We start from the raw sequence: 114,803 nt of genomic DNA, 5'->3' as shown, positions 1-114,803 counted from the left end.
ATAAATTAAATATTTATATTTGTGTTGAATTTAAACAAACAAATTAAATTGAGCAATGTTCAACTTTATTTGTTTGTTTAAATTCAACCCAAATAAATTGTTTACAACTACTTAACGTAAAAAAATTGAGTAAATCCAAGGAATCATCTTTGAAAATTTTTTTTCAGTGACCTGATTATATTATAAGAAATATGATTGTGTTTTTAATTTAATATGATTTTTCTTTTAAGCGCATTGAATAATCTGCACGTATTAATCTTGAGGTTTTGACAGTTTCGCGTTACTTAAAGGAATCGTTCAGAATTCCTTATTATGATGAACACAAAAGAAGATATTTTGAAGAAAGCTGAAAACCTGTAACCATTGACTTCAATAGTATTTGTTTTTCCTACTGGCGACACGGTGGCTCAGTGGTTAGCACTGTCGCTTCACAGCAAGAAGGTTGCTGGTTCGATACCCAGCTGAGCTAGTTGTCGAGTTTGCATGTTCTCCTGGTGTTGGCATGGGTTTCCTCCGGGTGTTCCGGTTTCCCCCACAGTTCAAACACATGCGCTATAGGTGAATTGAATAAGCTAAATTGTCCGTAGTGTATGAGTGTGTGTGTTTCCCAGTACTGGGTTGCAGCTGGAAGTGCATCTGCTGTGTTAATCTGCAGGATAAGTTGGCGGTTGATTCTGCTGTGGCGATCCCTGATGAATAAAGAGATTAAGCTGAAGGAAAATGAATGAATGACTGAATTTTTTTCCTACAATGGAAGGCAATGGTTACAGGTTTTCAACATTCTTCAAAATATCTTCTTTTGTGTTCAGTAGTAGAAAGAAACTTATAAATAAATAGAATCTTATTAACCCTTTGATGCACAAGCTAACCACTCCTAATGCACAACATGAGTATAAAATGACCCACATACATTTCTTATGTAATTTCATTACATTAATTTGGCTGAGATTGTTTTTGTTTTATCTTTTGAAATCAGTTTATCTCAGCATTAAACATTCCCTTAAATACTCCCTAATATACCAACGAACAATAGTTTTATTCAAAATGTAAGAGATAAATAGGGATTTTGTGAAAAACAAGTTAATTGAGAAATTCCTGGAATACCAAGTGGAGAAATTAATTTGTTGAAAAGATATATAAAGTCAGAAATCAATCGGGTCACTTTAGACCCATATATGCATCAAAGGGTTAAGTAAATATTGAGTTAATTTAGATTTTAGATGAACTATGCCTTTAACACACAATTGTTCATTATGCACTGTAAAAAACTGCAGGTTTCCACACAATCCATTCATGTTTTCCCAACACAAATTGATTAAGTTAACGTTACAAATGTAAGTGGACTGAACATAAAGCAATTACGTTGTCCCCCAAAACACTCAGGAATTGTGTTGTTTCAACTCATTTTAAATAAGTTGTTTGAACAAACAGCTAAATATAGTTTTAGTGTAGTTCACTGCTGCTCTTATAGTTGTGTAAATTGCTTCCTTGTCCTCATTTGTAAGCCGCTTTGGATAAAAGCGTCTGCTAAATGACTAAATGTAAATGTAGTTTAAATTACAGTAAATACTTTTCAGTTGCGCTTTATTTGTCCTCCAGGGGGCAGTAAATACCTGTCTGACATTTTATGCTTTGGCAATGTAAAGATTCTGTTCATCTGTTTAAATTGGAAGCATTCATTCATTGGTCGAAAGAGCCTGCAGCAAAATATAGCTTTATTTTTATTGCAGACATCAAAATTGTTTGTCAAAATATTTAATATGCTTTCAGAATTATTTAGCATCTTCAGAGCCCGGTGGCTATTTTTTCCTCTCTAAACAACTATAATTACTTGTGGGTTGGGGCTTTGGGGTATTAAATATGCCAAAAATATATTGCAAAAATAAATAAACGCAATTACTGTGCAAAATAAAATGTACTTACTTTTCATGCATTTTGTCATTGTACACGCTGTCTAAACTTTTGCAACATCATTATTGAATATGCGGTTTTCCTTAGCTCATATTTCAATATAAGCCAATATTCCTAGAAAGTGCTATGGGGTCACTTTAGACCCATATATGCATCAAAGGGTTAAGTAAATATTAAGTTGATTTAGATTTTAGATAAACTATGCCTTTAAAACACAATTGTTCATTATGCACTGTAAAACTGCAGGTTTCCACACAATTCATTCATGTTTTCCCAACACAAATTGATTAAGTTAACGTTACAAATGTAAGTGGACTGAACATAAAGCAATTAAGTTGTCCCCAAAAAAGCTCAGGAATTGGGTTGTTTCAGCTCATTTTAAATAAGAACTTTAAACAAGCAGCTAAATATAATTTTAGTGTAGTTTAAATCACAGTAAATACTTTTCAGTTGTGCTTTATTTGTCCTCCAGGGGGCAGTAAACACCTGTCTGACATTTAATGCTTTGGCAATGTAAAGATTCTGTTCATCTGTTTAAATTGGAAGCATTCATTCATTGGTAGAAAGAGCCTGCAGCAAAATATAGCTTTATTTTTATTGCAGACATAAAAATCGTTTGGTCATTGTCAAAATATTTAATATGCTTTCAGAATTATTTAGCATCTTCAGAGCCCGGTGGCTATTTTTTCCTCTCTAAACAACTATAATTACTTGTGGGTTGGGGCTTTTGGGTATTAAATATGCCTAAAATATATTGCAAAAATAAATAAACGCAATTACTGTGCAAAATAAAATGTACTTACGTTTCATGCATTTTGTCATTGTACACTCTGTCTAAACTTTTGCAACATCATTATTGAATATGCGGTTTTCCTTAGCTCATATTTCAATATAAGACCATATTCCTGGAAAGTGCTATGGGGTCCAAGAAAAAATTTAAAATAAAAAGCTATAAAATAAATAAAATGATGAGCAAAATGAGTAAATAAAAGTAAATAAACAATAAATAAATAAATAAATAAATAAAGGGCGGCAGGGTGGCTCAGTGGTTAGCAGTGCCACCTCACAGCAAGAAGGTCGCTGGTTCGAGTCCCGACTGGGCCAGTTGGCATTTCTGTGTGGAGTTTGCATGTTCTCCCCGTGTTTAATATTTAGACTAAACAAGATAAAAACTCTTAAGTGAAGCATTTTTACAGTGACAATGTCATTCTTTATTCTCATTCATTCATTTTCTTTTCAGCTTAGTCCCTTTATTAATCAGGGTTCACCACAGCAGAATGAACCGCCAACTTATCCAGCATATGTTTTACGCAGCGGATGCCCTTCCAGCTGCAACCCATCACTGGGAAACATTCATACACACTCATTCACACACATACAGACAATTTAGCCTACCAAATTACAGCGCATGTGTTTGGACTTGTGGGGGAAACCAGAGCACCCGGAGGAAACACAGGGAGAACATGCAAACTCCACACAGAAATGCCAACTGACCCAGCCGAGGCTTGAACCAGCGACTTTCTTGCTGTGAGGCAACAGAGCTACCCACTGCACCACTGCGTCACCCCATTCTCTCTCACACAAAACACTCACATTTCCCACTCTTTCCCCTCTTGTCAGCTTAAAAATAAGCATTCTTGAGTGTATAATCACACACACACAGAGAGAGAGAGAGAGAGAGCTGATAGTTGAGCAGGATCTCTGTTCATCTCTCCTCCTCCATTTCCTGTCTGAGCTCTGACTTCAGCATTTTCCTCATTAACCAGTCATTTCTGAAACGCTCCAGCTTTAAACCCTCAGTACGCGACCCAAACCTCTGACCTCCAACTGCAAACACTCACAACTCTAACTCATGGAGCAAAACATTTAGGAAACGCTCCACTTAATAATAAGCTCATTTTTTTGTATCTGCTTTTAAATCTAGGTTGAAAATGTACCTTTTTGATTTGGCATTTTAATTCATTCATTCATTTTCCTTCAACTTAGTCCCTTATTTATCAGGGGTCGCCACAGCGGAATGAACCACTAACTATTCCACCATATGTTTTACGCAGCAGATGCTCTTCCAGCCGCAACCCAGTACTGGTAAACACCCATACACTCTCACATTCACACACACACACACACACATAATTTCCAACTGGCCTGGCCGGGACTTGAACCAGCAATCTTCTTGTTGTGATGCGACAGTGCTAACCACTGAGCCGCCGTGCCACCTACAGGTTGCATTTAATAGTGCTATATAAATAAATTTGGCATTGACACTGACATTTTACAACTCCTCTAGAGTTTAACAGTTGAGCTCCACCATTTTTGAGTAAATTTTTCAGCACTTTTAGCTTAGCTTAGCATAGATAATTGAATTGGATTAGACCATTAGCATCTCCAACCAAATTACCTTGAGTAAAGAGTTTTGATCACTTTCCTATTTAAAGTTTGACTCTTCTGTAGTTACATTGTGTACTGACGGAGAACTAAAAGTCGCTAAAATCATTGCGCCTGCTGCAACCATGGTACAACAGAAAAGTTACTTGATTATTACGCCAAAATAAGAGTATAATTAGCCATATCGGCCTAAAAAATAGCAATTTATTTAAATTTTAAGTCGGTCTTAGTACATAATGTAACTACAAAAGAGTCTCTTTTTACTTTAAATAGGGAAATTGTCAAAACTCTTTTTCGTCATGTTTTGATTGAAATGCTAATGGTCTAATCCGATTCAATGGTCTATGCTAAGCTAAGCTAAAAGTGCTCCCGCCAGACCTTGAGATCATCTGAATGGATTAAAATAGGTAAAACTCATCTGTTTAATTCTAAAGGAGTTGTAAATTGAGCCTAATTAAAAAAAATAGAGTGTTCCTTTGACGCTACACATCCAAAGCATCCATATGTTCACTCCTGCTCCTCCGAAACACAAATAAACAGCTCTTGAGATGTTTTTACTGGAAAAGAGCAGTTCCACTCACGGTAAAGTTTCCCCGACGGCTCTCCAGATTGTTTTTTCTTCTTAAAACAGATGATAAAAATGAAGCGATAAAGCATGAGTGAGGGGTTTATTGTTAGTTTTGCTGTTTCTGGTCCAGATATGGAGTGTAGTTTCACACTCAGCGTTTCTCTCAGGCATCTGTTAGTGCGATCCAAACCACAGCGCTTTTAGCAGAACTTTCCATCATATTACGAGATGTTTCCCTCAGTGAGGCGCTGAACTCATATTTAACTGTTTATTAATCTCAGTATAGGAATTCCAAGTCTCTGTGGATCACATCAACATCAGCGCTCATAAGGAAACCATTTTATATTGAGAAAAAAATGTGAAAGCTATGAAATTCTTCCTTGGAATTGACAGCAAATGAAACTTTAAATATGTATCTATACCTATTAAGGTGTGTGTTGTTTTGTGGTTGATTCAACAAACAACAAACAAGCTGCTTTTTCACTCTAAATGACACTTTTTTTATTTATTTATCTATTAAATTAAGTTCCTGTGTGTCACGGTGGCGCAGTGGGTAGCACGATCCCCTCAAAACAAGAAGGTTGCTGGTTCGAGCCCCGGCTGGGTCAGTTGGCATTTCTGTGTGGAGTTTGCATGTTCTCCCCATGCTGGTGGGGGGTTCCTCCGAGTGCTTCGGTTTCCCTCAGACATGCGCGATAGGTGAATTGGATAAACTAAATTGTCTGTAGTGTATGACTGAGTGTGAATGGGTGTTTCCCAGTGTTGGGTTGCGGCTGGAAGGGCATCTGCTGCATAAAACATTTGCTGGATAAGTTGGCGGTTCATTCCACTTTGGATTATTAAATACTATAAAATCTGTTGACTATAAAATTAACTCACAGCTAATAAGGCTTTTGTTCATCAGTGGAACACAAGCTAAACATATTGAATCAAATCTACAAGAGATTTTTGTCCCTCCATTGAAAGTCAAGTTGAAGCTGATGCTTCAAAACAATCATTCATTCATTTTCCTTCGGCTTAGTCCCTTATATATCAAGGGTCACCACAGCGGAATGACCCGACAACTACTCCAGCATGTGTTTTACGCAACGGATGTCCTTCTAGCTGCAAACCATAGGAAACATCCATACATATACGCTATGCCCAATTTACCTACCTCATTTGTTTGGACTGTGGGGGAAACCAGAGCACAGGGACCCACGCCAAACACCCACGCCAACACGAGGAGAACACGCAAACTCCACAAAGAAATGCCAACTGGCCCAGCCGGGACTCGAACCAGTGACCTTCTTGCTGTGAGGCAACAGTACTAACCACTAAGCCATCGTGCAGCCCTCAAACCAATCATAAAAATATAAAAAAATAAACCTTCTGAAAAGATTTTTAAAATATTAATTATTTAATATTAGTATTTTATTTCTTTAATATGTTTCACCATATGTGTATAATTCATTATATTGGAATTTTGCAATTGTACTTAATTTTACTGCAGTTATACTTGTATATACTGCTGTTGTACTGCAGTTTTACTTTAGTTTACTGCAATTATTTTTTAATTACTTTAGTTTAGTCAAATAAAGTTGTCATCAAACTTTCTATTGGTAAACAAATCATGGAAAATGTTATTTATATTTCAGCTAAATTTAATATTTTAATATTTTAATAAGATTAATCAAAACTGGAACTGGTCTAACAAAAAAAAAAACTGAAGATCGTAGTCAAAAAAAGTGTACACCCAAATTAATAAGTTAATATTTAATTTAAAAAACATTAAACATGAAAATTTTATGTTTTAATAAAAATATAAAATGAAGAGAAGCATTAAAATATTCAATTTTAATGCTGCAATATTTTTTGTAAGGGATGTTAAACGATTCTTTCTAAACTTCTTAAACTTTCTAAAAATCATGTAATTAGTCCGTTAGTTTATTTGTTTATTTTTTTGACGAATATTAGCATGCATCTTGTGCCCCATTAGCAAAATATTGAAATCAATACATATATGTCCCATCTCGCTTGTGCTCTAAATAAGTAATGCTCTTTTACAGTAGGTTGCTGCCTATGTAGTGTGCTCAGAATCACTTCCTTCTGATGAACAGTTGCCTTAACCACGCTCCACAGTGAGTGTGTGTTGCAGGGACATTCCAACATTTAAAGAGTTTAAAAGGAAGCTCCTCCTCTTCCCAAATCCCAAAGGACACACACACACACATGCACAGAGGATTTACTGACAGAAGCCTGACCAATTAGTTCCTCCAGTGTCTCTTTATGAGACGAGTCGCAGATAAAGCGAGCTGTGAGAGAATACAAAGCTACGAATGCCACATGGTGCGCTTCTTCTGTTTACTGTCCTCTGACTAATAAGAGCAGCATCTGACCTGAGATCAGCTGGCAGACACACCGCAGAGCCAACGACACCAGCCGGAGCCACAGGAGAGCTGATCCTGGGTCAGAGCTTGTGTGCTGTGGATGTAAGAATCACTGAGACGCTCATTTCAGTCATGTGTGCTCACTGTGGGTATAAAAGCATGTGGTTTACTGAGGACACTTACGCATTTACACTTCTAAAATCAGTTTTTACTTTCTTTTGTTAGACTTTATTTTCCTGTCACTCTATGGAGTTAACCTATATGGTAAACAAGAACAATAGCAATAATAAACTAATTTTAAATTTAATACATTTAAATAAACGAATAAATTAGTGTTGTCAAAGGATTAATCACAATGAATTGCACCCAAAATAAAAGTTTGTAATTGCATTTGTATTTTGTGTGTGTATATATGTGTGTTTAGGTATGTAAATTTAATATTTATATACACACCGGCCCTATATATATATATATATATATATATATATATATATATATATATATATATATATATATATATAGGGCCGGTGAATATAAATATTAAATATACATACCTAAACACGAAGAAATGGGGGATTTAAGTGACTTTGAACGTGGCATGGTTGTTGGTGCCAGACGGGCTGGTCTGAGTATTTCAGAAACTGCTGATCTACTGGGATTTTCACACACAACCATCTCTAGGGTTTACAGAGAATGGTCCGACAAAGAGAAAATATCCAGTGAGTGGCAGTTCTGTGGGCGCAAATGCCTTGTTGATGGTCAGAGGAGAATGGCCAGACTGGTTCCAGCTGATAGAAAGTCATAAGTAACTCAAATAAGCACTCATTACAACCGAAGTCTGCAGAAGAGCATCTGTGAACGCACAACACGTCCAACCTTGAGGCAGATAGGCTACAGCAGCAGAAGACCACACTGCATGCCACTCCTGTCAGCTAAGAACAGGAAACTGAGGCTACAATTCACACAGGCTCACCAAAATTGGACAATAGAAGATTGGAAAAACGTTGATCTGATCCATCCTGCCTTGTATGGTGTAAAGGAGTGGGGTATATTTTCTTGGCATTATGGGCCCATTAGTACCACCTGAGCATCGTGCAAATGCTAACTCATTTCTAATAACTGATTTATTTGATCTTTTATCTCCATCGTACTGATGACAGTAAATAATATTTGACTAGATATTGTTCAAGACACTTCTATACAGCTTAAATTGACATTTAAAGGCTTAACTAGGTTAATTAGGTTATCTAGGCAGATTAGGGTAAGTCATTTTATTATGATGGTTTGTTCTGTATACAATCAAAAATATATATAGCTTAAAGGGGCTAATAATATTGACCTTAAATGTTTTTTTTTATTTAAACTGCTTTTATTATAGCCAAAATACAAATAAGACTTTCTCCGGAAGAAAAGAAATTGAAAGGGGGGGCTAATAATTCTGACTTCAACCGTATATGCATTTCAAAATCTATTTTCTTAATCCCGAAACATATTTTGAAATATATTTTGTTATATAAGGGTTGAAATTACAAATATGTTCAATAAAGAATTCTATATATTTAATTAATCCTTACAGTTACAAAAATATATTTACCATATAAGACAGTCACTCACAGACTGTATGTTTTAATATGTTTTGTTTGTGTATACGTGTGTGTGTGTGTATGTATGTGTAAGAGAAATCTGCTGCATGTGTGTTGCTGCATATGTTTGTGTGTGATTTCGGGTGTATATGCACATGTTTGCATGTGTAGGATGTGCTGTCAGACACATGAGGATGAATCACTAATATTATAATTTCTGACTCCATCTGCGTTCTTGGCTCGCGTGTGGTCACAGGACTTTAATCAAACGTATCTCATAACAACCTCATTCACATTGTTTGTAATTAGATGATGTTTATGGAGCAGGGCAGATGATCTTTTCAGCAGACCTTGCGCAGACCCAGCCTGGTGTTGACGTCTCGGTTGTTTTCTGATTCAGCAAATGAGCTAACAGACTGATTTTGATAATAGTACTCTGTGTATCTGAACAGTTTGTTCCTTTCCTCCTTAACACAATATTTATGAGCGTGCCAAACTTTTAAATAAAAAATTTTTTAATAAAATGAGGGCACGTTAAAGGGATAGTTCACTCCAAAATTTTTATTTACTCTCTATTTACTCATCCTCAGGATGCTACAAAATCTTTACGAGCTTCTTATTTTTGTTAAACACAAAAGAAGATGATTTGAAGAATGTTAGAAACTGGTAACCATTGATTTCCATAGTAGGAGAAACTAATGGAGGTCAATGCTTACATGTTTCCAGCATTCTTCAAAACATCTTCCTTATTCTTTGGAAGAAAGAAAGTCAAACATGTTTTGAACACGTCAAATGGTGGTTTGCAGAAGTTTATTTATCTATTTTTTTCAATTTATACTGATCTCAAATTGCTGCTTGCTTCAAGTTTAAGGCACTAATGTTGTCAAAGGCGACAACTTTATGTCAAAAGGGTTCACCCAAAAGTTTAAAGTTATTCACTATTTATTCGTCCTCAGGATGTTACAAAACCTTTACAGGATTCATATTTCTGTTAAACGCAAAAGTAGATGATTTGAAGAATGTTAGAAACCGGTAACCATTGACTACCATAGAAACAAAACTAATACAAGTCAATGGTTACAGGTTTTCAGCATTCTTCGAAATATCTTCCTTTCTGTTCAACAGAAAGTCAAATGTGTTTTGAACAAGTGAAAGGCGAGTAAATGATGACAGAATTTTCAGTTTTAGGTGAGCTGTCCCTTCAAGTTTCAGTTGAATAATTTAGAGATAGCTCAAAAATACATTCTAAACTCATAAACTTGTGGTTTTCAGAAGTTTATTTATCTCATTTTTTTAATTAAAAAATGTTGGTTTAGCTGATGCTACACATCAGCTAAACCACCTGAATTATATTTTCTCACATGTACTGTACGCTTATGACAAGAGATATTGCATAATTCTGCTTTGTATGTTCAGTGTACTCTAGGTAAAATAGACTTGCTACCTGTAGTAAATCCGTCCATTTACTGGAATCTTCTAGAAATGTTTTTTTCTGCTTTGCGTTCCCTGTTGAAAAATCCAGCTTAAACCAGCATAGGCTGGTTGGCTGGTTTTAGCTGGTTGACCAGCCTGGTTTTAGAGGAGTTTTGGCCATTTCCAGGCTGGTTTCCAGATATTTCCAGCCTGGTCTTAGCTGATCAGGCTGGAAAATGACCAGCTAAAACCAGCTTGACCAGCCTGGTTTACACTGGACATAGCTGGTTTTGGCTGGACTCCCAGCCTGGCTAGGTGGTCAAGCTGGTTTTAGCTGGTCATTTTCCAGCCTGACCAGCTAAGACCAGGCTGGAAATGGCTGGAAACCAGCCTGGAAATGGCCAAAACCCCTCTAAAACCAGGCTGGTCAACCAGCCAACCAGCCTAGGCTGGTTTAAGCTGTTTTTTTTCAGTAGGGTTGCTGTGCGTTATAGAGGTAAAGTTGGTTTTACATTCGCACATTTAGACTTTCCCCTTAATAATATAATTTCATAAAAGTATTATTTGCAAACTCTAAATAGCGAAATCATATTAGCAGCCAATGACTATCAAGTACAACATTGTTCACAGTCAAATAAACAGTGTTAATGTTGTTTTCAAGCCACACCTGCATGCTAGTTCCGATCGAATATTCAAAGTAATATGGTAAACAATATACAGACTTCTAAATGAACGAATGTGCGAATATAAAACCAACTTTAACTCTATCTGTGCGTTTTGGTTCTGTCGATGTAATTCGCAGATGATCCCTAAATTTGCGTGCGCTAATGTCCGGCGAATATCAAACCTATAACTTTACCGAGCTGTCGATTTGTAACGCGCTTTGAAGGAAAGATTTCAATAGACTCCTAAAAGTGTTTTTATGTGAAATAGTGTTTTGCTAAGTGCCCACCAATACAAAGGGGAACACATTTTTGTGTGTTTAGCAGGAGAGTGACGTGTTATGACGCCAGACAACGCTGATTTTGAATTGATCGTCATCGGCCTCCATACTTTGATACGTACAAGAAAACTCTGTTAAACTGTCATTTTTTTCTGTCTAGTTTGTTGTGCAGGTCGTCGTACGTGTGTAAATTAACAAAACAAGCGAAAATGCAGGGTTTAGGGAAGTATTTTATGTACAGTAAACTTCCATATCCTGTATAGTAGGCATCAGCGCTAACGGTTCCAGTTTTGTGCATTTATGCTAAACATGAAGATTTATTTAACGTTACTCGCCTTTAAAGTATTCACCAAAGATGAGCACAGCTGATATCCATTACTAATCCAAACTGACATACATTTTTACGATCTTAATTTTATTACTTAATAATAATATAAAATAAACCAGCATCAATAGGCTACCAAGAACTGGCTAGTTAGGCTAGCCAACGAGTTCTTCAATTTAAAAAGTTCTTCTGTTAGCTCATATTGCTGATAATACCTTCTTTGTCATGCGATGCAAATATGTGGTTTACTTCACTCTTGATTTACTGAAATGGAAACCCAGCATTAAGCCAGAATCTCCAGGAATGAGCAGCTGAGAGTAAATCTGGATTTGGCTGTGGGACGCCAGACAGAGGATTTGGGACAGTGACACTGGATATTTGTCATCCAGATGTGAAGACGAGCCACACAGGAAACGTATGAAGGAAAAGCAGATGTTCAAACCCCAAGACAACAGCATTCAAGGAGTTAAAGGGATAGTTCACCCAAAAATGAAAATTCACTCAATAGTTATTCACCCCAAGTGCTTCCTTCGTGAGTTTCTTTCTTCTGTTGAACACTAAAGAATATATTTTGAGGAATGTTAAAAACATGCAACCATTGACTTCCTTATTAGTTTTTTCCTACAATGGAAGTCAATGGTTACAGGTTTTCATCATTTTTCAAAATATCTTTAGTTTTCTACAGAAGAATGAATGAGAAACAGGTTTGGAACAAGTGAAGGGCAAATAAATGAAAACAATTTTAATTTTTGGGTTTACTATCCCTTTAAGACGACTTTTCTGTGGAGAAAAACAGCTGTCCTCAGGTCACAGAGAAACATATTTAGACCTGTATTTACATTGCTGTAGAATATCTGTGTGTGTATGTGTGTGTGTGTGTATATATATATATATATATATATATATATATATATATATATATATATATATATATATATATATATATATATATATATATATATATATATATATATATATATATAATATATATATCCATACACACACAAATAGCATAAACATTTAGGAGTGATAACATTTTTTAAATAGCAAACTTTATATTTCGCAATGTGTGTGGAGTTTGCATGTTCTCCCTGTGTTCGCGAAGGTTTCCTCCGGGTGCTCCGGTTTCCCCCACAAGCCTAAACACCAGGTACAGGTGAAATGGGTAAGCTAAATTGTCCGTAGTGTATGTGTGTGAATGAGTGTGTATGGATGTTTCCCAGTGATGGGTTGCAGCTGGAAGGGTATCCGCTGTGTAAAACATATGCTGGATAATGAATGAATATATCTTAATGTTAAGTTTTAATCTTAATTCTTAGAAAGCAGAAATTACACAACTTTTTTTACACAATCTTTATTACACAACTGCAAGTTTATCTTTCATATTTCAGAGAAAAGGAAAGAAAAACAAAATATAAAGTCAGATTTCTGAGATATTATCTTCTAATTACAACTTCTTATTTTAATATCTGCCTTTTACTTTGAATTTTGTGCTAGTATTATTATTTAGACTTGAGGAAAAGGTCTGAATCATGAGCTAAACTGTCATTATGTTTTAAATAGTTAGCCTGTAGGAACAGATGCACCTTTTTTTACAGCTGCTTGTTGTGAACATTGTTATATATTTAACAAAACGCTTTTAAAATGAAACATTCATTGTCAGTGTTAATCCTGATGGATCTGATTTCCATATTTTACTTGCTATGATTTAACAAAACCCCACAAACTCATTCATTCATTCATTCATTTTCTTTTAGTCTCTTTATTAATCAGGGGTTGCCACAATGGAATGAACCACCAACTTATCCAGCATATGTTTTACGCAGGGAATGCGTTTCCAGCTGCAACCCATCAATGGAAAGACCTTCTTGCTGTGAGGCGACAGTGCTACGCCGTGCCACCCTCCAGACAAACTCTGGTAAGTTTACTCTTCTATTATTATTATTTTATTATCTTCTTTTTATTTGTGATTTAAATCATTGTGAACATGTTTTCTGTCATTTGTAAATAAAATATTAATTGTATTGAGTAAATACTTGGCGGCATGGTGGCTCAGTGGTTAGCACTGTCGCCTCACAGCAAGAAGGTCGCTGGTTCGAGTCTGGCTGGATCAGTTGGCATTTTTGTGTGGAGTTTGCATGTTCTCCCCGTGTTGGCGTGGGTTTCCTCCGGGTGCTCCGGTTTCCCCCACAGTCCAAACACATGCGCTATATGTGAATTGAATAAACTAAATTGGACGTAGTGTATGAGTGTGTGTGTGAATGAGTGTATATGGTGTTTCCCATTACAGCTGAAAGAGCATCTGCTGTGTAAAACATACGCTGGTATAGTTGGTGGTTCATTCCGCTGTGGCGACCTCTGAAATAGAGACTAAGCCGAAGGAAAATGAATGAATGAAGTAAATACTTTACCATATATTGTTAGTTATTATTATTATCACCTTTTCATTAGTAAGTTTTTGTTAAGAATTGTGTGCATATTTTTTTGCGCTAAATTGTAAATAAATAGTTCATTTTGTTAAATCATTGTAACTAGGTGCCATGAATAGTATCAAAATGACTTCTGCATTTAATTCAAATCTAATACCACAATCATATTTTTGCATTTCAACATATTTAGCAGGAAGAAAAAAACTGAACCAAGGAATGTGCAAGAACAAACTGCCTGTGACAACCAAATGTTTCGCAGATGATTCAACAAAGCTACACAGACAGAACCTGGTAAGTTTATTCTCCTAATTATTATTATTATTATTATTTATAATTATTATTATTATTATAAATTATTGCATACATATTTAATGTCAAACTATAAATAAATTATTCATTTTATTAAATTAATCATACTAACTAGGTCCCATGAATAGCAGTAACAAAATGACTCTGCATTTGTTTAATTATTTATTTACTTTTTAAATAAGACTGCGATGTAAATCATATACAACATGCAGTAAACACATTAAAAAAAACAGAATAGAAATGGAAATAACAGCAGATATAATAGCCAGAATAATATTGGTACAATATAAATAATATTTAGCATTCATAGTGTATATATATATATATATATATATATATATATATATATATATATATATAATTTTTTCTGTTTGGTTCTCGAATCTGATTGGCTGATAGAAGTGCAATATTCTGCAATAACAGCACTCATACAGCCTCCTCACCCTTGTGTATTACTTTGCCCACATAGAGTGACAGCAGATCAATAGACTCACTACAATTTGACATATTACAACTGTTGGACAACATAATGTACTTTTGAGTTTTTTTTTTAGGCGAGAATGTGGTTGTTTAGATTGCAACTATCCAGTTCATTTATAAGGATAGTGCCTATTTTAAATATTTATAATTTCGTAGATGCAGCACATCGGCATCCATCAGCCTGTCATACTGAGCAGAGCAAAGATGGTTGACGTTCCGCCACATGATGGCGACAGAGACCGCATAATAAGCCCTTAGAGGGGAAAAACTCAGAGTAAATGTCAAACTACAGCTGATCAAATCATTATAAAACTGGTAAGTGACATTCTAAGTCAATTTCTCTCTTTTGCATGTTGTAGGGCTGTATTTATACCCTAGTCTGGTAGTGTTTCTGGTAGTGTTCGCTTTGCTTTGGCCTTTTCTGATTTAATTATTGTGATCTCCCGATTGCAACACTGGGAAATCTCTGTAGACTGATGACATTTCATGCTGTTCAGCCTTATAATCTTAAAATGTGAACAAAATCAACTGTTTTGTCATCACATTAAATATTAAGCTAGACAATCATTCAAATGATAGCTCTAAAGGGACAGATATATATATATATATATATATATATATATATATATATATATATATATATACAACTGAATTCAGAATTATTCGCCCCCTTTTGAATTTGTTTTTCTTTTTCAAATATTTCCCAAATTATGTTTAACAGAGCAAGGAAATTTTCACAGTATGTCTAACAATATTTTTTCCTCTGGAGAAAGTCTTATTTGTTTTATTTTAGCTAGAATAAAAGCAGTTTAAAATTTTTTATGAACCATTTTATGGTCAAAATTATTAGCGCCTTTAAGCTATTTTTTTGATAGTCTACAGAAGAAACCATCATTATACAATAACTTGCCTAATTACCCTAACCTGCCTAGTTAACCTAATTAACCTAGTTAAGCCTTAAAATGTCACTTTAAGCTGTATAAAAGTGTCTTAAAAATATCTAGTCAAATATTATTTACTGTCATCATGGCAAAGATAAAATAAATCAGTTATTAGAAATGAGTTATAAATACTATTATGTTTAGAAATGTGTTGAAGAATTCTTCTCTCCGTTAAACAGAAATTAGGGAAAAAAATTAACGGGGGCTAATAATTCAGGAGGGCTAATAATTCTAACTTCAACCATATATATATATATATATATATATATATATATATATATATATATATATATATATATATATATATATATATATTATATATATATATATATATATATATATATATATATATATATATATATATATATATATATATATATATATAATATTTGGTGATGACAGCAACCATGATATAAATAATAATAAAGTAAAATAATAAAGATGATAATAATAAATGTATTAAAATTAGTAATAAAGTAGGAAAAAAGTATTTAAAAAAGATTAATTGCATCCAAAATGAAAGTTTGTTTTGACATAATATATGTCATTATATATAAATTATACAAAAGAATTTTGTTACAGAGATATTTCAATTTACATATAGCTTGTATCATATATACATATATTTTATATAGAAATTTAATTAAACAGTTTCTCAAATATATGTATGCATGTGTGTGTTTATATATACATAATGAATATACATAGAACACACACTTAAATTATGTGAAAACATATATTTTTTAATGTGCTTAATCAGGATAATTTTTTTCCCAGCACTAATATTTATTTGATTTCGACATCAAGAGCAGAAAATGCATAAACCAAGGAAAGGAATGTACAATAACAAACTGCTTGTGACAAGCCAGCATTGTAATTCTTTGGCACAGAACTTTTTATTCCTGCACTTTTTAAGTGTGTGTAGCCTGTTGTTGTGGCTCCTGTGTGTGTCTGTTCAAGGCCTCTAATGAGTCTCTGTTGATCTGGACGTTTTGTGTTCACTTGCACAATTACAGGGCGAATGCCAACAACCTCTCTCTCTCTCTCTCTCTCTCTCTCTCTCTCTCTCTCTCTCTCTCTCTCTCTCTCTCTCTCTCTCTCTCTCTCTCTCTTTCCCTGTAATAAAGAGAAAGGTCTTACTCAGCTGTTGGACGTTGTTATGAATTTGCAAGGCACTCTGCTTGCTGCCTGGAAAGAGAGAGCGAGAGAGCAGAAAAGCCAGGATTGAAAACAGACCCTCATACTTTGTGTTTAAGTGTATGCGTGAGCTCTCAGCACCCTGCGCCGCTATTATTGACACACCTTCTCTTCACCCCAGACCGCACTTTATTCCATTGCATTTTCCATTTTTCCCCCGTTTGGCAGCGAACGCCGTCTGCACAGAGAGCTCGTTTAGCGCTGAAAAGAATTTTCTCTCCTCGTTTTTGTTTCTTCTTCTTCTTTTCTCCTCTTCAGCTGCATGGGCACTTTCATTGTGAGGGCTGCCAAAATCCATCTCATTTCCCTGCGGCTTGTGTTTTCAGCGAATACAGAAACAGGCGACTGTTGCTGAGGAGTTCTGGCCGGGATTTCGTGTTGTTTTGTGTTTCTTCAGGTCCACCAAAAAACGTCTGGACGACAGATCTGCACACGGTACTGATACACTGTTGTTTACAGGAAAATGCCAATGCTTGCAGGGTGGTTACTTCTTTCTGCTTCTTCAATGAAACTGATATGCTGTAAAAAAAATTATATGACAACACAAGTTTTAAAATGAGTTACTTTGACTCATTTTATTTAGTTAATCAGCTTTCAATACTTTTCTTTTTACTTGACGTCTGTGTAAAATCAAAATTTGCAATGGTTATTTTGCTAGCACAAATTGTTATTCTTTAGGTGAACTATTAATTAAAGTTAATCCACTGCAAAAAAAGTTAGTTCAGGTAATCTTCAATCGAATTCTGAACATTTGCTTCTGCGTTTGGGGGGCGTTCTTTCACTGATGATGTCAGTTTGATGGTTCAGTCAAAATATTCTTAGCCACACCCCTCTTACTGTTAGTTTGCTTTGAGGGAGTGATGTGCAAAAGAAAGCCCCGCCTCCTACTTAATAATCAGTTTCAGTTTGAAATACATCAACAAACTGAAATAAGTCTGATGATGTCAGTTTGACGGTTAAACACAATATTCATAGCCATGCCCCTTTTGCCGTTAGTTTGCTTTGAGGAAGGAAATGATGCGCAAAAGAAAACCCCGCCCCCTACTCAATATTCAATTTCCGTTTGAATTATATTAACATACTGAAATAAGTCTGATGATGTCAGTTTGACGCTTAAGTCACAATATTCTTAGCCACACCCCTCTTACCATTAGTTTGCTATGAGGGAATGCTGTGCAAAAGAAAGCCCCGCCTTCTACTCAATATTCAGTTTCAGTTTAAAATACACCAACATACTAAAAAAAGTCTGATGATGTCAGTTTGACGCTTAAGCACAATATTCTTAGCCACGCCCCTTTTACCGTTAGTTTGTTATGAGGGAATGATGCGCAAAAGAAAGCCCAGCTCCCTACTTAAAAGTCAGTTTCAGTATTAAATACATTAACATACTGAAATATGTCTGATGATGTCAGTTTGACGCTTAAGCCACAATATTCTTAGCCACGCCCCTTTTATCATTAGTTTGCTATGAGGGAATGATGCGCAAAAGTAAGCCCCGCCCTCTACTCAACAAGCAGTTTCAGTTTAAAATACATCAACAAACTGAAATAAGTCTGACGATGTCAGTTTGATGCTTAAACCACAATATTCTTAGCCACGCCCCTCTTACCGTTAGTTTGCTATGAGGGAATGATGCGCAAAAGAAAGCCCTGCCCCATATTCAATGTTCAGTTTCAGTTTGACGCTTAAGCCACAGCATTCTTAGCCACGCCCCTCTTACAGTTAGTTTGCTATGACGGAATGATGCTCAAAAGAAAGCCCCGCCCCTACTCAATATTCAGTTTCAGTTTGAAACATATCAACATACTGAAATAAGTCTGACGATATCAGTTTGATGCTTAAGCCACAATATTTTTAGCCACGCCCCTTTTACTATTAGTTGCTTTGAGGGAATGATGGGCAAAAGAAAGCCCCGCCCCCTATTCAATGTTCAGTTTCAGTTTGAAGCTGAAGCCACAGTATCCTTAGCCATGCTCCTCTTACAATTAGTTTGCTATGAGGGAATGATGCGCAAAAGAACGCCCCGCCCCCTACTCAATATTCAGCTTCAGTTTGAAACGCCCCTCTTACCGTTAGTTTGTTATGACCCTCTACTTATTATTCAGCTTCAGTTGGAAGTACATCAACATACTGAGATAAAAGTCTCAGCAGCTTCAGTTCATGCAGACTATTATTTTTAGCCAGTTTGATAAGATAAAGATGCTTTGACTCATTACTGATCCTCTACAGCTAGTATACAGCACTAAAATCACTGTGTATATCAGCTCGCATCATTTGATAAGACCTATTTAAAGTGATAGTGCACCCAAAAAATTTATATTTGCTCACCATTTACTCTCACTCAAGTGGATATAAACTTTTATGAATTTCTTTTTTCTGTTAAACACAAAACAAGATATTTTGAAGAATGTAAATTAAAGTTACCGGTTTTAGCTGTCTTCAGAATATCTTCTTTAGTGTTCAACAGAAGAAAGAAACTTAGAAAGGTTTATTACCACTTGAGGGTGTGAAAATAGAGAGTAAATGTTCATTTTTGGGTGAATTAACTAGTGAAACTTTACTCGTTTCAAACCTGCTATAAACACAAATAAGATAGTTTGAAAAATGTTGGAAACCTGTAACCATTGACTTCCACAGTATTTGGTTTTTCTACTATGTAAGTCCATGGTTATCGGTTTTCATCATTCTTCAAAATATTTTCTTTACTATTCAACACAATAAAGAAAATCAAAAAGCCACTTGAGGATGAGTAAAAAGTGAGTACATTTTCATTTTGGTGTGAACTAACTAGTGAAACTTTTTCTGTTTCAAACCACTACTCATTTCAAACCTGCTATAAACACAAAAGAAGATGGTTCTAAAATGTTAGAAACCTGTGACCATTGACATCCACAGTATTTGGTTTTCCTATGAGTTTCTTTCTTCTGCTAAACACAAAAGAAGAGATTTTGAAATATGTTGGAAACCTGCAACCATTGACTTCCACAGTATTTGGTTTTTCTACTATGGAAGTCAATGGTTACCCGTTTTCATCATTCTTCAAAACATCTTCTTTACTATTCAACACAATAAAGAAAATCAAAAAGCCACTTGAGGGAGAGTAAATAGTGAGTAAATTTATATATTTTTTGTTGGTGAACTATGCCTTCAAGGTTTAGTCTGTGTTATACCTTTGCAGGCAGGGAGCCAATCTTCTTTTGTGTTGAACAGAAGAAAGAAAATCACAAAGGTTTATAACCATTTGAGGGTGAGAAAATAGTGAGTAAATGTTAACTTTTGTGAACTAACTAGTAAAACTACTCGTTTCAAACCTTTACTCATTTCAAAACTGCTATAAACACAAAATATAGTTTGAAAAATGTTGGAAACCTGTAACTATTGACTTTCACAGTATTTGGTTTTCCTATGAGTTTCTTTCTTCTGCTAAACACAAAAGAAGATATTTAGAAAAATGTTGGAAACATGTAACCATTGACTTCCATAGTATTTGGTTTTTCCAACTATGGAAGTCAATGGTTACCGGTTTTCATCATTCTTCAAAGTATCTTCTTTAGTGTTACACACACAATACAGAAAATCAAAAGTGGGTGAGTAAATACTAAATGTTGATTGTTTTGGTGAACTATCCTTAAGGTTTAGTCTGTGCTATACCTTTGCAGGCAGAGATGTGGGGTTTACTAGCGAGTGAGTGAACCCTGCTGTGGTCATTTGACTAAATAAACAGATCTGCTGGCCAGCCTCCTCTCCGTCTGGGACCCCGGAGACTGCAGCTTTAGCTCCATCCCTCCCTCTCGCAGCTGTACGAGAGACCACTACTAAACGCCAGAGAGTTGGACACTGTTGCTCACACGTACAGAGACGCAGACGAGGAGAGAAGTTAACAAGAAGAGGCTTTTCCTAGACATGCTTTAGATCCAAACGTCAAGGTAAGAGACGGGACTTAACCTCCTTTTGTTTTTCGATTGAGAGTTTTACTCCACGATGTTTTAGTTTGTTTTCTTAGTGAATGAGTTCCAGGTTTAAACGGTGAAAGCGGAGATGAAAAGCTGTGAGATTTAGAGAAGTTATACATTGAACTTGTCGTAACTCTTTGGGTGTTTATACAGTGTTTAACATGTATGTGTTAGCCCCTCACAGATCTCTCTTTTAAATGTATATTTTCTATTGACCATTTTGAGGGATGTAAACAAAAACAATGGTTCCAACGTATTTCCTGTGTTACATTTTTAATTTTTATAGCTTCCGAGAATCCAAAAAGAGCCACATATTGGTGAATAATGTTATGAGAGCTGTTTTAACATTGTTACGCTTGAATTGCCTCTTGTTGAAGTTATCAAATAGTTCGATAACAAGCAGGAAATGTTCATGGGTCAATGACATGACCACATTGAAATGGTCTATGGGATGCTTTACAGTAATATATGTGTGCGTATACAATAAATGAGTCAGTACCAAAGCTAAATCTGGAACTAATCTAACTAACAATCTTAAGGTCAAATAGCATATCCAAGTTAATATGTTAATGAACAATATTAAATACAATTTTAACACAGGAAAAATAAAGAGGAACATCAACATATATACAATTTAGACATTTTTGTAGTTTGTAATTTTTTTTTGTAATACCTCATTTGACTTTAAATATTATTTCCACATTTCTTATGGACATAAGAGCTCTTTTAAACCTATATGTATACCTATATATAAATAAATATTACTAGATTACCAGTCTGGTCTGTTATATATATATATATACATACATACATACAGTTGAAGTCAGAATTATTAGCAATTATTAGAATTTGTTTTTCTTTTTCAAATATTTCCCTAATGATGTCTAACAGAGCAAGGAAATTTTCACAGTATGTCTGATAATATTTTTTCTTCTGGAGAAAGTCTTATTTGTTTTATTTTAGCTAGAATAAAAGCAGTTTAACATTTTTTTAAAAACCCTTTTAAGGTCAATATTTTAGCCCCTTTAAGCTAATTTTTTTTCTGACTGTCTACAAAATAAACCATCATTATACAACTTGCCTACTTAATTACCCTAACCTGCCTAGTTAATTTAATTAACCTAGTAAAGCCTTTAAATGTCACTTTAAGCTGTATAGAAGTTTCTTGAAAAAAATATTGTCAAATATTATTTACTGTCATCATGACAAAGATAAAATAAATCAGTTATTATAAATGAGTTATTAAAACTATTATGTTTAGAAACATGTTGAAGAAATCTTCACTCCGTTAAACAGAAATTGAGAAAAAAAATAAACAGGGGGGCTAATAATTCTGACTTCAACTGTATATATATAATGTGTGTGTGTATATATATATATATATATATATATATATACACACACACACACACACACACACACACACTATTTTAAATCTATATAACATACTAGACTGGGACTAACTATACTAATACATACACTTTAAATATTTAACTATACACATAATCTAAGACACATTTTACAAGTACTTCATGTAAAACAGAAAATAATATTGTGCAAAAGAGGTATTTTAAGGTTTAAAAAGCAAGTACTGAAACGTGATTTGTAGTAAATTCACAGGTAAACCTTATTGAGTGCTTGTAAGAAAGAGTTTGAGTGGTGGAAATGGAGAAATAAGTGTTTCTACAGGTGGTTTGTCAAACCCACTCACCTGTGCGAGGGACATTCAGAAATGCACAGTGTTTTTATAGTGATTGTAAGAACATTTATCGTCTATATCAGGGGTCGGGAACCTTTTTTCAGCAAAGAGCCATTTCAGAAATTTTTGGCAAATGAATTTTTTTAAAGAGCCATTGGGGATATATATGAAGCATCACTTGTTGAGTAAGTCCATGTATTAAGAAAGGTTAATTTATCAAATTTTTTTCTTTTCGCCATCACCACTCATGAATGTTTGAATTTACGTGAGCAAGGTTACCATAAAAATGTAAGTTGGTGTTGCGTTTCAAGTTAATTCACAGCGCCGCACACGTGCATTGGTTGAAACGTCCTTTTATTCTTATCCTTATTCATTTTGCTGCAAAAATATACAATAAAAAGGTCATTTTAATTGTATTTTCAGTCGGAAACTGATTTTTAGTCACAGTTTAAATTTTTTATTGAAGTGAGACAGCTGGAGAGCCACATACTTTTGGTCAAAGAACCACATGTGGCTCCCGAGCCTTAGGTATCCTACCCCGGGTCTATATGCACTGAGAAATTGATCAAATGTAAACTTTTAATAGGGGTGTATTCATTTTTGCTGTGTACTGTGTATCTCATTTTTTTCAAGAAAGATTTATCTCATCTTTAAAGAATCTGAAGCCTTTTTTGTTCTGCTGTTGTTTGTGAATGCTTGATCTCTGCTGTTTGTTTGTGTGTTAAACGCGTTGGATTTGACTGAGAATGTGCTGAAAGCAAACAGATCTGTGCTGTACAGTCAGTGTTTGAACACCTTTACACACTCTTGTCAGCACTGGAGAGGCTTTACAGATGTGTGTTTTCTTGTAAGGCGTTGTAACGTGCTGTTATGGTGGTTTGTGGTGGTTTGTTTGAGCACTTCTGCTGTCATTGAAACTCTCGTTGGCTTTTCTCTAGTAGTTTTGTTTGTGTGTGTCGTAAAACACAGCATTTAAAGGCTGAGAGAATTCCAGAATCTATATAATCTATTAAATCTATACAACTAACATACCAGACTGGTATTCGAACTATACATATACATTAAATACTTAACTATACACATAATCTAAGACAAACTATACAAGTACTTTATGTAAAACAGAAATAATATTGTGCGAAGAGATTTTTTAAGGTTGAAAAAGTGAGTAGTGCAGCATGATTTGTGGTAAATTCACAGGTAAACCTAATTGAGTGCTTGTAAGAAAGAGTTTGAGTGGTGGAAATGGAGAAAAGAGTGGTTCTGCAGGTGGTTTGTCAAACCCACTCACTAGTGTGAGGCACACTCAGAAATACACAATGTTTAGACATACGGAGTGATTGCAAGAACATTTATTGTCTATTCACTTAGAAATGGATAATATCTCAACTTTTAATAGGGGGTGTATTCATTTTTGCTGTGTACTGTGTATCTCATCCAGATGTTTCGATTTTTTTTTTCAAGAAAGATTTATCTCATCTTTAAAGAATCCGAAGACTTGTTTTGTTCTGCTCTTGTTTGTGAAGGGTCGATCTTTGCTGTTTGTTTGTGTGTTAAACGCGTTGCATTTGACTGAGAATGTGCCTCACAGTCAGTGTTTGAACACCTTTACACACACTCTTCAGCACAGCTGAGACTTTACAGATGTGTGCTTTCTTGTGAGGCATTGTAACGTGCTTTTGTGCTGCAGTGCTGGTGGTTTGTTTGAGCTCTTCGTTTTTAGCATAAGAAAATAAACAATAACATAAACAGAACAAACTAAGAAAGGAAAAAAAAAGTACAAAGGCACAAACAGTCGGACACAACATAATACAATAACATCCAGAAAGCATAAGAGAAAAAATAGAATTAAATATATTTAAAAAAAAATAATAATAATAAATTACAGATAAATGTGTAGGCTCCACAACTCGACATATGACAAACCAATCCCACCTATATTGAGTTACAAGTCAGCATTACTGAAATAAAACGTAATTGGAATCCAGATATTAAAATATATGTTTAGTTTGTTTGCCATCTCGTATCGCATTTCTTCCATGGGCAGCACATAACTCAAGCTCCTAATCCAGGTTTCAAAGACAGGCACGTTTCTCAATATGCATTCTTCAGCGGTCTTGCGTCCTCGTGTTCTCATGTAACGTCATTATCAGCTGCCAAAGTTCAGTTCCAATACTCAAGACCGCAAGAACGGAGGACGCGTGAAACTTCCCGGATGTGTTCTTGATATTGAGGACGCATCGATGCAGACTTGAGCACTGAACTCGCTCTAGAAGTCCCAGAAGTCATTGCGACTGGAGGTGGGAAGCGCAGCATTTTATTTAGATTTATTATTAAAGTTCAGAGATATGACTTATTTACCTAAGAAGTTTCCCTAAATGAAACGGTGAAAGTAAACATCACCATGGACATCTTAATAAAGGAATAAACACATTAAAGGTGTTTGTTTGCTGAAAGTCATATTAAAATCTGTTTTATTTATATTGTGCAACATATATTTATGTTTTTATTCATAGTATTTACTTTGAAAAGGGGAAAACAATAAATCGTTGTATGAATGCTGTGATGTTTAAATCATTTTCCATTAAAAAACACGTGAAGGTCATATGACCATCAGGAAGAACGCAACATAGATGTATACATTAGATGTCGCTTACCCTGTTGTTGTCTATTGGAAGGAATGCGTCAATAGAGCCGCCATTTTAGTACAGGGTAGCGCTCCTTAGAAATGAATGCGGGACCAAGCTACAGTGGAGGACTGTGGCCATCCAAAACCAGAGATATACACGTAGATCTATGATCGTGAGTTTTCCCGGAGGTCAGTATGCAGTTTTTTGCAATGAGAAATTACTTAAATTATAATTTCACATCACTTTTCTACATTGATGAATCAGTGATCGCACAGGCATTCCTGACAAAAAGCTTGTGCTTGTGTGTATGGAAATATACTCTCCACCCTCCATGTTAAATTATCTCGTTGTCATATTTCTTTTGCATTGTTTGCGGATTTTATTCAACAAAACTAGCGTAAGTCTAGTATTTAGTGTGAGTTGGTGCTACTTTGCCTTATGGTGAATGCAGTAAGAGTCTGTATTATCATCAATAACGTTACTTGTTTTGCACAAAAGTTCATAACATACAAAAACGTAAAAAACGAAATCTTACCCATGAAATGTTGTGCCTTTGTGCTTTGTTTTCTTGGTTTGCTCGTTACTACACCCGTAGACAGCACTAAGTCCAGCATCTTCACGTAGTAACACTGTCTTGACTAGTGCGGTTGAATGACATTTGTCCTGGGAGCACTGTACAAATGTGGCGGCGCTATTGACGCATGCTCATGGTCCCTATGCGATATCTAGTGTATATATCTATGAGAACGCAGCATCTGATTTCTCTAAGGACATGTTCTCTGTTCTCGCGGCCTCCCGAGTTCGTTCTTCCGAGGACACCTGGCAAGACCGGCCTCCACAAGAACCCAAGTTTGTTCTCTGCATTCTTGGAATTGAGATAGAGCCAAAGATACTGCCTGTGATATATATTTATCTCCTATTTCTGAGGTGTCTCCAATAATACCCAATTTTGTCTCTGGTGACAGATCAATCCTGTATACTTCAGATATAAAATTAAAAATGTTCTGCCAAAATGAACTAATTTTATGGCATGACCAGAATGAGTGAGTCAGTGTACCTTCAGAGTTTTTACAATTATTGCACAATAAGGATACATTTGGGAAAATCTTATGTAATTACACTTTTGAATGATGAAGTCTGTGGTTCAACTTTAAATTGAAGCAGTCTGTGTCTTGCGTTGATTGAACAATCATAAATTTTGGAAAGATAATCTTCCCATGATTCATCTGATATCTCTGTATAAGCTCCTTCTCCCTTGTTTGAGCTCTTCTGCTGTCATTGAAACTCTCGTTGACTTTTCTCTAGTAGTTGTGTTTGTTTCGTAAAACACAGCATTTAAGGCTGAGAGAATTCCAGAATCTAGTTGTTTATATTCATTAATTTATTATAATTTTTTAAAAACCATTTTAATTTCAATATTATTAGCCCCCTTAAGCAATACACTGTATAAAATGGCTGCGATTTCAATAGTAAAATCTATAAAAATGCTACAGTAAAAATCCGTAACCTGGTTAACGGTATGTTTCCTTAATATATACGGCGAATGACCGTAAATTGACTTACCCAGAATTCCCTGTATGGCACATCACTTTTTATGCTTTTTGTTGACATTATTATGGATCTTTTTTAGTTGTTTCCTCATCAGTGATGTACATTAGAGATTTATTACATCTATTGTTGATAAACAATGTTTAATTCATGAATTTAATTGTATACGTGTTATCATGCTGGTGTTTAGTAGCTGTGTGAATGACACTGAGCACCTTCTCTATACTGTTACACTTTTCTGCCTGTGGGAAAAGTTGTTTGTGATGAGCATTGGTTCATTATGTAACTTCCTCATCACCACCTGCATATGGCTGTGTTAACGTGTCTAACTGTGTAACAAAAGATGTGTAGATGACGGTAATTCAAAATACAGACATATTACCTCTATAAATTAATGAAATACGGTAATTTACCGTAAAATGAGAAATTACTTTTACGGTTTGTATTGTATTTTTAACGGTAAAGTACTGGCAACCACAGCTGACGTTTTTTTACCGTAAATTTTACGGATTTATTTTTTACAGTGTTGTCTTTATGATTGTCTACAGAACAAACCACTGTTATACAATGGCTTGCTATATTAACCGAATTAACCTAGTTAAGCCTTTGAAAGTCACTTTAAGCTAAATACTAGTATCTTTAAAAATATTTAGTCAAATATTCTGAGCTGTCATCATAGCAAAGATTAAAGAAATCACTTATTAGAAATGAGTTAATCAAACTATAATGTTTAGGAACGTGTTGGAAAAAATCGTCTCTCTGTTAAACGGATATTGGGGGAAAATTATTCAGGGGGGCTTATAATTCTGGCTTCAACTGTATATAATCAATGAACAAGTTAATTGAAAAAGCTTACGAAACCAAACGCTGTGTGTTTGGTGATTCCCGTGGGCTCTCGGGGGTCTTAGCCGGACCCTGTTCACGAGCTCCACTCATCCGCTGCTAATGGGGAGCAGATTTTTTTCCCGGGACTGGTATGCGAACCAGATGAGGGGGTCAGGAAACAGCTGGTGACGCAGCGCTCCTCGGTCCGTCCCATCAGCGGCTCTATCACAGATCCAGCACACACACTCACGTCTTACTCACACGCCTGACTAATAACAGAGCGTTCCTGAAGAACAGCACAGAAACTTCTCAACACACACACACAACAATGAAGCACATGAGTAACTGGACTTTTGAGGACGCCGTGCCATGAAGGTTCTGCACCAGAGCGTTACACTGAAAACATGATTCATTGGATTTACTCAATTGTTTTAGGTAAGTGGTTTCAAACTATTTATATGGGCTGAATTCAAACAAACAAGCTACATTTTGTAATGTTCAACTTTATTTGTTCAAATTCAGACCTTATAAATAGTTTGCAACCACTTACCTCAAAATATTTTTGGTAAATTCACTCATTCATTCAATTTCCTTCGACTTAGTACCTTTATTCATCAAGGGTCGCCACAGCGGAATGAACCGCCTACTTATCTAGTATATGTTTTACACAGGATGCCCTTCCGGCTGCAACTGTACTGGGAAACATCCATACACACTTATTCACACACACACACTCATACAGTTTGTCCAATTCAGTTAATCCAGTTCACCTATAGCGCATGTGTTTGGATTGTGGGGGAAACCAGAGCACCCACAGGAAACCCACACCAGCACAGGGAGAACATGCAAACTCCACACAGAAATGCCAACTGACTCGAACCAGCGACCTTCTTGCTGTGAGGCGACAGTGCTAACCACTAAGCTATCGGAAACATTTTTTGCTTCAGTGTAGCAGCATCAGCTGTTGAACATCTGTGTGATCTACAGACCAGACCCAGAGAAATATTTACAAAGTTCTGCGCTTCAGATTAATGTCAGTACCAGCCAACTCTGACTTCTACATATGGCTGAGGGAAAATAAATGCAAAATAGCCATTTTAAACCATTGGTTTGTTCTGGAGACAATCGAAAACACATATTGCTTAAGGAGGCTAATAATATTGACCTTGAATTGGTCTTTAAAAATAATAAAAACTGCTTTTATTCTAGCCAAAATAAACAAAATGACACTTTCTCCAGAAGAAAAAATATTATAGGAAATACTGTGGAAAATTCCTTGCTCTGCTAAACAACATTTTTGTAAATATTTGGTAAATGTTTGGAAACATCATTTAGACTTCATCTATAAGGGAGAATACTTAATTATATTATTATTGCACAGATTTTCTTTGTGGTAGATGATTTTTGATGATAAGTACAGGATTTGTAAATTTTTATCAACATCTTAAATATAACCAGTCAAAAGTCTCAAATTTAAAACACAATCATGCAGTGCAAAAAACAATTAATCATCCGTCCTTTGAACTTTTATTCATTCGTTTAATAAGTTAAACACTTATTGATATAATATAATATAATATAATATAATATAATATAATATAATATAAATTTAATATAATATAATATAATATAATATAATATAATATAATATAATATAATATAATATAATATAATATAATATAATATAATATAAATTTAATATAATATAGTATAATATAATATAATATAATATAATATAATTTAATATAATATAATCTAACATAATATAATATAATATAATATATTATAATATAATATAATTTAATATAATATAATAAAATTTAATTTAATATAATATAATATAATATATTATAATATAATATAATTTAATATAATATAATATAATATAATATAATATAATATAATATAATATAATTTAATATAATATAATATAATAGAATAGAATAGAATAGAATATAATAGAATTTAATATAATATAATATAATTTAATATAATGTAATTTAATATGACATAATATAATTTAATTTAATTTAATATAATATAATATAATATAATATAACATAATATAATATAATATAATATAATATAATATAATATAATATAATATAATAGAATAGAATAGAATAGAATAGAATAGAATAGAATATAATAGAATTTAATATAATATAATTTAATATAATGTAATTTAATATGACATAATATAATTTAATTTAATTTAATATAATATAATATAATATAATATAACATAATATAATATAATATAATATAATATAATATAATATAATATAACATAATATAATATAATATAATATAATATAATATAATATAATATAATATAATATAATATAATATAACATAATATAATATAATAATATAACATAATATAATAATATAATATAAAAGTTTATTTAAAATGAAAATACAAGAGATTTGGGTGTCACAGTGGCGAAGTGGGTGCACGATTACCTCACAGTAAGAAGGTCACTGGTTCGAGCCCAGGCTGGGTCAGTTGGCATTTCTGTGTGGAGTTTGCATGTTCTCCCCGTGTTTCCGTGGGTTTCCTCCCGGTGCTCCGGTTTCTCCCACAACTCCAAAGACATGCGGTATAGGTAAATTGGGGAGGCTAAATTGGCCATAGTGTATGAGAGTGTATGAATGTGAGAGTGTATGGGTGTTTCCCAGTCATGGGTTGCAGCTGGAAGGGCATCCGCTGTATAAAACATGCCAGAATAGGTGGCGGTTCATTCCGCTGTTGTGACCCCAGATGAATAAGGGATTTAGCCGAAGGAAAATGAATGAATGAGAGTCATAGTGAACCTGGAAGGTGACGATATTTTTAATTCAGTATGTTAATGTACTTCCAACTTAAACAGAATATTGATTGGGGGGCGGGACTTTCCTTTGCGCATAGCAAACTAACTATAAGAGCAGTGTGTGTTTTTTAGTGGATTAACTTGCACATATTAATTATTCACCTTAAGAAAAACAACGAGAGCTAGCAAAATAAACATTGTGAATTTTGATTTCACACAGACTTTAATTCAAACATCAGCAGAGGTGGACATGGACACATCAACACTTTACTTTGCAGCTAAATATCAACAGAAACACTCATACATACTTGCCAATACACACACACACACACACACACACAGTGTCCTGAAGAGAACTAGTCATCTAAAGAAGGTCTAATAATATTTTCTTTGGTGCGCTAAGCCGGCTGAACCCGACACTGTCTCCATGTGTCTGTGTTTGTGCTGGATTGAGTGCAGAGAGACAGACAGAACCGAGGCTCATTTAGATTGATGAAGACAGCCTCATCTGTCTCTCTTTCTGCATTCTTGTAATAGTCGTTGGTCATCGTTATTTCTGCTGCTGTAATCTTAGCGGTCATTAACCGCAGGATGCAGCAAATTAAACACACACTCTAGTCAGTGAGTGAATTACTTAACACCGATGACAGATGAAACACTTCTGCTCCAGTCAAAAAACAAAGACCCTCAGGTAGTACCGTGTTTACCTTTGCCTGGAGAGGATTTTTCTGGACATCTACCGCTGTAAAATGGTGGCTCTCAGATCATGGTTCAATAATAGTGGACAGGCGTCATGGTGGTGCAGTGGGTACACCTCACAGCAAGAAGGTCGCTGGGTCGAGCCCGTCTGGGCCAGTTGGCATTACTGTGTGGAGTTTGCATGTTCTCCCCGTGTTGGCTTGGGTTTCTTCCGGCTGCTCCGATTTCCCCAACAGTCCAAATACATGCACTATAGTTGGTTAAACAAAATTGGCCAAAGTGTATGTGTGTGAATGAGTGTGTATGGGTGTTTCCCAGTACTGGGTTGCAGCTGGTAGGGTATAAAACATATGCTGGATAAGTTGGCGGTTGATTCTGCTGTTGCGACCCCTGATTAATAAATGGACTAAGCCAGTGGTCTCAAACTGCCAGCCCACACGCCACTTGCACCCACCCCTCCTCCTCCCTCCGGCCCGCAACTGACGTTAAAAAATATTACGAGATTCAGCCCAACAAAACATATATTTTTCAATTACTATTATTGTTGTGCAGTCGCATATAGCCACTTGTGGTTTTGACCCACCACCTACTGGACGTTTAAAGTACTGTACTATATTTTCGGGTTACTTTCAGTTTCTCTCAGCATGCGGTTGAGAGTAACGCACATGCAGATTATTTCTGTGGCTGATTTAAACAATGACATATATGTCCATAAGTGCTCTATTTTTACTAAAGCTCTATTTTTGAAAATATTCAAGGGTCATTTGATTATAATCAGTTTTATACCGCCTGTATTTTGTTGTATAAACATCTCTTCATGGCTTACACGTGATGATGGTGGTGTAAATATGATCATTTTGCTAATATTCGATTCAAATGGTCTCATTAATAGATTTTCCTATTATGCATATTAAGATTTGTATAAAAATGTGCATTAGTAAAATTTGACTGCTAGCTAAATTGAACATGTTAAAGTAAATGTGAATATATACATATATATATATATATATATATATATATATATATATTATATATATATATATATATATATATATATATATATATATATATATACACATATATATATATATATCTATATATATATAAACATAATAGTTTTAATAACTCATTTCTAATCACTGATTTATTTTCTCTTTGCCATGATGACAGTAAATCATATTTGACTAGATATTCTTCAAGACACTTCTATACAGCTTAAAGTGACATTTAAAGGCTTAACTAGGTTAATTAGGTTAACTAGGCAGGATAGAGTAATTAGGCAAGTTATTGTATAGCGATGGTTTGGTTTGTTCTGTAGACACTCAAAAAATTTGCTAAAAGGGGCTAATAATTTTGACCTTAAAATGGTGTTTAAAAATTAAAAACTGCTTTTATTCTTGCCGAAATAAAACAAATAAGACTTTCTCCAGAAGAAAAAATATTATCAGACATACTGTGAAAATTCCTTGCTCTGTTAAACATCATTTAGGAAATATAAAAATAATAAAAAATAATAAAAGAGAGGCTAATGATTCTAAATTCAACTGTTTATATACTTTTCTCTCTTTGTTGTAGTTTTACATAAAAAGAAAGATATTGAGAAGAACAATGGCCAGTAAAGTCACTAAAGTTACCCAATCTGCTTTCTGCTGTTTTTACACTGTTGTATCTGTTAAACTTCTGGTTAAGCAACAATTGATTGGGACATAATAATAATTATTATCATTATTATTATGCCTATTATTAAATTGTAGTTTTTTTCATAACAATTTATCCTACTCCTTCAATATGTGCAACAAGAAACAAAAAGAAGGAGCTTTTATTACTCTGGGGAAGAATGTCTGAGTGTCTGGTGTTTCCACTTTTTTCTTGTGCTTGAATATTAAAGCGGCCCTCCTATGAATTGAAGTCACTGATATGGCCCCCCGCCAATTTAAGTTTGAGACCCCTGGACTATGCCGAAAATAAAAATAAATGAATATTCTGGACTATTAACAAGGGAATAAAGCTATAAATGGTTTTTACACTGTTTTACCATGGTAAATATTGAATGATTTTCTGACTTGATTAACTTTAAATAAATAAATAATAAAAATATTATTCAAATTAATAAATTGTATTTCAAAATAAGTGTGTATATATATATATATATATATATGATTGCAAAATAAATACGAACGTATATAAATGATTTGTTTTTGGACTACTTGCAAGGAACAATTAGCCATCAACATTTTTTAACATATGATATACCATGTTTTTACCATGGAAAATATTGATCCACTCCACACACTCATTTGCTTTTCAATGATGGCTGTGTAATTAGTGCTGGGTCAGTTGGCATTTCAGTGTGGAGTTTGCATGTTCCTCCCGTGTTTGGGTGGGTTTCCTCCGGGTGCTCTGGTTTCCCCCACAAGTCCCAAGACATGCGGTACAGGTGAATTGGGGAGGCTAAATTGTCCGTAGTGTATGAGTGTGAATGAGTGTGTATGGATGTTTCCCAGTGATGGGTTGCAGCTGGAAGGTCATCCGCTGCGTAAAACATATGCTGGATAAGTTGGCGGTTCATTCCGCTGTGGCGACCCCAGATTAATAAAGGGACTAAGCCGAAAAGAAAATGAATGAAGAAATATATTATTTTACTCAAACAATCCTGTTAATTTGCCGTGTACAAATACACAGAGCCAAAGAAATATTAGTAAACAAATAAATAAATAACATTAAAATTCAAGTCCCTTTATTAATCAGGGGTCACCACAGCGGAATGAACCACCAACTATTCCAGCATATGTTTTACGCAGCGGACGCCCTTCCAGCCGCAACCCAGCACTGGGAAACACCCATACACACTCACATTCACATACACTCACTCATTCATTAATTTTCCTACGGCTTAGTCTGTTTTTCAGAGGTCACCACAGCGGAATGAACCGCCAGCTATTCTGGCATATGCTTCACATAGTGGATGCCCTTCCAGCCGCATGTGCTTGTGCATGAGTGTGTGAGTGAGAAAGAGTGTGTGCTTGTGAGTGAGTGTGTGTGTGCTAGTGTCTGTGTGCATATGCGTGTGTGTTCGCGTGTGTTTTGCATGCATGCGCACATGTGATTAAGAACGAATGTGTGCGTCTGCTTCTATGTGTGTGTTTGTGTTTTTTTTGTGCATGCTTTCTAGTGTGCGCTTGTGTTTTTGCTTGTGTGTGAGTGAGAAAGAGTGTGCTTGTGAGTGCGTGTGTGCGCGCATGTCTGTCTGTGTGTTTTTTGCATGCATGCACACATGTGATTAAGAAACAATGTGTGTGAGTGTGTGCTTGTGTGTGCACTTGTATGCGTGTGTGTGTGTACTAGTGTGTGTGTTTCTGGTCTTACGCTCATCATCTCTCCATCACCACAGGAATGCTGCAGCCACTTCCTCATCCTTCATTTCCTCTCCTTCTTCTTCTCCTTCTTCTTCTTCTTCTCCTCTGTGGCTCTGCTACAGGCCGGTTTGAGCTGTAATGGTTTAAAGCTGTGGGTTTCTCTCTGCATGTGTCTGATGTGGAGTTGTTAGACGGGTTGGTTAGACAGGATGGGGTTTGGGTTGATGAGTTCATGTTTTTGACTGCATTATCATTCAGAGTCATTCTGGTTTTGGCTTGTCGTGTCATTGTTTATCAGCGGTGTTTACTAAGATGAGCTTCTCTGCGAGTTCATAGTATCAGTGGGTGTTTTGAACAGGGTATTTTTAAGTAAGTTAAACTTTTATCTCCTGCTAGACCATGAAACAAATAACAAATCACATCTACACACATGTAGAGCACATGTAGATGATCTGTTTACTCCTGGGATTATGGTGCAGATTCATCAATCCAATTACAAACAGGCCAAGCTGCTACACTCTCAGAAATAAAGGGTGATACGTTTTCAAAAGGTACACATTTGTACTTAAATGGTCCATATTGTTACCTCAAACGTATATATTAGTACCTACAAAAATGTAAGAGGAACACTTTTGTACTTTTTAGGTACTAATATGTACCCTTGAGGTATTAATATGGACCTATTGTCAAAAAAGCTCAACAGAGGCTGTACTTTCTTCGTCAGCTGAGGAAGTTTAACCTCCCAAAGGAGCTGCTGAAACAGTTCTACACCTCCATCATTGAATCAGTCATCTGCACATCAATAACTGTCTGGTTTAGCTCAGCTACTAAATACGACTCCAAAGACTACGTCGAATAGTTCAGACTGCTGAGCGAATCACTGGTACAACCCTTCCTACTCCCAAGAACTGTACTTATCCAGAGCGAGCAAAAGGGCTGCCAAAATCACTCTGGACCCCTCACACCCAGCACACTGCCTCTTTGAACTTTTACCTACTGGTCGACGCTACAGAGCACTGCGCACCAGAACAGCCCGACACAGAAACAGTTTCTTCCCTCAGGCAATCCATCTCATGAACACTTGATGATGATGATTGTGGAACCAACATCACTACTTGCTATACACTTTTATACACATATACACTTATTTAACAACACACTTACATGCCAATTTGCACATAACAGCTGCACATATAACATTGTATATAGTAATAAACATGTACATACACTTGTCAATTTGTATATTTGCATTCACTACTTACTTCAATTTTTTTAAATATATTTATTATCTGTTTTTTGTCCTGTTTCTGTCATCCTGTTGCACTGTAGAAGCTCTGTCACCAAAACAAATTCCTTGTATGTGTGAACACACCTGGCAATAAAGCTCTTTCTGATTCTGATTCTTTGAAAAGGTACCACCCCAGTGACAGCTTGCACACCTTCATTTCTGAGAGTGTATATTTACACTTAGGTATGGGCCAGTAGAAGATTCTGACAGTATAATAAACTTGGATATAAATATCACGGCTTTACGGTATCACAGTATTGTGATTACTGCTCTAAAATATATTCTTTTTAAATGTCTGGGTAAAAAACAAAACCCTTTTCTCCTTTGTACACAACATATATTTAATTTGAGAAACATTTAAAATATTTTGGAGCAGTAAACATGTCAGTGTTTCAAATGAATTATGGCCTTCTGCTGTCTTCATTTGTTTCAAAAACACAGATTTTTTTTACAATTAAAAACGGCAACTTTGGAGACCTTCTCTTCTGGAGATACTGTTATGAAGAGTTAGAAAGATTGTTGGATTGATAGACATGAAAAATGGATGCATGAAGGGTTAGAAAGGTGGATGGATGGATGGATGGATGGATGGATGGATGAATGGATAGATGGATGGATGGATGGATGGAGGGAAAGATAAAGAATCAGATTGATGGACAGATGATGAGGTGGATGGATGGATGGATGGATGGAGGGACAGATAAAGAATCAGATTGATGGACAGATGAAGAGGTGGATGGATGGATGGGTGGGTGGATGGATGGATGGATGGACAGCTAAAGAGTTAGAAAGATTGATGGAAAGGGATTTATGGACAGATGAAATGCGGATAGATGGAGGAAGAGTTAGAAAGGTTGATGCATGGTTGGATGGATGCATGGATGGATGAAGAGTTAGAAAAATTGATGAATTGATGGACAGATGAAAAGATGGATGTATGAAGAATCAGAAAGGTGGATGATGGATGGACAGAGAAAGAGTCAGAAAGATTGATGGACAGATGAAAAGATGGATGGGTGAATAGACAGATAAAGAGTCAGAAAGATTGATGGATTGATGGACAGATGAAAAGATGGACGAATGAAGAGTTAGAAAGATGGATGGATGGATGGACAGCTAAAGAGTTAGAAAGACTGATGGGAAGATGGATTTATGGACAGATGAAATGCGGATAGATGGAGGAAGAGTTAGAAAGGTTGATGTATGGATGGATGGATGGATGGATGGACAGATAAAGAGTTAGAAAGATTGATGGATTGATTTACAAATAAAAAGATGGATGAATGAAGAGTTAGAAAGATGGATGGATAGATGATATATGTAAAGATAAAGTTAGAAAGATTGATAGATATATGGATTGATGGACAGATTAATGAATGGATGGATAAAGAGTTAGACAGATGGATGGATGGATGGATGGATGATGAAGAGTTAGAAAGATGGATGGATAGATGGATTGATGGACAGATGGATGAATAAAGAGTTAGAAAGATGGATGGATGGATGGATGAATGGATGGATCAATAGTTAGAAAGGTAGGAGGATGGATAAATGGATGGATGGATGGATGGATGTATGGATGGATGAATGGATGGATGGATCGATGGATGGATGGATGGATGGATGGATGGATGGATCGATGGATGGATGGATGGATGGATGGATGGATGGATGGAGAGTTAGAAAGATGGATGGATAGATGGATTGAAGGACAGATGGATGAATGAATGGATAAAGAGTTAGAAAGATGGCTGGATGGATGGATGAATGAATGGGTCAATAGTTAGAAAGGTAGGAGGATGGATGGATGAATGAAGAGTTAGAATGATGAATGGATAGATGGATATATGTGCAGATAAAGCTAGAAAGATTGATGGATTGATGGACAGATAGATGAATGGATGGATAAAGAGTTAGAAAGGTGGATGGATGGATAGACAGGTGAACCGAAATGATGGATGGAGAAAAAGACAAGTGAAGAATTAGAAAGATGAATGGATGGACAGGTGAAAAGTTTAAAAGATGGATGGACAGGTGAACAGTTCGAGACATGGATGGATGGATGGATGGATTAAGGGAAAGATGAAAGAGAAGATGGCCGAACAGATAGATAGATAGATGGAGATTCCTCTTCCTGTGAACTGTTGCCAGTGTAGTTTCATCTGCTTTTGCTCAATGCTGAACACTTTTTACAACTCCTTTCCAAACAGTTGCATAGCAGTTTCAGTGTTTACATTTAATACAGCAAGTTCAGTCCTGGCAGTCATAAACACACTGAGCTACCGAGGCTGTGAGCTGCGGTGTCGTAGTTCTGCTGGTAATGTCTTCAGCGGCTGTGTGCTCCTCAAGACTCTGAATCTCCAGATGTGACCAATAGCTTCAGGCTGCAGTTTTTCCAGTTCCTCGGCATCCGGAGCGGAACTTTCTGGCATTCTCTGGTGACATCTCTCTGGCTCCCAGTCACTCGCAGTTTGCCGAAAACATATAAACACCACTATAAAGTCGAAATTGTGCTGCGCTTTGGAGAATTACGAGAAACCGAGAGAAAACGGGGGTGAACTTTAACTCTAGGAGTCGCCTGTTTAATGTGGGATGTTTCTAAATGCTTTTTTTCTAAAACAATTCATCCTTAATGAGTTGAGTGGAGAGAGCAGTTAATGTGATAGATGCAGCCTCCCACATCTGAAACACACACACTCGCTTAGTGCACTTATTCATACACTTATTCATACACAGATGCTTTTATAGAGCCACAGCCTGAAACCTCAGACACGCTGTCAGAGAAACACACATTCATACAGCACCAAAATAAACCTGGCCACTCAATGATTGTGACAGAATTACTGTGCTTATGAGACAAAGCTTTAGAGATTCTGTTTAGAATTAATCCTTTTTTAATAAATTTCTTTTCAAATAAATAAAATATTATTTAATTAATTTAATTTAATTTAATTTTATAATTTATTTAATTTAATTTAGCACTTGTACTGGCTGACGCCGACGCTGATGTGCACTCCTCAAAAAATGTAACTACACGTCGCAACAATGGGTAGCACAAGCTCTGTGATTGGTCGGTGGTTGCTTTGGTAGCGGTGATGAGCATGGGCGGTGCAGCGAGCTACTGTTTACAACTATCTAGTCCCCTGAAGGAGCACCAGATGAAATGTTGTTGCACGTCTGCCGACTCCCGCCTCTGAATGAGTGGGTTTTAGCTACTTGTGCATTAAGGTAGCGTTCAGAATAAACAAAACACCAGCGAAGAAACTCAACACATAAAAACCTACTGCCAGCTAGTGTTTCGAAAGTGTTATTGCAGAGCAACACAAACAGCACGCGGAAGTATAAATGCAGGATTATGCGCAAGGCAGGCGATGTGTGTCAGAAGTATAAATCAGCCTTTAGTGCACAGCTATTGGCTGTTTTTATGTGACACCAGAACAGTCAAAGGGAAGAATGGGAAGCTTTGTTTTTCATTTTTTATTTAAATGTTAATTAATTGTAATTTTATTTTATGTTAAATTTAGATTTTTTTGTTTTAATTTTAATTTAAGATTTTTAAAAATTATTTTTAATTATATTTCTGCTGTTTGTTTTGTCTTATTAGTACGTAATGTCTATATAATCTTTATTATTTTCATTTAAATTTAATTTGATTTGATTTTGCTGAATATTTATGAACGCACATCATTAGTACACAGCTATTGGCTGTTTTTATGTGACACCAGAACAGTTAAAGGGAAGAAGAGGAAATTTGTTACTTTGTTTTTCATTTTTAATTAAATGTTAATTATTTGTAATTTTATTTGATGTTAATTTGATATATATATATATATGTGTGTGTGTGTGTGTGTGTGTGTGTGTGTGTGCGTGTGTGTGTGTGTGTGTGTGTGTGTGTGTGTGTGTGTGTGTGTGTGTGTGTGTGTGTGTGTGTGTATAATTTTTTATATATACTTATTTTTATATATTATATATTTTGATTTAGATTTTTGTATTATACATTTATATTTAATTGTATTTCTGTTGTGTGTTTTGTCATATTAATTTGTAATGTCTGTATAATCTTTATTATTTTATTTCATTTTATTTAAATGAAGACAGCAGTGGCAACTACACATTTAACTAAAGCCTTTCTTCTTTATTATTAATTTAGTTAACTTTTATTTTATTATTATTATTATTATTTAATTTTATTTTCATTTTTTATTTTTTTATTTAGTGATCAATGGGAAATCCTGAACCTGAATAGAAATACCCAAAGAACCATCAAGATTTTAAGATTCTGTTAAAATATGGAAAAAAACACACCTGAGCGATGCTTTGCACTTCATTCTCCATACAAGAGGCATCTTAAAGCTCCCATCACCAAAAAAAGGCTTTTATATAAAGTATTAAATACATTTCAGTAGTTCAATACTTTCTGTTGTTTTTACATGTATTATTTTATATTTTAGTTACATTTTGTTTCAATGATCAATGTGACAATGATCCCAAACACAGCCAAGCAACTCTCAACTGCTTTCAGAAAAGAAAATAAAGCTGCTACAGTGGCCTAGCCAATGACCTGACCTGAACCCGAATAGAAAACAAGGACTAAAGCTCAGATTTCATAGACAATACCCAAAGAACCATCAAGATTTTTAATGTCTGTTCAAATCTGGGGGGACAAATCACACCTGAGCAGTGCTTACCACTTCCTTCCCCATACAGGAGTATTTGAAAATGTAAAAAAAATTCACAGGAGGGCAAATAATTGTGACTTTAACTGGTTCTTATGTAGACTAAAGTTGAATGAGAGAGCAAAAATATCCTGCTGATCTCTTGCGGTTTTAGGTGGAAAACCAGACTAAGCAGGGATAACCATGAAAGAGACAGAACAGTGTTGGAGGAACAAAGTGAAAGGGCTACTGTAGATAGATGTGAGGTTTTGATGAAATAGCAGAAAAACTTAGTGTTCATTTCGGAAATGACAGCAAAGCCTCATGCTGGTGTTTTTTTGCTTTTTTTCTAGTGCTTTGAGTTTGTGCAGAGCTGTTTTCTGTGGTGTTTGTTGCAGGAGTGATTTACTGTGTGTGGTTATTATGATCTTTATCTTTAAACATTGTGGCCACGCTAAAACTGAGATTTAGATTCGCCAAAAGAACTTTAATAAAGTCTTGAGTTGTTTATACCTTTCAGAAACACAGCAGAACATCAATAAATATTTTGGCAAGACTTTAGAGTAAGGTTGCATTAGTTAATGCGTTAAAAGCTCATGAAATCCCCCGTTTCTGCAGTTCTCATCAGTTTGGAAAAATGCTGCAAATGTAAGCCAAGTGCAAGAGGCTAGTTCACCCAAAAAATTCATTCAATTTCCTTCGGCTTAGTCCCTTTATTAATCCAGGGTCAACAGCAGAATAAACCACCAACTTATCCAACATATGTTTTACACAGCGGATGCCCTTCCAGCTGCAACCCAGTACTGGGAAACATCAATACACACTCATTCACACTCATACACTACGGCCAATTTTGCTGATTCAATTCACCTATACCACGTCTTTGGACTTGTGGGGGAAACTGGAGCACCTGGGGGAAACCCATGCCAAACTCCACAAAGATATTCTAACTGGCCTAGCCGGGACTTGAACCAGTGACCTTCTTGCTGTGAGGTGACAGTGCTAACCACTAAGCCACCATGTTGCCACTCACAAAAAAATGAAAATTCTATAGATATTTAGTCATCCTTCACTGGTTATAATCTTTTTTGAATTCTTTATCTTTTAGAGTGAGTAAATAGTGAGTAAACTTTTATTTTTTGTGTGAACCATCCCTTAAAGCCTTTGGTGTGGAGAAGAGGAAAACACTTCTGTAATTTTTTCATTGAGTTAAAAGCATATTAAATGCAACAAACTTATACACACTGCAAATTATTATTGAACACAACAAAATGAATGTATATTATTTTGTAAGCTCACCTTACATTACACATATTAACATTACCTACTCCCAGGGACATTTATATCCAAGTCGATATTTAGCCACACCATATTGGTGTTTCATAACATCTAGTTTTATGAGGTGAGTTGTTAGCCCAACGCTCAACCCTTAATCTGGAGGACAGGACATACACTTCGGACAATTTAGCTTACTCAATTCACCTACAGCACATGAGTTTGGACTGTGGGGGAAACCGGAGCTCCCAGAGGAAACCCACATCAACACGGGAAGAACATGCAAACTCCACACAGAAATGTCAACTGACCCAACCTGGACTCGAACCAGCAACCTTCTTGCTTTGAGGCGACAGTGCTAACCACTGAGCCACCATGACGGCCCTAACAAATATTTACTACAAATATATATTTTAATTTGCTGTCAGTAATAGGTATGATTATTCTATTACTCTATTCTGATTGTTATTATTCTTAAGCTTTAAAGATGATCTGTCCAATCAGACGCCAAAGCTGAACAAGTGTCTAAAACAGCAGTGTGTAGTAGGAATGGATGTTGATCTGAACCCTGGGAAAGTATGCTGGGAATGCTTTGTTTTTTATTTTCTTCTGTCTTTTTTTCTGTACCCTGTGTTAGCAAAGCACACAAATGTTTTATTTCTAAAATGTATGTTTTTTTCAACACAATCTCACGGCAATTCGTAACTTTTTGATTTAGTGGCTAATTCGTACGAATTCGTTTGATCTAATTCGTACAATTTAGTACGATTTGGTCATCCCCCAATGACGATTGGGTTTAGGGGCGGGGTTAGGTGCCACGCCTCCTTTTTAAAATCTTACAATTTCGTACGACTGAACTCGTACTAATTCTTACGAATTAGCCAATAAACTGACAAAACGTAAAATACTTACGTTTTCTCGTGAGATCAGGCTGGTTTTTTATATATAATGTGGAAGTTCTTTTTAAAAATGGTCATATTTAAACTTTAGCATGATAGCATTTATTAATTTCATTTTTTGCATCTAAATAATCTGCCAATTGGGTAAGCAAAATAATATCTTTGCTTTGAAATTAGCTTTGAAATAAGATTATTTTGCTTACCCCATTGGCAGATTATTTTGCTTATTTTAGGGAAAACATAATTTTCACAATAATTCTGAAAACAAGGCAATATAGAGGAATTGCCAACCTATATCACACATGACATCACACGGGTTCCCGGTTGCAAAAAGAGACTGGTTGCAATAGCAAACATGTGATGTTGTGCGGTAGGATGCCAAATTCGAAGTCCAAAAATAGAAAACTAAACTTTTACCGTACATTTTACCATACACCACACTGCTTTAATGCCAACCGCAGACGTCTTTGGCTAAAAGGGAGCTGAATAGAGTGAGGACCTAATTAAAAATGCTAGACTCTGCAGTCTCATTTCATATCAGGTGAGTTCACGCTATGCTGAATCATACACATTACTTGTTTTTGATTGCAGCAATGATTTCAGCAGAAACAATTAAATATGGTGAATTAAACTGTGGATGCTAAGAATGAAATGTAAAAATGTAAGTTCACATACCCTGCCTTACAGGTGCAGTTCACTGTCAGAATGCAGTTGTTTTGCTTGTTGATGATTACCCAGGCCTTGTACAGCTCCGTCTTCTTTCCTTGTCTTTGTCTGGGCAGAATCTCGGTTTTTAGCACTACAAACTTTTGAATCTGGTAATCATGGAGCACTATATCTTGCACATGACCACACAGAACAACATTGTAGGCATCCAAAGACTTGTAGACATGACTTGATTTGTGTTAGGATGGAAACTTAGCTACTGAAAAAATAAATAAATAAATAAAAATCTAATGATATACGCCAAAAATAAACATAATTTTTGAGATATAAATATCGCTGATGGGCGGCACGGTGGTAAAGTGGTTAGCACCGTCGCCTCACAGCAGAAAGGTCGCCGTTTCGAGTCCCGGCTGAGTCAGTTGACATTTCTGTGTGGAGTTTGCATGTTCTCGGATTTACCCCACAGCCCAAACACATGCGCTATAGGTGAATTGAATAAACTAAATTGTCAGTGGTGTATGAGTGTGTATGGGTGTTTCCCAGTACTGGGTTGCAGCTGGATGGGCATCCGCTGTGAAAAAAAAAATGCTGGATAAGTTGGCGGTTCATTCCGCTGTGGTGACTTCTGATGAATAAAGGGACTAAGCTGAGGGAAAATGAGTGAATGAAATATCGCTGACATTTCGCTTCATATTACCTGAAAATCAGATTAAATTAAAGTGTGTGGTGCTTTTCTTCCCATTTTGTGGTCCGTTTTTAACAGTATTTCTGCAGATTCCCCCCCAGAAGTGTTTTGTTGTTCTGTGGGGGGGCTGGTGGGGGTTTGGGGATCCACATCAGCGTCTCATCATCCCAGGGGAAAGCGGGGATAGAAAAAGAGGAAGGTTTATTTTAACAGGGACTCAGTGGATCAGTTTTCCCACAGCCTGTGCCAGAAGTTCAGCTCTGGGAGGGCAGATCCTACAGCAGCGCCTACCTTTAATAAACGCTCATCGACAGCAGGAAGACGGGAGGAGAGTTATGTGTGTGAAAGTGTGTGTGGGTGGGTGTGTGTCTGAAAGTGTGTGTGCATGTTTATATGTGTGTGTGTACATGTGTGCACGCATGTATATTGGAGTGTGTGTGTGTGTGTGTGTGTGTGCGTGCGTGTGTGTGTGAGTGTGTGTGTCTAAAAGTGTGCGTGGATGTCTGTGAGAGTGTGTGTATTCATGCTTGTGACAGTGTGTGTGTTTGTTCATGTTTGTGAGAGTGTGTGTTTATGCGTGTGTGTGTGCATGTCCATGAGAGTGTTTGTGTGTGCATGTATGGGCGTGTGTGTTTTTGCGTGCACGCATGTCTGTTGGATGTGTGTGTGTGTGTGTGTGTGTGTGTGCTTTTGCATGTTTGTGACACTGTGTGTGCATGTCTGTAAATGTGTAAGTGTGTATGGGTGTGTGTTTGTGTTTGCACACATGTCTGTTAGTGTGTGTGTGTGCACAAGTTTGTGAAAGTGCATGTCTGTGTGTGTGTGTGTGTGTGTGTGTGTGTGTGCGTGCGTGTGTTTGTTCATGTTTGTGAGAGAGAGTGTGTGTGTGTGTGCACAAGTTTGTGAAAGTGCATGTCTGAAAGTGTGTGTGTGTGTGTGTGTGTGTGTGTGTGTGTGTGTGTGTTTGTTCATGTTTGTGAGAGAGTGTATGTATGTATGTGTGTGTGTGTTCATGTTTATGTGTGTGTGTGCATGTCCATGAGAGTGTTTGTGTGTGCATGTATGTGAATGTATGTGTGTGTGTGTTTTTGCGTGCACGCATGTCTTTCGGATGTGTGTGTGTGTGTGTGCATGCATGTCTGTTAGAGTGTGTGTGTGTGTGTGTGTGTGTGTGTGTGTGTGTGTGTGTGTGTGTGTGTGTGTGTGTGTGTGTGTGTGTGTGTGTGTGTGTGTGTGTGTGTGCGCGCGCGTGTGTGTGTGTGTGTGTGTGCGTGTGCGTGCACGCGCATGTTTGTGACACCGTGTGTGCATGTCTGTAAATGTGTGTGTGTGCACGTGTAGACTCTTGCCGTCCTCCAGGCAGATAAGCATCTCAGTGTTTGGCCCGAGACCCTGCAGCTTTTTTCATAAGCAGTGATAAGAGCCTGTGAACCTTTTGTACTGTGCGATTAGATGTGATGAATGGTGCGGGGTCAGTCCTCTCGCGGCAGGATTTACTGCCAGAGTTCATAAAAAGAGGGAGGAAGTGCTCTTGAAGACCATTAGAGATCCATACACTCATCTGCTGCTCCGTCTTTAAAGGTGTTGATGCTCAGAGGATGTTCTTGCTCTTTTACAGGTGAAAAGACCAAATGATCAATCTCTCATCATTTACTCATTCAAACCTGAACAGCCAATAGGAATCAAGCAATGTGCACTTCAGAATGTTCATTTGCCAATCAGAATCAAGCATTGCACATCTTAGAATAATAATTAGTTAATCGGAATCAAGCATTGTGCATCTTAGAATGTTCATCAACCAATCACTGTCACGCATTGCACAATTTAGTATGTTCATCAGCCAATTAGAATCAAGCATTTTATACCTTATAACAGGGGTGTCCAAACTCGTTCCTGGAGGGCCGGTGTCCTGCAGATTTTAGCTCCAGCTTGCCTCAATACACCTGCACGGATGTTTCTAGAAAGGTTAGTAAGAGCTTGATTAGCTAGCCCAGGTGTGTATCCAATTGGAATCAAGAATTTCACAACTTAGAATATTCATCAGCCAATCAGAATCAAGCATTGCACACCATAAAATGTTCATTAGCCAATCAAAATCAAGCATTTCTTACCTTAGAATGTTCATTAGCCAATCAGAATCAAACATTTCTCATCTTCGAAAGTTCATCAGCCAATCAGAATCAAACATTTCTCATCTTAGAATGTTCATCAGCCAATCAGAATCAAGCATTTCTCACCTTAGAATGTTAACCAGCCAATCAGAATCAAGCATTTCACATCTTAGAATGTTCATCAGCCAATCAGAATGAAAATTTTACACCTTAGAACATGCATCAGCCAATCAGAAGAATCACTCATTTCACACCTTAGAATGTTCATCAGCCAATCAGAATCAAACATTTCTCATCTTAGAATGTTCATCAGCCAATCAGAATTAAGCATTTCTCACCTTAGAATGTTCATAAGCCAATCAGAATCAAGCATTTCACATCTTAGAATGTTCATCAGCCAATCAGAATGAAAATTTTACACCTTAGAACATTCATCAGCCAATCAGAAGAATCAGTCATTTCACACCTTAGAATGTTTATCAGCCAATCAGAATCAAACATTTCTCATCTTCGAAAGTTCATTAGCCAATCAGAATCAAACATTTCTCATCTTAGAATGTTCATCAGCCAATCAGAATCAAGCATTTCTCACCTTAGAATGTTAACCAGCCAATCAGAATCAAGCATTTCACATCTTAGAATGTTCATCAGCCAATCAGAATGAAAATTTTACACCTTAGAACATGCATCAGCCAATCAGAAGAATCACTCATTTCACACCTTAGAATGTTCATCAGCCAATCAGAATCAAACATTTCTCATCTTAGAATGTTCATCAGCCAATCAGAATTAAGCATTTCTCACCTTAGAATGTTCATAAGCCAATCAGAATCAAGCATTTCACATCTTAGAATGTTCATCAGCCAATCAGAATGAAAATTTTACACCTTAGAACATTCATCAGCCAATCAGAAGAATCAGTCATTTCACACCTTAGAATGTTTATCAGCCAATCAGAATCAAACATTTCTCATCTTAGAATGTTCATCAGCCAATCAGAATTAAGCATTTCTCACCTTAGAATGTTAACCAGCCAATCAGAATCAAGCATTTCACATCTTAGAATGTTCATCAGCCAATCAGAATGAAAATTTTACACCTTAGAACATTCATCAGCCAATCAGAAGAATCAGTCATTTCACACCTTAGAATGTTCATCAACCAATCAGAATCAAACATTTCACATCTTAGAATGTTCATCAGCCAATCAGAATGAAGAATTTTACACCTTAGAACGTTCATCAGCCAATCAGAAGAATCAGTCATTTCACACCTTAGAATGTTCATCAGCCAATCAGAATCAGACATTTTACACCTTAAAATGTTCATCGGCCAATCAGAATCAAGCGTTGCGCATATTAGCATGTTCATCAGCCAATCAAAATCAAGCATTGTGCATCCTGGAATGTTCCTTAGCCAATCAGAATCAAGAATTGAGGATCCTAGAATCTCCATCAGCTACTCAGAATCAGTCATTTCACACCTTAGAATGTTCATCAGCCAATCAGGATCAAGCGTTGCTCATCTTAGCATGTTCATCAGCCAATCAAAATTAAGCTCTCATTACCTTAAATCATAATACCATTTTTGATTTATGAATGATATTTTTCCTTCTATCAGTGGATATTCCCATAACTTCCCATAAGCATTCAACTGCTGCCTAATCACCACACAGAGGGGGGACAGCGGAGGGCACCAATTGGGTTTCGCAACATATAAAGAGCTCCGGCTGTCCAAAGGGGATTTTCGGTTTGTTATATTCACATATGTGTGTGTGTGTGTGTGTATATATATTCCTGGTCTCGGTGGTCTGCGTGTCTCACACACCCACGCTTAATCGACACACATGTTCCCGAACACACACAGGAAGCGGGAGGCCCTGCAGCGAATCCAAAGAACAACATCTAAAATTGTTGCTTTTCTCAGTCCCTTTGTTTTCCTTTTTCCACTTTTCTTTCAAGGCTGTGTATGTTTCCCAGGAGCCTTTGCACAAGAACAGACGACACTTTTTGTAAAGCTAGCTCCCTCTTAATCAGCATAACACTGCCAGATGTTAAAGGAAAACAATCTCCCGTATAAAGATAATCCCACTGGAGACCAGTTTATATGGGTGCATCGCGGAAACCCTGTGACGTTTGCTGGGATCTGGGATGTAGCTGTTGTGTGACACTTATGCGAGTGTTAGCAGGAGATCGGGATGCTGGGAAGGGTCAGACGAGCACGTTGTTCCCATCATCACGCACACTCTCTGAAGACACTCAGACGACACATGTGTTTATATTAAGTAGACCCATGTTTCATGTTTTAGACTGACAGAGCTGTTAGACTCAACACACAGGGTCAGGATGCTCCTTTTGACACGAGACAGCACCTAACAACAGTAAATGCCTTAGAAACTATTAAAAACATGGATTTCAGAACTTGGGAAACACCCTGGGAACCATCCAGATCAACTTAAAACCTCATGGCAACACTTTAAAATTCATAAAATATCTTAAGGCGTTGTTTCCCAGTGATGGGTTGCAGCTGGAAGGGCATCCGCTGCGTAAAAACATGCTGAATAAGTTGGCGGTTCATTCCGCTGTGGGATTAATAAAGGGACTAGGCCGAAAAGAAAATGAATGAATGAATCTTAAGACGTTCATAACAATAACCTAGCAACAACACAGACCACTTTAAAATCCACAGCACTGCATAGTAACACCAAAGAGCTTAGAATCACCAAGAGGCGACGCTCAATAGAACGTTCCATTGAAACAGCAGCGCCCAGCGATTCCGCCATTTTGGAGTGAAAGCAATCAGCCGTCCATTGGATCTGATTGCTGTCACGGTGGCAAGCAGCTGCTTTATTTTTTATTTATTCGTTTAAAAAGCGCATCAAAGCTGAAATACAACCTGCAAGTCGACAATACAACACTTACAATCATAGACTGGTGATTATCGGCACTTTTAATGGTTTATTTTACAGACTTAATATATTAACCATACTTGTTTTCTTGGAACTGTCACTTTTAAATTAAATTACTTGAAATTACATTAATTTAATAGTTTACGCACTGGCATAATACAAATTAATACTGACATGTTTAATTAAATTAACATGACTTTCAGAATGGGATGTTGATAACAGATTAAACGTGCACACCGAGACGTTTTTTGCTCGCGTTTTCCGTCGACGTTTAACGCCTCGTGATTAAATAAAGGGCGTCAATGTGATCGTGCACAATAACGCGCAAAACGCCAGGTGTAAAAGGTGTCATTAAAAAAAAACGCCTCGAAAGCGTCGAGTCAAAACCTTCTCCACCAATCAAATTGGCACTTTTGTTCACGGAGCTGCTGAAGTTACAGTAAACAGCACTTGGAGGCGCTCAAGCGCAAAACTGTCAATGCGAGCTCGCATTGAAGAAGATGTCCAGAGGCCATATGAACGTGGAGCTGCTTATTGCACTGGTGAACAATAATCATTTCTTCATCACTAGAGCTGGAGCTGCTGTTTGAACCATCCATAACAACCATAGACTGTAAAATATATGGACGTAGTATCAGTGACGTCACCCATAGGTTTCTGAACACTGCAAAAGAAGAAGCTTTACACACGCTCCGCCTATGGTTCTATTGGAATTTACATTCCAAAATGGCTGACGCATGACACTAGCGGCATCTAGTGGCTGTTTCCCAAATAGCAACAGATTCTATGCTCTTTGGTAACACCTTGGAAGTTCTCCAGAACTTTTTAAAGCTGCAAAACAACACTTGAAGTATGTGTGAAATCTAAATTTACAATGTTTATTTTGCTAGCGCACAGTGTTATGTTTTAGGCGAACAATTAGCTAAGCTTTAAAGGGGTGGTCCACAGTGTATTTTTAAGGCATGGTTGTGTTTATAAGATGCAAAGCAATGTGTGCTCATGCTTCACTTGTCGGAAATCACGCTATTTTTTTCATATATCTTGCTTTGATTATATACTGCTACAGTAGGTGAGAGTTCAAAGTGGCTATTACCGCCGTGGCTTATACCGCCGCCGTTTGAAATAACCGCTGCTCTGTTTTTAGTGTAAGACCGCAGTTTGTGAAAAAGCCGCCAGGGGGCGCAAAGGGACGGAATCGAACGGAAAGAAATAGCCTTTACAGCAGCTTTAAATATGCTACTGTGCTTGTAAATGATATTAAACAATAGGTCAAAGCATTATAAGTCCTTCATTAATCATTTAAAATTTGTTAACACACTTTATTGTAAACTTTTTAAGTGCAAAGAGGACTCGTTTTGGAATTGAAGAAATAAAAGACAACTAACATGAAAGCACAAACATTCAGTACAATAAGTAGTCTTAAATAAATAAATAAAGCAGTCTTTTAGCCTGCTTTTAGTGTTTGCCGTTTTGATAGGACTAAGACAAGACTTTTTCATTTATGTTTTTATTTATGTTTTTATTTACATTTTCGTTGTTGATTATATTTTACTATCTTATTTTATGTCTGAATTATTGTACATAATAATAAACGAATAATGAAAATAAATTAATAATGAAAATACTCCAAAATAAATAATTTATTTAAATATATTGCGGCGAAACACTGAGAAACCGTCAGGGGCATGGTCTAAAGAGCTTAAGTTGAATGCTGCTTCATCAAAAGCAAAAAAAAATAAATTGACCTACCTTAAGCAGATCACTAAAAGTATAATAAACATTATTTTTGCTCTCTCTCTCTCTCTCTCTCTCTCTCTCCTCTCTCTCTCTCTCTCTCTCTCTCTCTCTATATATATATATATATATATATATATATATATATATATATATATATATAATTATGTATTTATTTAATTATATATAATTATAAATATATTCTTAATAAACTTCCCAGCCACAAATATTAAAAAAACACAACTTGTATTAAAACTGGGCGAGGATTAGAAAGAATAAGATGCTTGTTATATAATTTAAAATGTTATTCCTCTTGTCCAATTTCTTTATGCACATTTTTTCACTCGCTACTCTGCCAGGAACTTCGCCGCTAAAGAGCACCTTCAAAAATCTCAATCTCATGGCTCATTCTTCACGAATATAGAATTAAAATAATGCCGCGTTTCATTGTGCATCCCGCGGGTGCAACCAACAAGAGTTGTGCATTTTAGTTTAACTTTTTGAGCTATAAAGCAGTTCGGTGTTAGTTTTTATTTAAATATATCAAGCCGAAACTAAACAGCGCATTCTCTCCGCCTCCTCGTTCATAACCTGCGGACCGGGACGCACTGCTGAAGCAGGAAATAGAGAAACTCCTTCATTCATCATAATCTTAGCTGATGTTTCGGAGTCGAAAGAATATATTAAAGAGAAATGTTCTTTTAACAGTCACTATATATTTAATCTTTTTCTTTCTTTTTTTCCTGGTATTTCTCTTCAGCAAATTATATTTTTTAAAGCTGCTTGATTCTTTTAAAACCGAAAGCAGAGCCCGTCAATTGGTGTTTTTCCATAAGATACGTTTATCCTACGATACTTTATCCTCTGATCCTTTTGCATAAAGGTTTTAATAAAAAAAAACAGGTCACTTAATTACTTTCGATGTGCTAAAATATTTGTTAAACGAATGTTATTTAAAAAAAGCATATGCACATATTACAATTGTAAAATAGTCTAAAATGCATGGTCTAATCAGAAATAAAGGAAATTAGTTATATTTAATGCATAAAATAGGCTAGCCTTTCTATAAATTGAGTTTAATTGATTTGAAACTTTTAATTGCATTTTAACGTCCTGTATAAATAATAAAAGTTGCATCAGATTGACGAAAAAACGAATATTAATACCTGCAAACAGGGCCACGGTTACTTTTTTTCCACTGACTGGCAAACGCGTCAGAAAAAAAAAACTGCTGAATCTCTGCGAATATTTGGTTAACTTATAAAACAAATGTCTGGTTTAGTGATGTTAGTAATGCATAGAAAAATGCAAAGCAGAATTCTCCTGAGCTCATTAAACCACTGATGACAGCGACGGAATCACTGGCCCACCACTTTCTTACGAACATATTTTATTTATTAAAGGTATTATTTCATTGACCTGAACATAACCAGTTATAATATAATTACTAACCCATCGTCATCGTCATCACCGGTGTGACATTGCGCCAGGACATGGATTTTCTAATACCGTCAATACCGTAATAAATCAATTTTGCGCGGCTTGAACGGCTGCATTTACATCAATAATAGCTAATTCTAAATAATAAGGCATTCAATTTTCTTCAAACGATCAGTTGTGGTCTGAATACATGTGCTTATACTACAGGGCTCGAAATTGCAACCATTTTGGTCGCATGAGCGCACGAAATTTAATCTATGCGCCCTCATAATATATTTGGGAGCATTTGTGTGTCTGAATGTAATGAATATAATAAACAGGGAGCTTTTGTTACTGCAGGAAATGCAAACGGTTCACAGAAAAGTACACAGGTTTGCAAACCTCACTTAAAGTTTTAATAATAATAATGGCGCAGATGACAGCGATCATGACATGAGGTAAATGTTGATCCACCAGCTGAGATCAATCGAGTGTTTTCGGAGAAGGTGCCCGAATCTCGAATGTCCGCTAAATATAAAATCTAACACTGTACACATCATTGCCAAAGAAACTCACCTTTACTAAGTTTACACTAAAACTACGGCTCATAACAAAGAGCGGAATTGCGCTGGTGGTCATCATGAGAATCCTGCTCTGTCTGCTCATAAATTGGTGCGGCTGACTCGCCTGCTTTATTCCACCAACACAGAGAAATGAAGATCAGCTCATAACGAGACTGAGCATTTACAATGACCCAAACCGAAACTTTTAAAGAGTGATAGAAGTGAGACTTTCTTTTGTCCGTTCTTCCTTGAGATGTATATTATTTTGCTATTGAAAGTAATTCCATGATATTATGCCGTCACCGTTCAAAAGATGAAAAATACCGTGATATTAATTTTAGGTCATATCGCCCACCTCTAACAGGTAGCCTAGTTCAGTTCAGAAGTTGTTGTGCATAGAAACATTCATTTTCATAAGGCCCCATATTTAATGCGGTTTCGTTTTTAAACGCATAGGTTTTGTTACGCCATCCGTCCTATGTCGGAGTTTTGGATTTTGTGTATTCATGTTTGTGAAAAACACTTAAGAGTGGAGACCCCTTCCCCCTTCTCATAACCAAAAGCTTGTCTGTCAGGTGTTAATGGGCATCAGTGAGGCCGAAATCATGTCGCGTTTTCACTGTCGGGCTAGCTGCATGCAAACCCTGCCCCCAGAACTTCCCCGGAATTAGATGTTGCATATTATTCTGTGATCTTAAGGAAAGTGTTAAGTAGACTATTTAAGTGTCTTTAATATAGTGTATAGATTATTATGCGTTATTGAAACATCAAGGGGGACGCAGCAAAGTCACTTATAAATTAAAATTGTATTATTTTATGCAATTTTATTATTTTATGCAACAGCCTTACATTTAAAACGGAAACTTAACGGTGATTATAATCAAAAAGAACTCAGCCTATAAGGCTAGATGTTTTCTTTCCCTTATTTATTAATTTATTTGTTCATGTGTTTGGCGCATGTAACTCGTGTGCCATCGGAAAACTGGTGTAATGACGGCAAGCCATCTTTCCCAGACTCGGGGCAAAGTCCGCCTCTCCTTTCACTCCGTCCCGAAGCCCCAGCTGGCCCTCCTGGCATCCTCTGCGTAAAACATATGCTTGATAAGTTGACGGTTCATTCCGCTGTGGCAATTACAGACTAATAAAGGGACTAAGCCAAAAAGAAAATGAATGACGAATGAATGAATGAATAAATAAATAATAGTAATAAAATAAAAATAAGGTAATAATCTTTACACACAGATGCCGCGTAAGAGGCCTTTTTTAATTTAGAGATGGTACATTTGAATTGCCTCTGCCACTTCTTCCCCCACCTCAAACCTGAAAGTTGAAGAGAGAACTATAGCCTATTCACACCTTGATGCCTCAATAGCAACAGTTCACAGCCCATTTACGCCAAGACAGTGCAAGTTTAGCGGAAGAATGTCAAATCAAAATCACGCAGATGAAGCACACCAGCAACTACTATAATGAAACTATTAAAATGGCATATATTATAATTTGTTATATCCATTATTATTATTATTATTATTATTATTATTATTATTATTATTATTAAGCTATACAATTGACAAAACGCAGAACCCTTAAAAAAATGTGCTTTCATTTTGACATAGCTAAAGCACACGTTTAAAGTTATGTAAAAAAAACATCCCATTCTACAGCAGCAGTCAAGTTAGGACACTTAAAAATGCCTTTTGCGTTTGAAGATGATCGACCTGCGAAGTTATGTTTACAGTGTTATAAAAGAAAAAGGTAGGCTATTTAGTGCGTGTGGATTTACCGTAGACAGGCTTTCTGTTTGGCTAATGCCTAAAAATGTAACTAAGTAACACATTAATTTTAGCAACTATTTTTAAATGGCATTTAAAATTTAAATTCATTTTTTAAATTTAATTTAACATTTAAATATAATTTAATTTAAAACATTTATTTTTTCCTCGCTGATTTTGGTTGGGTAATAAAGCGTGATGACTCAGATATGATCTAGTTTAGCTTGCATGTGTGGGCATATTTTGAAGTCTTTACCTAAAACTTTAAACATTTATAATATTTAAAATAAAACGGAAAGAAATAAGGAGACTAACATAATTTAAACCACTTGTTTGGTGCTTAAACCATGATCTTTCTGCATTAATGTAAACGGTATCGTTGCCTTCATTAATAAAATCGGTAATAGCGAAACTGCATTATTATTACTATAAAAAGTAGGACTATATCGGTAATGAATGAATAAATAGCCTAAATTAAAGGAACAAGAAAGGACCAAATTCAGTCGTCAAGTGCAATGGGATTGCGCCCTTGCGCCCTCATTTATGATATCCTGCCGCCGGGCCTGCTATAGCGAAACTTTATTGTTTGAGAAGAAACAAAAACGGAAACTGTGCATGAAAACCTGGCTGGGAAGACGGCGATAACATGAATTTTCTGTTCTTCAACGAGAAAAAAAAAAAAAAAAAATCGCAGACACGACACAGTGACAGCGTTAATTATACAACGCAGTGTTTACGGTCATATTAACAACTAACATTAATATCAATAACTCCTCTGGCTTTAGACTTTACCTTTTAGAGCTTGTTCTTGTCGGTGCAATACAAGTTTATTGCATGTATAGCTACGAATCAGATTATGAAGAATGATTAAGAGCATGCTTTTCCTTTATTTCATCCTTTCCGTAAGGTGTTTTATTTATTTATTTATTTATTTATTTATTTATTTATTTATTTATAATTTTTTAAATAATGATGACAATATTCACTGTCTAAGCATTTCTCGGTATACTACCAACAAATTACGCCCCTGTACCCAAGTAGCCTACCTAAGTTAATTTACATTTCATGTAAAACAATAAGAAATCAAAAAAGAACAAAGTAATATGCTAAATATCCGTACAAACGAACATGTTTGTTGTTTAACTTTCGTTGATAAAACAACACAATACAGCCTATAATAATGTAGGCTAGTTAAATAGAAATAACTTTAACTGCTTGAAACAGTAAACGTTACATTTTAGAAACTTCACAAATACTAATCAATAATAATATAAATAGTAACGAAGAACAAAAATATTAGCCTAGGCTTGTAACAACATAAGTCAGATGTTGAAAAAAACTGCGTCTCTCCGCCTTTTGTTTTCTATTCATATTTTAAATTCTTTGCCAGAAAAACTAACATGTTGACTTTGTTCGGTTTAAGCGGAGACTTATTTGAGATTACAATGTTTCCAGCAGCATTGAGACGGTGTGCCTTTGGCGCATGCAGATACTTTTTCGCAACCGTGGCAAAGAGGGTATCTTGCTCCGCCGCCTGCATTTCTCGGAAACCAGCTCTACATCGCGGAGCGGCGCGTTTTTAACTACCAAATATGCTGCTCCATTTCTCATCAACGTCTACTATTTATCAGTTTCTCTTTTGTATTTGGCCATTTTTGACAGGGCCTCTCTGCCATACCTGGCTGGACTAGCTGGGCATTTGCGTTCAGTAGATGACACCGGAGCTGGCTCCGCATTTCATGGGCTGGGTGACATGACCGCAGCTCTGGAGGTTCGACGTGTTTGTCCATTTAACACTTATTTTTCTGCCTTTTATGGTTAACAAAAAAAAAAAAAGAAGCCCTGCACTCTTTTGTATGTCACTAGAAAACGACTGAATCAGCTGGTGTGCGCGAGTCGAGTTGCTGTCGATGTTATAATTGTAATTTTAATAATATTGTAATATTCAAGATCTATAAATACAACTCTGGATAACTTGAAACAGCGACCACAAGTACTCTCCTCCATCTTTAAAAGTTTGCAATACTCACATTGACAACCCAAACCCCGCTGTCACCTCAACAGAAGTGCTTTCATTTGACTGAACAATGAAACAGAAGTAACACGCTTTTCCGCTCGAGCACACAGCACACAACGGCAAAACTTGAAGCGCACTGACCGAGCATAAGATCATGTTTATTACTAAGAAAACTAAATCAAAATTATATTTTAATTGAACACATCTGATCACATAAGGTACGCACAGAAAAGTCTGTTTAGTGTTGTTGAAAGGCAAAGCTGAATATCTGTGGTTAAACTGCCACCCAGCGGTCAAAAGCTGCTGGTGCACCAAGTACCGTCGTCGCCGCGGTATGAATGGCGGCAGAAGGAACACATTGAAGTAGTAACATCTGTATACTCGGCTAACATGAAAACGACTGTCATATTTCCTAGTTCCTCTGAAAGCCTGCCCTCAAGAGGCTCTGATTGGTCAGCTAACATAATGTTTATGTTATGAAAACACACAAGTGTTTACAAGTGTCGAGTCCTGTGAAGAAGCTCTAGGTGGAAACTGTTGTTTTGTGTATACCTTATGATTAAAGTTGTTGCATGTCCGCCGGTTCCCACCTCTGAATGAGTGGGTTTTAACTACTTGTGCATTAAGGTAGCATTCAGAAAAAAACAAAACACCAGCGAAGAAACTCGACACAGAGTATCATAAAATCCCACCGCCAGCTAGCATTTCGGAAGTGTTATTGCAAAGCAACACAAACAGCATGCGAAAATATAAATGCACAACCCCAATGCACAAGGCCATGGGTCTTGCCGATCACTCAACACAAGCATCAAACTAATGTCATTAGAGAAAAAACACCCTTCAAAATGCATAAGCCGATGCTCAATTTTTTAATTAATTAAACTGTGATCTTTTCTCTGTTCAACTAATCATTCTGCCTTGTTAAATGATGATGGTGTTTCCGTCACACATGCTAATTTTACAGTGGAATACGTAGCTTTTTTTTTTCACCAGCATCAGCTCTTTTCAGTGTTCTGACATCTCCTGCGTGAGTTTCTGCGTTCTCTCTGACGCACTCAAGCTTTTCTGGAGCCCAGAGAGAAGCTAGCATGAAAAGGAGACATGGAAGTCAAGCCTTTCTCTCTCACCGTTCTTTAGTCTTTCATATTCTTCTTGTTTTTCTGTGTTTTAGCCAGACGTTAGCTCTCTCTCTTTCTCTCTCTCTCTGAAAGGGTTTGATTCAGGACTCTTTTCATTGCTGAGCTTCTTGGCAGGGAAATATTCCTCCGTATTCATCAGCCTTTTTTTTTAGATGTTATGTTTTTTCTTGTACTCTTGGTCTCACTGCAGCTTTCAGACGATTCAGCACTTTATAAAACTGCAGCTCCCAGACGTGGTGTTTCTCATTTTGAAATGACCTTGTAGTTAAACTGATTTTAAAATGGCCAGTTCTTATAAATATGTCAATTAACCCTTCGTAGGGCACTCATAGAATACTCATTGGAAAAACCCCGGAGTGCAACTGGGGATTATTACAAGACCTTCAACTTTTATGACTTTTGTGGAAAAATAAAAATATAAAGTGCATCCGGAAAGCATTGATAGCGCTTCACTTTTTCCACATTTTTCTATGCTACAGCCTAATTCCAAAATGGATTAAATTAATTTATTTCTTCATAATTCTACACACAATCCCCCATAATGACAAAGTGAAAAAAGAGTTTCAGAAATTGTTGCAAATTTATTAAAAATAAAAAAGCTGAAAAATCACATGTACAGAAGTATTCACACCCTTTGTTCAATACTTTGTTGATGCACCTTTGTCAGCAATTACAGCCTCAAGTCTTTTTGAATGTGATGCCACAAGTTGGATGGGAAGCGACAATGTACAGCCATTTTCAGATCTCTCCAGAGATGTTCAATATATGATTTAGGTCTGGGCTTTGGCTGGGCCACTCAAGTACATTCACCGAGTTGTTGCGAAGCCACTCCATTGATATTTTGGTGGTGTGTTTTGGGTCATTGTCCTGCTGGAAGATGAACCGTCGCCCTAGTCTGAGGTCAAGAGCATTCTGAAGCTGGTTTTCATTCAGGATGTCCCTGTACATTGCTGCATTCATCTTTCCCTCTATCCTGACTAGTCTTCCAGTTCCTGCTGCTGAGAAACATCCCCACAGCATGATGCTGCCACCACCATGCTTCACTGTAGGGATGGTATTAACCTGGTGATGAGCGCTGCCTGGTTTTCTCCAAACATAACGCCTGGCATTCACTGCAAAGAGTTCAATTTTAGTCTCATCAGAGCAGATAGTTTTGTTTCTTATTGTCTGAGAGTCCTTCAGATGCCTTTTAGCAAATTCCAGGCGGGGAGTCTCTTCCGTCTGGCCACTCTACCATACAGACCTGATTGGTGGATTGCTGCACAGATGGTTGTCCTTCTGTAAGGTGAAGAACGCTGGAGCTCAGACAGAGTGACCATCGAGTTATTGATCACCTCTCGGACTAAGGCCCTTCTCCCCCGATCACTCAGCTTAGATGGCCGGCCAGCTCTAGGAAGAGTCCTGCTGGTTCCTAACATCTTCCACTAACGGATGATGGAGACCACTGTGCTCACTGGAATTTTCAGAGCAGCAGAAATTTCTCTGTAACCTTCCCCAGCCTTGTGCCTCATGACAATCCTGTCTCGGAGGTCTACAGACAATTCCTTTGTCTTCATGCTTGGTTTGTGCTTTGACATGCACTATCAACCCTGGGACCTTATATATAGACAGGTGTATGCCTTTTCAAATCATGTCCAATCAACTGAATTGACCACAGGTGAACTCCAATGAAGCTGCTGAAACATCTCAAGAATGATCCAGCGTCCAGCCTCCGGCGCCTTGACTGCAGCTCTACACAAGACATTTGGCCAGTGGAGAAATGGTCGTGCCCAACTGAGCCTGGTTTCTCTCGAGGTTTTTTTAATTAGTCACTTTCGCCAATTGGTGAAGTTTTTCCCTCTCCGCTGTCGCCACTGGCTTGCATGGTTCGGGATCTGTAGTGCTGTGCATCATTGGATTTGCTCTTCAGTGTTTGGACTCTCAGTAGTGATTATTAAACCACACTGAACTGAGCTAAACTGAGCTTAAACTCTGAAAACTGAACTGACACTGTTTCAGCTTACTATGATCTTCTATGTGAAGCTGCTTTGACACAATCTACATTGTAAAAGCGCTACACAAATAAGGGTGAATTGAATTGAATGATCAGTGGAAACAGAATGGACCTGAGCTCAATTTAGAGCTTCCCGCCAAAGGAAATGTGGAAAAAGTGAAGCGCTATGAATACTTTCCGGATGCACTGTATAATAGCTATATCGGGCAACATAGCAGAGCTGAGGCTGCAGCCACAACTTTACCAAGTCTTTCACTGCGAGTCTGATTTTAAATACATTTTCATTTATAGAACTTAAACTTTTATTTTTGAACATGTACCAGCATCTAAACCTCATAACACTCTTGTGTGCGCGCGCGTGTTTGTCCATGTGTGTGTGTAAAGTTGACTCTGGACTCTGATTCCCCTGTGTATTGGGGATCATGAGAAAGTTTTTGTGGGAACACACTGGACGAACTCCTCCTGGAGGGTTTCTAAAGGCTCTCCAGGCTCCGGGTCCTCTTCTGAGCATCAGTCCTGAGGGAGTAGCAGCAGTTTATGAACTACACTCTCCTCTGGCGGTTTATGAGGACGAGATCTCGCTGGGTTTGTGTGGGATGCTTGATTTTCGACTGCTCCAGTGAGACAGAGATTAGGGTTGTAAAACATTAGTACTGCGTTTTTATTGGTTCGCTGGAAAATGTTTTCATTTATGTGTTTGTGTGTTAAACTGCATCAGATCTGATGGCTTAATGGCGGAGTGAATACGTAGTAAAACTAAAAATATACTACACTGTAAAAAAAAACTCTGTTATCTAAGAGTTTCCTTATTTATGTATGTTTTACGTATATTTATGGTTGTGCATTATGGGATGTTGATCTCTGCTCTGTTGTCTTTTGACGTGAAAAATTCTATAGTTTAAGAAAGGGACTTTTACATTTACTGAATTATTGTATTGTAAGTCTTAAATAATTCGTTTTCCTTCAGCTTAGTCTCTTTATTAATCAGGGGTCGCCACAGCGGAATGAACCGCCAACTTATCTAGGATATGTTTTATGCAGTGGACGCTCTTCCAGCTGCAACCCAGTACTGGGAAACACCCATACACACTCTCATTCACACACACACACTCATACACTACGGGTGATTTAGTTTATTCAATTCACCTATAGCGCATGTGTTTGGACTTTGGGGGAAACCGGAGCACCCGGGGGAAACCCACGCCAACATGGGCAGAACATGCAAACTCCACACAGCAATGCCAACTCACCCAACCGGGACTCGAACCAGCGATCGTCTTGCTGTGAGGTGACAGTGCTAAACACTGAGCCACCGTGCCGCTGCCGGTCTTTAATAATTTTACAGTATTAATTTACTTGTTTTGTACTTGTAACTTGTTTTGACACATTATTTATAACATGTGGCTAAGAAATAACACATTTTTAAAAAAATCTTTATTGTTTAGTGTCATATAAGTTTGAAATTTCATTAATAATGACCTTAAAAAGTCTTGAATTTGAGTAACCTGCAGAAACCCTGCTAATTCAACATACAGTACGGACATTCACTTGAGAAGATACAATTCAGTGGATAACAAGTCTTGTTTTATTGAAAATATTCCTGAAATTAAATTAGTTTTGTTTTATTAATGTTTTGTTTTTATTTTTTTATTTGTTAAATTCACTTTCATAAATTTTTTAATTTTGTTTTGTTTCCTTAGTTTTGTTTATTTATTTTTTTATTTTATTTTATGTTCATTCATTCATTTTCTTTTCGGCTTAGTCCCTAATCCGGGGTTGCCACAGCGGAATGAACCGCCAACTTATCCAGCACATGTTTTACGCAGCAAATGCCCTTCCAGCCGCAACCCATCACTGGGAAACATCCATACACACTCATTCACACTCATACACTACGGACAATTTTAGCTTTCCCAATTCACCTGTACCGCATGTCTTTGGACTGTGGGGGGAAACCGGAGCACCCGGAGGAAACCCACATGAACGCAGGGAGAACATGCAAACTCCACACAGAAACGCCAACTGACCCAGCCGAGGCTCGAACCAGCAACCTTCTTGCTGTGAGGCAACAGCACTACCTACTGTGCCACTGCGTCGCCTTTAATTTGTGTTTTGTTTAGTTAATTTTAATTTAATTTTGTTCTTTGTTTCTCTGATAAATTTCTCGATTTAAGAATATTTCGATATTTTAGATTGAAAATAAAATAAATTGACAGTAAAGTCCCAGTTAAAAATGGAAAGATCTAATCATTCTTTAATAGAGATAATGTGCCTGCAGTCTACAGTAGCAAACACATTTATGAATATTATAAGTTGTGAACTCGCTTAAAAAAGTGATGAATTTGCCATAAAATGTTTTATTGATGTAAAAACTGTAATGTGATACAACTTGGATTTGTTTGAATGGTTTTAATTGTATTTTATTATATTTAAATGCTACATTTTCTAGGAAATTTTTTAATGAAGCTGTCATGGCGTAAAAAATATATGATATTATACATTTATTCATTTGTTTTCCTTCAGCTTAGTCCCTATATTCATCACGTATCATGACAGTGGAATGAACCACCAACTTATTCAGCATATGTTTTACACAGCTGATGCCCTTCCAGCTGTAACCCAATACTAGGAAACACTAGGAAATTACTGAGTAAGAAAGAAATTTTACATGTTTCTTCATGAATTTCTGCTTTATTTAATAATGCAACTGGACTTTGAAAGGTAATCGTGTTGCTAAAGATAACATCGATGAGCTCACGCTACTCCGCATCTTTTATGAGTTAGCAACATTTCTCCAGAGTTACACATTTGACTGTTTTTTCCAGCGACTCCCTCCATGGATTTCTCCTCCTCCTCTTTTCCCACCCTGGTTCTGCGCCCGGTGATCCGCATTTAACTGTTTCCAGATCTCTGAAACAAACACCCACCCATCCACACTGCATCCACACAGCCGGATATTAACACCCACAGCAACCCTGTCCAATCAGCCCTACACATGTACAGCTATCTTTATATGGTTTTCCCATAGACACAATGCTTTTTATACTGTATATACTGTATATCCTGTCACTCTACTCCTAAACTCAACCCTCACACACAGAAAACAATCTGCATTTTCTAAATACTTCTTTCAGTGTGATTTTTGAGAGGATTTCCTCAGGTGGACCAAAACAATGTCCCCACAAGGTCAAAATTGACTGGTAAATATATACTTGAGGGGACACACACACGCACATATACACCGTATCTTGACATTTACACCCTCAACAATCCTGTCCAGTCAGCCCAACACACGGATATACACACACATACAGTATACACACATTGTTTTGTTTTGTTTAATTTTATTCATGTTTTTATTTCTGTTTTTTCATTAGCTTTGTTTTGATTTATTATTGTATTGTTTTCATTCATTCATTTCTTTTCGGCTTAGACCCTTTCTGGGGTCGCCACAGCGGAATGAACCGCCAACTTATCCGGCATATGTTTAATGCAGCGGATGCCCTTCCAGCTGCAACCCATCACTGGGAAACATCCATACACACACATGCACACTCATACGCTACATTCAATTTTAGCACACCCAATTCACCTATAGCACATGTCTTTGGACTTGTGGGGGAAACCGGAGCACCCGGAGGAAACCCACGCAAACACGGGGAGAACATGCAAACTTCACACAGAAATGCCTTCTTGCTGTGAGGTGAACGTGCTACCCACTGCGCCAAGTTCGGCACTCATTGGTCGAGGTAAAGAACCAGATAGACGCACAACGATCCGGGTTCGAGGCCCGCTTCAACCGGTTATAGAATCTGTAGAATGTGTCCGTTTTACGCTGCTGCCGCGCGCCTGTCATCAACAACAAAGCGTTCTCTTTAATCAAATGTTAATTTGACGCACGCACTATAGATAATTCTATTTTTTTTTTTATGTTTATTATTTAATTTTGTTTTTTTTTACTTTGTTTTGCTTTTTAATTTTGTTTAATTTTGTTTTGTTTTTAATTTGTTTTGTTTTTTATTTTGTTTTGTTTTTTATTTTGTTTTGTTTTTTTATTTTGTTTTTAATTTTGTTTTGTTTTGTTTTTCAATTTTGTTTTGTTTTGTTTTTTAATTTTGTTTTGTTTTGTTTTGTTTTTCAGTTATATTTTGTTTTGTTTTTTAATTTTGTTTTGTTTTTTAATTTTGTTTTGTTTTTTAATTTTGTTTTATTTTTTAATTTTGTTTTGTTTTTTAATTTTGTTTTGTTTTGTTTTTAATTTAGTTTTGTTTTTCAATTTTATTTTGCTTTGTTTTGTTTTTTAATTTTGTTTTGTTTTTCAATTTTGTTTTGTTTTTTAATTTTGTTTTGTTTTTAATTTAGTTTACTTTTTAAATTTTGTTTTGTTTTTAATTTTGTTTTGTTTTGTTTTGTTTTTAATTTTGTTTACTTTTTTAATTTTGTTTTGTTTTTAATTTTGTTTTGTTTTTTAATTTTGTTTTGTTTTTAATTTTGTTTTGTTTTTAATTTTGTTTTGTTTTTCAATTTTATTTAGTTTTGTTTTGTTTTTTAATTTTGTTTTGTTTTGTTTAGTTTTGTTTTGTTTTTTTAATTTTGTTTTGTTTTTAATTTTGTTTTGTTTTGTTTTGTTTTTCAATTTTATTTTGTTTTGTTTTTTAATTTTGTTTTGTTTTGTTTTTCAATTTTATTTTGTTTTGTTTTTCAATTTTATTTTGTTTTGTTTTTTAATTTTGTTTTGTTTTGTTTTTCAATTTTATTTTGTTTTGTTTTTCAATTTTATTTTGTTTTGTTTTTTAATTTTGTTTTGTTTTGTTTTTCAATTTTATTTTGTTTTGTTTTTCAATTTTATTTTGTTTTGTTTTTCAATTTTATTTTGTTTTGTTTTTCAATTTTATTTTGTTTTGTTTTTTAATTTTGTTTTGTTTTGTTTTTCAATTTTATTTTGTTTTGTTTTTCAATTTTATTTTGTTTTGTTTTTTAATTTTGTTTTGTTTTGTTTTTAATTTTGTTTTGTTTTTTATTTTATTTTGCTTTGTTTTTCAATTTTGTTTTGTTGTTTTATTTTGTTTTGTTTTTTAATTTTGTTTTGTTTTGTTTTGTTTTGATTTGTTTTGTTTTTAATTTTGTTTTGTTTTGTTTTGTCCCCTCTAGCAGTGTACTAAATTTTGCAGTACAGTTATTTTATTTTATTTATTTTCCGTTCCTTTCATATTGATGTTTATTCATTACGCTGTGTTGTTGCAATGCTCATCATGAGTGCGGTCGCTGCCAGGGAAAAATGCAACAATAACAGTGTTTGTGAAGCCTGCTTCTGTCCGTGTGCAGTCAGGCATGTGTGTGTCCCTCTCTGAAGCCACCCGTGTGTTATTTCTCCCTGCGACAGACACACAGGCAGCATGAAAATTAAAGATCATGTCATGGAAAAAATAGACATGAACTCTGTATGTCTCTTCATGTGTGTGAGTTTTTAAAAGAATTCGCTAGAGGAGTAGGATATATATAGTGAGGAACATTCTCTTTGTAAAAATAAATGTTGAGGTAAGTTGTTTAACTCTGCTGTTTCCTTTGGCTTTGAGGCGAATCAGTCATCATGTTGATTTCTCTCCATCTGCAGAATTGAATGTGTCCTGGTCCGGAAGAAAGCATGAAGAGTTTGACTATCAGCCACGTAGACTTCACTGCCATCACAACAGGTAACAGACTAAACAAAGCCTTAAATCAGCATCTCACTGCAGTATGATCCATCTAGAGCTCAGGATAGTCATGATTTATACTCCGTGTTTAATGCATGGACTCATAAATGGGTCTTTTTTTAGCTCAACTGACATTCTTGGTGGTACAGTAGGACTTTATTTTAAAGTTCAGTTCCAGTTCATCTTTTAAAATAGACTGTTTTGACTTTCATTTTTGCGTGAACTATCCCTTTAACTTGAAAGGAGTCTGCTTTTAAGGGGTCGTTAATCAAAATCAAGGACAGATTGCTCTACATTAGAAAGATATAAGTTTTACAAGCGCATGCTAACCTGTAAGTTTAGAGTATGAATACATTTTTAAAAGTTTTTCCATTCTTAAGGTGGTGAACTGCCTCCTTCATTCATAATTCACAAGTTTAAAGTGATTTTCTGTCATGTTTTGATAATATAATTGAACATATTATTGAATATTTCAATGTTTAGATCAGGGGTGCCCAAACTTTTTTCTATAAAGGGCAAAAAAAAAAACTTGATTGAGGGCTGTGGGCCGAATATATACCAAACTACATATATTAAATGTGCCATGGGTAATTTTTGAATTTATTTATTATGTAATATTTAAAAATTACTAGAGAATGTTGCTTTAAATCATATTAACTAATGCAGTATCATTTGAAACGTTTTATACTGAACTTATTACAGTAAAACATAAGCAATCCCATTGATAACACAAGGTCATTGCTGAAAAGACTAGTTGAGCTTACTTTGATTTGCTAGCAAATGTCTTGTGCATCTGTCAAGTGTCAGTATTTACATTTTAAAAGTCTGATTCATTTACAGTATTTAATTGAATCATTTTATTCAGTTGGCTTTTTTGTAGCTCATCAATAAAACAAATAAAATGTTACGTTAAATTCGAAATGACGATCATTGTCAACGGCATTCGCCCCAACCACCTCCCCATCATTCTCCCTCTCTTTTCAGACAGGATGTTGGGCCAAATCACAGTTTACCATGGGCCAACTTTGGCCCGCGAGCCCTACTTTGGGCATCTCTGGTTTAGATGATTTGTGTAATAATACAGTTTGTGAAGTAAATGTAATATTGGGTACTTTATTTACCAAGTAAGTGATTTAAATTGATTGGATTAGTTTTTAAATGTTTAATAAAAGTCTAATAATTTATTATTATTATTATTATTATTATTATTATTATTATTATTATTATTATTATTATTATTATTATTATTATTATTATTATTTATAGTTATTAATATTTATTGTTATTATTATTTATTAGTAATTATTATTATTATTATTAGTAGTAGTAGTAATTATTATTTATAATAATAATAACAATAATAATAATTATTATTATTATTATTATTATTTATTATAATTATTGTTTTAATTATTTATTAGTAATTATTATTATTATGATTATTATTATTGTTGTTTTTGTTATTAGTAATTATTATTTATAATAATAATAATATTAATAATAATAATTATTATTATAAGTATTAGTATTATTTATTATAAATAGTAATAATATTTATTATTATTATTTATTATTATTATTATAGTTATTATTTATTATTATTACTTATTGTTGTTGATATTATTATTATTGTTATTATTACTATAATTATTATTATTATTATTTATTATTATTATTATTATAGTTATTATTTATTATTATTATTATTATTATTATCATTTATTGTTATTATTATTATTATTATCATTATTATTATTATTATTATTATTATTATTTATTATTATTATTTATTGTTATTAATATTTATTGTTATTATTATTTATTAGTAATTATTATTATTGTTATTAGTAATTATTATTTATAATAATAATAATAATAATTATTATTATTATTATTTGTATTATTTATTATAATTAGTAATAATAATTATAATTATTATTTATTATTATTATAGTTATTATTTATTATTATTATTATTATTTATTGTTGTTATTATTATTATTATTATTATTACTATTATTATTATTTTATTATTCTAAATTGGTCGTTGTGTGTGTGAATAAGTGTGTATAGGTGTTTCCCAGTACTAGGTTGCAGCTGGAAGGACAGTCGCTGTGTAAAACGTATTCCAGAATAGTTTGTGGTTCATTCCACTATGGTGTCCCCTGATAAATAAGGGACTAAGCTGAAGAAAAACGAATGAATGAACACCACTGTGTGTGTGTGTGTGCAGGTCTGGTTCTGCTCTGTCTGGGCGCTTCAGGTCTGGAGCTCAGTCCCAGCGCTCCACAGATCATCCTGTCCATCAACTCATCCTCCATCATCACCTGCTCCGGCTGGAGTAATGTCACCTGGCGCTTCAGGCGGGATGAGAACGTCCCAGATTTCCGCACCCAGGACCTCAGCGCCACCTCCAGCGTCCTGCATCTGGAGCAGGTGACCTGGAGACACACCGGGGTTTATGTGTGCACCGAGAAGAAGACCAATGAATCCAGAGAGGTGGCCGTCTTTGTGCCTGGTGAGTGCTTCATTGTTGAACTCATGGGCTATGAATTGATTAATGAATGCTAATTGTTCTACTATGGCAAGCGCATATAAATAGCAGATACTTCATATAAAAACAACAGAATTTGTTTACATTATCAGGTGAAATGTTGTTTGTTTCATCTGCTTGTGTGTCAATGTATTCTCACATCCATTCTTTTGTTTATCAGCTCATGCGTTCTTTCACTTTTACGTTTATTCCTGATTGTATGATTCATTTTGATTTGTTTCTTCACTCATTCATCTATTAAATGATTGATTTATGTGTTCATTCATGTATTTAATTGTTCAATAAATCTTTTTTTAAATTAATTATGGGTTATTACTTTGAATTTTGAGTTGAACTACTTTTCAGATTCAATCATTTGATGATTCTTTCTCATCGATTCTTTCATTTGTTCACTGAAGAGTTGATTGATTGATTCACCCATGAATTCATTCATTCATTCGATAATTGATCATTAAATTTATTTCTTGATTAATTCATTCATGAATTGATTGACTGATTCATTCATTCACTCATGAATTAATTCATTCATTCATTAATTCCTTCACTCATTAATTTATTGATTCTCACATTGATTTATTTGTAGATTCACTTTTGTACGCATTCATTCATTTGCTGATTTCCACATTTAATCATTTGTTTGCTCATGCTTGTTTGTTTTATTCATTCATGCTTAATTTATTGATTTGTTTGTTAACTTATGCATTCACTCATACATTGATTGATTGATTGATTGATTGACTGATTGATTCATTCATTCATTCATTCATTCATTCATTCATTCATTCATTCATTCATTCATTCATTCATTGAATATCCATTATTCATATTCATTCATGCTTAATTGACTCACTGACTCACAGATTTATTGATTGATTGATTGATTGATTGATTGATTAATTGATTGACTAATTGATTAATTGATTGATTCATTCATTCATTATTACATTTATTTACTGGTTTATTCACTAATGAATTCATTCATTTTTCATACATTTAATAATTAGTTTGTGCTTTTTGTTTAAATCTCTCATGCTTTATCTCATGCATTCGTTCATGCATTGATTTATTCAATCATTCATTCATTAATTATTTCATTCATTTATTGATTTATTCACTTATTAATTAATTTATTAATTAATTAATTTATTTATTTTTACATTTAATCATTTGTTTGTTTGTGCTTTTTGTTTAAATCACTCGTGCATTCACTCATACATTGATTGATTTATTTATTCATTCATTCTCACATTCATTTATTAGTTTATTCACTAATGCATTCATTAATTTTGTATTTTTACATTTTATCATTTGTTTGTCTGTGATTTTTGTTTAAATCACTCATGCTTTATCCCATGCATTCACTCATACATTGATTTGATTGATTGGTTGGTTGATTGATTGATTAATTGATTGATTCATTGATTCATTCATTTATTCATTCATTCTTACATTCATTTATTCACTAATAAATTTGTTCATTTTTTACATTTAATCGTTTGTGCTTTTTGTTTAAACTACTCATGCTTTATCTCATGCATTCACTCATACATTCATTGATTTATTCATTCATTCATTCTCAGATTAATTTATTGGTTAATTTTATTCAATATTATTAGATTTTTTTTTTTTACATTTTAGTCATTTATATGCTCATGCTTTTTTAATCACCCATGCTTCATCTCATGCAATTACTCATACATTGAATGATTAATTAATTAATTCATTCATTCATTTATTCTCACATTCATTTATTGGTTAATTCTCTTACACATTTGTTCATTTTAATTCAATTCATGCATTTACTCATTGATTGATTCTTTCATTCATTCAATCATCAATTCATTCATCCATTCATTCTCACAATTATTAATTTGTTCATTTTATTCATAATTCTTTATAAAGTATTAATTGCTCATGCTTCATCTTATGCATTCACTCATACATTGATTGATTGACTGATTGATTCATTCGTTCATTCATTCATTCATTCATTCATTCATTCATTCATTCATTCATTCATTCATATATTTTCACATTCATTTATTGGTTCATTCTCTTACACATTCATTCATTTTGATTGATTGATTGATTCTTTCATTCATTCATTCATTCATTCATTCATTCTCACAATTATTTATTGTTTAATTTCATTCATAATTCATTGATTATTTTTTACAATTAATCGTTTGTTTACTCATACTAATTTAGTTTCAATCACGCATGTTTCATCTCATGCATTCACTCATTCAATCATTCATTCATTCATTCTCACATAAAATTTTTGGTTCATTCACTAAAGCATTCATTCATCTTTTTTATTTTTACATGTAATAATTTCTTAGCTCATGCTTTTTTGTTTTAATCATTCATTGGTTTGTTTATGGACTCATGCATTCACTCACTCATTCATTCACATTGACTCTATCTCCCTCAGACCCTGACGTGTGGTTCTTGGAGAATGAGCACGTGATGGTGACTAAGACACGAGAGGAAGGCACGATCCCGTGTCTGGTGACGAACCCCTCGATAAACGTCACACTGTACGAGCGGGACACCGAAATGGCAGTGGAGGGCTCTTATAACCCCAGCGTGGGCTACAGCGCCGCCCTAGATGACAGAACCTACATATGCAAAGGAGAGCTGAATGGAGAGGAGAGAGAGTCCATCCTCTTCTACGTCTTCAGTATACTGGGTGCGTTTCTACTTCGATTTAATGCTAAATTCTTCTGTTTGCTTGAATGTTGCTTCTTTATGGGCCGTTCACATGCTGCATCGAAATCTCAAGTTGCAGCGCTTCCTTCACTAATTTTAATGCAATTTACGCTCGTGCTCTCGTGGCATCTGTTGTTGCTAGGCAGGGGATGACAAACTGACAAACCCTTGCTGTAGCTCTGATACTAAATTTATTTATGAAGGATATTAAAAAGCACTGCAGTATTTGGGTGTGCTTCGTTTGTCTGAGGTATTAGTCCACCGTTATTACTGAAATGTGTACATTCAATACAAATGAAGCTGATTGGTTAGTTGGCAAAGAAAGCGTTCTTGCAGGACTCCCAGAGTTCATCAAGATTCTGTGGATTTATTTTCAATGCTTCCTCCTTCATCTGACCCCAGACATGCTTAATAATGTTCATATCTAGTGACTGGGCTGGCCAATCCTGGTGCACCTTGACCTTCTTTGCTTTCAGAAATTTTGATGTGGAGGCTGAAGTATGAGGAGCGCTATCCAGCTGAAGATTTTAAAACCGACTAGAAACCGAAAAGAAAATGAATAAATGAATGACTATTATTAAACCCTGAGGTCCTCAAATCTTTTAGTATCACAGGCGTTTATGTGTGTATTTACTATTTATTTATCAACTGAAATGAAGCTGTTTCAACTTAAACCACTCACCATTTTCTTTTGCTGATTATTTTAAATCATGAGTCCATGTGTTGCACATCTGCTCCGTTATCTGCGAATCATCCTAAACCGAGCCAAGTCTGCCATAAACGCATCAGATGATTTGTTTTATATGAAACAATGGTGTTTTTTGTTCTCTCACACATGTTGTTCAGCTCCCGAGGCTTTGGATCCCTACATCAACGCCTCCAAAACGGTCCTAAAGCAGGGCGAGACGCTCAACGTCAACTGCACCGTTCACGGCGTGGAGCTCGTCTACTTCTCCTGGGATTTTCCCAACAAAGACGTGAGTGGGCTGAAAATAAATGCTTTGTTTTCATTACTTCCCCATCGGAGCCTCATGAGAAGAGCTGAAATGAGCTCAAGATGTGAACCACACCTCACTGTCACGACCAGCAGCGCTTTTACTAACAGATACATCAGAAACCGTGACGAAGTTAATATATACAGTTGAAGTCAGAATTATTTATTTCTAAACGTAATAACTCATCTCTAATAACTGATTTCTTTTATCTTTGTCATGATGACAGCACATAATATTTGACTAGATGTTCTTCAAGACACTAGTATTCAGCTTAAAGTGACATTTAAAGACTTAATTGGGTTAATTAGGCAAGTTAGGGTAATTAGGCAAGTTCTGTTTGTTCTGTAGACAATCCAAAGAAAATATTGCTTAAGAGGGATAATTTGACCTTAAAATGATGTTTTGAAAATTAAAAACTGCTTTCATTCTAGCCGAAATAAAACAAATAAGACTTTCTCCAGAAGAAAAAATATTACAAGAAATAGGGATGCACCGATATCATTTTTGAGGCTTAAACTTGATCCTTCGTTATGACATTGGTATGATCTGTTGTGGTCCAGCTTATGTTTTATTTTTAATATTAAAATATATATTTTTAAATCAGTAATAGGCTACCACTACTGAACCTCATTGCTGGTAAAATAACAAGCCTTTCAGCAAAGCCTGATATTTTCCTGCAAGTTTGAGGCAGACTAATGCCGAGTTCAGACTGCATGATTTTGAGAAATTGCTGACAAATGCCTGAAATAACAGGCAAATCTGTGCTCGTTCATGTGTGTGACAATCACAATCAAAGAGGCAATCCTGAGAAAATCACCAATGGGTCACCGACATCCGTGAGATATTTGGCGTGCTAAATATCTGGTGCTGTTGGCAATTCAAATCATGCCATGTGAAATGAGTTTTGATTGAAAATAACCTCTGCGATCACCTAGAGGCAATAAGAGAGTAGCGTCTGCTAGAATGTGTACCTGCAGGTCAGCAGGAGGTTGTTGGAGAAGTTAAAAGCGCTCATTTTCAGTTTATTTGAACCCAAGAAATGGTGGAAAACTAGTGGAAATTTAGCAGGAGCACCCGTGTCTGTTTGAGGTGTCGTCTGAGCAATATCACAACCGGGTCGAACATTTTAAAAAGTTGAGAAGACATTGCTAATTCTCTTCAAAAGCCAGGTGAGCAAAATAAGTCAATTTTCTACCCCACTAAAGCCTTCTTTTTTTATTATATATTTAATAACGAAAGATATATTACGTGACCTCGCATTGTTTCCATGTCACTTCTCGCCTGTGTTTGGATGTGAGATGAAGTTTGGACAAAGTTGTTGGTGATTCTTCCTATTTTAAAATCATGCAGTGTGAAACCCCCTGTCGCCGATCCATCCTACGGTGTAAATAAAGCACTGACGGAACACTAGCCCAGAGAGTTATGCAGTGTGAAAACATCAGTGACACGACTACTTTGAAAATCATGCAGTCTGAACTCAGCATATACTAAACTGGGGCCAGTTTTGCTTAATAAACAGACCCTCAGAACTCGCTGTGAGTAAAAAGGAGAAAACGAAAGCACGTCAGCACCGAGGAAAAATCAGAAGACGTAATCTTAAAAATAATGACTTGTATTAAAAACTTTTAACAATTACATGTATCTGGATTTATCGGGTATGTATTTGAGTAAAATGTTACAATTACATTTAGTCATTTGGTAAATGACATTAGTCAAATGTTACAATTACATTTAGCAGACGCTTTTGTGCAAAGCAACTTACAATTGAGGAGCCATTCAGAGATTCAACAAGAAGAGGCAATACACGCATGAAGTGATAATTAATATTAATATTAATATTAAGATATTTTCTTTGAAATCTGTTATAGGCTACCACAGTTGAACCTCATTGCTGGTAAAAAAACAAAACAAAAAAAAGCAAGCCTTTCAGCAAAGCCTGATATTTTCCTGCAAGTTTGACGCAGACTAAACTATCTAAGGCCAGTTTTATTTATTAAACAGTCCCTCACAACTCGCTGTGAGTAAAAAGGAGAAAATGAAAGCACATCAGCACTGAGGAAAAATCAGATAACATAATCTTAAATATAATGACTTGTAATAAAATTGTAGCAAATATATGACAGGTTTGGGATCCAACAATTAGATATATCTAGATTTATCAGGTATGTATTTGAGTAAAATGTTACATTTACATTTAGTCATTTAGCAGACGCTTTTGTCCAATGCGACTTACAATTGAGGAGGCATTCAGATATTCAGCAAGAAGAGACAATACACGCATGACGTGATAATTAATATTAAGATATTTTCTTTGAAATCGGTTAAAGGCTACCATAATTGAACATTGCTGGTAAAAAAAAAAAACAAAAAAAACAAGCCTTTCAGCAAAGCCTGATATTTTCCTGCAAGTTTGACGCAGACTAAACTATCTAAGGCCAGTTTTATTTATTAAACAGTCCCTCACAACTCGCTATAAGTAAAAAGGAGAAAATGAAAGCACATCAGCACTGAGGAAAAATCAGATGCTCAAGACATCATCTTTAAAATAATGACTTGTATTAAAAATGTAGCAGATATAAGACAGGTTTGGGATCCAACAATTAGATATATCTAGATTTATTAGGTATGTATTTGAGTAAAATGTTACATTTAGTCATTTAGCAGACGCTTTTGTCTAAAGCGACTTACAATTGAGGACACATTCAGATATTCAACAAGAAGAGGCAATACACACAAGAAGTGATAATTAAGATTAATATTAATATTAAGATATTTTCTTTGAAATCTGTTATAGGCTACCACAATTGAACCTCATTGCTGGTAAAAAAAACAAACAAAAAAAACAAGCCTTTCAGCAAAGCCTGATATTTTCCTGCAAATTTGACGCAGACTGAACTATCTAAGGCCAGTTTTATTTATTAAACAGTCCCTCACAACTCGCTGTGAGTAAAAAGGAGAAAATGAAAGCACATCAGCACTGAGGAAAAATCAGATGCTCAAGACATCATCTTTAAAATAATGACTTGTAGCAAATATATGACAGGTTTGGGATCCAACAATTAGATATATCTAGATTTATTATGTATGTATTTGAGTAAAATATTACATTTAGTCATTTAGCAGATGCTTTTGTCCAAAGCAACTTACAATTGAGGACACATTCAGATATTCAACAAGAAGAGGCAATACATGCAAGAAGTGCTAATTATACAGAGGAATTGTTGGTGCTCAGAGAATTAAGTGCTAGAGTAATGGGTGGAAGGGTATTTATTTATTTTCATTTATTTATATTTTGTGTTTTTACATGTGGTTTGTCAAGCCCACTTACCTGTGTGAGGCACATTTCATAAATGTAAAATTTAATTACCTTTTTATATTTAACAGAAAGTGTCTGGTGCAAAACCTGGCGCAAGTGTCGCTTAAAGTGTCAGAGAGATGAAAGAGTGTGTTTTCTACAGGTGGTTTGTCAAGCCTACTCACCTGTATTAGGCACTCTGAATTCCCTAATGTTTTCAGGTTGTCGTGTGGTGGGGAAGAGAAGAGGAGGTCCTTGGTTTTGTTTTCATAAATTACATTTATGATAACATTTCGTCCTAATTTCCAATAATTATCTTGTCATTTAGAGCTTTTGTTTTCCTTCAGAAAATGGCCAATGATCAAAATAACAAATGAAAATCAGGTTTCACTGTTAAGAAGTTAAAACAATGGGATTGTCTTGCCAAAAAATAAGTATAAACACATTAGAAAGCAACTTTTCTGTTGATTTAACCTATTGTGGTTTTATTACTGTAGGTGGGAGGCATCGAGCCCCTGACGGACGTCCTGTCCTCCATGAGCATGAGGTCGTGTCTGAACATCACAGACGTCTCTCTGGACAGATCTGGACAGTATGTTTGTCATGTTCATGAGGGGGTGCAGGACCAGAGAGCTTCAGCCAGCATCAACATCACTGTACTGGGTGAGAAAAACCTGCAGAGAACACACACAACACAAATAAACCTGCATTATATTATATTATATTCATTCATTCATTCATTTTCTTTTCAGCTTAGTCCCTTTATTAATCTGGGGTCGCCAGAGCAGAATGAACCGCCAGCTTATCCAGCATATGTTCTACGCAGCAGATGCCCTTCCAGCTGCAACCCAACACTGGGAAACACCCATACACTCTCATTCACACACATACACTACGGACAATTTAGCCTACCCAATTCATTTTAGTGCATGTGTTTGGACTTGTGGGGGAAAACGGAGCACCCGGAGGAAACACAGGGAGAACATAGGGGAGAACATGCAAACTCCACACAGAAATGCTAACTGACCCAGTCAACGCTCGAACCAGCCCATTTCTTGCTGTTTGGCGACAGCGCTACCCACTTAGCCACCACACTGCTATTATATTATATTATATTATATTATATTATATTATATTATATTATATTATATTATATTATATTATATTATATTATATTATATTATTATATTATATTATATTATATTATATTATATTATATTATATTATATTATATTATTATATTATATTATATTATATTATATTATATTATATTATATTATATTATATTATTATTATATTATATTATTATATTATATTATATTATATTATATTATATTATATTATATTATATTATATTATATTATATTATATTATATTATATTATATTTATTATATTATATTATATTATATTATATTATATTATATTTATTATATTATATTATATTATATTATATTATATTATATTATATTATATTATATTATATTATATTATATTTATTATATTATATTATATTATATTATATTATATTTATTATATTATATTTATTATATTATATTTATTATATTATATTATATTATATTATATTATATTATATTATATTATATTATATTATATTATATTATAAACTTGACAAATAAACTTTATCTGAAATATAATTAAATATTTAAATTGTTTTATTTCTCATTTTGATCACTAATTTTATATCTTGATGTACTAAAAAATGTAACTAAAACTAAAATTCCACAGTGTTTTTTTTATTATTATTATTATTAAAAAGACATATTTTAATTAAATATGAAAATGACCTTAATTGGACTTAAAACTAAAAGTTTTAAAAATAAAATTAATTCTGAAAGAATCCAAAATTAATAAATATTCATTAAAATGGCCTCGGCTGGGTCAGTTGGCATTTCTGTGTGGAGTTTGTATGTTCTCCCTGTGTTCGTGTGGGTTTCCTCCGGGTGCTCTGGTTTCCCCCACAAGTCCAAAGACATGTGGTACAGGTGAATTGGGTATGCTAAAATTGACCGTAGTGTATGTGTGAGTGAGTGTGTATGGATGTTTCCCGGTGATGGGTTACAGTTGGAAGGACATCTGCTGCGTAAAACATATGCTGGATAAGTTGGCGGTTCATTCCGCTGTGGCGACCCCAGATTTATAAAGCGACTAAGCTGAAAAGAAAATGAATGAATGTAAAAATACATACGAATTTATATAAATTAATAACAACAAGACAGATGTATTATTATTATAAATGTATTTATATATTATTTAATATATTTTTATATATAATATATTGTTTTTTTAAATAATAATTATAATCATAATAATAATAATGCCTAAAAACCATACAAAATGTGAAAAAAATAGTGACGATAATAAAACTCACATACTCATTAACTCATAATGATATTTTAAAAAATCATCCGTTCATTCATTCATTTTCGGCTTAGTCCCTTTATTAATCAGGGGTCGCCACAGCGGAATGAACCGCCAACTTATCCAGCATTTCTTTTATGCAGCGGATGCCCTTCCAGCTGCAACCCATCACTGGGAAACACACAGTTATTCACACACTCATACACTTTAGTCTACCCAACTCACCTATAGCACATGTCTTTGGACTGTGGGGGAAACCGGAGCACCCAGAGGAAACACACGCAAACGCAGGGAGAACATGCAAACTCCACACAGAAACGCCAACTGACACAGCCAAGGCTCGAACCAGCGACCTTCTTGCTGTGAGGCGACAGCACTACCTACTGCGCCACTACGTCGCCCAAAAATCATCCGATTAAATCAATTTAAATAAATGCAAAGCAAAATCACTAAAAGTGCGCTAAAAGAACTCAGTGACAGTAAAATAGCAGCGCTCAGCAGTTTTCAGCATGAAGCGTGGCCTTGATCATCAGGTGTGCATGATGTGCTGTAAAATGTGTGTGGCATCTTTTCAATGATGCTTTGATTAACTCTAATTAAATCAACATCAACATTTAAAACAAGTCCTCCCTCAGTCTCCCAGCGATGGAAAAGCGCCTCTGATATTTGCTCTGCGTGTGAATGCGGAGCTTCAGGGATGTTTATGTTTTAAGGTTATGAATGCACACAGGAGCCTTGAGGAGCTGAGTGGAGATCAATGTTTTCAGTGTCAGCAGCTCTCTCACACACACACACAGGATGTACAGCAGAAAGGGCTTTTAGCACCTCGACATTTACATCACGACTGAGAGAGAGCTGGCTTATGGAATATTAAAGAGATCATGGAGAAAAGATGAGCAAGCAGAACTCACCTGCTGATCATCTTCATCATATTCATAGTTCATTCATTCAGTGTTCTGAGAATGTCTCTTATACTCTTATTCAATTTAGTTGTCTGCACCAAACATGACGCAACATGACAGAAATTCTTAAACACCAGACAGTCATTTAAATATCAGCCACTGCACTCCCAATGAAATGACAAGGGTTATAATCTAATTAATACATACTTAACCTATTTAAATCACATATAATGCAGAGTGACTGATGTTGTTGGTGATGTTGATGTTGTGACTTTCATTTTCAAATCAGCCACTAGTTATTTTATTTTCAAGCTCTGGGGTGAGCTATCTGCTGCTGCTCTCAGTAGTATGGTTATAAATGTCAGGTAAAATGGTGTTCAAACTCAAATTATAAGCATTTAACACTGAATAAAGCCCATGATCAGTACCTGAGGCGATCATTGTCATATTAGTTTATGCTGTTGTTTTACTGCAGAAATATAAACCGTTCTGATAGTCAGTTCTAACATTCATGTTCATGTTCAAACTGGATGTGTATTACATTTTCTGAGGTAAATGATCTGCTGTTGCTGTCAGAATTGTTATAAATATCAGCAAAAAATAGTATTTAAACTCGTACTGGTTACATTTATACTGAATAAAGCACATAATCAGTCCCTGAGGGGATCATTGTCATATTAGTTTATGCTGTTGTTTTGTTGCAGAAATAGAAACTGTTCTGATAGTCAGTTCTAACATTCATGTTTATGTTCAAACTGTATTTGTATTACATTTTCTTATGTAGATGATCTGCTGTTGCTTTCAGTATGGTTATAAATGTCAGCAAAAAATAGTATTCAAACTCGAACTGGTTACATATATACTGAATAAAGCACATAATCAGTACCTGAGGTGATCATTGTCATATTAGTTTATGTTATTGTTCAGTTGTGGCGTCACAGTAATAGAAACATTTTCGAGAATGGTTAGGACAAAACTTTTTAACATCAAAAAGATACCTTTTATTGTGTGTCAGTATTACATTGTGTCTTAATTACATATGACGTGACAAGGTGATAGTGACAATATACCAGAAACATTCAGAAGTGGAATATAATGCATGTAACTCCCAACAAAATGAACATTTACGTTTATAACCTAATGAATAAATAGTAAGCTTCGTTAATTTATTAAAAGTGAATATAATTGTCAGGAAAAATCATATTCAAATGCACACTGATTCCATTAATACTGAGTAAAGCCCATAATCAGTACCTGAGGCGATCACTGTCATATTAGTTTATGCTGTTGTTTTGCTGCGAAAATAGAATGTTCTGATAGTCACAGTTCTAACATTCATGTTCATGTTCAAACTGTATGTGTATTTCATTTTCTGAGGTAAATGATCTGCTGTTGCTTTCAGAATGGTTATAAATGTCAGGGAAAAAAATTGTATTCAAACTCGTTCTGGTTACATTTATACTTTATGAAGCCCATAATCAGTACCTGAGGGGATCATTGTCATAGTAGTTTATGCTGTTGATCAGCCATGGCAATGCAGAAATAGAAGCTTTCTAAATGCGTTAAAAAGAACTGTCAATGAACAACTGTGTTTTTAATAAACAAATATAAATAAATGCTATGATAAATATATTGATTATTGTTTTTATGTTAGTAAATACATGAACAGTAACTAATGGTACTTTTTTTTCTTATTTTAAATCTTTAATAAATAATAAATCTTGTAGTTGACATAATGTAATAAAATGTCCTTTAGGGTGCTAAAATGTCCTTTAGATTTCTTTAGTTATCAACAACAAAACAAATTATATTTTGTGTTGCTTTTGGACCAGTCAGGAAATTTAGCTTATTCTCATTTGTGTTATTTTTTAATATTTTATTTGATAAAGTGCACCAATAGCAGCTGTTTCAATTGCTGTAAAACAATCAGGAAATTTAGTACATTTTTTTGTCATTTGTTGACAAGACATTAGCTAGATAAGAAGTGAAATTGGAGAAAGGAAGAGGTGTTTGGAACATGGCCTTAATCTTTAGGTCACGTTCCAAACCCTGTCAACCCAGCTGTTATTAAGCCTCTTATTAAGAAACCAAAACTTGATCCCTGCAACTTAGCTAACTATAGGCCTATTTCAAATCTTCAATTAATGTCTAAATTGCTAGAAAAAAGTTGTGTCTGCCTAATTATGCTCCTTTCTACAGACAAACAATGCTTTTGAAGTGTTTCAGTCAGGTTTCAGGCCTCATCACAGTATGTAAACCACTTTAGTAGTTTAATAACCAAAGATTTACTCTTAGCTGCTGATCGAGGCTGCATCTCATTACTAGTTTTACTTGACCTCAGTGCTGCGTTCGACACTTTCGATTATGATACCCTCATAGATCGCTTAACTTTAACAGGTGTCCAGGGACAGGCTTTACGATGGTTTAAGTCATACCTAACTGATCATTACCAGTTTGTAAATATAAATATAAAAGCACTATGCTAAACAAATAAACTTGAATTGAATTATGGCGTTGTGAAATGTCCACAAGCCAGAATTCGAAATCGAGATGCCCAAAACACATTAACAATATATGTTGACACACTAACCATTAGGCTATCGGCAATAATCAGGAAATGTAGTTTAATTTAGTTTTACTGTTTTGTTTGCTATTTATCTGTTGATTTCTTATAGATTTTGTTAATGAAACGAATACTGATTATTCCATACTTAATCTTTTTTTATCTGTCCGCAGAGAAGGGTTTTGTGTCTCTGACTCCTCCTCTGGACAGAAACATCTCTGCGCAACTCGGAGAAAATGTGGAGCTGAAGGTGGAGATCGAGGCATATCCCAAACCCACAGTCCAGTGGAGAAAAGACGGCGCTGTTATCAGAGGACACAGCATGAGGGAGGAGCACGAGACGCGGTATTTACAGCCATCAAATACTCACAGTCTTCTTCAGTTTACTATTAAGGATTTTATAAAAAGCCAATCATTCAATTCCCATAAATGTTTCTGTTTACTAATTTTATATATATATATATACATATATATATATATATATATATATATATATATATATATATATATATATATATATATATATATATATATACATATATATATATATATATATATATATATATATATATATATATATATATATATGTATATATATATATATGTATATATATATATATGTATATATATATATATATATACATGTATATATATATATATATATATATATATATATATATATATATATATATATATATATATATATATATATATATATATATATATATATATATATAAATATATATAGCTGCAAACAGACATTGATGCAGCTCTGTTTGTGTTACAGGTTTGTCAGCACATTGACCCTGGTCAGGACTCGACTGCAGCAGATGGGTCTCTACAAAGTCACCGTCCGCAATGAAGATTCCCTCAAAGAGATGACCTTTGACCTGGAGGTGAAAGGTGAGACGGTTCGACATCCATTTACACACCACCCCATTTCCTGAAAATAGACACCCGTGTTGGTTTGAGATGGGAAGCAGCAAGAATAATACCAGCTGCCAGGATTACTGCAGAACCAGTTAACTTTTATCATTAGCCACTCAAACTACAGTGAAATTTTTTTTATTTTAGTTTAATTTAATTTAATTTTATTTTATTTTATTTTATTTTATTTTATTTTATTTTATTTTATTTTATTTTATTTTATTTTATTTTATTTTATTTTATTTTATTTTATTTTATTTTATTTTATTTTATTTTATTTAAAAAAATTGTCAAATGAGTTAAATAAAAATTATATGAATAAAAAATAAAAATAATAATATAATAATAATAATAAAAATAATAATAATAATAATGAAATACAAAAAAATTTTATTTTTTATTTTATTATTTTGCTTTTTAAATTACCTGATTATTTAACATTTAATTTGGTTATAATAAATTATGCATTTTATAATATTTATATACTTAAAAAAACATCTTAGAATTAATCGATCAATATAAATTTATTTGGTATTAATAGTATTTTTAATTAACTATTAAATTACAGCTGTTGAACATAATTAATTAAATAATTCAGTATTCATGTAGATTCATTTATTTTCATTAAAATATAATAAAGGATTAATTTATTATTATTAGAAATTGCATTTAAAAATTACATTTGGTCATTATAAATGATGTATTTTATAAATATTTATTATTTTAATATATTTAAATAATACATTTACTAACAGATATTTATTTGGTATTTTTAATAGTTATTAATTATTAATTATATTGAAGTATGATTTTATTTATAAACATTTTTATTCAATATTAAATTAGGGCTATTGAATATAAGTATTAAATAAAGAGTTAAGTATTTAAGTAGATTCATTTATTTTCATTGTTAAACTATTTCTTATTTGTATTTAAAAATGACAGATTTATTTATAGTTTTAAAGAATGAATTGTTGTTTACCTGTCTGGTTTATTGAGTGAGGTTTTCATGTGAAAATCTGTTGTCTGCTTCTGCAGTTCCTCCACAGATAACGGAGTTGTCAGATCATCACCTGCCGGAGAAGAAGCATGCAGTGACCTGTGTGGCAGAAGGAGTGCCTAAACCCAGCATTCAGTGGTTCAGCTGCGACAGCATGACCAGGTAAGGACACTCCTTCATTATCATCATCACTATCATCATAATTGAATTGGTATATGCAAATTTCTTAGGATTTGACTAGGTTTACTTTACTAATTTTTGTACTGTGCATTGTACATTATGGATGGATGGATGGATCATATATAGATAAATATATAGATGGATGTATGAATGAAGATTATAGGTGGATGGATGGATGGATGGATGGATGGATGGATATAATAATGGATGATATATATAAATAGAAAGATGGATAAATGGCTGGATGGATGGATGGATGGATGTATTAATAGATTATAGATGAATGGATGGATAGATGTATAATTGGAAATTATAGATGGATGGATGGATGGATGGATGGATGGATGGATGGATGGATGGATAAATGGAGGATATATATATGGATGGATGGATCAGTGAATGGATGGACGTATTAATAAATGATATATAGCTGGATGAATAGATCTATTAATAGATGATATATAGATTAATGGATAAATGGGTGGATGTATTAATGGATGATATACAGATGAATGGATGGATTAATGCTTGATAGATGAATGGTTGATTGGATGGATGGATGGATGGATGGATGGATGGATTAATGATGATATGTAGATGGATGTATTAATGGATAATATAGAGATGGATTGATGGATGAATGTATTAAAATGATATATAGATGGATTGATGGATGGATCAATAAATGTACGATAAATACATGGATGGATTGATGGATGGATGTATTAATAGATGAAATAGAGATGGATTAATGGATGGATATTGTATGATAGATAGATAGATGGATGGATGGATGGATGGATGGATGGATGGATGGATGGACGGACGAACGGACGGACATATAAATGGATGATATATGCGTGGATGGATGTATTAATGGATGATATATAGATGCATGGGTGGATGGATGGATGTATGGATGGATAAATATATAAATGGATGATATATAGATGGATTGATAAATTGATGGATGTATTAATGGATGATATATTGATGGATGAATCAATGGATGGATGGATGGATGGATTGATGGGTGGATGGATTAATGGATGATATATAGTAAGATGAATGAATGGATGGATATATTTATGGATGTTATATAGATGTATGTATTAATGGATGACATATAGATGGACGGATGGATGGATGGATGGATGGATGGATTATTCGATATTATATAGATGGATGGATTGATGGATGGATGTATTAATGGATAAAATAGAGATGGATTGATGGATGGATTATTGGATGATATATAGATGGATGGATGTATAAATGGATGATTTATAGATGATTGATGCATGGATTAATGTATAAATGGATGATATATAAATGGATGGATGTATCAATGGATGGTATGTAGATGGATTGGATAGATGGATGGATGTATAAATGGATGATATATAGATGGATTGATGGATAGGTGGATGGTTGCATTAATGGATGATATATAGATGTATGAATGGATGGATAAATGAATAATATATAGATGCATGGATGGATAAATGGACCATGAACTCTAGATCGTCACAATATTCCACCGTTAAGGTCTCTCATTCATATTTAATGTGAGCTGTTTGCGGGATGAGTAAATGTAAAGCTGATGAGTTTGCACATGCTCTCAGAAAGCACTATATAAACACACAGACATCAGCGTAATTGATCAGGATGTGTGTGTCCATCAGCCCGTCCAGAGTGAGGACTGTACATCATCTAAGCGCTGTGGCTGAGCTGATTAAAACACCTAAGAGCAGCACAGACACACTGCTGAATGAATAATACATACAGCACATATGCTAAAGCGGTTATTAGCACACACCTCCGCCTGTCACTGCACACTTGTTCAAGGGTGGAGGCACTTATGAGCGCTCTGCTGGATATTAGGAACTCAGATTAGTGTATTATTGTGTGGGTTTGTTCTGGTTTGCAAGCAAAAGTGCAGATTTGACATTTGATGTCTTCTAATGATGGGTTCTGATGGCATATTAGCGTACTATGTTTGCATAATGTGTAGAGTTCACACACTATGTGGACTCTGTGCCTTATGTATGTGAAAACAATGGACCCTTTTTACATTTCTGGGTTTCTCAGTAGCGGAAGGCATCATGGTTGGTAAACTTAGAGCGTAGTGAATGGGAGAGTACGACAAATCTTTTTTTTTTACAATCCTATTTGCTGAAATAATAATTTAAACACTGGCAACAAAGATGTGTTTTGTGTGTGTGTGTATGTATGTATATATGTTTTTTAATTATACCAACCTAATACCACTGACTGATTAACATGCATGGCGAATCATCTGACAACATGTTGCTAACTGCATACATCATTTGTCATGCTATTTTCATAATATTCTGATGGCCCGTTTCCACTGAGTGGTACGGTACGGTTCGGTTTGGTTTGGTACGCTTTTATGGCCGTTTCCACTGTCAAAAAGCGTACCGAACCGAACCGTACCGTACCACTTTTTCGGCACCCTTTCGAAAGGGTACCAAACACGAGAAAGGGTACCAAAAGGCGGAGCCACACGCACAGCTGAACGCTATTGGTTTACAGAGATACGTCATTAGCTTACGCAACAAGCCGGAATGAAAACAAAAAACCCGCCATGTTTGAAAAACACAGCGAGAGATTTTAGCGGAATTATAAATACATATAATAACAAGCCGTGGTCGATCTGGGCTAAAACAAACCTTGTCGTCATCTTGATGGACAGCCACAAATCAAAGAAGAAGAGCAGATTTACCCTGAGCCCCGTAGTTTTTTACGAGCCAGTCTGAGGCGCGAGCGGTTTCGCTTTCTTGCTAGCGCTCGCGCGCGTCTAACATTATATCTTGAATAACAAACTTCTTGAGCTGATGATGATAACCTGCGCTTGATTATTGACGTGCTTTTGAAACCCGATCTTGTCAGACACTGACAAACGCGAGAGTGAAGCGCAAAGAAACAAAGAAGAAGCCGGAAAAAAAGGAGCACATTATTTTTTCAGCAAACGCGAACAAAATGCCATGTATAACTAACTTATTATCTTCACCTTTTGGACTAATATGAACCGGGAATGACGGAATACTGTCTAACAGAGGCTACATGTGCTGCTGAAGATTACAGACACAGATAAGAGGTTTTCACTGACTGTAGGCTATAATTTCTGTTGTTTTGAACCTAAATACGGGCGAAATGTCTGTTGTGTGTAGTTCTTATGTATTTGGTAACATATCGGAGACTGTAAGGGGCTGTATGTGTTTATATTTGTTCATTTATTTAGTTATTTAATATAATTACAAACATTACAGTAGGCTGTTTCGCACTGTCTTTGATCTGCAGTTATAATCAACTCATGTTCATTGAAAAGTTAGTAATAAACATTTCTACACAAGCATTTATGTGTATGAAGCGTCTGTTTTGTGAGAAGTGCTTCTCATATAATATGTAAGTGACCCTTACAGTTTTATAGTAGACATTTCCTCGAGCTAGAATGACGTCAACTGAAACTTTCTGTCGTACACCACGCCCACCAAAAGGGTACCCTTGTTAGTGGAAACGCAAGCCTGATAAAGGTGACCCATACCAAACCGAACCGTACCGTACCAGTCAGTGGAAACGAGCCATGAGTGTACTCTTTGTTTTTTTTGTTCATTAGGTGCAGTAATAGAAGTGCGGTATGGAGCCCTCTAGTGGAGGATCCAGAGAGCGTCACCATCCAGACTAATGTCACCTACAACAACACTCGCAAGATCCACCAGGTGCTCAGTCAGGTGACGCTGGTCCGACCGCAGCTGCTCACCATCCGCTGTGAGGCCAGCAATGAGAGAGGAGCCCGAGCCCGGGACATCAGACTGGTCAACAGCAGTGAGTACTGTGTGTGTGTGTGTGTGTGTGTGTGACCTATTAGGGTTGGGTTTAGGGGTAGGGTTGGAGGAAGAGGACAGAATATATAGTGTGTACATAATAAAATCATTATATCTATGGAGTGTGTGCACATGTGTGCGTGTATGAGTGTGAGACAGGAGGGTGTTAAAGCCTCTGTGTGTGAATGTGTGAAATGAGGATCTGCTGAATGGAGCGGCACCCGTGGAGATCAAACACAGAGTGACTTTGGTTTGAATCCCATGATCCTCTAGTGCTGCTTTCATTAGCACCCTGAATGCGGCGTGAAACCCGTTGAGCTCATTGAGAACCCGATACTGGTTCAGCCGTGAGAAAAATCCTGAAACACAAACACCCTCCAAAGCTGCAGGCTTCCTATTGACTTTATATACGAGCCTACTGTCCAGTATATGAGCCACACTGACTTGATTTAAAGTCAACATCACCCTTCAGTTTTCTCCCATTGCCATTGTACTATTCTCACAGATTTTACTTGTATATTCAAACTTCTCTACTTGATAAGTGATTAAAAGTACACCTTCATATTTTATTTTAATTAAATTGTATTGATATAAAGGAAGGAAAGAAGGAAACAATGACAGTGCATGATACATCCTTTTTGTTTTATCCATCAGTAATTGATAAGTTTGTGGAATATTTCTCTATATGCTCACAATAATGCTATTTAAATGAACATTTAAGTATTAAATTAACATATAAGTAATGTAATTAAACTGTAATTAAAATTTTTATAAAGTAACTAATTATTAATTTTTAAAATTACTTAGAATAATTAGTAATACTTAAAATTACTTGGTGTCCTTTATGCATATTTAATTCATTCATAGTTTAGGGTTTTGTTTGTATTAATATTATTGACTCTATTGTGTGTGAATGTATTTAATTGAATTCAAGCAAATTAATGATTTATATTTATTTAAGAACTTTTTATTTTTAGAAACCCGAGAACACCTTAGAAACCACCATATCATCTCTGTGACACCCATCATAATACCTTAGAAACTACCCTATGATCTATGAAAACCCACAGAACACCCTAGAAACCACTCTATTATATCTGTGACAACCTCAGAACTCCTTGGAAACCACCCTATTATCTCCCTGACAACCCCAGAACACCTTAGAAATCACCCTATCGGCTCAATGGCAACCATCAGAATACCTTAAAACCACCCTATCATCTCTATGGCAACCCTCAGAACACCTTAGAAACCACCCTATCACCTCTGACAACCCCCAGAACACTTTAGAAACCACCCTGTCATCTCTATGGCAACCCTCAGAACACATTAGAAACCACCCTATCATCTCCATGACAACCATAATACCTTAGAAACTACCCTATGATCCATGACAACCGACAGAACACCCTAGAAACCACTCTATTGTCTCTATGACAACCCCAGAACACCTTAGAAACCACCATATCATATCTATGACAACCATCATAATACCTTAGAAACCACCCTATCATCTCTATGACAACCATCATAATACCTTGGAAACCACCCTATCATCTCCATGACAACCATCACAATACTTTAGAAACCACACTATCATCTATATGACAACCTCCAGAACATCATAGAAACTACCCTATGATCTCTGACAACCACAAAACACCCTAGAAACCACCCTATTGCTTCTATGACAACCTCAGAACACATTAGAAACCACCCTATGATCTCTGACAACCCACAGAATACCTTAGAAACCACCCTATTGTATTTATGACAACCTCAGAACACCTTAAAAACCAACCCCCAGAACACCTTAGAAACCACACTACCATCTCTATGACAACCCCAGAACACCCTAGAAACCACCCTATTGTCTCTATGACAACCTCCAGAACACCATAAAAACCACCCTAAGATCTCTGACAACCACAGAAACCACCCTATTGCTTCTATGACAACCTCAGAACACATTAGAAACCACCCTATGATCTCTGACAACCACTGAACACCTTAGAAACGACCATATTGTCTCTATGACAACCGCCTCAGAAACCAGTCCACCTTTAAGTATAATAAAAAGTATTTGATGTGTTTTTAATAATGATTTTGTGTTTTCTGTATAGCGCTGTTCTCTCAGGTAGCTGTTCTGGCCGCTGTCCTAGCGCTGGTGGTCATCGTCATCATCTCCATCATCATCCTCATCGCTGTGTGGAGGAAGGTCGGTGACTTCACTTCCTGCGTGACTGAGACTAAGCTTTATTCTGTTACAGATGTAACAGCATTAAACTGAATCTTTACATTGTTTTGCCTGAAGAAGCCACGGTATGAAATCAGGTGGAAGGTGATTGAATCGGTCAGTTTGGATGGACACGAGTACATCTACGTTGACCCCATTCATCTGCCCTATGACCTGGCCTGGGAGATGCCACGCGACAGTCTGGTGCTGGGTGAGAACAGGACACGTTGATTCACCATATTCAGTGTAACTGTAGTGTCTTTTCTGGACGATCTGATATAAACTTTTCCTCAAGCAACTTCCCAGAACACTGTAAGAAACTTACATCATCAATCATCATCATCATTTATATAGCCATGTCAACCTCAGAAACCAGACCACCCTATAGTCTCCATGCTCCCAATAACACCTTAGAAACCACCCTATCAGCTCTATGACAACTCCCAGAACACCTTAGAAAACACCCTGTCATCTCTGACAACCCTCAAAACACCTTAGAAACCAACCTATCATGTCTATGACAACCCTCGAAACACCTTGGAAACCACCCTATCATCTCTACGACAGCCCCAGAACACCTTAGAAACCACCCTATCATCTCTATGACAACAACCAGAACACCATAGAAACCACCCTATCATCTCTGACAACCCCAGAACACCATAGAAACCACACTACAATCTCTATGACAACTCCCAGAACACCTTAGAAACCAACCTATCATGTCTATGACAACCCTCGAAACACCTTGGAAACCACCCTATCATCTCTACGACAGCCCCAGAACACCTTAGAAACCACCCTATCATCTCTATGACAACAACCAGAACACCATAGAAACCACCCTATCATCTCTGACAACCCCAGAACACCATAGAAACCACACTACAATCTATATGACAACTCCCAGAACACCTTAGAAACCACCCTATCATCTCTGACAACCCCAGAACACCATAGAAACCACCCTATCATCTCTGACAACCACAGAACACCTTAGAAACCACACTACAATCTCTATGACAACTCCCAGAACACCTTAGAAACCACCCTATCATCTCTGACAACCCCAGAACACCTTAGAAACCACCCTATCATCTCTATGACAACTCCCAGAACACCTTAGAAAACACCCTATCATCTCTGACAACCCTCGGAACACCTTAGAAACCACCCTATCATCTCTATAACAACTCCCAGAACACCTTAGAAACCAACCTATCATCTCTATGACAATCCCCAAAACACTTTAGAAATCACAATAACATCTCTGACAACCCTCGGAACACCTTGAAAACCACCCTATCATCTCTATGACAGCCCCAGAAAACCTTATAAACCACCCTATCATCTCTATGACAACAACCAGAACACCATAGAAACCACCCTATCGTCTCTGACAATACCAGAACACCATAGAAACCACCCTATCTTCTCTGTCAATCCCCAAATCACCTTAAAAACCACATATCTTCTCTGACAATCCCCAAAACACCTTAGAAACCACCCTGTCATCTCTGACAACCCTCAGAACACCTTAGAAACCACACTACAATCTCTATGACAACTCCCAGAACACCTTAGAAACCACCCTATCATCTCTGACAACTCCCAGAACACCTTAGAAACCACTCTATCATCTCTATGACAACTCCCAGAACACCTTAGAAACCACTCTATCATCTCTATGACAACTCCCAGAACACCTTAGAAACCAACCTATCATCTCTATGACAATCCCCAAAACACCTTAGAAACCACCATATCATCTCTGACAACCCTCGGAACACCTTAGAAACCAACCTATTATCTTCATGACAACTGCAGAACATCTCTATAGCAACCACACTGAATCACCTTAGAAACCAACTGGTTATGTCTATGGCATCCACCCAGAACATCTTAGAAACCATCTTTTTAGCAAATACTCAAAACCCTCCCATAACTGCTTCGTGTGTGTTTATGTAGGTTTGTTTGTTTACTGATGTCTGCTTCTGCAGGTCGTACATTGGGTTCTGGAGCATTCGGTCGTGTTGTCGAGGCAACAGCGTATGGTCTTGGCATTTCCCAGTCAGCCACTAAAGTGGCAGTGAAAATGCTCAAATGTATGGGTGAAACACAGAATTAAACCTGAATTGTATGAGTGTGATAGATAGCTGTAGTCATTTTATGTCCTCTTATCACTTCAGCAACGGCCCGCAGAAGCGAGACACAAGCGCTGATGTCTGAACTCAAGATCATGAGTCATCTGGGTCCTCACATCAACATCGTCAACCTGCTGGGCGCCTGCACAAAACAAGGTGAGAAAATACCACCACACCATTACTGAAAGCTGACAGCTCCTGTAATATTGTATATTAAACAGTGCCTCCAGGACTTTGTGAGTCCAGTGATCCTTGAGATAAATAAGTGTACTTTCATATCAAAATACAAGAATTTATCCAAATAATTAATCAAGTTTTGAGAAAAGGCTTTAAAAGCCTGTAATTTTAGGCCACTGTTCCAGGAGCCATAAATGAAAATGCTCGACCTCCTTTAGTGGTTGTCCACATGTTTTATCTTCAGAGATGTATCATCAGGTGTATTCTTTCTTTATTTCTGCACAGGTCCATTATATTTGGTGACAGAATACTGCCGATATGGAGATCTGGTGGACTACTTGCACAGAAACAAACACAGCTTCCTCCAGAACTTCGCCGATAAAAACCACATCGCCAACGGCACTCAGATCTGCAACGACAGTGACAGTGGGAAAGAGTGAGAGTTTATTATGGCCAAATAAACATTGTTTAGAATCTTATTTTTATCATTTTTTTATCTGTAATGTTAAAGAGATAGTTCACTTAAAACAAAACATTTTGTCTTAGATGTTTTGAAAAATGCTGAAAATGTGTAGCCCCTCACTAGTGTTGTCATGAAACTGGATACCAATCTGTACTGAAATTGTAAAAACATCCATTTCCCGTTAACATTTGCGCGCTGTTGAGCCATTGTGTTCACGTGCTCATCAGAAATGACTGTGGTTGGCCGTGAAGGTCATCAGTTCACAGAACTCACCGCTGTTTACTGAGTGTAACCACGGATACAGGGACGCTGGAGTGTTTTAAACGAGTTAAGATCAGCTAGTTTGTTTATAAGCTGACATACGAGCGATCCGCTGATGAATCGACTGATCTTCATGGCATTAAAACGCTCCAGTGTTCCTGTGGTACCACTTAGTGGCGAGTTTGGTGAACTGATGACCTTCACGGCCTATCACAGTTATTTCTGTAGAGCAGATAACACAATGGCTAATCAGTGCTGTTTAAGAACGTGCTGAACAGTGCTCAATGTTATCAAGAAAATGGACGAGAATTGGAGAGAATTCAGTATCGATTGGTATCAAATTCCAGTATCGTGACAACACTAGCATTTACTTCCATAACATTTGTTTTCTTACTAAGGAAGTCAATGTTAACAGGTTTCTAACATTCTTCAGAATATCTTGTTTTGTGTTCAACAGCATGAAGAAACCAGTTTGAAACCATTTGAGGCAGATTAAATATTTTTGAATAAATCATTTTTGGGTGAACTATCCCCTTAAACTGTAAGAGGCTAAAGGATTATATGCGTTTGTTTACATGACAAAACATGTATTTTTGACTCAAGAAGGTCCATACTGACTCCAAAGACAGATACTGATAAGATCAGGGCCTGGTATGTGGACTTTGGGGGTTTTACGATGTGGTCACATGTTGATTGGTCAGTTTGAATGTCTCAACATTTGGGCTTTAGTCACATGGTCAAGAAAGATACAAAATAGGTGGTAAAACGCTGCTCTGCCTCTTTTCTTTTCCTGGCCTGTCTTTTCCTGGTCTGCTTTCCTCCTCTGCCCTCTCCTCCTCTGGAGTCTATCTTCTCTGACTCTACTGCAATCAGGCTAACTTCTAGGCCTGCTCTCTTTGTCTCTCTCTCTCCCTCCCCCTGTGTCTCTCCTTCTACCTCTGGTAACTTTAATTTAACATTTAAGCTGGGTACAATTTATATCATATGTTTTATCATTTCATATTTGATCATTTTATACAGTTATTTTGTAACTAATTCAGTTGTAACCATAGCAAGTTATTGTCATTAAATCATCTCGTTTTCAAGTATTGGTGAATTACTTTTGATTTAACATCAACACTTAACTGTTCCATATTGCAATACAATACAATCACATAATATCAACGCTCTCCCACATTTATAGCTATTAATACTGCCCATTCGGCAGAACTACAGTTCGAACCGCTGTGGTTCTAAAACCCAATCCTACAAACCAGGCTGCATTAATTTATAAAACACAAATAACAGTTTAATTTGAATATTTTTATTTTTTTTCCTGTCATGCGAAGCCGAATTTTCAGCATTAGTATTTTAGACTTCAGAAATTGTACTTATAGTACGTTTAATTATTATTTCCATTGACTTCTGAATATTAAAGACAGTAATACACAACTATTCAATAATGCATGGTACAATTTAATAAAAGCTTTTAATTTGTAATGATGCATTACATTGATCAAAACCGACAGTTAAGACATTCATTATGTTAAAATAAAAGACTTAGTTTAAAAAAAGGCGTATATCTGATATTTCTGTTTATAAATTAATATATATTTAAAATAAAAATTTTTACAATGTTGATAATAATTAAAACCATTATTCATAATTGATTAAAATTGAGCACTAAATCGACAGTTAAACATCTAAGTATTATCATACAGAATGTATTATTATCAATTAAACCTTTTTTTTTACATTTAGTGTTAGCATTTAGCGTTAAATAAGTGAAGTTTCACAAACTAATTTTGAGAGGAGCACGTGATATGATTGACTGCAGCTGGCCACTCATCTACATTCACTAGTTAGCCAATCAGATTAACCCCAACTCACTATAAGTAGCCTAGCTAGAACTACTCTCTTATCTTCGTGTTCCGAAGAAACCCCCCATCCACCCCTTCTCCTCCTTTCTTCCTTTACCACGGGGAGCTCTCGAGAACCACCTGATCTCGTACTCCCCTCACATGCTCTATGGACCAGGCGGGAGCCCTGGGCTCAACTATCTCCGAGCTCAGGGTTCTCTCCCGGGACAGCATGCCAAACCTGCTAACAGTTGTCAAACAATAGTGTGAACTCTTGAAAGCAACATAAATGTTTATAATATCTAAGTTGCTGTGCTGTGCAGGTATGTGTCGTTCGGCAGTGAGTGTGATGGAGGTTATATGGACATGACCAAAGACGAGCAGACTGAATACGTCCCGATGCAGGAGCTCACGGACACTATCAAGTACGCAGACATCCAGCCTTCCCCCTACGAGTCTCCATACCAGCAGGACATCTACCAGGAGCAAGGTACACGCGTCACCGGCTGTCCCAAAACATTTACATCTACTAAGGCACAAAGTGTTTCTGAGATAAGCACCTGAAACCAGTCTGCGTCAACCGGAAACTGCAACCACTTTTTTTTATATTATAGTGACGCAGTTCCTGGAGAATTGAAATGTTAAATGAGTAAACAGTGGGCGTGGCTTGTTTTTTCTACTGCAAGCTGATTGGATGTAGCATTTATTTATTTATTTATTTATTAAATATGTTTATTTATTTATTTATTTATTTATTAAATACATTTATTTGTTTATTTATTAAATACATTTATTTGTTTATTTATTTATTTATTTTATTTATTTATTAAATACATTCGTTTAAATATATATTTATTTATTTATTAAATACATTTATTTATTCATTCATTCATTTTCTTTTCAGCTTAGTCTCTTTATAAATCCGGGGTCTCCACAGTGGAATGAACCGCTAACTTATCCAGCACGTTTTATGCAGAGGATGCCCTTCCAGCTGCAACCCATTACTGGGAAACACTCATACACACTCATTTACACACATACACTATGGACAATTTTAGCTCACCCAATTCACCTGTACCGAATGTCTTTGGACTTGTGGGGGAAACCGGAGCACCCGGAGGAAACCCACGCGAACAAGGGTAGAACATGCAAACTCCACACAGAAACACCAACTGATCCAGCCAAAGCTCGAACCAGCGACCATCTTGCTGTGAGGCGAACGTGCTACCCACTACAACACCGCATCGCCGTTTATTTGTTTATTTATTTATTTATTTTTATTATTTATTTTATTTTTTATTTTTTGTTTATTTGTTTATTTATTTATCAAATACAATTATTTATTTATTTATTAAATACATTTATTTATTTATTTATTTATTTATTTATTTATTTATTTATTTATTAAATACATTTATTAAATACATTTATTTATTTACATTTTTAGTCCTCCTGTATAAATTTTGATTTCCTTTTCAAATATTTCCATGGGATGTTTGACAGAGCAAGAAAATGTTAACAGTATTTCCAATAATATTTTTTCTTCTTTTTTTTCTGTAATAAAACACTTTTAAATTATTTTATATATATATATATAAAGCCCCTTTACATATATTATTATTATTATTATTATTATTGTTATTATATAATTATTATGCGTATAATTTATCATCTCTTTAGTATGATCAAACAGTACATTTTTAATAGTGTTATTTGAATAAAATAACAGTATGGTGGTTCAGACAGAGGAAGTTCCCAGTATGGTGTCGCGCAGTGAAATATATCTGTCCTGAAACTGAAACGTGTCCTAAAACTCTCATCATATGATTTTTGGCTGTGTGTTGTTGCTTCAGTCTTCAGGTTGAGCACAAACAGAGTCTGTGCGGCACAGAGATCTCTTTCATAACTTGTGCCATAACAGCGCTCATAAACGTTTCACTTCCTCTTCTGAACGGATGTCCGATGAGCTCATGAAGCGCTTGAGGTTTTTGAATCATTTAAATATTAACATTAGTTTTGTTTTATATGTAGCTGGTGACATTTCCACTTGAGCTCAGAGGATGCCAGGCAGAATCACGCATCTTTAGAGCTTAAAACCCATTTAAAATAAACATTATCATGGGACAGAAATCACTACAACATTTTTTTTTTTATATTATTTGCCCTTTTATCCAATAGAAATATTATTTATTCTATTTATTGCTGAATTAAGATACAATTACGTATTGAACATTATATTACATTATATTACATTACATACAACTCATACAGTTTAAAGTGGTACATAGGCTACATGACACCAAAACTAAATTTTTTCTTCAGCTTCCCCATTATGTGACAGATGCAAGAGCTCAGAGGGAACGTATGCTCATACTTTTTGGTTTGCCCTGAGATCTCTGAGTTTTGGAAGAATAGTTTTCAGTTTTATTCAAATATTTTAGAAGAAGACATTGAATTGGCCCTGTTTGGATGCTCTGACTGTTATAACTCCGTTGTAGGTACAATTACGTGATGAGCTACAATATTATAACAATGTTACTCATGCAATATTTCTCTTAGAAATTAGCTGCAATATTAAGTATTTTTTTCTTTCTTAAAACTAGAAAATGTCACTTGGTGGGATGTTTTTCCTTGGGAATGTGAATAGTTTTATTTTCTGATCCATTTTTTTCTTATTTTATTACGAAAGTCTTTCAAAAAGTAAGTTTGATTTGGAAATGTGTCTTTAAGAACTACATTTTTATATCTAAAAAATAAAACAATGAAAAGTAATTGAAATTTGACACGGTATTATTAAATATGGAGCCAAGAAGCAATTATTTCATTGCAAACGCTGCAAAAAATGCTTTTCTTACTTAAGATTTTGCCTTGTTTCTAGTCCAAATGTCAAAAAAAAAAAAAAACTATAAAATCAAGAAGCATTTTCTAGACAAGCAAAAATATAGTCTTGTTTTCAGAAATAAGTTAAAATTAGGTCAGTTTTTCTTTAAGACAACCTAAATAATCCACAAATCGGGTAAGCAAAATTGTATTTATTTTTTGCTTTGAATTAATAATAATAATAATAAATTAATAATAATAATGAACAATAAATAATAATATATTTTTTTAAGTTGTCATGCCAACTTGCTACTGTAAACAGAAGCTTGCAATGCTTGCCCCACCCATGAGTTCTTCTGATTGGTCCACTAAATACTAAAAAAGCGAAATACTCTGCCAATGGGGTAAGCAAAATAGTATATATTTTTGCTTTGAAATAATAATAATAATAATAATAATAATAATAATAATAATAATAATAATAATAATAATAAAATTCACAATAATAATAATAATAATAATAAATTAATAATAATAATAAATTAATAATAATAATTATTATTATTATTAATAATAATAATAATAATAATAATAAATTATTATTAATAATAATAATAACAATAATAATAATAAATTAATCATAATAATAAATTAATAATAATAATACATTAATAATAATAAATTAATAATAATAATAAATTAATAATAATAATAATAATAAATTATTATTAATAATAATAACAACAATAATAATAAATTAATAATAATAATAATAATAATAATAATAATAATAAATTATTATTATTAATAATAATAATAATAAATTAATAATAATAATAATAATAAATTAATAATAATAATAATAATAAATTAATAATAATAATAATAATAATAACAATAACAAAATTGATCATTAATAATAATTAATAATTAAAAATAAACAATAATTAAAAAAATTTAAAAGTCATCATGCCAACTTGCTACTGTAAACAGAAGCTTGCAATGCTTGCGCCACCTATGAGTTATTCTGATTGGTCCACTGCTTTGGAACTGATATTGAAGAATGGTGCTGTGTGTAAAAGATTTTTACTCTTTATTAGTCTTAAAAGCTAAATACTCTGCCAATGGGGTAAATATGGGCTTTGAAATAATAATAAAAATAATAATAAAAAATAATAATAATTATAAATTAATAATAATTATAAATAATAATAATAATAATAAATTAGTGTTAATCAATAATAATAATAATAATAATAATAATAATAATAATAATAATAATAATAATAATAAACAATAATAAACAGACGCTTGCACTGCTTGCACCGCCTATGAGTCCTTCTGATTGGTCCGCTGCTTTGAAACTAATATTGTTGAATAGTGCTGTGTGTAAAAGATTATTACTTTTAAGTCTTAAAAGTAAAATACTCTGCCAATATATATATATTTTTGCTTTAAAGATTATCTAGTTTACCCCATTGGCAGATTATTTTACTTGTTTTAAGTGTAACTCACCTAACTTTGACCAGTTGTTTCTGAGAACAAGACGTTTTTCACTCATCTAGAAAAAGCTTCAGCTATTTGGACTAGAATCCAGACAAAAAATCAACGTTAGAAAAGCATTTTTTGAATTATTTCATTTTTTTCAGAGAGTTCTTTGTTTTTTTAATGTTTGAATGTGTATTGAATTGTGCATCTGTGTGTTTTGTGGTGTGCCACAGGTCACAGAGTGGATCATTCTCTGGTCATCAGTGATTCTCCGGTTCTCAGCTACACTGATCTGGTTGGTTTTAGTTACCAGGTGGCCAAAGGCATGGAGTTCCTTGCCTCAAAGAACGTGAGTTTCTGAGTCACACATACATTTACTTTCAGTCATTTAGCCGATGGTTTTGTCCAAAGCGACTTACAATTGAGGAGGCATTCACCAATTCAACAAGACGAGGCAATACACACAAGACGTGCTACTTATACAGTACAAAGGAACTGTTTGTGCTCAGAGAATTAAGTGCTAGAGTTAGGAAGGGGGAGTGTTTTTATTTTATATAGAGAGAGAAGAATGTTTCTACAGGTGGTTTGTCAAACCCACTCACCTGTGTGAAGTTTATTTGTAGAGATATCGAGTGATTGTAAGAAAGTGTCTGGTGCAAGTGTTGGTTAAAGTGTCTGAGGGATAAAAGAGTGTGTTTTCTACAGGTGGTTTGTCAAGCTCACTCACCTGTGCGAGGTACACTAAGAGTTGCATAATGTTTTGAGGTTTTTGTGTGCGAAACATATAGTGCTCAGCAGAAATGAGTACACCTCCTTTTGAAAATTAATATTTAGATTTATTTCTCATTGAATATAGCCAATGATTTTGGTGCATTTAAAGGGCACCTATGGTGAAAAATCTACTTTACAAGCAGAAATGTGTGTAAGTATAGTGTATAAACTGTCATATTGGGGTGAAATAAACACACCCAGTCCTTTTTTTTTTCAAATTTAACAACATAAAAACGGTGGACCAATTGGAGCGGTTTTCAGATCGACTGCAACTTTACGTAGGAGTGCGGTCCCCCCGTCCACCAATATTGATTGACAGCTGCATATTAACATGTCCGGTAGTCACGTGTTTAATCATATCATCAAGAGAGGACGAGCGCAAAGCAGCCGGGAATAAAAGATCTGTTCAGTTCGCTAGGATCATCAGTCATCATCAAACGTGATCAAGAGTGAGTTTCACATGTTTAAAATGTTTTAAAACAGAGCATGTGTGTAATGAATTACAGCGATTCACTTCATCAGCACAGCCGCGTGTCAGAACAATTATAAAGGAAGACGCTTCAATCGCGGTTTGTGGACGTTAAATCAGGTTTATTTTGTACATTAATATAAGAGATATCCATACAGCAGTGGAGATTACCAGTATCATGTCACATATGCGTGCAAAATGAGTGCAAAGCTTAACGCGCTGTCTGTGTGTGTGTGTGTGTGTGTGTGTGTGTGTGTGTGTGTGTGTGTGTGTGTGTGTGTGTCTACGCTATGTGTGTGTGTGTGTCTACGCTATGTGTGTGTGTGTGTGTGTCTGCGCTACGTGTGTGCGTATGTCTGCGCTATGTGTGTGTGTGTGTGTGTGTGTCCTTGCTGTGTGTGTGCTTGAACTTTGTAATGACATTGTGTGTGGCTCGTTGTTGCAAATCCACAAAAAAATGCATCAAATAGTGATTGTTAAAGTTCTTACTGTAGTATTTCTCACACACGTTATGTGAGATCTGCTTACTGAGGCAGCCGAGGGCGGCGATTGCTGACAGGCACGTGGGAACGGTGGGCGGGGAGGACTAGCCTTAAAGGGCCAGTACAAAAATACAACAGAAACTTTTTTCAGCTATAATATAGACACTTCAAACAGCTCTAATAAATAATCTGATGGGTGTTTTAAGCTGAAACTTTACAGACACATTCTAGGGACACAAAAGACTTATATTATATATGAAAGAAGGGGTAACCTATGTGCCCTTTAAACAAAACTGCATTATTATGCCGTTTTATCGATTAAAATAAGACTTTGGTCACAGAACTTTAGGATGAGAAAGATTCAAACCATTTTTTTTTCAAAAAACAATTTTTTTTTAACATTTGTCTTAATTTTTCATGATTATTAAAATTTTATTTCATATTTTCCTCCAGCGTTTTAAATTGGGTGTGCTAGTTTTTGTACTTTGATTACTTTTTGTTAGATTAGTTCCAGTTTTGGCTTTGGTACCGATTAATCTAATGTAAACACACAAATATCTTAATTAAAAATAAATAAAAAATATATTTTAAAAAATGAAAAAGACTGAAATGAATTATTATTGTCAGTGATGAAAAATTCTGCTGCTTCATATTTTGTGAACACTTCAATGCACTACAATTCAGAAATATATGGTACAATTTAATAAATGCTTATATTTATGAAGGATGCATTACACTGATCAGATGCAAAACTGACAGCTGATGTTACAAAGAGTATTTTGACCTTTCTGATTATCTTTTTCCACATGTCCTCACTGTTAATAATAAGGATAACTGAGCACCAAATGATCAGTTAAACTGCTATCATAAATCATCACAGTATTATGTAAATAATAACAAGCCTGATTTGGTATTTAGTAGCTTTTAAAACACACACTGCAAAAAAAAAAATGCTTTTCCTGCTTAGGGTTTTTGTCTTGTTTCTAGTCCAAATATCTAAAAACTCTTAAATCAAGAAGCATTTTTTAGACAAGTAAAAATATTGTCTTGTTTTCAGAAATTATGAGTCAAAATTAAGCAAGTTTTTCGTTAAAACAACTAAATAATCTGCCAATGGGGTAAGAACATATTTTTTTGCAGTTCACCTTCTATCCTATCAAATTTACTTGTCATAATCCAGGAAAGCATGTTGTTTTTTCAGTGTTTTATTGACAGTGAGTATGTAAAAGCTGTAACAACATATTCGTTTTATTTCTTAAGCTTACAGTACATAGCTTACGTCGCCATCTGCTGTCAGAAATGTGAAATGCATCCCTTCTGTGAACGCATGTGTTGATTGACCTGCTCTGTATTTTTGCTTATATAGAATAAATATCCAATTTTTACTTTGCAAAGTAAAGCAGATATTTCTGTCTGTGTGTCTCAGTGTGTCCATCGAGATCTGGCCGCAAGAAACGTCTTGATCTGTGAAGGCAAACTGGCCAAGATCTGTGACTTTGGCCTTGCCAGAGACATCATGCATGACAACAACTACATCTCCAAAGGCAGTGTACGTACACGGCACAGTATTTTGGCTTCCTTTAGTGTGCTTTTGTTTTAGGTTGCTTTATTCTGGGTTGCATCAAGGGTCAGCCTTATAGTGATTATTTTACTCGATTTTAATTTGGTTTGTAGTAGTAGTATCTGTTCATTCTTAATGGGATAGTTCATGCAGAATTGTCTCAAACCTGTTTGACGTTCTTCTGTTGAACACAAAAGAAGATATTTTGAAAAATGTTTGAAAAAAACTGTAACCATTGAGTTTCATAGTATTCCGAACGTCTGCATTTAACAGAAGAAAATTAAAAAAGATATTTTAAAAAATGTTTGAAAAAACTAACCATTGAGATTCATAGTATTTAGAACATCTTCTGCATTTAACAGAAGAAACTCAAGAAGATATTTTGAAAAATGTTTGAAAAAAACTGTAACCATTGAGTTTCATAGTATTCAAAAGACCTGCATTTAACAGAAGAAACTCAAAAGAAGATATTTTGAAAAATGTTTGAAAAAAAACTGTGACTATTGAGATTCATAGTATTCAAAACGCCTGCATTTAACAGAAGAAACTCAAAAGAAGATATTTTGAAAAATGTTTGAAAAAACTAACCATTGAGCGTCATAGTATTTAGAACATCTTCTGCATTTAACAGAAGAAACTCAAGAAAATATTTAGAAAAATTATTTGAAAAAAACTAACCATTGAGTTTCATAGTATTTACAACATCTTCTGCATTTAACAGAAGAAACTCAAAAGAAGATATTTTGAAAAATGTTTGAAAAAAACTGGAACCATTGAGATTCATAGTATTTAGAACATCTTCTGCATTTAACAGAAGAAACTCAAGAAGATATTTTGAAAAATGTTTGAAAAAAACTGTAACCATTGAGTTTCATAGTATTCAAAACACCTGCATTTAACAGAAGAAACTCAAAAAAAGATATTTTAAAAAATGTTTGAAAAAAACTAACCATTGAGTTTCATAGTATTCAAAACACCTGCATTTAACAGAAGACACTCAAAAGAAGATATTTTGAAAAATGTTTGAAAAAAAACTGTGACTATTGAGATTCATAGTATTCAAAACACCTGCATTTAACAGAAGACACTCAAGAAGATATTTTGAAAAATGTTTGAAAATAAACTGTAACCATTGAGTTTCATAGTATTCAAAACACCTGCATTTAACAGAAGAAACTCAAAAGAAGATATTTTGAAAAATGTTTGAAAAAAACTGGAACTATTGAGTTTCATAGTATTCAAAACGCCTGCATTTAACAGAAGAAACTCAAAAGAAGATATTTTGAAAAATGTTTGAAAAAACTAACCATTGAGCGTCATAGTATTTAGAACATCTTCTGCATTTAACAGAAGAAACTCAAGAAGATATTTAGAAAAATTATTTGAAAAAAAACTAACCATTGAGTTTCATAGTATTTACAACATCTTCTGCATTTAACAGAAGAAACTCAAAAGAAGATATTTTAAAAAATGTTTGAAAAAAACTGTAACCATTGAGTTTCATAGTTTTCAAAACACCTGCATTTAACAGAAGAAACTCAAGAAGATATTTTGAAAAATGTTTGAAAAAACTGTGACTATTGAGATTCATAGTATTCAAAACACCTGCATTTAACAGAAGAAACTCAAAAAAAGATATTTTGAAAAATGTTTGAAAATAAACTGTAACCATTGAGTTCCATAGTATTCCGAACATCTCCTTCTGCATTTAACAGAATAAATAAACTCATAAAGGTTTGAAACCACTTGAGGGAGAGTAGATAGTGAGTACATTTTCATTTTTGGGTGAACTATCCTTTTAAATTATACAGTATAGTGATTATTTCAAACAAAAACTTCCTTTCTTGTTTTTGATTTGGTTTCTTGTAGAAATATCTGTTTATTCCTAAAGGAATAGTTCACCCAGAAATGAAAAAAAAAAGACCGGTTTGACTTTCTTATTTCTGTTGAACCCAAAATATATTTTGAAAAATGTTTGAGCCTGTAACTACTGTACTGAGTTTCTTAGTTTTGTTTTCCTATTATGGAAGTCAATGGTTACAGGTTTCCAACATTTCACAAAGTATCTTCTTTTATGTTCAACAGAAGAAAGAAACTTAGAAAGGTTTAAAACCACTGGAGGGAGAGTAGTTAGCAAGTACATTTTTATTTCTGCGTGAACTATCCCTTTAAACTATACTGTATTGTGATTATTTCAAACAATGACTTCCTTTCTTGATTTTGAATTGGTTACTAGTAGAAATATTTGTGTATTCTTAAAGGCACCCAAAACTAAAAAAAAAGCCTGTTGACAAAAGAAGATATTTTAAAAAATATTGGAAACCTGTAATCATTGAGTTTAATAGTATTTGTTTGCCCTACTATAGAAGTCAATGGTTACAGGTTTCCAACATTTTTCAAAACATCTCCTTCTGCATTTAACAGAAGAAAGAAACTCATAAAGATTTGAAATCACTTGAGGGAGAGTAAATAGGTTATATTAATAATTTAATACATAATTTATATTTCTATGTGAACTATCCCTTTAAACTATACAGTTTACTGATCATTTTAATCAATGACTTCCTTACTTGTTTTGATTTGGTTTATTGTAGCAATATCTGTTTATTCTTAAAGGGATAGTTTACCCAGAAATAAAAACATTGGCCTGTTTGACTTTCTTGAACACAAAAGTAGATATTCTGAAAAAGGTTGGAAACCTGGAACCATTAAGTTTCACAGTATTTGTTTGCCCTACTATGGAAATCAATGGTTACGGGTTATTTTCAGCATTCTTCAAAATATCTCCTTTCGCATCTAACAGAAGAAAGAAACTTATAAAAAGCTTGAAACTACTTGAGGGAGAGTAAATAGTGAGTATATTTTCATTTCTGAGAGCACTTTCCCTTTAAATTGAAACAAATATTGTTTTAAGGATCACCAAAATGTGACAATTTAATCACCTGATTACTCTCCCTCAAATGGTTTCAAAACTTTCTGAATTTCTTCTGTTAAACCAAAAAAAAGATATTTTGAAAAATGTTCATCCTGTACAGAATGTCCAACTTTAGGTAACCTGTTCCTTTAAGAAATCTAGGCTTGTTTTCTGAAAAATACATTAAAATTAAGCAAATCTTTGCTTAAAACAGACAAAGCGAAATGCCTGTCACTGGGGTCAGAAAAATAACATTGTTTTTCCTTTAAATTAGGTTTATTTGTTTAACCTCACCTGCATTTTTTCCACATTTTAACTATCTCATTTAGTTTGATACTTTTCCGAAAACAAGACTTAATATCCAACAGAAGTACTGTACATGCATCCTTATTAAGCAATGTTTCTATATTTTCATATTTAATCACAGATTGCTCTTGTAATGAACTCTGTGTGTGTGTTTTCTTGCAGACGTTTCTTCCGCTGAAGTGGATGGCGCCCGAGAGCATTTTTCATAACCTGTACACGACTCTGAGTGACGTCTGGTCTTACGGCATCTTACTGTGGGAGATCTTCACCCTTGGTCAGTTCTTTGCTCTGCTCTTCCTCCATTGTGCAAAAAAGCAGTTAATGTGAATCTCCTATATTGAAACTAACGTTGATTGGCATTCTTATGCTATATGTTTCATATCAAATTTTAAAGGAATTCAAGGCTCTACTTTTTTAAGATGCTCATTTTAGAAGTCCGCAAGTGTTGAATCCATTCAGACGATCTCCGGGACTGGAGCACTTTTAGCTTAGCACAGATCATTCATTCATTCATTTTCCTTCGTCTTAGTCCCTTATTTATCAGGGGTCGCCACAGCGGAATGAACCGCCAACTATTCCAGCATATGTTTTATGCAGCTGATGCCTTTCCAGCCCCAACCCAGTACTGGGAAATAGCATTGATCATTGAATTGGATATAATTTTTAATTTTTAATTTATGAAATAATGCATGCTGCATTTCTGCTTTCTAACAAGAAAACATTTGTAACAGTCATTTAATCTTTAAAATGGAACTTAAAATTTAAAGATATAAACTAATTTAAATCTGTTGTAATATCTTAGTGATACTGAAAACTTTATATTAAAAAAAATCTAATCTTAAAAAAATATTTATTTGTTTTACACAAGAAAACACTGTTAATGCTGCATGTTGTTAGGGTGTTTAGCTCATTGTTTTGTGGGATGTTAAAGTGTGTTTGTCGACTGTCAACCTTTGCTAGTGGAAGAATGAGTTTATTTGAGACCTGAATCAAGTGTTTTGGTAGTTGTAGTGCATTTTGAATGTGAAATGAACTGATTTGCCAAACTGAAAGCCGGTTAGGAGAATTGTGTGAAGAGTTTTGCAAAAGTGACCTAAATATTGAGAAATGTGTCCTAGCATCTGTAAAAAAAAAAACGTAATATGTTAGTAAATGTTGCTATTGACGTTAACAACGATTATTAAAGGGGTCAAACTTTACAATAAGGTTTCATTAATGTATTTACTAACATAAATTAATTATGAACAACACTTTTACAGCATTTATTAATCATAGTTCAACATTTACTAATGCAGTTTTAAAGGGCACCTATGGTAAAAAATCTACTTTTCAAGCTGTTTGGACAGACATATGTGCATGTATGGTGTATAGACCGTCATATTGGGGTGATATAAGCACCCAGTGCTTTTTTTTTCAATTTAACAACATAAAAAACGGTGGACCAACTGGAGCGGTTTTCAAACCGACCGCAACTTTACGTAGGAGAGCGGTCCCCCCGCCCACCAATATTGATTGACAGGCGCGTCATCATATCCTCAGTTTGTTGATTCACGTCCGCCATTTTCAGCGTGAGACGAAGCGATATCACTAAAGGCACACCCTAGCTCTATTTTTAGATGCAAGGCTCATTGGGCTCAACACAAGATCAATATTCTCCACATTATCGCTCTAATCGGAATTATTGGTTGTATCTTTAGGTAGGTTTGCAAACATGTGTACTTCTCATTGAGTCTACCTTATACTTCAGCCGTTTGTATTTCTCGCGATCCCAGAAGCTCCCTGTGATCTTAACTAGCATGCGTTTTAGAATTCTAAACATCGGTTTCTATCAGGGTACACTCAAGTCGACGGCTGGGCGCCGCGGACTGCTGCAGAAACCTATGTTTAGAATTCAAAAATGCATGGCGCGACGATTCAGGACACTTCATGTCTCTGCCGCGCCACAGAGAGTGTCTGGTGTGCCATGTCGCGGCTTCGAGCGGCGCATCCGGTGCCTCAGTCAAAGTTAATTCAGTGTGCGTTGTTATTAGTCTCTGTGTACAAGCTCGGCACTTGAAACTAGCACACAGTTGGCTGTAAAACTGTACAAAGACACACATGATTTTGTACTCTCTGCTTGGTCTGTGTCAGAGTCGTACATGTACGACTGAATGCTGATCCTCTCACTCCAGCTTTTTCTCTGTCTGCCTGTCAGACTCTGTTGCAAACGCAGAGTGGGTGAGCTCATGGCCACACCCCCTTGTTACGTTGGCGGGAAGCCGAAACTAATTTACATGTGAAGCAACACACCCCTAAATCAGCGAACTGTGGACACGCCCCCAACATGACACTTTTTAACACATTATAATAAAACAATCTGAATTGTGTTTTAAACTGAACCTAAACTGGCACACTCAGAACAACCATAATATTAATATTAAATCATAAAAAAGAGGTAAACTATGCCCTTTAACATCCAAATTCATGCTTGTTAACATTAGTTACTGCACTGTGAGTTAACATGGCCTAACAATTATTGACTGTATGTTCATTCTGTCATGAACAAACACTGTAGTATTTTTCATTGTTTGTTCATGTTAGTAAATACATTAAATAACATTAACTAATACAACCTTATTTATAAAGTATTACCATTAAAGGCTTTATTTTATTTGAAGAGTTTTTACTATTAGGGTGTTTTGTGTGTTTTTTTGCAGGAGGGACCCCGTATCCAGACCTGCCAATGAATGAGTTGTTTTACAGCGCCCTGAAGAGAGGATACCGCATGGCCAAACCCTCCTATGCCTCTGAGGAAATGTACGTTTGCCTTCAAAACATGAGTGATAGTCAAATAAACACACAGCCTGCATGCTTATTATTGCGTTTATCCTAAGTTTATTACACTGGTTGTGTGGCTGCGAAGAGCTTCTGGAAAGTTCTTGTGGCTTTTATAAATAAGCATCTGGACTAAATGGCTGGTGGTTTTGTTCCTCTGCAGATATGAGGTCATGAGGAAATGTTGGGATGAGAAGTACGAGAAGCGGCCTGAGTTCTCCTTTTTGGTGCACACCATGGGGAACATGCTCTCAGACGCATATAAAAAGGTTGGATTTGTGCTTCCTGTTTCGTTTCCATGGTCAGAGATTTCAGCTAAATTATCCAATTTTAATATTCCTGTATGTATTATTTCTGTCATTCTGACATTGTGGTGCCCATTTTTTTTTTCGCCGAAGTGTTGGATGGAAACATGCAGAGAAATGTCAAGTGTTCAGCAGATTGTCGTTATTCATAGCTATATATACAGGAAAAAGTCTGAATTATTAGACCTCATGTGAATTTATCCCCCAATATCTGTTTAACAGAGAGATTTTTAATACATTTCTAAACATAATAGTTTTAATAACTCATTTCTAATAACTAGTCTAATAATATTTGACTAGATATTTTGCAATATACTAGTATTCAGCTTAAAGTGACATTTACAGGTTTAACTAGGTTAATTAGGCAAGTTAGGGTAATAATTGGGCAGGTCATTATAAAATGGTGGTTTGATCTGTAGACAATCGAAAACAAATATTGCTTAAGGGGGCTAATAATATTGACCTTAATTTTTTTTTTAATAAAACCTTTATTCTAGCCAAAATAAAACAAATAAGACTTTCTCCAGAAGAAAAAATATTATAGGAAATACTGTGAAAAATTTCCTTGCTCTGTTAAACATCATTTGGCAAATATTGTAAAAATTGTTTTAAAATGGGTTAAATTATCCCGGACGAGCCCCCAAACATGTTACTTACTATCCCCTGATGTTGATCTAGTGGACAACGTGGCAGTTAGTGACATTTAAAATTAATTAATATATATATATATATATATATATATATATATATATATACAGTGAATGAAGTGCAAAAACAACCAAAGCAGATATACCAAAAAATGTGACTTTTATTTACAATTCCCAAGGTGAAGAAAACTAAGAAAAGAAAAGAGCAAAACCCAAACAATGTTCAACTCCTCAACAAAATTTAACTTAATAAATCAAAACAAAATGAATAAACACATGATAAGGTCTTCCGAGTATTCTAATCCTATCCTACTCTTTCTAACCAAAAGTACAAGGGGTGGCGCTCGCCCCTAACCTGATGTAATAAACACAAGAGCCTACGTGCTGCAAAATGTGTATTAATGACCTCAGTGGCGGATTTAGGCATGGGCAATATGGGCGATCGCCCAGGACAACATTGTGCTAGAGGCGGCATGGAGACCCTCTTTGCTATCATCCGGAGGAAATGATTTTGACATTGTGGTGCCCATTTGTTTTCAATGAAGTGTTTTCTAAAAGAAATGTCAAGTGTTCAGAAGATTTTCGTTATTTCTAGCTATATGTACAGGAAAAGTCCGAATTATTAGACCTCGACAGTTAATAATATTATAATAATGATGACAGTAAATAATATTTTACTAGATATTTTTCTAGACACTTCTATACAGCTTAAAGTGACATTTAAAGGCTTAACTAGGTTAATTAGGTTAATTAGGCAAGTTATTGTATAATGATGGTTTGTTCGGTAGACTATCGGAAAAAAAATTGCTTAAGGGGGATAATAATATTGACCTTAAAATGGTTTTAAAAAAATTAAAAACTGCTTTTATTCTAGCTGAAATAAAACAAATAAGACTTTCTCCAGAAGAAAAAATAGTATAGGAAATACTGTGAAAATTTCCTGAATCTGTTAAAAATCATTTGGGAAATATTTAAAAAAGAAATTCTCACGAGGGCGAATAATTCTGACTTTATCTGGGTGCGATATTGAAGTTTTTTTTTATAGTTTAAATATTAAATATTTTAACATTTAAATATGTGACCCTGGTCAACAAAAACAGTCTTACATTTCTTAGATTTGTGAGGATATCCAATAATTATTCATATCATATTTTTTAAGCCAAATATAATTAGAATTTTAAGTAGATATGTTAAGTAGAATTAAGTATTAAGTATATTAAGTAGAATATTAAGCACAATATATCGCTAAATTATCGATTTCAGCATTCATTCATTTTCCTTAGGCTTTATTCCTTTATTTCCTTCCCCTTTATTCATCTGAGATCCCCACAGTGGAATGAACCGTCAATTTATCTAACATATGTTTTAGACAGCAGATGCCCTTCCAGCTGCAACCCAGTACTGGGAAACACCCATATACACTCGTTCACACACATACACTACAGCCAATTTAGTTCATTCAATTCACCTTTAGTGCATGTGTTTGGACTGTGAGGGACATAGTCAGATCTTACTGTCCTAATGAAATAATTAAAAATCAAGGCGTGATCATATTTTATTTTGGTCAGATAAGCGAAATCTAGAGGCCTTTGCCTTTCATATAAGCCACTTCTGATACCAAATGATCAACTAGAAGTCAAGTTATTATTTGTTGTTCCTTTACCTTGGATAGGCGACAAGACTTTTGTCAGGTAGTGTACAGGAGGCTGTAATTGTGACCCAGTGTGTGTTCTGCAGGATGTGTTGTTTTTGCTCTTTGGTTAATGCATAATGTTTGTTTCTCAGAAATACTCTCAGGTGAACGACAGTTTTTTAAAGAGCGATCACCCAGCGGTGGCTCGCATGAAGCCGAGGGTCCCGACTCCATTCCCTGGAGCCTTTTCTCCTCAATCTCCAACACCAGAGCTGACCCCGCGCCCACAGATCGACGGAGATGCAGAGGCTCCACACAACGAGTACATCATCCCCATCCCTGATCCCAAACCAGAGGAAGAAGCCCAGGACGAGCCGACGGCCACAGAAATCCCCTCGAGGTGAAGCCCACTAAAAATACATCAGACTATTATAAACCGCAGAGGATGAAGGAACGATGAGGCATCACCTCTTCCTCTTCCTTCAAGAGGGGTGGGGAGGGATCACTTCTCGTTTTATTTCAAAAAGAAAATGTGTGAATAATGTGTTCATCTGTGGAAATGAGAGCGATTCTAATCTGCGAATTAGAGCATGGTTTTATTTTTGGTATGAATGGAGTCTTCTGTTTTCAGACAAAAGAAATTATATATTATTCCCCAATTTCTGTTTATTCAATTCAATTCAATTCACCCTTATTTATATAGCGCTTTTACAATGTAGATTGTGTCAAAGCAGCTTCACATAGAAGATCATAGTAAGCTGAAACAGTGTCAGTTCAGGTTTCAGAGTTTAAGCTCAGTTTAGCTCAGTTCAGTGTGGTTTAATAATCACTACTGAGAGTCCAAACACTGAAGAGCAAATCCATCGATGCGCAGCTCAGATCCCGAACTATGCAAGCCAGTGGCGACAGCGGCGAGGAAAAAACTTCACCAATTGGCGAAAGTGAAGAATTAAAAACCTCGAGAGAAACCAGGCTCAGATGGGCGCGACTATTTCTCCTCTGGCCAAACGTCTTGTGCAGAGCTGCAGTCTAGGCGCTGGAGAAGCTGGACGTCAGCGAAGACTCGTCTGTCCCTGGAGCGTCACAGGAATCAGTCTCATGCTCTCCACTCCTCCATGACCACCACACCAACTGCTCAGTATACGGCCTGGTCCAGGATTATGGAAACCTTGGAATGATCTTCTCGCTGGGAAGAGTATCCCCAGGTGGAAATAGAGAATAAAGAGAATAATTAGCATAGCTGCTGTTCATAGTGTATATAGACGAGATGCGTGGAGCACATTCATGTATCATACCGCTAAGTGATGCACTGAGTGTATGCTTTGCTAAAAAGATAGGTCTTTAATCTAGTTTTGAACTGCGAGAGTGTGTCTGAGCCTCGGACAATATCAGGAAGGCTATTCCAGAGTTTAGGGGCCATAAAAGAGAAGGCTCGACCTCCTTTACTCAACTTGTTTAACAGAGAGAAGATTTTTTTCAACAAATTTTTAAACATTACGGGCTCTATTTTAATGATCTAGGCACAAAATCTAAAGCGCAGGGTGTAAACGCATTAAGAGCGTATCTGAATCTACTTTTGCTATTTTAAGGATGAAAAAATCTGTTCTGCGCCCAAGTGCATGGTCTAACAGGGTTGAGCTTATTCTCTTAATGAGTTATGGGTGTGTTTTGAGAATAAACCAATCAGGGTCTCTTCTCTCATTCCCTTTAAGAGTCAGTTGCGTCGCTTCATGGCACATTTGCTACTTACATGGCGAACTTTGTACTTGTAAAAACTGAACACTTCACTAGAGAGAAAACAGTTAAACAGAGCATCTGCAGCGAGGATAAAGAATGAGCCTCCTCCTTTCAGCCTCTTTACTTTAACTTTCTCTTTCTCTCTTTCCTGGATAAGGAAACGATGTTGTACGTTCAGACATCCATTAGCCTATACATAATTAATTTTGTTTGTTAAGCGCAAAGATTTGATTCAAAACTATTTCTAAATTCAGATCTAATTTCCAGCAAACGAATAAATGAACAATAATATTGAAGTGTGGTCAAAAATAAAAAAAATTATATCCAAACACACGTCCTGTTCTTATGACCCATATGGTCTAAAATCTGACAGGTGGACAAATCTAAGCTTGTTTTTAATAAAACAAGTATAAATATGCATATAATAAATAATAATACTGCTAATAATATTAACATTATACAAAAGCAAATTGTCATGAATAAACTGAAAAAAGCCCCCCGTAGATGAAGGCATAAAGGCAGTGGTTTTTATATTCATGTAGTAAATAATCATTTTGTAATATTTTAATCCTTTAATTCTTTTTCATTTGTAAACATATTTGTGTATTGCTGTACATCCTGTGTGTATTAAGTAATGTGTGAGTGAGGCGCACAACTAATGTGCTCTGCGCTGGACTTTAGACCTGCTCTCAGCTGGTCTATTGCGAAGTCTATTTTATTTCCTCAAAATAGTAACGTGCCAGCAATGCTCCTTAACACACCTCTTTTCTAGGCCGAAACACCCATGAGTCCACAAAGTGGCGCAAATGGATTTGCTATTTAAACAACGTGGCGGAAAACGGGAAAATTAGGGTTGCGCTGGTCTGAAACTAGCAACACGACGGGGCCCACACGTATTGCGTATTAATAATAATATTAACCTTTAAATGATTTGTAAACAATTAAAAACTGCTTTTATTCTAGCCGAAATAAAAGAAATAAGACTTTCTCCAGAAGAAAAAATATTTTAGGAAATACTGTGAAAATTGGTGGAGAGATCCGTGCAGGAAGTTCTGACAAGTCTTCAAATATGAGTCGTTCGTTTACAGCCAGTCGTGAAAGAGGCAGGCCAATAAAAGCTTAACCAACCAAGTTATTTGGTTTTTTAAGTCGTCATCATGTGAAGAGATGAATGACTCAAACCCGAGGACTCGAGAAATGAACAAATCAAATATTTTTCCAGCTTTGACTGCACATGATTGGCTTCTGTCTTCCATGTGATGAACAAATAACTCAAACCCGATAAAAGACTCGAAACTAATCTTCAACTAATCTTCTCCTCCTCCTGTGCAATGTGTGCATGAGAGGACTCCTCGTACCCGAATCACATTAAAGATTTACTCAAAATGAACATATCATTAAAGAACAACCCATAACTTTTCACTTCAACCTTCCCAGCAGGCACACAACATCATAAGACGTTAATATTAGGTTAGATTTAGGTTGTGACGTCCGGTGACCAAAATTCAATGCCTAGCCAGTGTTTAAGGACAGTGTTATTTTGACGTCCAATAATGACATCAAATTACGTTGATATTTGATTTTAGGTTGTGTTGGAAAGTGACCAAAATCCAACGTTGAACCAACATCTTAAACCAACGTCCCATTGACGTCAAATACTGACATTTATTCGTCAGGTATAGCAACCAAAATTCAAAGTCTGAAAGACGTCATGGTGGTAACGTCCACACAACGTCAAACTGTAACATCATTAGACGTTGATATTATGTTGATTTTAGGTTGGACATTGAACATTGAGGTCGGCCTGACATTGGGTTCTGATGTCAACCCGATTTTCATTTTTACAAACAAAATGCAACGTCCCCACGACATTGGGGTACAACGTCAATCTGACATCATGTTGAGCAGAAGTTAATCGGTGGCTGAAAAGCACTTGCTGTGCATACTGTATATAGCCCATGCCTTTAACACTGAGCAAGTCTCTCTGTTTCTCTTAGCTCCTTCAGCTCTGACGAGGAGACAGTGTCTATGGAGGCCCCGAGCACTGAACCCGAGCGCGAGGAGCTGCTGACCGAACATTCTGGAAGTCCAGAAGTGGAGGAGAGCTTCCTGTGACACATATTCCTCTTCCTGTTATCATGACGTAACATCCTTAATGTATATTTGAGCAGGTTTCTTCAACAACTGTTGATAAATGCAGCGAGGGAAATTAGTATTGAACACGTCACCATTTTTCTCAGGAAACATATTTCTAGGTGCTGTTGATTTGAAATTTTCACCAGATGTTGATAACAACCAAAGAAATCCATATATGCAAGGGAAACAAAATTAATTAGTTTACAAATGAAGTTATGTGTAATAAAATGAAATTATGCAGGGAAAAAGTATTGAACACATGAAGAAAGGGAGGTGTAGAAATGCAGTGAAAGCCCAGACAGCAGCTGAAATCTCTCAACAGTTCTTCAGTAACCCTCTGCCCTTCCTCAGTGTAAATGAACATCAGCTACTTCAGTCCAATATCTACATTAGCAGGAGGATGAAGATGAAACCAGGGTGGACATTTCAGCAAGACAATGATCCAAAACACAGCCGAACAAACTCTCAAATGCTTTCAGAGAAAGAAAATCAAGCTGTAGAATGGCCCAGCCAATCACCTGAACTAAATCCAATTGTTACAATCTTAAAGATGGATAGTAAAGGGGGAGGAGAGTAACATTAGTTTCGGGTGAAACACATAAGCAAACACAAAATATCAATGAGTGAGGGAGAAAATACCTCGACTAACAAAATGCAATAAAGTGAGTTTATTTACAAAGAGAGTGATAATAAGTGCAAAATATGAATGTATAAAGACCAAGAAATATTTACAAGAATATTTTGAAAACGTTCGCCTCACAGCAAGAAGGTCGCTGGTTCGAGCCTCAGCTGGGTCAGTTGGCGAAGTTCAAAAACATGTTGTACAGCTGAATTGGGTAGGCTAAAGTGTCCGTAGTGTATGTGTGTGAATAGGTGTATATGAATGTTTCCCAGTGATGGGTTGCAGCTGGAAGGGCATACGCTGCATAAAACATATGCTGGATAAGCTGGTGGTTCATTCCGCTGTGGCGACCCCAGATTAATAAAGGGACTAAGCTCAAAAGAAAATGAATAAATGAATATTTTGAAAATCACAGATTAAACGGGACAGGAAA

General features: G+C 35.2%; 1 protein-coding gene across 2 annotated transcripts; it reads left to right on the top strand.

Moving 5' to 3' along the window:
• The first annotated feature begins 14,193 nt into the window (after nucleotides 1–14,193).
• pdgfrb (platelet-derived growth factor receptor, beta polypeptide) lies at nucleotides 14,194–114,081 on the top strand. Of its 2 annotated transcripts, XM_056472971.1 has the most exons (24): nucleotides 16,880–17,288; nucleotides 20,513–20,779; nucleotides 65,112–65,190; nucleotides 67,424–67,708; nucleotides 70,179–70,436; nucleotides 71,303–71,433; nucleotides 75,244–75,409; nucleotides 80,765–80,936; nucleotides 81,379–81,494; nucleotides 82,557–82,680; nucleotides 86,339–86,547; nucleotides 88,670–88,764; nucleotides 88,861–88,993; nucleotides 90,783–90,887; nucleotides 90,972–91,082; nucleotides 91,389–91,539; nucleotides 93,989–94,155; nucleotides 98,207–98,322; nucleotides 101,122–101,244; nucleotides 104,639–104,750; nucleotides 107,173–107,272; nucleotides 107,454–107,559; nucleotides 110,028–110,275; nucleotides 113,610–114,081. In XM_056472971.1, exons 3-24 carry the CDS (start codon nucleotides 65,118–65,120, stop codon nucleotides 113,725–113,727), a joined length of 3,219 nt encoding a protein of 1,072 aa, XP_056328946.1. In that variant the 5' UTR covers nucleotides 16,880–17,288; nucleotides 20,513–20,779; nucleotides 65,112–65,117; the 3' UTR covers nucleotides 113,728–114,081. The 2 variants fall into 2 exon arrangements, with proteins under 2 accessions (XP_056328945.1, XP_056328946.1); XM_056472970.1 differs by lacking the exons at nucleotides 107,454–107,559; nucleotides 110,028–110,275; nucleotides 113,610–114,081 and adding exons at nucleotides 14,194–14,217; nucleotides 14,872–15,030 and having other exon boundaries at nucleotides 17,180–17,288; nucleotides 107,173–107,363.
• Nucleotides 114,082–114,803: the final 722 nt, after the last annotated feature.

Source organism: Danio aesculapii, chromosome 14 (genome assembly GCF_903798145.1).
Source record: "Danio aesculapii chromosome 14, fDanAes4.1, whole genome shotgun sequence".
Lineage (NCBI taxonomy): Eukaryota > Metazoa > Chordata > Actinopteri > Cypriniformes > Danionidae > Danio > Danio aesculapii.
The sequence above is the reverse complement of the archived record's forward strand: the minus strand, read 5'-3'. Positions and strand labels throughout refer to the sequence as shown.

Bases quoted from the DNA above. Each gene is read 5' to 3' on its own strand.
- pdgfrb (XM_056472971.1), top strand. From the start codon at position 65,118: ATGTGTCCTGGTCCGGAAGAAAGCATGAAGAGTTTGACTATCAGCCAC. The intron at 70,437-71,302 runs GTGCGTTTCTAC...CATGTTGTTCAG, and splicing joins CTACGTCTTCAGTATACTGG to CTCCCGAGGCTTTGGATCCC. The intron at 88,994-90,782 runs GTGAGAACAGGA...CTGCTTCTGCAG, and splicing joins ACGCGACAGTCTGGTGCTGG to GTCGTACATTGGGTTCTGGA.